General features: G+C 31.5%; 11 protein-coding genes, 1 long non-coding RNA gene, 2 other non-coding genes and 2 pseudogenes across 19 annotated transcripts; 5 read left to right on the top strand and 11 right to left on the bottom strand.

Annotated features, from left to right (window-relative positions):
* Nucleotides 1-553: 553 nt before the first annotated feature.
* On the bottom strand, nucleotides 554-9,430 carry LOC112799863 (MADS-box protein AGL42). The gene is made up of 8 exons (XM_025841858.3): nucleotides 9,359-9,430; nucleotides 8,373-8,566; nucleotides 5,201-5,276; nucleotides 4,450-4,510; nucleotides 4,229-4,328; nucleotides 4,103-4,144; nucleotides 3,935-3,976; nucleotides 554-1,181 (listed from the first exon to the last, which is right to left on the bottom strand). Exons 2-5 carry the CDS (start codon nucleotides 8,555-8,557, stop codon nucleotides 4,321-4,323), a joined length of 330 nt encoding a protein of 109 aa, XP_025697643.1. The 5' UTR covers nucleotides 8,558-8,566; nucleotides 9,359-9,430; the 3' UTR covers nucleotides 554-1,181; nucleotides 3,935-3,976; nucleotides 4,103-4,144; nucleotides 4,229-4,320.
* Nucleotides 9,431-18,298: 8,868 nt separating this feature from the next.
* Nucleotides 18,299-18,912, bottom strand: LOC112804002 (peroxidase 66-like; annotated as a pseudogene).
* A 2,712-nt stretch (nucleotides 18,913-21,624) lies between these two features.
* On the bottom strand, nucleotides 21,625-24,165 carry LOC112802771 (peroxidase 66). The gene is made up of 3 exons (XM_025846110.3): nucleotides 23,947-24,165; nucleotides 23,302-23,490; nucleotides 21,625-22,536 (listed from the first exon to the last, which is right to left on the bottom strand). The coding sequence occupies exons 1-3, from the start codon at nucleotides 24,145-24,147 to the stop codon at nucleotides 21,967-21,969; spliced, it is 960 nt and encodes a 319-aa protein (XP_025701895.1). The 5' UTR covers nucleotides 24,148-24,165; the 3' UTR covers nucleotides 21,625-21,966.
* A 907-nt stretch (nucleotides 24,166-25,072) lies between these two features.
* On the bottom strand, nucleotides 25,073-29,515 carry LOC112802772 (hydroxymethylglutaryl-CoA synthase). Its single transcript, XM_025846111.3, has 12 exons — nucleotides 29,138-29,515; nucleotides 28,929-29,035; nucleotides 28,353-28,485; nucleotides 27,904-28,047; nucleotides 27,217-27,375; nucleotides 26,963-27,036; nucleotides 26,805-26,880; nucleotides 26,657-26,712; nucleotides 26,470-26,557; nucleotides 26,235-26,375; nucleotides 25,959-26,108; nucleotides 25,073-25,494 (listed from the first exon to the last, which is right to left on the bottom strand). Exons 1-12 carry the CDS (start codon nucleotides 29,210-29,212, stop codon nucleotides 25,321-25,323), a joined length of 1,377 nt encoding a protein of 458 aa, XP_025701896.1. The 5' UTR covers nucleotides 29,213-29,515; the 3' UTR covers nucleotides 25,073-25,320.
* Nucleotides 29,516-30,324: 809 nt separating this feature from the next.
* Nucleotides 30,325-32,786, bottom strand: LOC112802773 (uncharacterized). Its single transcript, XM_025846112.3, has one exon. It carries the CDS (start codon nucleotides 32,488-32,490, stop codon nucleotides 30,553-30,555), a length of 1,938 nt encoding a protein of 645 aa, XP_025701897.1. The 5' UTR covers nucleotides 32,491-32,786; the 3' UTR covers nucleotides 30,325-30,552.
* Nucleotides 32,787-53,413: 20,627 nt separating this feature from the next.
* Nucleotides 53,414-53,609, bottom strand: LOC112804190 (U2 spliceosomal RNA). Its single transcript, XR_003202810.1, has one exon. It is a non-coding gene; the product is annotated as a U2 spliceosomal RNA (small nuclear RNA).
* Nucleotides 53,610-61,996: 8,387 nt separating this feature from the next.
* LOC112804003 (uncharacterized) lies at nucleotides 61,997-62,344 on the bottom strand. Its single transcript, XM_025847444.1, has one exon. It carries the CDS (start codon nucleotides 62,342-62,344, stop codon nucleotides 61,997-61,999), a length of 348 nt encoding a protein of 115 aa, XP_025703229.1.
* A 9,396-nt stretch (nucleotides 62,345-71,740) lies between these two features.
* Nucleotides 71,741-74,227, bottom strand: LOC112802775 (L-idonate 5-dehydrogenase). Of its 2 annotated transcripts, none has more exons than XM_025846116.3 (8): nucleotides 74,091-74,227; nucleotides 73,562-73,724; nucleotides 73,374-73,441; nucleotides 73,118-73,280; nucleotides 72,932-73,011; nucleotides 72,473-72,763; nucleotides 72,198-72,385; nucleotides 71,741-72,022 (listed from the first exon to the last, which is right to left on the bottom strand). In XM_025846116.3, the coding sequence occupies exons 2-8, from the start codon at nucleotides 73,674-73,676 to the stop codon at nucleotides 71,830-71,832; spliced, it is 1,098 nt and encodes a 365-aa protein (XP_025701901.1). In that variant the 5' UTR covers nucleotides 73,677-73,724; nucleotides 74,091-74,227; the 3' UTR covers nucleotides 71,741-71,829. The 2 variants fall into 2 exon arrangements, with proteins under 2 accessions (XP_025701901.1, XP_072093963.1); XM_072237862.1 differs by having other exon boundaries at nucleotides 74,052-74,185.
* LOC112802776 (sorbitol dehydrogenase) lies at nucleotides 73,751-77,411 on the top strand. 4 transcript variants are annotated; one of them, XM_025846118.3, is made up of 7 exons: nucleotides 73,751-73,871; nucleotides 74,745-74,939; nucleotides 75,036-75,103; nucleotides 75,460-75,696; nucleotides 75,913-76,203; nucleotides 76,464-76,651; nucleotides 76,916-77,411. In XM_025846118.3, the coding sequence occupies exons 2-7, from the start codon at nucleotides 74,825-74,827 to the stop codon at nucleotides 77,106-77,108; spliced, it is 1,092 nt and encodes a 363-aa protein (XP_025701903.1). In that variant the 5' UTR covers nucleotides 73,751-73,871; nucleotides 74,745-74,824; the 3' UTR covers nucleotides 77,109-77,411. The 4 variants fall into 4 exon arrangements, with proteins under 4 accessions (XP_025701903.1, XP_072093962.1, XP_072093961.1 ...); XM_072237861.1 differs by lacking the exon at nucleotides 73,751-73,871 and adding an exon at nucleotides 74,150-74,196; XM_072237860.1 differs by lacking the exon at nucleotides 73,751-73,871 and adding an exon at nucleotides 74,349-74,372.
* Nucleotides 77,412-77,464: 53 nt separating this feature from the next.
* Nucleotides 77,465-82,073, bottom strand: LOC112802774 (zinc finger CCCH domain-containing protein 48). Its single transcript, XM_025846114.3, has 9 exons — nucleotides 81,073-82,073; nucleotides 80,573-80,668; nucleotides 80,382-80,471; nucleotides 80,148-80,249; nucleotides 79,173-79,319; nucleotides 78,938-79,057; nucleotides 78,756-78,815; nucleotides 78,258-78,355; nucleotides 77,465-77,998 (listed from the first exon to the last, which is right to left on the bottom strand). The coding sequence occupies exons 1-9, from the start codon at nucleotides 81,520-81,522 to the stop codon at nucleotides 77,854-77,856; spliced, it is 1,308 nt and encodes a 435-aa protein (XP_025701899.1). The 5' UTR covers nucleotides 81,523-82,073; the 3' UTR covers nucleotides 77,465-77,853.
* A 3,230-nt stretch (nucleotides 82,074-85,303) lies between these two features.
* On the top strand, nucleotides 85,304-89,051 carry LOC112802777 (calcium-dependent protein kinase 26). Its single transcript, XM_025846120.3, has 5 exons — nucleotides 85,304-85,582; nucleotides 85,978-86,860; nucleotides 86,958-87,254; nucleotides 87,991-88,398; nucleotides 88,480-89,051. Exons 2-5 carry the CDS (start codon nucleotides 86,269-86,271, stop codon nucleotides 88,746-88,748), a joined length of 1,566 nt encoding a protein of 521 aa, XP_025701905.1. The 5' UTR covers nucleotides 85,304-85,582; nucleotides 85,978-86,268; the 3' UTR covers nucleotides 88,749-89,051.
* Nucleotides 89,052-89,857: 806 nt separating this feature from the next.
* Nucleotides 89,858-92,114, bottom strand: LOC112802778 (uncharacterized). Of its 2 annotated transcripts, none has more exons than XM_025846121.3 (8): nucleotides 91,919-92,114; nucleotides 91,666-91,819; nucleotides 91,488-91,535; nucleotides 91,361-91,407; nucleotides 90,577-90,640; nucleotides 90,447-90,490; nucleotides 90,191-90,248; nucleotides 89,858-90,094 (listed from the first exon to the last, which is right to left on the bottom strand). In XM_025846121.3, exons 2-8 carry the CDS (start codon nucleotides 91,810-91,812, stop codon nucleotides 90,044-90,046), a joined length of 459 nt encoding a protein of 152 aa, XP_025701906.1. In that variant the 5' UTR covers nucleotides 91,813-91,819; nucleotides 91,919-92,114; the 3' UTR covers nucleotides 89,858-90,043. The 2 variants fall into 2 exon arrangements, with proteins under 2 accessions (XP_025701906.1, XP_025701907.1); XM_025846122.3 differs by having other exon boundaries at nucleotides 91,666-91,839; nucleotides 91,919-92,103.
* Nucleotides 92,115-94,545: 2,431 nt separating this feature from the next.
* LOC112804540 (U2 spliceosomal RNA) lies at nucleotides 94,546-94,741 on the top strand. Its single transcript, XR_003203152.1, has one exon. It is a non-coding gene; the product is annotated as a U2 spliceosomal RNA (small nuclear RNA).
* A 311-nt stretch (nucleotides 94,742-95,052) lies between these two features.
* LOC112802780 (uncharacterized) lies at nucleotides 95,053-96,324 on the top strand (annotated as a pseudogene).
* Nucleotides 96,325-96,539: 215 nt separating this feature from the next.
* LOC112802781 (uncharacterized) lies at nucleotides 96,540-100,395 on the bottom strand. Its single transcript, XM_025846123.2, has 3 exons — nucleotides 100,069-100,395; nucleotides 98,808-98,891; nucleotides 96,540-97,801 (listed from the first exon to the last, which is right to left on the bottom strand). Exon 3 carries the CDS (start codon nucleotides 97,797-97,799, stop codon nucleotides 96,804-96,806), a length of 996 nt encoding a protein of 331 aa, XP_025701908.1. The 5' UTR covers nucleotides 97,800-97,801; nucleotides 98,808-98,891; nucleotides 100,069-100,395; the 3' UTR covers nucleotides 96,540-96,803.
* Nucleotides 100,396-103,856: 3,461 nt separating this feature from the next.
* LOC112802782 (uncharacterized) lies at nucleotides 103,857-104,892 on the top strand. The gene is made up of 2 exons (XR_003202530.3): nucleotides 103,857-104,314; nucleotides 104,429-104,892. It is a non-coding gene; the product is annotated as an uncharacterized lncRNA (long non-coding RNA).
* The last annotated feature ends 12,324 nt before the right edge of the window (nucleotides 104,893-117,216 follow it).

A 117,216-nucleotide genomic window follows, 5' to 3' on the forward strand; every position in this document is an offset into this window, starting at 1 on the left:
ATACTATTTGTAACACTCTCACTACCAGAATGTCATGCTTCCGATTGTGCCACTCTAATAACAACAACCTCTATATATAATAATAATAATAATAATAATAATAATAATAATAATAAATAGGAGCTTTCACTGAACCATTTTAACTTTTCCATGAAAAACTGAAAATATTTTTTCTTTTATTTGTGCATACATAAATACAAATGGCTAGTAGCATACGTTTACCGTCCGAGTGACCGTACATTTCAATTATTATATGTCTTTTTTGAGGTGGAAAAACATAGGAAGATTTCAGGAATAAAGTTTGTCAAGAAATCATTCTCCTTGTAACCAGATTGATGATGTAGATAACAAGCTTCTTGCTATCATTATTGTCCCCGTGAAAGGAATATTTTCAAACACCCCATATCATCATCATGATTGACACAAATTAAATCTCAATCTTAGTATATCTATCTAGTGAACAAACATTAATAATTCTGTCTTGCTTCAAGGGTTGCCAAAGTATACACACACACACAGAGAGAGAGAGAGAGAGAGAGAGAGAGAGAGAGAGAGAGAGAGAGAGAATATATATAATGGACGTGACAAATAATATAATCATCATGTAAGCATACATATATAGGTACATACAATAATACGATACAACACACCTTGTTTTTATTATGTCTGTCCTTGGTTACTTAAAACTTACAACAAGAATAGGGAGGGAATCAAAACAGACCTAGGTAACAACAATGAAAAATTTTAGCAAATAATAAACGCGGCATATATATATATATATATACTACATTTTTTCTTCATCACTAGGAAATGAAAGCATGATATATGACACATTATTGAGGATGATCTTCTTTTCTTCCAAAATGATAGTACAATACTAGTGAATTAATATAATATGTTGCACTAGCACTACATGAAAACCGGCAGATTGCAGCGGTTCTGAGAGAATTTCGTAGCGGTTTGAACCGCCACAAAACGGCTTGGCGGCAGTTAGTCACCCACGACTAGATTGGGCGCCGCTAAACAGTTTAGGGTAATGTAGTTAGCGCCTAGCGCCATTCAGGAAGTCCAATGAACAATTCAGTCTCCACAAGAACAGAACTTTGGTTACTTGGACTAGGGGATAATGTTGCGCCTCTCTGTTTGCCCCATTGCTCTTCTGATTTTTTTCTTTGCACACACTATGCCATCAACAAAAATAGTTTGTTGCACTTATCATAAATTTGGATCTAATAATAGCCAATCATGATCTTAGTCCTACAACTCCTAGCTAACAATACACACACAAAAAAAATCATTATTTTGCTAAAAAATAATTGACTATTCCAGTGACTTATTTTGTTAAAAATGCGTGAAACATATAAATACACAAATACATATAGAATGATATTTAATATTTACAGAACATTTTTGAATAACAAATACGAAGTTTTTTCTTTTGTGCATGTATGATAAAGTTTATGCTTTTGGGGTTTTTCTCTTTCTTTTGAATATTTGTTTTTGGTCTTTATTTTGAATAATTTTAGATTTTTTTTGTCAGGGAATAATCTTATGACCTTCGGATAAATGGGCTTTTCATGTGGAAATATAATAATTTGAAAAAAATGTAAACACTATCACTACGTTATTGGGTTTAGGTCTTGGGCCTACAATGTAATAGAGCATTTCTTTAGTTAACGGTTTTATTTTTCACGCAGCTTATCAAAATTCTCTTTTGAAAAAAATAACTTCTTAAAACTGTAATACATATCATCAAAAAAAAAAAAAAACTGTAATATATATATTCGATGAATCAAACGATAAATAACTTTCACTAAATACATTTGATGAAATAAATTTCATAGCTTAAATTGATTATAATAGACATAGAAAGAGAATTTTGAACCCAAATGAAACTTGATCACAATAAATTAAAGAGAATTTTGAACCCAAATGAAACTTGATCACAATAAATTAATGGATAAAGTATATATTTTGTCTAAAAATTTGAAAAAAAATTAAAAAAATACACTAGACGTTTAATTTATTTTAATTTTATTTCTAATATTTTAAATATTTTTTAATTACATTTTTAGATATTAACACTATTAACAGAGATACTGCCTTGACAATTGTGTGAAAACAACCCTCTCAATGTAGGAATGTAAAATTGTCCAGGATATAATTAAACAAATCATCATGAGTAATATTGAAACCAAAGATCAATAATAAAATTAAAATAAAATTTAAACATTTAAGACAAATTAAAATAGAATATACTATTCAATAAAGTTTTTGATAATATCCTTTATTGAGACTCATTTTAATATAATAATATCTTTTATTGAAAATATTTTTTTTATAAATACTATAAAATTTTAGAAAATTATATAAAAATATTTTAAAAAATATAACTTTTATTATATAAAAATCACTTGAATACTTTTAAAAATAATTTTTTTTATAATTTACTAATAAGACAATATAATACTTAATTAGTTGTCATAATCACATGTTTGTTAGCAAATTATTAAAAGTATTACTAAAGAAATTTTTAAAGGCATCAAAGCTATTTTTATGTATTAAACATGATACATTTTTTAAGAAGAATATGTGGTACTTATCATAATTTTTTTAGTAAAAATATTATTGTATTAAAATAAATCTCAATAAACCTGATATATTTTAAGAATATTATCAATATATTTTTTATTTAAAAAATAATAGAGTAATAAATTCTATTTTTATCCTCAATATTCACATTTTATCTTTAACATTTAGTTTCAATTTTTCCTTTTATATTTCAATATATTTCAATTATATTCCTTAGTTGGGTAACAAATAACATGACAATACTACCCTGACATGTTAATAGCTGAGAGTTACCCCGTTTTAGTGACACGTCAGCATATAATTGTCACAATAGCATCTCTATTAATAGTGTTAACCCTCAAATAGAGGTAAACCCGTCAGCTTAGCCCACATAACCCATTAAAAAAGACGAATTTGACTGAAAATTTGAAATTGTCAAACTTAAAAAAGTATGTCTAACTCGTACCGCTTAATCCGTAAATTTTGACAGGACAGGTCCCACCGAACCAGACGTCTTTTTGGTCAAGGCCATTTTTTTATAAATTTTTACAGTGTTATTGATCTACAAGAGGTTGTGAATAATTAAAAATGTTCTAAATTATATTTTATATTTGATTGATTATAAACTTAAAGATGTTTAATTATATATTTTGAACAATATTTATATTTTGTTTCAAAAAACTTTATTTATAATTATGTTTATTACATATTTATAATTATAAAGACTTTATTGTTTGTAAATTTAGAAATTAAAACTTTTTTTGTCTTTAGAAATTATAAATTTATTCAAATGGTTGAAAAATTATATATATTATTTAATATTTAATAATTCATAAAAAAAAGAGATTTAGCAGGCCTGCCATCTTGTAGGTTCTCTCGATTGCCACCCCTACCCTCAAACGTATAATTGAAACATATTTAAAATGTTAGAAACAAAATTGAAACAAATTAAACCTTGCAGATATTTTGAAAATTTTAGAGACAAAAATTATACTTTTTAATATGAGAATAAATTTAAATATTTATTAATATATAAATATATATTATATATTTTAATTTTAATAAACACAAACCAACTTTAAAAAATATTTTCTTAAGTGCTTTCAAAATCAACCATACTAAATATATACAAAAATAAGCTACTAAAATCATTAAAAATAGATTAAACTACATATTTATTTATATATAAATACATAAAACCTGATTTAATAACGAATTTTTAGTGTAAACATAATATTTTTGTTTCAAAATACTTCTAACTTGTATTATTTTTTTATTTACCAAACACAATAAAATTATAAATACCTTTCTAAATAAATTTGTCAAACCAGCTATAAATCATGAAAAGAAAATGGTAACTCACCATTTCAGTTAATTTGGCATTCTCCAGGAGCAAATCCTTCTCCTGGATTCAATACATAAAAATGTGTCAGATGTCCACCATGAAACCTAATTAAAATAATTTATACATCATTTTTTCAATTCTTTAAAGATGTATCATTTAATTTGCATCCAAACTAAGCTCAGGTACCTTATTTTGTAGTTGTTCAATATGCTCTCTATAAAGCTGAGCCTGAAAATACATTAAATTATATCAAGAACGTCTTGTTCTTATATTTATATATAATATAATATAATGTTGTAAATTATTAATGACCTTTTTGAGCCTAATGTTTTGCAAGCTTGACACAAGCTGATTCTCAATTCCAACGAGTTCATCAAATGAACAAGAGCTCAGGCCCTGTCCCATTAGCTTCCTAACAAATTCAAACAATGAATTAAAATTTCATGGCACACCAAATATTAATGAATATAATGCTCAGTATTAGAATATGAACAACAGCAATAAACGGATTAGTCTTTAAACACAGGATTGACCTTTGAGAAAGCTCAAGAAGTTCAATCTTCTTAGCCAAGCTTGGGGATCAAATTCCAATTGCTGCATGTCAAAGCATAAAACAATTTTATTACAATCCATTATAATTTAATTTTTACTATATATAAAATATTCTTAATATTACTTTCTCTTTCCATTCATAATTCTATTCTTCTAACTTTTTTTATTTATAATGAAAAAAAATTAATTAATAACTCCTTAAAACTAAAAATGTAACAAAATAAAAAAATAAAAAAGAATCAGATAATTAAAGAAGGAGAAAGTATAATAATACAAAACAGCCACATTAATAAATTTATTTACTCTAGATGCCAATAAACTCTTATACCGTCTAATGAAACTACTTTTTCTAAAAACTTAAATTGACGAAAAAATACATAAATAGTTATATCTTTAATAATCACAAAAAATTAATGGCATGGCATGACATGAATATCATATATTGGTCGGGTCGTGTGTTATTAATAATCTTCACTTTCATATCAAATTAAATGTGCTATGAATATCAATATCGCATGCTTATTACTTATTAGGAGTAGCTAGCTGCTAGCTCCAAATAGTTGTCTTGATGAAATATATAGGTTTTCATGCTACAAATAAATAAAACTATATATTATAAAATAGTCCTGAAATTTTAAAAGAACTAAAAGGTATTATAGTCAATATATATTATATATATTGGTAAATGGTAACTTAATTATTATACCATTATAGATATTCTCTTTACTATACCTGGAATTCTCCAATATTATTGATACGACCATCATCTGCTACATATTGACGGTAGCGTTCCAAAAGTTGATCCATGCTGAAACATTTCAAAGAAATTAAAAATATATACTGTGAGTTGTTAATATTAGTGCAAAATTAAAGGTAGCTATTGAAAACAAAGCAATCAGAACGTTATATTATTAATTAATGTCAGCAAAAAACTTTGCAGGCATTCCTATGATGAAGATATACAGTTAATTAATACGATTAAAAAAAAATTCTCCAAGTTCAGGTTAATCCATTTTTTCTCCATGAATGTTATGAGATACAAAAGTTGGAGCATAAAATATGAAAATAAGGAGTATATTATTACAGCATGAGTTGAAAAAACAGGGATCTATTGACCCACCATGCACTGAATGACCTAAACGGCTAAACCTATTGGATTAACCTGTTATAATAATTAGGGCTAAATCTAAATGTGCAGATTCTAACCTTTTAAAAAAAAACTAGCCTTTTACATTCAAGATTTGTGATTTATCACATCTTATGGGTTCATTTTTTATTTTCAAAAATTAATATTAAATGCTTAAATATAACATTTAAATTACAAAAAAAGAAAATCAATTCACTGAGGAAAAATAACTACTCAAAAATACACATTGAAAATGTATGAAACATGTTTAAATATATCCAATTACATGATAACTGATTTGGTGATTCATTTTTATTATAATATTATGTTTTAAAAATTATATATGTTCCACCTATCATACAGAAAATAGTCTGACTATATGAGTTGAATTTCAGACAAAAACAAGAAGAAATTCATCAGATTTAATTTTATATTCCTCTAAAGTAAATATGAATACTTTAGCCTTGCATTTAAGTACATATATATTATCTAACAAAATTTCCTCCATTCAATTAACGAAAGAAAACATAATACAATAAAAGAGAAGCAAATAAATGAAATATGCATGTGCTTCAAGGCTACAAAGCCTACATTGCAACACTTAGATTATATAGCCTCTTAATTGAAGATCTATTGAGATAGGAAATGTATATGTCAAAACCCTAGATTTGGAAATCTTGCTGCTACATACCCATTGTAGGCCTATCTACCCCCACTATTTTATTTCTATTGTATGATCTTTTTTGAAGATATTATAGCTTCATAGAACTTCTTCATTGCTACTAAGTAGCAGAGCCAAAATCAAAACACACAATGTAGTACGGAACTGAATTAATAGTGAACACTATTAAGAGTTATAAAATAAAAAGATAGCTACAATATCTTCCCAGTTCCTAGGTTGGGAAAAGACATATATACATAGATGTGTTATTGCCATAAAATAAATTATAGGAAAACTTTAAAGTGTACAAGTATACTCGTGTTTCAATAATGTTTAACCGTTGATCTTAATTACAAAAAATATATATAAGATATAATTAAGATCAACTGTTAAAAATTACTAAAACACTAGTATATTGGTATACTTGAAAGTTTTTCTAAATTATATTAAAAAAAACAAGTGTTTAAAGAAAGAAATTTAGAATGAGCAAAGTTGGACATGGGAAAAATAAACCGCATGAACACATGGCAGCACCTGAACATGTTCCCCCCTTTCTTGTTCTGCCAAAACTCCCACCATGTATGTCTCAATTAGTATTCGAAAGACGTGATGAGAATGCAATTTCCTGAACTATTATCATAAAAAATGCGGATAATTGTACTATAGTTCTATGAATTACTACTTTAATTAGTGTTTTTTTTATATTCAAGTAATAAGAGATCAGAACAAAGGACAAAAGAGATTAGTTTACAAGTTCATTGCAGTTCTATTTTCATATTTTTTAAAGAATTTTGTAAAAAATAAAATAAAATATATAATTTTACAGTTTTTTGTTTAATATTTTTTCACACAGTATTAAAAATAAAAAATTACAAATACAAATCAATCAGACTTTTAGTCCATGTTAGTTTTTGAAGTAGTTTGGTGTTATATATCCTATGGAATGGTAGAATTTTTTACTTTTTTTCCCTTTTTAATCTACATTTTCCTTCTCTTGTAAGCATTGTTATATATTATTTATGTTTTTTATTTAAAAGTTTAAATTTTTTGGACAAAAAAATCATAATATGTTAAAATTTCTATAATTAAAAAATAACGTTTAATCATTGTTACTCTCAGTTTAATTTTAAATAAAAATAAAATTGTTACTCTCATTTTTTTAAACAAAAAATAGAATTTTAATATAAAACAAAAAAGACCTATCCATAATTCACTTTTCAACTTAAAAACTCAAGAGACTCTTGCATGTGTCTCTTTGAAATAAATAATTTCATAATAAGGATCAATGATAATCTAGCAAATTATAGAAAAAAAAAAAACAAGAAAAGTTGTGTATATATTGTATAAGGTTTCTTACCCCTTACTTTTAAGAGTAGGTCAGATTATTGGCTTGTGGTGATTTCAACAATGTATATATTGGAATGCAGCACTTGTTATATTTAGGATAAAGATATAATTAGTACAGAGCAGATTGCAGAACTTAACTCAACATCAATAAAAATAGGTCATCTTAGGTTTTTTTTTTCTCAAGTATTGTTGCAAAAGGTGATGATCTTTTGTAATACAATATATCTTTGCTCTTCACATATTTTTTTCTTAATCTCACTTAAAACATGTATAATGAAAAATACACTATATAATATCTTAGAAAAAAAAATTTTAAAAACCATTTTTTTGACCTTATTTGATTAGGAGAGCATTGAAATAATTACATAGCAGAGTATTCCAAGTTCCAATTTATTCAGCAACCAAATGCTAAGTACTACAATTTAGCAAGTGTTGAGTATTTCTAAATTAGTGTATATACTTTTGTAATTACCAGTAGTAGTTAGCTTACCATAAACGGAAAGCCACACACTTTTTTTTAATGAGATCCATGTTCTTTGATCATCAAATCTAGGTAGTTTAATTTGAGGAAGACTTAGCACAAGTCACAACAAAACACATGTATCATAGTTTGAGCAAATTAAAGTAAGCCTTTAGTTTCTCCAAGATTAAACCATATAATATATAAGTAGTAGTATTGTACTAATTAATTAGGAGAAGAATAAAAAGAATGAAACACTAACATGAATCTTGATGAAGCAAGAAAATAAAGTGATTAAGTAAGGGCTTACTCTGAAGTACTTGAGTATTCAAAGAGCCTCCCACTTTGTGAAAAGATTATAAGAGCAATTTGTGCATCACAAAGAACAGAAAGCTCATGTGCTTTCTTTAGAAGCCCACTCCTCCTCTTTGAAAACGTTACTTGACGGCTTGTTGCATTCTCTATCCGTTTCATCTCAATCTTTCCTCTCACCATCTTCTTCTTCTACAAACCCCCACAAAACAAAAAAAATTAATTAATTAATTAAATTATTCAAAAAGTAACTAAGAAGCTAGCTAGGTTGTAGGTTGTTCATTTATTCAAAAAAGAAAAAGAAAAAGAAAAAGAAAAATCCCTTTCAAGCACAAACTATGGAGGTTGTAGAAGGAGGTTGGAAAAAGAGAACACACATGCAATTGTTGGAAATTATTAAAGCTTCTCAGAAAGGTTCCCTTCTGCTCTCTCTCTCTTTCTTTCACACAGGATCGGAGAAAGAAAGCTAGGGTTTTTATTTATATTCCTAGCAGCTATAGCTAGCTAGATATGAAGCTGGAAACATATATGCTTGAATTTGCAATGGAATGGACAGTGAGAACCCACAATCCAGATAAAAACAGAAGTAAAGATTCTATTTTTATCAAAAACAGTGGTACCCACAAGCTCCAAAATGAGATTATGGAGACATTAACCCAGGGAAAAATATCAAACACTGTACAAAAATATGATGAACAGCCCAGAAAAAAAAGATACTTGGAAAGCTTCACACTTTAAAATGGAGTATCTGTTCATATGTACAAAGAACAGAGGAATTATTGAGAGGGAATATGTTATTACTATAAATAGCTCAATTAGGAAATGAAAATAGCACTAATCAGGAACCCTAGAGAGAGAGATAGATTCAAAGTTGGAGCAGACATGGATTTATAATAAATAAAGCCATAAATAATCAGCAGGTAGCTACTTATTATTTGGCCCTCACACACTTTTATTTCCTCATTCACACTTTTGGTATCATACCAGAAGTTGGTGGATGCCCCCATTTGGTAAAAACAAGAAAAGGTAGGGCACAAAATATACAACCTTCTGTAATTCAAACCTCCATTGTTATTATTAGAGGGATGAAATTTGATAGACCCATAGATTTTTTTTTTAATCAGTGTAAGTATTTAAGAAAATTAATATAATATGATATCAGAATTTGTATGATTTAAAAGTTTATACTTTATTTTTATTATATAAAAAATAATATAAAATAAATAAAATATTTTTATAAAAAATTTTCAAGTAAATCTCCAAAAAAATTCTTGTCCGAGAGAATGTGATCAACTGTTAATTATTAATATGTTTTTCCCTATCTACTTAAATTTTTTAAAAGTAATATAATGTAAAATGAATTATAATAAAAAAAAATCTGAAACATGAAAATAAACATAATCTCGCTCTCTCTCTCTAGCTTTTTTTTTCTTTTTTGGATCGGACAACTCTTGTAATTATAGCCTTAATTAGACCTGAAGATAAAATAATGGTTTCGTTGACGCGTTATTTTGAAGGGTAATTAACAGCCATATTTATCAAAGGATGGATTCATAAGTTTACGGTATTAATTAAAAGTAAATTATGTTATTATTTTGTTAATATTAATATTACATAATCTTTTGATAACAATTATTAAGATTATCCGTTTGGGAAGTTTTAAAATGTTTTTACAATACATCTTTTAAAAACTTAAAAGACTTTTAACTTTTTAATTGTCGTAAAATTATTTAGTGTAAAAATTTAAGATTTTATGCCATTAGATAGATACATATGAATGATAATATCTTTAGCATATCGTTTACCCAAAAAAAATTTTTGATCTTGAAGGTAAACTTGTTTTCGAGTCTTTTCATCTATTTTTGTTTGTTTTTTGCTACAAATTTTTGTAGTATTACAAAAATTAAATTCTAAAAATAATATTTAGTGATAAAAACTCTATTACACGTACCTATTAAAAAAGCTGTTTTTATAATTAACGTATGTTTTGTTAATCCATCCATAATAACCATGTTTTAACTTTTTTTTTGGAGAATATCTAGCCATAGTTTCCATTGAATGAATAATTGATCCAGATCCTAAGAATAACAATGTTTTTGAATAAGCATGAGTAATTAAATGAAATAGAGTAGCTCGAAAAGATTCCATACCTAGAACTAATATCATATAATCCAATTAAAGCACAATAGCTATTAAACGATTACTCTAGTTTACTAGAGACATTGATATCCTTTTTTTAGCTCGATGGAAATTTGATTTTTTTTTTCTAAAGATTCTTTCAAATAGAAATAGAAATAGAAGAAGAATTTTAGAAACCATGAAAATCGAAAAAAACGAAAAAGAAGAAGAAGAAGAAGAAGAAGAAGAGGAAGAGGAAGAGGAAGAGGAAGAGGAAGAGGAAGAGGAAGAGGAAGAGGACGAAGACGAAGAAGAAGAAGAAGAGAAGAAGAAGAGGAAGAGGAAGAGGAAGAGGAAGAGGAAGAGGAAGAAGAAGACGAAGAAGAACCGTTTGAGTGGGACGCGTGTAGTTACGCTCCATTCAAAATGAGTTAGTGCGCGTGTTAATAAAGTTTTGGCTGATAACTTGTAAAACTTGTACGGTTTTTTTACTTGTATGTGTAGCAGGTCCCTCTCTGTATATAGGCATCTTAATAAAATTAAAATTCAACAACTTATTGACATGTTTTGATAATGTCCATTAGCTTTTTTTTTTAAACTTTTATACATTTGTTTTGTTTATACAATAAATTAAATGAATAGAAACTTGCAATTTTTAATTTTCGAACACAAACTTTCTACATTTAAAAATCTTAATTAGCTAAATCCTAACTTTACTTAAATTAAAAGCAAGTTAACAGTGCATGTCCTCATTTATTTTCCTCTCTATTAACTATAAAAATAGATATCAATAAGAAGAATTTTTCATTTTGTATTTTAGTTCAAATTCAATTTTTTTTTTGACAAATTATGAATCCAAAATAAAAAAGTTAATGATTTTTTAAAATTGATATTTTGATATTTTAAAATGCACCGAACATACATCTCTCTAAGATAGCATAGGATCGGAACTCAAAATTAAGAATTTTCAAAGTTAATGACCTCATTTATTTTACTCTTTATTTCAGAATATAAAATGTAAATGAACTGTTAAAAAATAAATAATGGCATACTGCAATACAGCTAATTAATAATTCTATTATATGAATAATATTATATGACTAATAAAATTTATTATTAGTTAAAATTTAACTAATTTTATATACTAAAAATTAAATTTTAACTCAAAATTTTAGCTAATATTAATAAAAAATAATGACTGCTAATATTTCTCATGCCGTATTTATATATCTTGCCAAAATTTCTAACATGTATTTTTCTGTCAATACAAAAAAAATGCACAAATAATAAATCTTTGAAAGATTATACAAATTAGAAAGATAATTAAATTTTATTTAGATAAAAAAATCCTATAAATATATAATTGCTCTTGCTTCTCTGAAGTGATAATAATTAATTTCATGGTATACCAATAAACACAAAATATAATAAAATAATTATTAATTAAAGTGATTGCAGTGCATTCAAAGTCATTGGGTCTACCACACATCACTTCGTCAAATAATGTTATACATTTATGCTCTTAGTGTGTTTTTCATTTTTCATTTTTCATTGGGTAATTTGTATCAAAATGACTCGTCCTTAAATGTTTTATATCAAGTAAAAATGTATGGTATTTGTTGTTATTTAAATAAATTTTTATTTTTATTTATTATATTTTATATTAATGACTAAAATTTAAAATTAAAGTATATTATTTTTATTTATATTTTTTTATCATTACTAATAAATTAACTTAAAAATATTATATTTTTTATTTTCTTCATAGCACATTAACATTTGTCGTAGACTAAAGTTACAATTAGGTTTACGAAGATTTTGACTTCGAAAAAAAAAAAACAGAATATCAATTAAATATTTAAAAATAATAAACAATAGATATATTATGTCTTTCTATCAATTGATTATATAAAATTTAATGATGATATTTATATACACAATTAACTATAGTGATGTATCTTTTTATAAAAAATCACCACGTAAATAATAATAACGTTTGAAGCAAAACTTTACTTACTTCATTACAGTTCGTGATAAATAGAGAGTAGTTGATAAGAATTATATGAAAATTCAGTAGATAATGAATGTTTCACTATCTTTCACATCATTATTTTTAGAGAAAATATGAGGAGTCAATGTAATTAGTGTACAATATGTACAATAGAGGTATTTTTGAAATTAACATTAAATCATAATTAAATTAATTAATTACAAAATTATTTCTAATTTTAAATACAAAACAAATAAGGATTCCAAACAGTCACGAACACCTCCAATTAGTCTCCTTCTCCCTCTCTCTCTCTCCCTCTCCATCCTCTCTCATCTTCCGCGCCGCCACATACACCAGCCGTCGAAGCCTTCATTAGCTCCTATCAGAATTGCAACGTCCAAACTCCTTCGTGCGCGTCTTCTCCCCGCTGGCAGCAGTTGCTTCGGTCAGCCCCGGTCCTGCACCGCTCACCCATTGTGTGCGCTCGTCTTTCGGCGCTGGCCTGTTTTCGCGCCAGTAACCTACACGGTGTGCGCTCCCTGCGTCCACTTGGCTCCTATCTCCTTCGTCAGCCAGTTGAAGGCGTGGCCGTTGGACGGGTCACGGTCGCATTGGTGTTATGGCGGCCCCCTCACACCTACCATCGTTGTCTTCTCCTCATTTGTTCAAGTTTTTTTATTTTATAGTTACATCAAATCATAAGATTCATGTGTCAAATTATACATTTTTTTAATAAAAATTAAATTGTTGGATGATCATAGTTGCTTCTGTTGTTTATTCATCTCCTTCTTCTATTTTAATGGTCAATTTAAGATGGTCATTTTAGTAGGTATACAAATGGTTATTTTAAATTTTATGTAGATAATTATTTGATTGGATTGGATTTAGTTATACATAATTAAAATATGTTGGATGTTCCATTCATTAGGTAAGCAGATGATTATTTTTATTCTTAAGTGGATGGTTATTTTTACTAAGGATGAGTGGCGTGTGGCAAGCCAAACAGTAAAGGTGAAGTGGAATGATTATTGATGAAGGTGGGGTGGCTGCCAGTTGAAAAAGAATAGGGTATTAGAGTGAAATATTTTGGTAAATTAGAATTTTGGATGGTTATTTTTTTGAAATAATTAATTAAATTTTTTTTAAATTTAAAATTGAAAAATTTGAAATTTGAAATTTGATGTGAAATAAGTAAATAACTGAATGAGAATTTTTAAATTTAGGATAATCTGTGGAAGGATTTTTATTATTTATCTCTATTGGACTAAATAAATAACTCATTGTACACATTGTCAAGATTTCTCATTATCTCTCTAGCGAAATTCTTATTTTTATGCACTATTCATTGACGAACAAATATAACATATTTATTATTTATTATCATAAAGAATTTAATTTATATGTTTTTCCTAAAAAATTAATTAGTTCCATGTCAAAATGTTCAAAAACCTACTTGTTATTTTAATCTTTCCCTTATTTTGGGTAACTTATCTATAACCCTAACCCAACCCTAATAGAGTGGATATAAACATGTCCATAGCTGTTTTTTCCTGACATCATGATGTGCTCTCACACCCATCATCCTTCTTCTGGGATAACAATGCACCATGTCTTGCCGACACATACAAATCCATTTTGATCTTTCATTCCATTGCTGATTATTTAGCTTTCAAATGGCAACTTCAAAGGTACAACTTGGCGGTGGTGCCATGTGGATGCGGTGTTTCTTTGCTGCCCCACTCTCCAACAATAACACTTCTCTAACTACATCTTCGATGATCATCCACCTCTTTAAGGAGACTTCATATTTTTTTTTAAAAAGGAAGAAAGTAAAGAAAAAACTAATACACTTATAAGTTCATCTCACATTATTGAGATAAAAAATACTATACAGATATAAAAAATAATTACTAAATTAATTATTATACATTTATAAATAAATATTATTTAATTAACTTTTATTATATATTTTATATATATTTTAAAAGTAATTAATTTGATGATTTTATTCTTTGTGTATATATTAATACAATTATATTCAAAATATAATTTCTCAATAAAACAATATTATTTCATAATAAAATGCTATGATTTATTAAATAAAAATGATTTTTAGTTAATATGTAAATCAATTTTAACTAATTTGAAAACAAAACTATATATTTATATTTTTTATTAATTTATGATCTTATTTCATTATAAAGTATAAAAACATTATTTATATGAATATATAACAAGCTATTGAAAATGGCAAGGGTTTAATGGCATAGAAGACCCAAATTGAAGGTGAATCCCGACAAAGAAGATATCTTTAATTTATTTTCTCATCATATCTGAGCGTCAACTCGCACGATATGACATATATAAATTGATGGAAAAGAAAAATAAAAAATCATAATATAAAAGAATAGTGAGAGACCAATATATTATTTTTATTTATATTATTATTTTAATTTGTGTTATAATTGATACATCTTCAATAAGTTAAGAATAGTATACTGCCCCACTTTTTTTCATTTTGAGAGAGTCAAATTCCATATATATCTCATATACCAGCATAATAATACCAACAATGGAAATGACATCTCTACATTAATTACTTTATGACAAAAGGACATATCACATATGAGATTTTGTCATCAACTTTTAATTTAAAGATGCAGATTGGGAATAAAAATCTGTAAATGATTATGATGGCTATTAACTGGGAAATAAATGATGCATATGCAATGCAGTTTTTATTTTTTTCATTGTTTTCCTTCTAAATATAAGTAATGATTAATAATTAATTTGAGTTGGTCGAATAATTAATTCATATATCTAATTAAATAAGTGTTAAAATCTAAGTTTTATTTTATATATATAATAATTTATTAATTAATAACAAATTTTTAAATAAAATTTAGATTAATAACAAAAAAAAATAGAAGGAGTCAATGGTAAAATGATCAGAGTACTGTGGCCTTTGGTGAGAAAAGCTTGTGCAGCTTTTAAGACTGTTAGATGGACGGAAAAGCAATCAAGCATGCTTGCTATATATTGCCGCAGATCTTTTAATTGACAGTGACATGACCATATCACATCACACATTTTAAAAAAAAATATAAAATTACTTTACTAAATTTTATAAAATATTTTATTATATTTTTAATATATCGTATATGTTAAAAATTATTATTATATTATTAAAAAATATGTATTTAGAATATAAAAGATCTAAATCCACAATATATATACACTTATTTTTTTCCAGACTTTTTTAATAATTTCAATAATTTTTTTATTTTATTTCAAATATTTAAAAAATTAATTTTATTTTTATAGCCTAAATTAATTTTTTTCTCCTCTCTTTTTCTCCTTATTTCTCCCTTCTCTAACTTTTATATAACCACGGTCAACAAAACCAAACCACTATCACTCTTTTTTTCTCCCATCATCACAAACACTACCACATCAACATTTCCTATTTCAACCACCCTTCAGTATCTACTCTTGCTTTGGTACCATTTCTCTAACTGGGTATGTTCTTTTTATATATTATAGTACGCATATATGTTGATGGCTTCCTGAAGTTTATTTTTTATTTTTATGAATATGAAATAATTATTACTTGCCTAATTAGGTCATTTATTAGTTATTACTATTGTATGTATGCGCAATCTAAGTGAGTGGCAGTGATAAGGCCGTTTGTGGCGTCGGAAGAAGAATGTGGTGGTGGTAATGGAGAAATTAGGTCGGAGGAGATGAAAGAAAAAAAAGTTAATATTGGAGAAGATGACGGCAAAATTAGAATATAAGAGTAAAATTGAAACTTCTTTCAAATTGTAATAATAAAATTAATAGTTGACGGTAAAAAATTAACAGGAAAGATAGGAACAAAACTTATTTTAAACGCTTATAATAAAGTTGTATCAAATTAAATGTTGGAAGTGAGTTTAATTTTTTTTTAAATATTAAGGGAAAAAAAAGACACATTTTATCTTATTTACACTGTTTACTTTTTTTTTGTCACATTATTATTTGGTCTTTTCACTGTTTTTTTCTCCTGGGCATATAATTTTTGGGCTTGGGCTTGGAAAGCAAAGCACAACATAAAAGGAGAAAGCCCAAACATACAAGCAAGATCACCACAGACTCAAACAATAATTGCCATTGATAAGATAAAAGGTAAGAGAGAGAATGAAAAAAAAGTTCTTTTACATAAAAAATTATTAAAGAAAATGCAAATTTTCCTATTCCAAATAAAAATGTTTCCTACTCTTATAGTCTTATACATAATAAAATATAGAGAGGATATAGAAAAGGTGAGAGAAAATGATAAATTATGTGGGTCTTACCAGTTTTTGTTTGAATAAAATATAATTCTAGCATAAAATATGCTTACTTTCTGTATTATATGATTGTGTATGTGAGTATTGACCAATAAAAATATGATGGATCACTTATTAATAGTATAAATTAATATTTTTATCTGCAATAATATTATAAAAATATAAATTTTTTAAAATTATGGTCATTTTGTTCTTACGGTATAAATTAAATTATGTATAATATAAAAAATTTATAAAATCAAATTATTTTTACAAAAAAAATTGTAAGTTGACAAAAGTCTCTAGCTAAAATGACCAAAATCTCTATAGACAAAAAATCAAACAACAAAATTTTTAGTTATTATTTTTATATTAAAAAGTCTAATTTTTTATTTGAATTGTATTATTTTATTAATTTTTTTTATAAAACAAAAAGTAGAAAAAATAGAAAATGAGATAAAAGAAAGAGAAAGATAAAGATGAAGAATGAGAGTGAGAGTGAGAATTTGTTAATTTTGGAAGGAAATTTTTTTATTTTAATTGTAATAAAAAAAGATCAGATGATATATTTTGATTTGTCAAATTATTAATATAAAATATAAATTATATATAGAGTGAAAATGGTAGAGAGAAATAGAAAAATAGAGAGAGGTAGATGAGAGAATTTAGGAAGAGAATTTATTAATTTTGGAGAAAAATATTTTCTCTCAATTTTAATAAGAAAGTATCATGTCACACATTTGATTATTAAATTAGATAGTAATATATGATACATAATATATGTATATTTCAATTTCAATTTTAATATTTTAATTTTAATTTTAATGCAATTAAAGAATATCATGTTGTACATTTTTATTATCAAATTAGTAATTAATCATTGATGTTGATAATGATATATAAAATAGATAGAGTGGTTGAGAGAGATAGAAAAAGGAAGAAGAAGGAGGGGATAACTCTTTAATTTTGGAGGGAAAAATTTTATTTCAATTGTAATAAGAGAGTGACATGTGGCACATTTTTATTGTAAAATTAGTATGGAGGAAGGGAATAACTCTCCTTAATTTTGTAGAAAAAGATTTAATTTCAATTACAATGAGAGAGTGATATGTGATACATTTTAAATATAAAATTAGTAAGAAGCAGAGAAAAATCCCTTAATTTTAAAAAGAAATATTTAATTTCAATTATAATAAAAAAATTAAATTTCAAAATATATAAACTCTTATTTTCCATCTAAATTAAATGACGATGCCATATTGGATTGTGAATTTTTATTGAAACTTGATCAAGTATTAACAAAACACACACATCATTGTCACAACAATTTTGCAAGAAATTAACAACATACCAGATTTATCTTTTTACTCATCATGATAAATTATTATCCTTTATTTTATGCTAAAATTCAAATGCAGTTAATTTCATATTAAATTGATAGTTAAAAATCGTTAAATGATAATTTAGTCAAAATTATTAAATTATTTAACGACTCTCAATTTTACATTAAATACACTTAAATTTATTATTAATTTCTTGTGAATTCACAACCTTGCAATTAAGTCTTACTTCTCTATTCTCCAACATTCCTACATTTTCAAGCTTCAACATGAAATCCACAAACTCCTTAAAGAACACGCTCGAATCTTTTCCAAACATTCTTCGACGATCCATCTAATTCTGAAGTCGCCAGCTAGCAATTGATTCCAAAAAATAAGCCTTTTTCTTTTAAAATCTGTATGTAATACTCATTGTCAAACACCAAAACAGTTGAATCAAGGAACTCTCCAACATTAGAGTTTGTAGTATTAGGATTAGGGCACTTGTTTTTTAGCCCTAGAACAAAGTTGGTTCAATATCATGCAAGAAACTAAAGTTGTGTAACGAGATTGGAAAGAAGAACAGTGTGAGAATCGAAGAGTGTGGCCACCGGACAGGGTTACCAAATATTTGATTGATAAGCCTCTCTTTGCGAAGCTTTAAAAGAGTTGGGTAATATTCAAAGTTAGAGCTGGTAGATTTATTGTGTCTGATACTTTTAAAATTCTTCCATCTTTTCTTCCTTTTAGAACTTTTCAAGATGGACCTCCAGATTGGTCACCAAAGTTTAATTTCATCATCATTAGCAACCCATGAATAACATAATAATGTTTAACTTAGTTGAAGGAAGTATGTAGAAGTGTGTAAAAATTATTCTAATCTTTTAGTTAGTTATACTCTAATCTGATTTAGAATGTTGAGCTGTTAGCCTGTTATACTTACAACTGTGTATATATATCCTTATATACTCTATTATGTACTCTATCATGTACTCCGTTATCGTTCATTCTAAAAAATACAATAATACAACTCAGATACAAATCTCAACTCTGAGCTTTGCTCTCTATCCTCTGATACCTTTGATTAGTTTTAGATAGGTGGAAGTTTAGATACAATTCATATGAAATTAATAGTTGAGAGTCGTTAAATATTTTAATAAGTTTGACTAAATTATTATTTAATAGTTCTCAACTATCAATTTCATATGAAATTAATTGCATCTTAGTTCTAACTTTTTTTTAATTAATTTAAGTATTTTGTGGATTTACCAATATATGCAAATAAATATTTATATAAAATATTTTGACATTTTTAATATGTTGGAAATGAATATCATAAAAAGAAGTGAAAATATTTGTCATTCTATTCTAAAAGTTTCATGATTTTAAAAGAATAAATTACTATTTCAAACGCAAATTTTAAAAAATCGATAATTTTAAACATGCAAAATAATTGATATCTATTAAAGATTAGATTATATACAGAGATAGATCTAGAATTTGATAAAGGAGAGGCCAAAAATTAAAATATTATATAATTAAATATAATATTATATATTCATTAATATATATAAACATAATTAATATTTTTTGATTAAAAAATTATTAATAAGTGTTTGTTATATAAAAAATTTATCTTAGTTCTTATAATTCTTTTATTTTAGATTCGATAAAATATAATTTTTTTTATTAATTTATTTTGTTGAATATTATTATGACAGTAAATTATATTTTTATGCTTCATATTATAAAAAAATATATTATAAAATAATATAAATAATTTATTTTAATAATTTTGTTATATACATTTAAAATATATTTATGAATAAAATATATAAAATATAATTATTTTAATAAATTTATTTAATATGTTATTAATATAATATCATGAGAAAAATAAATAAATTTTAAAATAATTTATTTTTATGTATGTACCACAATATATAAAGATTTTTTTAGTTATTATAAATATTAAAATATTTTTATATGATAATAGGTGTGAACAAAATCAAACCACTATCACTTTTTTTTCTCCCATCACTACAAACACTGCTATGTGCTACCACATCAACATTTCCTATTTTAACCGCCATTCAATATTTACTCTTGCTTTGGCACTATTTCTCTAACTGGATATGTTCTTTTTATATATTATAGTATATATGTTGATGGCTTCCTCCTTCCTGAAGTTTTTTTGTGTGAATATGAAATAATTATTACTTGTCTAATTAGGTCCTTTATTAGTTATTACTATTGTATGTATGCGCAATCTAAGTGAGTGGCAGTGGTAAGGCCATTTGTGGCAGCAGAAGAAGAATGTGGTGGTGGTAATGGAGAAATTAGATCGGAGAAGATGAGAAAGAAAAAAAAGTTAATATGGGAGAAAATAACGCAAAATTAGAATATAATTTTGGATTTAGATAGAAGTCATAGGAGTAAAATTAAAACTTTTTTCAAATAAGTAATAATAAAATTAATAGTTAACGATAAAAAATTAAATGTTGGAAATGAGTTTAAAAATATTAAAAAAAACATATTTTATCTTATTTACATTATTTACTTTTTTTTGTCACACATTATTATTTGGTCTTTTCACTGTTTTTTTTTTTTCTTGGGCATGTATTTTTTGGGCTTTGGCTTTGAAACCAAAGCACAACTTAAAACCAAAGCACAACTTAAGAGGGGTAAGTCCAAACATACGCAGGACAGGACAGAGCAATGCAGATTCAATCTAGAACAGAAGCCAATAAGCCTTAACTTAAGTGGCACAAGTTTCTTTTTCTATTAAGAGATCTCAAGTTCGAGTCTCATCATGTGTAAACTTGACCAAAAAAATGGATATTATGTGTATGAGTGTGTAATCTAGGATTGGGAGTTGTCCAATCCATCGACCAAAAAAGATACGTGGAATGTTTAATTTAATAGTTATACAAATGATTATGTTAATTATTTTTAATTGAATGATTTTTTTTTTCATTCAATTTTTTTATACAAAATCAACAATAACTGGATGTTCCATTTACTAAGTGTACAAATGATTATGACTTAGAAGATAATTTGAAAGTGAAATTTTTTTGACTTTTAATTATAGAATTCATTATTACAAAATTATTGTCTATCTAACAAAATTTATAAAAAACAAGCAAGATCACCACTGACTCGAACAATAATTGGACAATAATGGCCGTTGATAAGATAAAAGGTAGGTGAGAGAATAAAAAAAAAGTTTTTTTACATGAAAAATATTAAAGAAAATGTAAATATTCCTATTCTAAATAAAAATGTTTCCTACTCTTATACATAGTAAAATATATAGAGAGTACAGAAAAAACGAGAGAAAATGATAAATTATGTGGGTCTTGTATATAATTAATATGCTTACTTTCTGTCTTCCATGCATGTGTATGCGAATATTGACCAATAAAAATAAGATGGATCATCCAATAGTACAAATTATTTAAATAAATCAATTCATAACCAACTTATAAAAAATAATTAAATATTGAAATTAAATTTTAAAATATATAAACTCTTGTTTCCCCATCTAAATTAAATGATGAGGTCATATTGGATTGTGAATTTTTATTGAAACTTGATCAAGTTGTAACAAAACACACACATCATTATGACAACAATTTTGCAAGAAATTAACAACACACCAATTTATCTTCTCACTCATCATGATACATTATTATCCTTTATTTTAGGATAAAAACTCAAATACAGTTAACTTCATATGAAATTGATAGTTGAAAGTCATTAAATAATAATTTAGTCAAATCTTTAAATCATTTAACGACTTTCAACTATCAACTCTATATTAAATTAACTACACATAAACTTATTATTAATTTCTCATGAATTCACAATCTTGCAATTAAGTCTTACCTCTCCATTCTCCAACACCCCTACATTTCCAAGCTTTAACATGGAATCCGCAAATTCCTTAAAGAATACACTCGGATCTTTCGCAAACGCTTCGACGATCCATCTAGTCCTGGAGTCGCTAGCGAGCGACTGATCCGAAGAAAACAAACCTTTTCCTCCCAAAATCTGTGTGTAATAGTCATTATCAAACACCGAAGCAGTTGAATCAAGGAACTCTCCAGCATTAGGGTTTGTAGTATTAGGGTTAGGGCACTTGTTTTTGAGCTCTAGGGCAAACTTGATGTTCAAAGTTGGATCAATATCATGCAAAAAACTGAAGTTATGTATGCGAGATTGGAAAGAAGAACAGTGTGAGAATCCAAGAGTGTGGCCACCAGAAAGGGTTACCAAATCTTTTATTGATAAACCTCTCTTTGCGAAGCTCTGAATGAGTTGCGTAACATTCAAGGTTGGAGCTGGTAGATTTATCGTGTCTGATGCCTTTGAAATTCTTCCATCTTTTCTTCCTTTTAGAACTTCCCAAGATGAACCTCCAGACTGGTCACAAAGGTTTAATTTATCATAATTAGCAACCATGAATAACATAATAATGTTTAACTTAGATGAAGGAAGTATGTAGAAATTACTCTAATCTTTTAATTAGTTATACTTTAATCTCATTTAGAATGTTGAGCTGTTATACTTGCAATTGTACCTATATATTTGATGTACTCTATCATATATTCTATTATGTACTCCGTTATCATTCATTCTAAAAAATATTATAATACAACTCAAATGTAAATCTCAACTCTGAACTCTGCTCTCTATCTTCTGGTACTTTTCATTAATTTTAGATAGGTAAAAATTTAGGTACATTCAATTTCATATAAAATTAATAATTGAGAATAATTAAATATTTTAATAAATTTGACTAAATTATCGTTCAATGACTCTTTATTATTAACTTTATATAAAATTAATTATATTTAAATTTCAACTTTTTTTAACGATTAATTTAAGTATTTTATCGATTTATCAATATATATAAATAGATATTTATATAAAATATTTTTATATTTTTAATATGTTAAAAATGAATATCATAAAAAGAAGTGAAACTATCTATCATTCTATTCTAAAAGTTTCATGATTTTAAAAGAATAATTTATTATTTCAAATACAAAAATTTAAAAAAGCCCAATAATTTTAAATATGCAAAATAATTCGACATCTATTAAAGATTAGATTACATAGTTTGATAAAACCACTCAACAACATTTAATTGATTTCAGAATGTTTAGTAGAAAGGGATTAAAGTACCAAGGTTACAACATCTCTAGCTGCAATAGCGATTATATCGGCACAAGAAACAATGTGAGGGCAAGCTTTCTCAAGCTTGGCTTTTGCATCATCAATTACATAGAATGAGTGAACCGACAGATTTGGAGGCCCATCTTTCTCAGCTTTGTTTGTGTGAGTTGAATCCAACAATATTGATGCATCACATCCCTATAATCATAACCATATATATGAAAAAAAAGCTATTAAGATATAGTAATATGTGTTTGTTTAGGCATTATTATTTTAATAAAAAAAAATTTTAATAAACTTTTTTTTAATATATTTGACAAATTTTTAATGATAAAAGTGAAAATATTAGAAAAATAAAAATAAAAATATCTTTTTTGAGAAATTGTAATTTATATTTTTTTTAAAAGATTTTTTTTTAAAAAAAATGTTTTTCATGTAATAAATAAACAAAAAAGTAGTTTTACATTGTTATACCCAAACATAATTGATAAATAAAAAGATCTTTTTGCATAAGATACCAAAATATAAAATTACTTTTATTTTTTTATAAAATCTTTTAAAGAAAGATAACTTGAAAAAAGATCTTTTTTAAAAGCTTACCTAAACAAGCCCTATGTACATACATTATCCATCTTTATATATACAAATGCATACCCTTATGAAACAGTCATGGAAGAACATCCTCAAGATACGTGCTGGGACTTTAGGGTCTTGCTTAGAAGCACTTTGAACCGTCTCTGAAATTATGTCTTCTATTTGTGGACATGTTTTCTCATAATACTTAGCATCAAGTTCTGCTTTCAATAGTGCTGTTGATAGTGTCAACAAGAGAACAGCTATTATTGGAAATTTCATGCTTCTTGTTTCAAGTGATTTGATGAAAATTGAAACAACATTTGTAGTGTATATATAGCTAGAATGAAAATTTAGTCGGTACTAACAAACTCAATAAGATTAGATGATTATCTGAGAATTAATAATAATGTGCTTTGAAGCAACTCAAGATTGGAAAATTAGTTTATACGTGCAATTTATTTGACTCTACTTCTTATTCTGCGTTAGAACCAAGTATATTCAATTCACTACCTACTAAACACATAACACATATTTCTTGGCCAATATACAAAGCAATTTATTTGATAGCTACTACAATATTTAGGGATATATATACCATTAAAGTTGCATAATATATTCTTGTTGATCGATGATTAATAATTAATATTGTTCTATTGGTTTATGCCTATCAAGTTGTAAAGTTGGTGATGATGGATGAGAGCGTGGAGTCCAATATTATATTGCTATGTTTCTTAGAAAGGTTGCTTTTATCTTATCTAATGATGACTAGAAAGAAACAAAAACAAACTAAGAAAGGGATTGTTCAATTCAATCATCATAGTTCTCCACAAATAATTATTGAAGAATCATGTGTTGTGCATAGATAGAGATTTTTTTTTTTTACAAAAACGAAAAAAGAAAGAAGACTATCGTAGTTGGTGTCTGAGAGTAGGAAATAATATTTAAATCTGTACATCTAAATCTATAATATATAATTGGAATACAAGAAGTTTGATGCATAATTTATTTTTTTAAAATATTTTTATCATATATAATTTATAAAATAAATTATACATTTTACTATATTAGATATAAACTGAAGATCTTTTATTAAAAATATATATCGACTACTTTTATATTTGTAATTATTACACATTTATTTGGAAATAAAGCTACTAATGTAGTAATGTATGATCATAATTCATATGATATATGGTTATGGACCTTTTTGCATTAAGAAATATACTCTTCTATTTGCATTATTAGAGAGCTTAAAATTAATTTGACAAATCAACAAAGTGATTTTGTGTGCAAAGTACAAACTTACCCAAAAAGAAATGAAAACATTTTCTATAAACAAATTAGATAAATAAGCTCAAGGGATCAAATACAGAAGTTGAATCAAGAAAGAAAGAAAAAAAAATGAAGTATAAATATTTGAATATATAAGTGATGATTAACTAAAAAATCATGTCATGTGCTGGTAGTGTCCTTTCTGGCATAAAATCTCCGGTACATGGAATCAACTTTGGTAAGATAGAAGGTGCCTGCAGGTAAGTTGCTACAGTCACCGCTTGTCACATAGTCCTTTGCCCCATATCGGTGTTCCATCAGCTTCATTGTTTCTACAAATTTTTCAGGAGGAAACTGCAACAAATATATATATGCTAGTTTAGTATTTTAGTTACATGTTGTATAAAAGGATCATAGTTAAAACATGAAGTAATTTAGGTACATGGGTAGCTTGCCTAAATGCATATGTTTTCAATCTCAATAATGATATAACAAAAGAGAAGTCTTTTTGTACATTCGTCGTGCCTTGCACACCGAAATGGTACGTATTTATAACTTCCATTATATGTGAGCCTCTATCTTAATTTAAGAGTAACTAAACAATTACTTTCTCGCTTCAGAGGAGTTTTATCCGATTTCTTTATTTACAAACTTTTTCGTCATTTTTTGTTAACATGAAATGCTTAGAGCAACTTTATAATGATTCATATAATATTGTTATTGAAATGTAATGGTTAAGTGCAAAGCTCTATGAATGTTAGGTTTAATGTAAAATGATCATGAGAGATTGATTAATCAAATGGTTAAAGACAGCATACCTCAACTCTCTGCTTCAACTTGCCAGCCACATCCATCAATGTTACAATGTTGGACAAAGTAAAGGGGCCTTGACCTTCTTGAATCTTGAAGGAGAACATTGTAGCCGTTAAACCACTTCCATATGAGAACATAACTACACGTTTACCAACCTGCATTTCAAAAAATATAAAGAAAATAATCAGTCATTTGGGATCAGCCATTCACCTCATAAAAGATGCTCTAGGAAGCCCAAAGAAAGAATGGAACTATTAGGGGTGAAAATTGAAAAACCTTACCAGTGAGCTGTTCTCATTGTGAAGGAGTGATGCAAATGCTGCATAAAGAGATGCAGTGTACATGTTACCAACTTCTTTCGGTATTAACGTGCTGGGCTGCACCTTCGTGTCATATATCTTTTTCGAGGCTTGCTGGTTTGCCTGTAGAATCACAATGATCACAAACCAACAGGAGTTCAATTTATGATAATGTTTTCGTCAATTAACGACACTCATACTCGATGAGATTAGCTACCTTTTCAAGATCACGACTATTGTAGCTTTCGTCACCCGATAGTGATTTATAAGGTTCCAAGGATGTTCTGGCAGCTTCATCAACAAAACTGTATAGCATGAAGAAAATGAAAAGAACAAAATAGTTATAAATTGGAAGTTGAAAACATTTACTTATAACCATAGAGTCTTTTATGGTTCACTGAAACCTGGGATTTCTCAGGAAGTCATCGTAGTATAGCCGACCAAAGCTTTTTTGGACAAGCTGCAAGAACAAGTTACATAGAGAAACATTATAGGTAATCATTGTCTATTCATGTCATAAATATAAAAAAAAAAACATAAAGCCTGCATTACCTTGTTATATGGAGAATGAAACACAAAGTAATCAGCCTCTGCCATTGAAAAGGGCTTCCCCTCCAACTTTTCGAATCTAAACATGGAAGAAGATATTAGGAGAACCAAAACCAAAAGGAGAAAAGTTGAAAAAGCTTTCAAGTTCAGTCCATGCTTACTTCTCACAGAAAACCTTGTAGCAAGAATCAAGTGCCATGAGATAACAATTCTGCGAGAGTTTTCCATCAACAACCTATAGCAGGCCAAACCAAAAGGGTACCGAGGTCATAACTAGTCTATGCTTTATTCAATATATATACCGAACAAATCAAGAAGCACTCAAGAGTAACAAGTAATTGGCATAAATCAGAGGCTAAATCTAAACCTATCTAAATATCTGCACAAAAATTCAGAGGTAATGACAGAGCATTACTGGGTATTCACTTGCAAGATTTGGCTTGTAAAAGTCATAGGCATGAGCCATGTGACTGCCTCTGAACTTGCTTTCAAAAGCAATAGGAGCATCTGGCCCCACAAGTATGGCAATAGCAGCTGCTCCTCCGGTAGGACGTGCAGGTCCTTCAGCGTAGACCTGAACATAAAGTCATAGCTGTGATAATTGTTCGATGGTGTATATAGATGTGCAATCAAGCATTTGATTCATTGTTTGAGGAGAAAGTAACAGGATTAAAATAGTAGTAAGAATATTTTAACAAATGTTGAGACATGAAGACAATTTTTAAATAAGAAATCTGCTACATACTGCCTTTCTAAAACATTGTCCTGTGAAGTTAATTTTGTACCATCAATGAGCAAAGATGGTGAAATTCACTTATAAACATGCAGATTATAGAATTGAATTATAAGTTGAGGCTGTGCCACAGAAATTTCACAACCAACTCAAACCTAAAATGCTGATTCTAGGAAATTGCAAGATCAGAAATACCACATCTAACTTGCATTAGCTAGGAATTTCTGTAATTTTAAGTTCTTTCACAACCACGTTATTCTTCAAGTTAGTTATCATTTGATATATGTTAAAGTAATTGTTGATTTCTAAAAAACACTAGTCACAAGTGACAAGTGCTTGGATTTCCATGAAATAGATTCGAGTTCATACCGCGCTATCTGCACATATGACAAGTCCATAGCGACCATCCCATGAACTACTCTCCACCCAATTCACGCAATTGAACAGAGCTGCTGTTCCACCATAGCATGCATTTGTTGAATCAACACCTTCGATGTCAGTATTACCACTCTCCTGATTGTTACATGAATTAATATAAGATGCAGGAATCACATAAGCACATACAGATATATTTCCTTCCCTTTTACCCTTTTGAATTTCGACTCATATATATTTCAGAAAACAATAATTGGGACAAAAGTGGTAGGGGATAGGGCCATAGGGAATGCTGCTACAAGCTTCTATGTTTGTAAAATTCAACATAAGTTAATATTATAAGCAGAAAGATCTACAATCTTTTAAAGCGAGTCCCCATCGGTATGCTGTTTGTTTCCTAAGATCAACACTCAAAACCAAAACAGAGAATGAGATAGAGATACCTCGAAGAGTTGCATCAGGAAGGTCTTAATGGATTTGCTTTTGTCAATGACAGTTTCACTACCAACTTCCATGCGTCCAATTTGTTTCGGATCAATCTTATACTTTTTAAGAAGCGAGGATACAGCTGTCAAGCTGCAATTCAACAGCCCAAAACAAAAGCAAAAAGAATAACATTAGAAAATAAAATAAAATCACTGTAAGCCAAGCCATTGCAGCTCCATCATACAGGTTCACAAAGCAGCATTGATCAACTATCAAAGCTGAAATAAACGGCACCCCCTTATGATGGACAAATACTTAATTTTCACTCATCTATGTTTATGCATATCAAATATTATCATCCTAAACATGTTAAATTTGTGATTGATTTCTCTTAATAGAATTCTCCTAATTATGTATTATTCGACACAGACACCTCAATATATATAAAAGAAATTCCAAGTAAACAAAATTTCTTTTCTCTTTAGAATCTCAGGACAACATATTATGCTGTAACCAAACTATTAAAGAAATTCAAATCTAATGATAAATAGGATTGATATATGGGATATGGCAATGAAAAATTGGTAAGTGACCTCATAGAGATAACATCTTCAACCTCAGTGCAGAATGCCAAGCAATCTTGTCCAAGCCCAATAGTGTATTTCCCTTTGCTGGCCCCATCGTGAGCCTCCAAAGCTTCCTGCATCAAAATCACGCAACACCCCACAAATCAAAACCGTTAAAAATCTCAACTTTATCACGAAATAGCAACAAAACAATCACAATTCACAATCAGACATACCTGTTTTACGCATGTGGGAGGAAAGTAGATGTCCATGGCAAGGATTCCCACATTCTTTGGGTGCGAAGAAGCCATGGAAAAAGGGTAGATTTTTTCTCACTTGTTGAAGATCAGAAGAAGAAGACGGAGGAGGTGGAGGAGGAGGAGTAGGTGGTGCAAGTGGAAAGTTGTAACTTGTAAGTGTGATGGAAGAAAGAAAGAGAAAGAGTAAATGGTGGCTTATTGAATCAAAAAAGATGCTGACTTGGAAGTTGCCCTGTTCAGCTGATGCCATTTTTCCTTGGCGCTCTGTTTTGTGTGGTAGATTTTGTGCCTCTTCCCAACTAACCCCTCCTTATGTGGAAATTTTGATGGGTCTTTGAGTTGAATGAGGGGTTCATTGTTACCCATTAATTATGATTGTCATTCTTATCCGTGGGTGAAATTATGTTTCTTAATCACTACTATTTAATTGGTTCAAATGATTGATCATCATTAATTTATTAGTAAATAGAATTTAATTTTGATAAATTTACCTTGTAAAACACTAAAACGTTTTGTACATTTGTTTTTTAAATGATCATGTTGATCAATTTAAAATGTAATTATTTTTATTAATATGATATTATTTAATTAGTTGTATTTATAAAATTATTTTTTTTGATAATGCATTAAAATTAAATTTTTAGATACTAGACTTAATGACTACTTAATAAAAAATTTGACTACAAGATTATTCACCTAAAGAGCTTTTATTGCATTTATAACTAACAGAATTAACTAAAATGAGCTAATTAGAGTTTGTTTTATGTTCTTTTCAGAAATTTAGGTAGAGGATAAGAAAATTAAGAAACTATTAATGTTTAGTTTGAAAATTCCATGATGAAGACATGTTTATTGTCTTTGTCTTTGTCCTTTTGGCTTATCATGGTCCACAGCTAGCCACATAGGAATAGGATAGATTGGACCAACAATAATAGAGTGATGCAAACTCAAAGTTAACACAGATCTTAGGTTGGGAGTCTCCTCATTAGTAAGTAAAATATTGTTCCCTTGACATGCCTTGATTCTTGAATAAAATAACATCTTCCCATGTTAAATAAAATAGTAACACTGTCTTGTTCAAGCATTTGTTTACTTTTGTTTAATAATATTATTATCTGTATTATTTTTCTTTTTGTAATATGTGCACTATAGAGTAATGGAGCTTCCTGAAACAAATACTTTTTTTCTTTTGCATTTCACAGAGTGAATAATTATCTATATAGTTGCTGAAATCATCTCCGTTTTCCTTGGAGAATCAAATCAAATTTCCATATACAAGAAATAACCTTCATCCAAAGTCACACTCTAGATAGGCACTTACAAGATAAAGAAATCAAGAACAATGATGAACAACTAACAATAAATGAAATTTAATTGGTTGAAATGAATAATCAAACTTCAATTGTTTTCTGATTGAGAGCAGTGTATCTCCACCTCTCCTTTTCCACAAAATCTGCATCAAGAAACCTTGCAACAAAAGCCCAAAGCCTATATACATCTTCAAAACTAGCCAAGAATCCTAATGCAGCAGTAACCACACTTATTCCAACTTCACTATCTCTATCTTTCTTCTTCTTATTATTATTGCCTTTCACTTCTTTTTTGCTCTGAAGAACTCTTCCTTTATCTTCTGCATACTTATCTGCAAACCAAATATGATGCAGGAATCCATAACCGATTGAAATGTTGCTCCTATCAGCAAGCTTCTGAACAAGAACAGGCTCAACTTTTTCACCTTTCCAATCAAACACATTGAATGCCAAAGCTGCTCCTCTATCAAACTTCACTCTTGGACCATATATCTTCACCAGTGGAAACTCTTGTGTGTGTGGATGCTTAAGCTTCACCATTGAGTTCACCAACCAGTTTATCAAGTACCTCGCCCGAGTGCTAATCAGTATTGATCCCAGAGAATCCACCTGATCCAAACCCCTGCATTCAATCTCAAACCCTCCATTTTCACTTCCTTGAGCAACACTCTTCTTCTTGAGATTAGCCTCCTCAATTTCAGAACCTCGATGAGATTGCGCCTCTTCTTCATCTTTTCCAGATTCTGTGGCTTGTCTAGGACCCGAGAATGATCTCATTGAGGATAATTCTTCTTCTTCTTCTTCTCCTTCTTGTTCTTCTTGTATGCTACATATAGTTTTTTGTTCAAGTTCTAAGTCAGTGCCAGAAGAATCCTCGGATAGATGTATCTGATTTTGTGGCACAAGGTTCACAATTCCTGCAGAAGAAGTAGCTTCCATGCTCGAAATAGCAGATTTCTTGACGAAAAGGCAACCAAAACCAGAAGGATTCTCACCATAGACCTTATAGAAAGAGCAGATTAAGAAATCAGGGAGAAAGAGAGAGAGGCCAAAAGAGTCCATGTCCTTTGGCCCCAATGCGCATGCATCAACCAACACATGCCAACCATTTTCTTGTGCTACACTCATCCAAAGATAAGGGTACCTTGTTCCTGTTACCCTTGAGTGAAGTGGAAAGACAAAAAGACCCTTCTTTTTCTTCTTATTCTTCCTCTTGCCCACAATGATTTTCCTCAATTTTGTTGTCTGAATCCTGAACCTTGGCCATGCGAATTCAGCTGAAATAGCCCTTGCACCTCTCTTCTCTGAGGCACTAATCATGTTTCCAACAGCTTCACTTTCATAGTCATAAACTGTGAGAAGCTTCCTGGAAGATTGGAACTGGTATGAATCTGCAACAAGCTTGAAAGCTGAGGTTCTGTTTGCTGTGAAAACCATGTAATAATCAGTTTCAGATATGTTGAGGAAATTCATGATTCTTTTCCTCATTGCAGACTCAAATTCTGACTCTTGTCCACCATGGATCAATAGTGTTTTCAGATTCCCAGTCTTGGAGGATAGGCTGAAGAATGGAATTCCAGGATATTGATTTGAAGTTGAAGTTGAAGTTGAAGCAAGTTGTGATTTTGATGCATCCCCATGATAACGTTGTTGTTGTTGGAGTTGAGAATGGGAGAATAGGCCAACACCAATGTAATCAAGGCAAGTGTGATTGCTGAGATGGTGATACTCTTGTGCTCTAACATGGTCAACAAGTTCAGTCTCAGAATACTGAGGGTAAACTTTGTTGAATTCATTGAATGATTCATGAAGAGAAGGAAGTGACTCATGGTTTGTGAAGTTTGTGTTTGGAAAGATGGAAGATGAAGTTGTTGCTACAAAGTTGTGGCGACATTCAGAAGAACTGTTTCTGATTTTGGTTCTGTTGTTGATGTTTGGTGATGCTGCTGATGAGTTGAAAAATGGGGTTGGACAGCAACACTGAGAGGCCTCATTTTGGTTTTGGCCAAGCCTCTCCATTATTTTCTTTTCTTTTTAGTTTTTCTTTCTCCTTTCTGTGCAATCATAAACAATTCTACTTTACTTTATATATATAGTAATTTGATATTTTCTTGTGCCATGAGATTCTTAGGTGTTGTATGGCAACCGGCACAAATGGAAAAGCACAAACAGAAAAGAACAGAAAAGTGTGTGTACTGGTTTATGTATTTGGATTCAGATTTGAGGTGGCTGAATACGGCAATGAGTGTGGTCCTATTGAAAAGGTCATGCTGTTCAATTTGGACCTTGTCTTCCATAATAGTATACCTTCCAAAATGTTGACCTCTTAATTAATTATTGATACTATTTCCAATTGAAATTGCCACAGGCCAAGCAATCTCATCCGGTCATCCCTACAACTTCTTGTTTTTTTATCGTGGTTGTTCAGTTGTCTTACGGTCCAGCTCTCAAATTAAGTCTAAAATTGTGGTTGGTCCAAGAATTTTTTTACTGTGCATGTCGGCTCATTAAGAACGTAATATGGATCATATTTAGATAGAATCTTTCATATATCTCACACATTCTTTTCAAATTCCTACAACTTTTTGTTTTAATTCTGGTTGTTCAATTATATTACAGTCTAGCTCTTAAATTTGGTCGAAAATTGTGGTCGGCCCAAGAACATTTTTATTGGACATGTCAATCCATAAAGAACGTAAAATAAATCATATTCAGCTGCAACGGAATAGTCCTTGGCCTGTCGAGTCGGAGGATACCGTGGACAACTAAAAAAAAAGATAAATCATGAATCATGTGTATGTCTCACGCGGATATGTTTAAATTCTCACAAAATTCTCTTTTCAAACATTATAATGTCTAAAATATATAGGTGAAAATTCAGGTGAAGTTGACTTCACGTAAAGTTGATATTTGAGAGCCATTAGATAAAAATTTAGTCAAATCATCTAACGACTCTCAAGTATCAACTTCACGTGAAGTCGACTGCACCTAGGGCTGGCAATGGATAGGGTAGGGTAGGCTTTGGACCCTACGCTAACCCTACCCGCAGGTTTAAAATTTTATTAAAATTCTACCCTACCCTATCTGCGAGTTGAAAATCTCTCGATCCTAACTCTACCTGTACCCTAAAGTTCTAAACTTTACCCTATCCTACCCTACCCACAGAAATATCAAATTTTTTCAAAGTAAATATAAAATTCAATCATTTCAAATTTTATACATATTAATAACATAAAAAATAACAAACTAATGGAAAATAATTATACTTGTTGTATCACTAATTGAAAATGTTTGCTAAATTAGGTGGAACTTCTTTTCCTTTCCCTACCCATTCTCAATTGTTATTTTGGCTTTTTAAATTATTGCAAATGATAGCACATGATTACATAAAACCATGAGTGAGTTTGACATAGACAACTATAAAAAGCATTTGCTGAATTGGTGAGGGCCATATATGTTTGTATGTATATAATAATATAATATCAGAAATTAAAAACAAGAAAAAGTCAGGTTCTGGAAAAAAGGACTAATATAACATAATAACTGCAATATTCTACTTACTTATAACTAAGAACTAATCACAATTTACACACAAACAACCATTGGAGTGGTTGAAGAATGATAACTTAGCCTTAAGTGTGTAACATTAGGAATGTTGAAAAGCATTATTGAGTGGACACCACTAATGTGTACAAAAAGAAAATGCTCTTTTAGAATTCATCTATGTGCTAATTGACAATAAATGAATTGATTAAGGTTTGAATGTTGCAAAGTTATCATTTTCTCTTTCTGAAAGAGTTAGAATATCTTTGTGCAACAAACTAAAATTTGTCTCGGATGTGCCAAACATTGTCCAACTAATTAGGTGCTACCACCTATAAATTCCTACGCATATGCTTTAACATTGAGCAAAGCTTGTTTTATACATAATTTGTTGGATTCTTTTCTTATTTTTAAGGTGCATTTAGTTGACGGTAAAAAATATGATAGATTTATTTTGATTGAAAAAATTTATGCGAATATTTACATATCAAATTAAATTATGAAAGTTTGTACTTCATTTTATTTTTTAACAAGACATACCATAATAGGTCTTTTTTTTGAGAAAAAAGACAAATAGGTCCGACTTTTTAATTCGAAGACATATAAGTTTTTTATTAATTGAAAATACAAAAACGTCTCTCACCTTCTAAAATGTGAGACATTTAAGTTCCTTTATCCAATATATAAGGATAAATTAGTTTTCTAAAAGGACTTAGATGTCTTATATTTTAGAAAGTGAATGATATTTTTGTATTTTTAATTAATCAAAAATTTATTTATTTTTAAAATAAAAAGTCAGAGACCTATTTATCATTTACTCGTCTTTTTATATAGAAATAAACATTCATATAGTCTCCGTTTAAATTTGTATTTTTTAAGAATCAATACATTAGTAACTAAAGAAAATTAAAGAGTTATGACAGAAGGAAAGTGGGACATGGTTATGATGAGAAAAGTCCCTTATTCAAAAAGAAGAAAGTTAATTTGACAGTGTGGATGTAAATGCAATCAATTTAAGTGTGTGTTGCATGTTACATATATATTACAAACAAAAAAACGCTACTTAGATGTGGAGAACAGATCAGAGGAAAAAGACCATGCACTGCCACATTGCTCAATCACGGGTCCGCAAACAAATTTCTTTTAATGTGGTAGCTAAGTTCATTATTAAGCTTGCAATATGGTTAAAAATAATGTGGTTAATTAATCACATAATTGGGCACAAATAATTCTATTGTATATTATTTCACTACTTTAATTTTGATACTTTAATAATATAAAATATTTTACACAGTAATACGATCATAATTATTTTTTTAAATGATCATTCATACTATCAATATCAAAAAATATTATTTTTGCTAACGTAATATTATGTGATTGGATATACCTGTAAAACTATTTTACACTGACATCGAAATTAAATTTATTATTTCACTTCCTTCACGAATTCTTCTTTATTTTTAACAAATAAACAAAAATGAATTCTACACTGATCATGTTATCACGAATTCACAATTGAAGCAAGTTATTGAAGTCGACTATCTGATCTAATGGACAATAAGAATGAAGCTCGTGTTGTTGTGAGTTTGATTATAAAATTGTGACAAGCTAACTAAGTTTAAATAATGATAAAAAAAATAATAAATCATACAGCTATGATTTTTCTCATCTCTCTGACTCGGACTTCATACAAAATAAACCCAGAGGAACATATGGCACTAATTATGCCGTATATATATATATATATATATATAATCTTTTCTAGAAACCAAGTTTCATTCTTGGACAAGCTAACTATATATCATTCAAAAATAAAATCCATTATAATGCGGCTAATTATATAAATATAAATATAACTCTATATGTATAGTAGGACATACAATTTTATTTAGTTTTTTGCTGTAGAATTAAAAGAGATGTTAAGAATGAAACTCCAGTGTAATTAGCAGTTAGTTCAATTTCTGTTCTTCGAAAATAAAGGCTTTAAAATTTTAACTCAAAATGTTTTAAACTGTGACCCTCGTGATAGCTATTGGTCCAAAAGAGTTGAACCTTGAACTCTCAACTCTACTTTATTTGAAGGTTATTAGTTACAGAAAAGCTCTGCATACAAGTCATTAGGGCTTGTATGCTTTACAAGTTTATTAATCAATAAACCCTCAAAACGCGCTGCAATCCTACGTCCAATACACGCGCTATATAACTACCAAATTTAAAAGATTTGTTTCCTTTCTTTGTTCTTCTTCTTGTTCTTCTTCTTCTGGTTCTTCTTCTTCTCGTTCTTCTCTCCTTATTTCTAGATTTGTTTCGTTTTTTGTTCTTCTCCTCGTTCTTCTTCTTCTCGTTCTTCTCTCTTTTAACTCCAGCTTCGTTTTCTATCAATTTTTGTTTACTGAAATCAAAGTTTGGATTCATTTTGAAGATAATGGTTGATTCAACGTCAGATTCTCAGTTGAATCAGGGTGAAGTGGATTATGAATTTGAATCTAACGAAGTTCGTGAGGTTTGATTTACTCTGAATTTTGTTGTAGTAATTTGTATAGCATTATATAGCTGAATAATTCGTGAACATTGACTGTCAAAATAATACATGAAGATAAATCTGTGGATTGAATGTAATGTATTAGTTTTGATTAATTATCTGGAATTTATAGCAGATACTCGGGTGTAGATCAGATCTTTTTTGGGTGTATTTTTGCTAGAAGTGTGGGTGTATTTACAGTTTACTGCTTTTTCTGTTATTTTAACTGAGTTGTTGTTGTTCGGGTGTATTATATCAGACATGATTGGATGTGTTTTTAGTTTTTGACATGGTGTATTCTGCAGCCTGTGTATTTACAGTTTATGACTTTTATTGTCATTTTAGTTGAGTTGTTGCGGTTCGGGTGTATCATATCAGACATGATTAGGTGTATTTATAGTTTTTGACATGGTGTATTCTGCGGCCTCTCTCTGTTGTTGAAGACCAGTTTGTTCCCAAGGTTGGAATGACCTTTACCACCCTTGAAGATGCTGGAAAAGTTAACAGGAACTACGCCAAGGCTGCAGGGTTTTCTATAAGAGTTTGGAGCACAAATAGGAAGGGAAACGAGATTAAGAACCAATTGATTACATGTAGCAGAGAGGAAAAATGGAAATCTAAAATATCTCAAACAGCACAGGGAACTAAGCATGTCCATTCGTCGTACAATAGAGAATAACGAGGAGGCTGGTATTAGACTAAGCAAAACTTACCAATCATTTGTTGCGGCTGTCGGGAGTTATCGCGAGTTAAATTTTATTGAAAAGGATGTGAGGAATTACATTACGAGAGAAGTGCAAGAAGCGTGGGTGTGCTTAAAGACTCATTTGATAGGAATTGAAATGATTTTCTGCTGAATTTTGGTCTTGTGGACAACAAGTGGCTTTCAGGTAATGTTTGTTTAAAATTTGCAGCAGAGGTGTAAATTTAATTTTTTTCGGGTGTATTTATAGTCTGTGTTTGGGTGTATTCTGCAGATCTCTATGAAGACCGTCATATATGGGTTCCAATCTATATGGATCACCACTTCTGGACAGGGATGAGAAGCACACAAAGGAGCGAGAGCATGCATTCTTTTGGGTGTAAAAGCAGTGTTCTTTTGGGTGTATTTCTGAATTTTCTTGTATTTCGCATTTTACATATATATACTTCAGAATCTTGTTTTTATGTTATAAAATACTATTTTTTTTACAACGGTTTAAGGGTTTTAGGTATTAGGGTTTAGGGTTTTAGGGTTTAGGATTTACGGGTTAGGAGTTAGAGTTTAGGTTTTAAGTGTTTAGGGTTTAGGATTTTAGGAATAAAGCATCAGGGGGATAGATTTTTGGGTGTATATTCAACTTTCTTTGGGTGTAAAAAATGGCAGGTTATGGGTGTATATTTGGTTTGATATTTTTCTTCATATTATAGTACCTGTAATTCATACATTTTGAATACAGCAGAGAGAGTTTAATTATTGAAAGAAATTTTACAATAAACTGGATTATAATTGGAAAATTTTTACAGCATGTGTTCAATTTGTTACAGGACTATATAACATTTACATTAATCAGTGTCAATATCCTTAGAATCTATTTAACAATTTGGTGATGCACCCTTAGCGGCGGGATGTGCATCAGGCCACTAAATCCTTAACAATTGTTTTCTTCTCCTCGCTCTGTTTCTGAATTTCTCACTTAACAAATGTGTTGCACACTTAAGGTCTTTGGTTTGCTGTAAACAAAGCAAAATTATAGTCAGATATATTTCTATTATATAAAACTGATTTCATCTAAGACATATATTTGTTCTTACATATTTTTCAGCTTGGTTTCTGCCTGCCATTTTTTCTGAAATGAAAAATACACCCATAGATATCAGTAAGATACACCCATAGATATGATTCAGATACACCCATAGATACGAGTCAGATACACCCATAGATATCAGTCAGATATCACTCAAACATGCATTAATATACAAGGTCAAGCAATATTACAAGGTTAAGCAATATACACCCATGGACAAGCAAATATTAGAACAGTTGCAACTGTTGACTATATTACAGCATATCAGTTTAGAAATATACACCCAACAAATTATGCTATATACATCCAACAAAATACTCAATATACACCCACCAAATCACGCAATATACTCCCAAAAATCAGTTACCAGAAGAACTAGAACACCAAGAACAGTAACACCTAGAACAACTAAGAAGAACAGAATAACCTAGAAGCAAGAATAACAGTAAAACTTAGAACAAGTAGAACATTAAAAATTGTAAAATGAGACCTAGAACAAGAAGAACAGTAAAACCTAGAAGAATGTAGAAGAACAGTAAAACCTAGTTCGAAATCTGGAAAATATACAGGAATGGTAATGTAACGTACCTTGAGTATTATAGCTTTGTTTTCTCTGGAGATTCTTGATCGAGAGTTTTATGGAAGGGTTGCGCTTTCTCTGAATGGCTTTGAGAAGTGGAAGAAGTGGAAGAGTCTGCCATTAAGGGGCGGTTTATGCGAAGAGAAGCGTAAGCGTTTGAGTGGGAGCGCGTGAATGTTACGCTCCATTCAATATAATTAGTGCGCGTGTGGAATGTTTGTGGGTTGGGGGCTTGTAACACTTGTAAGGCCTTATTGCTTGTATGTGTAGCAGGCCCGTATTAATTAATTAACCTTGTTTAATAAAAAGTATCAGAATGATAAAGTGTGTGTTTGAATTGTGGTTGGTCAAACTGGAGTTTGAAAAAAAGTGATTTTATAAAATTGATTTTGGGTAGAAGTAAGTTTGTGTTAACATGATTTATGTTTGGCAAATTCTATACTAAAATTGATTTTGATAAAATAAATATTGTTTGGATAATATTAGTTAAAATCACTTTTAGATGGATAACTACTACAAAGGACATGACATTAAATTATAATATTTTTTTTATATATATTTAATTTTTATATTTTTTTTATATGTTTTTATATAGTATATTTTTAGTATTTTTAGTACTCTTTTTTAGTATGCTATAATTTTTTACTATTGTTATTATTTATGGTTAATTTTTTTGTTTAATTTATTTTACCTAATGGGATCAATAAATTATATTATAAAAATATAATAATAAATATAATGCACAAAAATTATCATTATAAAAATATATAATATCAAATAAAAAATTAGTAAAAAATATAAATAATAAATAATAGAAAAAAAACTCATGTAAAGAAAAATAATAAAAATTTTATAAATAATACAATATTATGTATAAAGGATAAAGTTGGTAAAAGAAAAATAAAGGTTAAATGTCAATGGTTAAAAGCCAGTTAGTGCAACGCAAAAGCTAGAAATTCTTACTTTTTGTAAACATGGTTTTGTAACCAAAATCACTTCTGCGTTGATAGATAATTAGCCAAATCAAAAATTGAAGCGTTCAAGAAATTATAATGTACTTTTCCTCTTTTAACGTAGTTGCCAAACACACTAAAAAAATTAAAAAATGCTCCTTTATGATTAAAAAAAAAAAATCATAGTTGCGCAACCCAAAAGTAGTTGAGTTTAATTAATTAATCAACTGCCTTTACCTGTCATACAAGTAACTAACTTAGTGCCATGCTGGCATGTTAGTTCTAAGTAACTAACTAACTCTAATCTAACTACAGTTAGCTTGGTTCACATGTAAAGCTCAGGATTGAGCTCCTCTTTCATCCAATATTATCAATTAAGGCTTATATAGGCTATAGATTGAATAGCCTATTGTTAGCTTCAAAGGTTATATCGAGACACAATGATATTAATTAATGACCCTTCAACCATAGGCTTATTGGAAGGTTTTACAATCTTCTATTAAACTAATGGAGATATTAAAAGAAATGCCACCACTCATATAAAGATGATAAAAATTATTTTTAATTTTTATTAAAGCTGTTTATTTAGCCACAATTTAAATACGTATTTTAAAAAATATGGGTTAATAATAAAAATATAAATTATAAATAAAATTGAATCAATAAATATATTAGAAGATATAAGAAAAAAAATAATTAAATTATTTAAATTAATAAACTAAAAATTAATGATTCTAACTAATATTAATTCAAATGACATTAAATTTCTTAAATCAATATAAAATTATTATTTCCAAAATCTCAATTTCACAATAAATTTTATTGAAGGTATTAAAAATAAAATAAAAATTGTTAGACGAAAAACAAAATAATTAATAATAAGATTCGGTAGATTAAATATAAATTTTTAAAAATCAAAGAAAAATTATTAAAAGAATTATAAAAATTATAAATAAAACTTCTACTCTTAAAAAATTATTAATTTACAAAATACAAAAATATAAAAAAATGATAATGAAATAAATACAGAAAAATAATATTAATGGATGATATTCATAGTTGAAAAATAAAAAATAATATAAAATATATATTAAAAATAAGAGTTAAAGAACCCATATATTTATACATAAATATATGTAACTAATTTAATAGAGTGTACATAATATTTTTGAATATCTACGTATTTTATTTTAATAGATTTTAATCTTCAGATTTCCATTGGTTGGAGTCACCTATTAATTTTTTTTTATTTTGTCAGATTTATCTTTTTGTTTATCTGGCCTATTAAGATTTAGGTCGAGCCCACATTACTAATACGAAACGAGTAACCCACAAAATAGATGGTCTTCTGGACGGCCCAACAGTGGCAAATCCAATCCGTGTGGTCTCATCCACACTGCTCGGACCGACTTGGGAAACAAATTAATATTAGATTTGCCTTAACTTCATTTAATTTGTTTATAAATATTAAAAGAGCATTTAATTTATTTCCCTATTAATATTAGATTTGCCTTAACTTCATTTAAATTAATATTAACTAAATCAATCCAAAGATATTAGATTGGTTACAAAGTTTAAAATTTAAAGATAAAATAATACAAAGGAAACAAAAACTAATAAATAAAGATAAGATAACATCGGTAAGTATCCAACAACAAGATATAACTACAGTATGAGAAATTATTGGTAAATAATATAAATGTCGAATAAAGTAAATAACAGCTTAAAGAAAAGGTTAAATTAATTATTAAAATTAGATTTTTAATTTATTAGAATAATTAATTTTTAAATTTAAATTATTAGGATTGGCAACATAACCTCCTATTAATAATTTAATATACCATCACATCGCATTCTCATTCCATCTTAATCTTTCTCTCTCATCTCCATTCACACTGTTGTTCATCCCGACGATCCTCCTTCTACGTCCAAAATTCGTCGTTGTTGATCTTCGATCTATGTCCAAAACTCGCTGTCGATGCCAGAGATAGCCGTTCCGACGCATCATAACGTCGCCGTTCTCCCTAACGCCGTTCAGACACAGTCAAAACACTGCGGCCCGTGCACGCCGCCGCAGTCTGACTATGCGCCGCTGTCCCTCCGCAGCCCGTGTGTAAGGGTGGCAGTGGGACGGGTAGGGGTGGGTTTTTGCCCTACCCGACTCTGCCCCACCGTCCTTGCATTCCACTACTACCCACCCCACCCCTACCTGTGGGTAGTAGGCTGCTCTACCCTAACCCGCCCCCATGGGTACCCGCCCCTATAAAAATTAAATAACATTTTAATTTTTACACATTCATACATAAATTAAGATAAAAACTTAAAATTCATAACTAAATTAAAATACAAATATAAGATTCATACAATGTCAAATAACTTGAAATTAAAAAAATTAATGTTTAATTACTACAAATTTAACAACATAATAAAGAAATTACATCAATAGAGTCTTCAATCATTATTCTTGTTCTTCCACCATTTAACAAACCTACATTGAAAACACAACATATAAACTAGTTAAGTTAAACATTATGATTAGTAAACAATAAACACAAAATTTTACCAAATAACTTGGCACCATTTTAAAAAAAAAGGTGAAATAATTTTTCAGAAATAAAAGCAATACCATTGAGAAGAAAGCAACACCAAATTAAAATTCCAAAGCAAAGGTAACAAAAATAGAAGCAGCCAACACTTAGTTTAGAATTGAACAATTTGCATAGGTATAGTTTTCATGGTAAACCAATAAAATAACTCTATTGATGATGCAATTAAAAATTACTATATAACAATGTAAAAATATTTACTCTAACTCTAATTCTGTAAAATAATAAATAAAAAAATTTGTAATGCCTCGTGCTAAAAATATATAAAAAATGAGTCATATTAACCAATCTTATCACTCTTTATCTATTAACCACAATCAATCAAGTGTTACCTCAGCAAAAATTTCTCAATTATATCGAAAGACCAAGTGCAAACTCTACAAGACTGGTTTCAAGTTCTAAGTTTCTAGTCAATCTTTTTAAAAGTAAAGGCAAAAACAAATTAGGATGGTTCTTCATTCTTGTTTAACTAATTTGCTAGTTAATTGTTAAGGGAACGTGGTCTAAACTAAATTAAAAATTGAAATTAGAGTTGGTCCACGGCAGCCAGTAACTTCAACCATTCATCAAAGGAGGGATTTATCTTGGTCAATATAAATATTTGGGGGCTGACATGTGAATTTGAGCGAAACCACTGTAAGACAACTTGAAAGCGAGTCCTTCATCACATCATCAATTCATTATCTTTCATTCATGGTGCTACTATATCTACTTGTATGCACAGCAAAATTATTTTTGCAAAACTGCAAGTTGCATTCAAATAAAAAGAAAAATATTGCAGACGAAATGAATGTTTTGCTTGTTTGAATAAACATTATTTTGAGTCCAGTTTGATAAAATCAAAGCATCAACAATACAAAATAAAAAATCAGAATGCGCACAATCAAAACATAAACAATACAAAATCAAAAATCAAAATGTACACAATCAAAACATCAACAACACAAAATCAAAAATAAAAGCATCAACAATTAACATCACAAAATCAACCATCAACAACAAAAAATGAGATTATCAGCCATAAGCAATAATCATAAGTAATATTATGAATTTAATTTAACTATTTTAACATAAAAAATAAATCATACAAAATTAACTTAAAATAAAAACTGAAGAAGCGAGCCGGAGAGGAGTGCTTACCAGTTAGCAGAGAGACGATGATGGAGAGGCGAGCAGAGACTAGGGACCGCAGACGGAAGAGGTGAGCCAGCAAGGACAATGACAGCAAAGACAGTGACGGCGAGGAGAGAAGTGGGAGCGACGCTGACGTGAGCTTAGTGAGGGACAGCGGCGAGGTGACCGAAGCAGTTGAGCAGAGGTTGTGGTCCTTGGAGAAGAGTTGAAGAGGTGAGATTGGTGGCTGTGACAACACCGACCGGCTGCAGGGACGGGCTACGGATGAGCTGTGAGAGGTGGTCTAGTGCAACTGAGCAGAGGCAGTCATCCTTGGAGGCTTGGAGAAGAGTTAAAGAGGGGAGTTGAGGGTCTGGGATTTGGGAACTAGAGTGACGGTGGCCTCTAAAGTCTGAACCCTAATGACCTACTCTCCCAAAAATTATATATATATATATATATATATATATATATATATATATATATATATATATATATATATATATAGTGGCGGGTTTATCCTGAACCTGACCCCGTCCTGCCCCGCTCAACACCTCGCTCCAGTCAGACCCCGCCCCGATCGGATTGGAGCGGGTCGGGTACCCGCGGATACGGGTACTACTGTCACCCCTACCCGTGCAGACACAGGCGTGAATAGCAACCTGTGCTTTCCCTCACGTGGTCGTGAATGTCTAGATGGAGTCTTCTGTGAGAAATTTAATGCGCATGTTAGATGTTGTGGTCAACCCATAATATGCTGGAATGCTAGATGGTCATTTTAGTAGGTATGCGAATGATTATTTTAATTCCTATGTGGATGGTTATTTAATTGGAATGAGTTTAGTTAGATATAATTAAAACATGCTGAATATTCAATTTACTAGGTATGCGGATGATTATTTTTATCTTTAAGTGAATGATTATCCTTAAGTGTCGATGAGGGTCCTTTTTGACGAACCAGCGGTGGTGGGGAGGATTCCGGCGGCGACGATGGGAGCTGGTTGGCGACCAAGCAATGGCGTGAAGAACCTAAGAGGCAACGACGATGTCCAGTGAGAGAGAGAATGACGTCGGCAGAAGGGGCTGGTTGGTGAGGTGGCGACGGTAGAGAGTTTGAGGGAGAAGTTCATGCTTTGGTAAATTAGGTAGCGTTTGTTTTCGGGGGCAGGACACGGAGACATGGACAACACTTGTTTAAAAAGTGTTTGGAAGCAGAGACATGGACAGTGGACATATTGTCTCCGAGCCAGTTCTTTATATTTTTATGTCCACTCTTTCACGAAGGACAATGATGGACACAGAATTTGGAAGAGTGGACACGGGCAATTTTATAAATTTTGTTTTCTTTTTTTTTCACTATTACCCCTTCTTATTTTTCCTATTGCGTTGTTCAGAAATATTTTTTTTATTCCTGTTCTTTCTCTATCTCTTTTTTTTTCAAGTACTCTCTCCTTTTTGTAGAATTTTTTATTGGAGGTAGATAATTCTTTTCTTTTTATCGTTTTACTTCAATACCATTTTAACCTTATATTATATTATTTGATTTGTAATAAAAATAATAACAAAAATAATTAATCTTAAAACTTTTGAAAGATAAATATTATCAAAAGTAAAATTGAGGGTAAAAAATCCAAATGAGCCAAGCACAGCTCAATATAACCCAAATCAGCCAAATGAAACTTCCATACCTGAATCCACCAGGACCAATTTTAATATAATTCGAATCAATAAGATTCGAATTAATATAACATGTAATTCGAATTGAAATCAATTCGAACTACTCTCAGAAACAAGTATAAGGTAATTCGAATCAATTGAAATCGAATTAACATGCAATCCACCCTAGTAATTCGAAACAAATAATTTCGAATTATAAAAGTGTAATTCGAGTGATATTAATTCGAATTAGATGGAGAAGAACACAAGTGAGAGGTTCGAATCTAGTTGATTCGAATTAGGTGAAATTCGTTTTGCAAAGTAATTCGAATCAAGTTGATTCGAATTACAAGGGATTCGGCTATATAAGGAGTTCGAACCAAGTTCATTCGAATCACTTTGTCATTCTCCAACTCCACCAAATCCCAGAGAAAACAACCAACATTCGGGCCGAGTAAGACCAGAGCGGCATTTTTAGTCGATGGGGGACGATCCAGGGAGGCTTTATCGTTTGGATGGAGTTGCTCATATCGCCGGTGTGATCAACGACGAGGTTAGTGATTTATGATGTTGCACTGTTGATTGTGTTTTTTGTTAGTGGTTGATGAAAGCGGTTTATGATAATGGTATTTGTTAATGGTTTTTGATAATGGTTTATGTTACTGTTAGTGGTTTAGGATAGTGGTGTAGGCTAGTGGTTTTTGTTAATGGTTTTTTATAGCGGTTTATTTTAGTGTTAGCGGTTTAAGCAAGTGGTTTAGGCCAGTGGTTTTTGTTAGGGGATTTTGAAATGGTTTTTTGTAAGCGGTTTTTGTGAATGGTTTTGGATAGTGGTTTTAGTGATGGTTAGCGGTTAAGGGTAGTGGTTTAGGATGGTGGTTTAGGCTAGTGGACCATGTTAATGGTTTTTTATAACGGTTTATTTTAGTGTTAGCGGTTTTAGCAAGTGGTTTTAGTGAATGGTTTTGGATAGTGGTTTTAGTGAATGGTTTTGGATAGTGGTTTTAGTGAAATTGCTTTTTGTAAGCGGTTTTTGAGAATGGTTTTGGATAGCGGGTTTAGTCATGGGTTTAGGTTTAGGGTAGTTGATTATGATAGAGGTTTTTAGTGATTGTTGTTTTTGATAATGGTTTTTGGACGTGGTTTGAGTTAGCGGTTTGTGTATAAAATGTTGGTCGCTTGTTTCATATATGTTATGTTGAACGATTTATTTACTGCATCCTTATGAAATATATCGTAAATGTTACTGTTTTGTGCATCTGTTCTAATTATGCGGTTTATTTACTGGCCAGCCTCGTCGTTGCATATCCAGCGTTAGGCGGCAGCAGGGGATGCGTCTTGATGAGAGGTACGTTCCGTACTTGCAGATGGCCGGATTGTACCATCTTGCGAGACTGAACGACAGATGGTTCCGACTAGACGAGCCCCTGGCAGCGCATTCGTCGAGAGGTGGCGGCCTGAGACGCACACCTTCCACATGCCGTTCGGAGAGTGCACCATCACGCTTCAGGACGTCGCATACCAGCTGGAGTTGCCAGTGGACGGAGATTACGTCAGTGGTTGCCTGACAGACTTCCACCTTTACATTGAGGGTGGGAGGCCAGCTTGGCAGTGGTTCCGTGAGTTGCTCGGTGTTGTACCTCCCGAGAACCAGGTGCAGAAATTCGCAGTCAACTGCACCTGGTTTCAGGAGACCTTTGGAGAGTGTCCAGACGGGGCTGATGAGGAGACAGTTAGGCGCTTTGCCTGTGCCTATATCATGATGTTATTGGGCACGCAGCTGTTTGCCGACAAGTCCGGCAATCGTATACACATCAGATGGCTACCATATGTTGCTCGGCTTGAGGAGATGGGTCACTACAGTTGGGGGTCGGCGGCACTAGCATGGTTGTACCGGTGCATGTGCCGAGTGGCCAACAGACATGTCGTGAAGTTAGCTGGCCCTTCCACTGTCGGAGACTCAACCGAATCAGCCATGTGCACCCATTCCCAAATTCAGAACACTTTCCCACATACCTGCGGTAGTCTGACTCAACGACCTTGTACTGGACCCCTCGGCGGATGCTGTACGTCTTCACACTCAACAGCGCCTCATCTTTATCCTGAAATTGTTGGCCAACCTGGAACTCGGTCATACCGGCAGACCCCTCGGTATCTCTAGCCCCAAATCCAGAGGCCTGCACAGCATTTTCGTCCTGCCGCATGGCATCCATGTCCAACGCGAAAAAATGGGGTGGATACTGCTGTGTGCCAGAACTAGATCCACCTGTAGCCCTTCTCGGACCAGTAGTTCTAAGATCATCGCCGCTTTCATCAGCGATCATATCCGGCTCGACGTCATCGTCATCTGGATCATCAAACAAACCATCACCAACACCAGCCGGTGTAGGACAATGCACTTCGGTGGGAAGATGTTCCCCATATCGAACCTCGTCTCCAACATTGGCGCTCAGATCCACGGCAAATGAAGGGGAGGCAACAGGCTGCATCGGTGGCTCATACACAGGAACAGAGGATGAAGCAACCGCAGGTCTCGAGCTCGAACCGGCAACCGTGGCTATAGTATTGGCATTCCGGTTCGAACCACCCGAGCTAGATACCACATCAACCAACTTTGCCAACAACTCTGGTGTCCTTACCTCAGAAAACTGCCTACGACAAAGAAACATAACCTGCAAGTCCTCATCACTCCCGATCGTGGAACAATCAAACTTCACGGTATCATGGAGCACCGCTGTTGGAATGCGATAGAAAAACTTCTTAACCCTTTTAACTCCTTCGAGACCAAGCTTCTCCAGCACAGAGCTAACAAGAGCATCGTAGGTGGTTGTTGGCCTCGTGATAATACATAGGGGATCCTTATCAGTGAACTTCACGCCGGACCGAGTTTTTTTCTTAATCGACCCTCTGTGATGTACCAGCACTAGGAAACTCTCATCACTAGCCATCTCCCCTCTTTATTGAGAGCAACATGAGTTCACAGCATATATATACAGCTCCGGTTCATTGTAATTCGAATCAACTAAATTCGCACTATATATATAATTCGAATCAATTGGATTCGAATTACAATTACTACATAATTCGAATCAATATGTTTCGAATTATGTAGTATTACAAGCTAACCTAGTAATTCGAATTAACTAAATACGATTTAGGTTACTATAATTCGAAACAACTTGTTTCGAATTACTTGAACTTGTTGCATGCATGTAATTCGAATTAATTGAGTTCGAATTACTTGAGAGTATAATTTGAATCGATTTGATTCGAATTATATAAAAATTTGGTTCTGGTTGATTGGTGTCTAGGATTTCATTTTGGCTGATTTGCGTAAACGTTTCACTCCCATAGCTGAAATACGTTTTTTGCCCTAAAATTGATCTTTTAAAATGTTAAAAAATAATTTATAAATTGTAATTGATTTTATATAATTTAAAGAAAAATCAGTTTTTTATAAAGAAAAATCAGTTTTTAGATAAAAAAATAGTTTTTTTAAATAAAAATAGATTTTTATATGCAAAAATTAATTGTTTTTTCATGTAAAAATGATTTTTTTAAAATTAATTTTGTATTTAAAATTAATTTGGCTTATTAATTTAAACAAAATTTTTTATTAATCAAATTCAAATTTATTTTTTTTGTTAATCTTAACCATATGTATTCCTACATATCAATAATAAATTTTAAAATAAAATAATTATATTTATAAATTTTATTTTAATATAAATACTAATATATTTTTTTATTAAAATTTTTTTGCCTCTTCAAATATTTTTTTCAAGTTCCGTCTGTACTCCTACGTATTCTCATTTTTTATTAAATTAATTTGTATTGATGTAGAAAAGTTCGAATTACAGGACTATTTTAGTCATTTCATATAATATTTTAGTCTTATCCATGTGTATCCAAATATAATACTAAACATTATATTAGTGTTTTATCCATCGTATCCAAACACAATACACAAAAGATAATTTAGGTGGAATACTTTTTTTTAATTTCATTGCCCAAATTTCCGGTCGTTTATCTAGTGGAGGCGTTGATTGATATTGGTTTATAAAAGTTATATATGCAAGTTATATGCAAAAATTTAAGAAATAAATATTATTATGTGATTTAAAAAATAAAAAGTATATATATATGTAATTTTCAAAAATTTAAAATTAATATTAAATTTTATTTTTATTTAAAATTATATTAATTTTAAAAAATTAAGATTAAGATGTATAGAAAAATTTTACATTATCTTTTTGTGCAAATTGACATGCATAATGAGGTGAATAAGAGAATAATTTTTTTTGTGCATATAGTAGTTGTAACATATGTATATCATGTGTTTGTAATGTTTATTGATGAACATTAACTATAAATATTTTTTTTGGAGTACAAATTGAATTCAAAAATTAACATGCATATTGACAAAAAAAATATTTTATTCTATATAAAATAATTTAAAAAATGACTTAAAAGATGTTAGGAGTACTATAAAAATTTGTAATGTCCTAATGACTTAGGACATTAAAGAAATACTCTACATAGTCAATAATAATATAGAAATTAAAAAAATATATTTTTATTATGTATTTACTTAAATAACTAGAATATTATAAATTTTTATAGTACTTATAACATCTTTGAAGCCATTTTTTAAAATTATTTTGTATAGAATAAAATATATTTTTTAATTATTTTGTATGAAATAAAATATTTTCTTTCATTTCTAAATTATTATTGACTATGTAGAGTATTTTATTTAAAATTTGAGTACATGCATGTTACCTAAGTCATTAGAACATTACAAAAGTTTTATAGTACTCCTAACATTTTTTAAGCTATTTTTTAAAATTATTTTGCATAGAATAAAATATTTTTTGTAATATAATTTAAAAAAATTTATTAAAAAAATTATTAAAAAATATTCATGAGCTATTAAAAATGGACAAAAGAGTATTGTATGGAATTCGAATTGATAGCTCATTAATATTTTAAAGAAGTCTTGTAATTAAAATATATATTTTTTAATTTTTAAATTATTAATTTTTTAATAAATTATTAATTTTATTAATAATTTTTTTTAATAACTTATTAATTTTTTAACAGTATAATTCGAATTATACCATGAATAATTCGAATCAGTCAAATTCGAATTACTTGAAAACGAATACGTGGGTGTAGTTCGAATCAGGGTGATTCGAATTAATGTGTGTGCGTGTGTGTATAATTCGAATCAAGATGATTCGAATTATATGTAAATGGAGTTCGAATTGAGTTGGTTCAAACTATATAAAAACATGCATTGGTTGATTTATGAACTAAATTTTGGTTTGACGGATTTGTGTAAAATTTTTCTCACCACGGCTTAATCAAGTGATTTGCCCTAAAAGTTAACGCAAAAATTTAAAAAATAAATATTATTGTGTGATTTAAAAAATAAAAAGTATATATATATATATATATATATATATATATATAATTCTCAAAAATTTAAAATTAATATATTTTTATCTAAAATTATATTAATTTTGGAAAATTAAGATTAAGATGTATAGATAAATTTTACATTATTTTTTTGTGCAAATTAAAATGCATGATGAGGTGAACAGGAGAATAAATTTTTGGGTGTATACAGTAGTTGTAACATATGTATAGCATGTGTTTGTAATGTTTATTGATGAGCATGAACTATAAATATTTTTTTTTCGAGCACAAATTGAATAACAATATAACTCCTTGTAATTTTTATAAATTTAAGAACCTTTTTTTATACATTCTAGGAGTTTATAGATTTGCACTAAAATAATTTAAATATTAAAATGTTAATATTAGAAAAAAATTAAAAATATTTTAAAAATAAAAGGTTTTAAATTAAAACGTAACTAATTAAAGTTCAATCAGTTTATCTAAAAAAGGTTATAACTTTTTAAACCAATATCAATTAATTAAATAAAATGGGATAAGAAAAACATAAGTATTATTTACACTTTAATTTAAAATATTATATTTTTAAAATTTAAATAAATTTTTTAAAATATAAATTTTAATATTTTAAACTATTTATCTAATTTATATATGTATTTAGTAGATTTAGATATAAAATTTAAATACTTTCCTAAATTATTACGGTCTATTGTGGTTTACATGTTGAATTATTTTTTTATAAATGACTATTTTCTTCAGTAGTTTATGATTTTAGTTGATATTACATATACAAATTTTAAAATTTTTACATCCTAATTTATATAAAATAAATACAGAACTAAGATGTAATTCTTTTTAAACATATAATTATCAAGTATTTTTGACTTTTAGTTATCCTAAGATAAACTTATTGGAGAGGAAACGCCCCACCAATTTTCTTTGATGGGCTACATTCAAAAAGAACTTTTATTAAATTAAATTTAAAAAATAACAAAAAAAATAAAAGAAAAAGAACAAAAAAAACAAACCTCACATTGGTGCTGCTCTTTAGAAGCCTTCATCTCAAAATAGTTAGAACATTGATCACAAATGATACTTGAATTTTCTCAATATTTGTATGGAGGCGGAAAAGCTAGATCGAAGCATCAGAGGTGATGACCGAAAATTGAAATTCTTCATAAAAAAATTAAAATATCAAAATATTGAAAATTACTGTAATTAATAAATATTGAATTTTTAATTGTTTATATTTTTTATTTTTTTAATTTTTATTTAGATTATTTACTATTTACTTTAAAAACTTGTTCTTCTAACCATTTTAGTCTTATGATTTTGATTTAAGACAATAAATACTTATAAAATATAATTATATACATTAATGTTTATGTAGCTCACACAAATTGGTAACATATATGACTTGTGACATTCTCAAATTCCACATCCAAATTTCAATAATGTAATAAGTGAATCCATAAGCATGAATAACAATAAAAAAATAAACATAGAAAAAAAATACAAATATAACTACAAAGTAAAAACCCATAAGTTACCACAGTACACTAGCAACTATACAGTTACAATTTTGTAATAAAAAATATACAAATAAATTGTGGTCTATTATATTGTAATGCACTATAATAGGCTTCAGCATTGTTAGCTTGTTGCTATACATGAAATGTGATACACAGCAGTAAGCTCTAGAATGAATAAATTAATCCAAATTTAACCTGTGTATTCACAGAAGTCGCCTTTACTCAATGTTTTTAACTTGGGTTACGAAATGAATTAAAATAGGTTTCAGCAATGTCTAAAATGTGATGATGATCTCTTCTTTAAGACGATGCAGAAATTGAGATCATATATTGAGGTCAGCAAGACACTCAGTTGAAAGGGCAAAGAAGGAATTCATGAGAAAATTATCAATTGGATCAACTTTTGTAGCACTAACCAGCCTGTAATTTCCCTCTTCATCCAATCTCTTTTCTCTTCTACTTTTTATGTCACCCTTTGATTCTTCAGATGTCAACACTGTTTTCACCATTAGTGGTGGAGCCTTGTAGATACTCCCAACAGAAAACAAGAACTTGGCCTTGAATTCAAAATCAATCTAGCTTGTTACAAAGATGATTGTAAGAATTTAAGCTCAATTCCCACTATTGATGTAAGAATCAATTTACCATATATATAAAATTGTAGAATTTAAAGATTGTAATATTCTAAAAATTAAAAATTCCCACTATTGGTGTAAGAATCACTTTACCATATATATAAAATTGTAGAGTTTAAAGATTGTAATATTCTAAAAATTAAATTGGTTACCTTCAGATTCTTGGTTAATGGTTCCTTGGAATGCTTATGGGACTATATCAATGTTCAAGAATGGGGGCAGTGGCAACCCCAGAAACTTGTTGTAAAACTAGTTAGTGGTGGAATATATTGTTTCAAGGTCAAATGAAACAAAAAGCTGCTGCTTCTTCCTCTTTTAAGGTTTGGTTCCTTAGTGTAAAATTTGCATGGAATTGGTGCAGTTAAGGAGTTCATTTTACAGCTCCTATAGTGTGTCTGCCAATAAAAGAACAATTAGTAATAGCATTGGAGTTAAGGGATTGCATCAATATAGTTTTGTTTTTGAGCATAAATATAAACAAAATGGCCTATCCCAAAAAGAAGGATCTTCCAAATAAGCAGTTTTAGTTTTTACCATAAAACCATTTTACCCATATCTTGAACAAGATAAGCAAATATTTAAACTAGACTTGGTGGGGTGCGCCAGGCCCTTGCAATAGTGCAACGCATGGGCGACACTTGAGAGGCCCAGTAGCAAGCTACTGTGGTGGCCACTCCCCTTCAAAAAATAAATTTAATATCGTGTGGGCCAATGGCCCACATATCAGATATTAAACTGATAAGAACAGATACTACACTTGATCTTAGCCAAAAGGCCGAGAAAGGTATGAGTTGTTCAGTATAGTCATGCTCATTTTATAGCAAAGGCTGTGGTTCTTGTTCGCTACTCCAGCCCGATGTGCGCTACCTCACTAGCAACGCAATTACACGCAACACACAACAGAGGCTATCTCACTTGTGTGTTGTGTGTGTGTCTCTCTGTTTCATTGTTACTTTCATGCTTAAATTATAAATGCCATTGAGTATGAAGATTGAAGAAGAAGAAGAAAAGGTTAGGAAGCCCATAGGAAGAGTGATAGTGATTCATAATTGTAATTAGACTATTCTTGGTATTAATGATAACACACACACGTATATATAAAATAAGAGTTAAAAGCTTAAAAAAGTCCTATGAGTCGAGAGGTTAATTAATTTTGAACATTATTTGAAATGAACTTCAGCTAATTGTAGAAAAATCTTGACATTATATTTTGTAGTATCCAGCCAACATGGGTCATATAAGATGCAATGGCATTTCAAGTTTTCGATATATCCACAAGTTAATTATTGAAAAGCAAAATATAATGTCATCCACACGTCTGCTCCAAGTTCTTTGGCATATAAATTTTTCATTATGTTTGAGAACATGGGAGGCGATAATGCCATAATATAGCATGGAATCATAATGAATAATCTTTTGTCCCTCTTCTAAACTATATTTTTTTTGGTTGGATAATATAACAAGCTATATGAAGTAATGTTAATAATAACTTTTTTAAACATTCATACCTATCACAGATTCTTAGACAGAGTCTAAGAGGACTCCTTAAACAACTTTAGCTAGGATTCAAGTGAACAAATTCACGATGAACCTATAGTATTAGTAGGCTAAATGATTTTTTTTCCTTCCACTACACACATTTACTCACACTATTAAGTGCTGAATGAATTTTTTTTTGGTCATGGTTTGGGTTGGACAAAGCCAACCCGCACAGGGAGAAAAACCAGGACAGACCAAGAAAGCCCAGAATGATGGCAACGAGTACAAACTTAACTCCACTTGCAGCTGAAGTCTAGCTCAATTGGTAAAACCATATTTAAATTTTACTATTGCAATATCTTCTTGGATCAAACAGCTATTATGCACGTAAAAATAAAAGTAAATACCTGTATGTTTTCAAATATCTTCAAAACATGTACATGAACTTTGACTAAAAATAAAGGACAAAGTAATTTCTAATTATTAACTTTGAGATATAACGGTTTTTCCCTCTAAGATAATATTTGAAAATATTGTTTTCAATTCTTAAACTCTAGAGACAACTTGTTGAATTGGTGATTTGTTATAGACCATTTTCATCTATCTATTCATCAGCTATAGTGATAAATAATGGTGATAGCTAATTGTTATAGGGTATATCATATGCATTTCGCAATTAAAATATTTTTAAAATGATTGGTTTGTATTATTTTAAAATATTATAAAAGAATTGTGATCCAGCAAAAAGAGAATGGGTCCAATAATAATAATGCTAATGATCATAATCATATCATTTGAGTAGAACAAGTCACCATTGCAAATTGAAGGCATTCCAGGTTCGTGATGAAGTGCACCGTAGACTGTACTATATGATCCTCTCAAACTTAGCTAAGGTCACTATATATATGCATATGCAGACAAATAATCCATATTATTATTATCATCTTCATTTATCACCTATTGTATAATAACAGATGCATACCATACCAATATTTTATAAAACGTCATAACAATATGATAGATGTAGATTAGATTATAATATATATATATATGAACCTTTCATCCATTGCATCACGCAACTCTACAATCATGCGGATAAACCAAAAAATATATACTGATCAAATTATCTCTGTATTGATAAAAATATCTTTAAATTTTGTTATTAATAAAAATAATTTTAAATAATTTAAAAAATGTAAAAAATATCCAATCATAAAAAAAACTCCGACTTTATTAATAGAAAAACGTGATATGATTTTTCATTATTAGAATCTCGTTTATTACATAAAAAATTTATTTATTACATCATTTTTTATATTAATGTAGAACGCTCAGACTCTTAGTATACGGATGTATGTATATTTTTATCACATTTTTAAATAATTTTAAAAATATTTTTATCAATAATAAAATTTAAATATATTTTTAATAGTTTACTCTAGTCATATTTTTATATTAGCTAATATTAAGTAAAACGTAAACACATCACCTCATCTTTATAGTGACTTGACGGACCTTTTAATATAATATTTCGATTGTAACAGAAAACAATTTAAGTATCTCTTAAAACACGCCGGCTGGATCAATGTCCATGTCATATTCTGAAATTTAATTAATTTATTGACATTATATAACTGCAATAATTGACTTACATCATCATATTTTTATATCATAGCTAGAGAGCTAACCTTAGGAGTTTTAATTAGAAATAAAACTTCCTTTTTAAGCTTTTGGTCAAGAAGCTTGATTGATCGATCGTGATATGCATGCAAATTAAATGACACAGAAAGAATCAATTGATGGTTAATTTTTAATGTGTTAGGTGAATGTGAAGAGAATAAGGAGATTGATTGAGAAAAATGCTCTAGAAAGAAATGCATGAGTGAAATCAGCTTAAGGCACAGAAAGATGTATAATTTGTTGGGAATAAGACACAATTCCCCCTTGAGAAAACACCTTTGACAGAGAAATAAAATAGACACAATCACAACACAAGAATTTAACGTGGAAACTCCAATTACCGGAGAAAAAACCACGGCCGTTGTCAAATGACAACCAGAGAATATCACTATGTGAAAATTGTTACAACACATAGACTTCTTTCTCTCACCGGCACCCCAGTACACCCACACTCTTTCAAAGCAAATATCTAACTACACCTCACAACACTCTCTAATCAAAGAGTACAGAGGAAAAGAAAAATCAGATACAAGCTTAAAGTGTTTCTGACTGGTGCAAAAACAAATGGAGAACTTAGCCTCATATTTATAGCCTAGGCCACCCACTCCATTTGCTATCCTAAGCAATGTGGGACTAATTCAACCAAATCCTAACAATCTCCACCTTGATTGAAATAGTCACACATCTTCAGCTTCCATTGTCAACACCGACAATTCTTTGCTGCCATTGTCTATACCGACAATCATAGTTCAGAGAACTATCATACTCCACCATGAAAGTATACTCACTTGGAATTAGACCACTCCAAGAATTTCGCCTTGGTACAGATCGAAACCTTGCTGAAAATTCATGGTGCAACTTCCAAATTGGCTTTTCCTGGAAGTTCTTCAGCCATCGACCTAACTCCGCCACACACCTTGCATCTCAACGCCAACCAATGCCCGTGTGCAATTGTGGACCCGATTGCCACAACTTATCCTTATCCATGGCAGTGCGGTAATACCATGAGGATACTTCTTGTCTTCTAGAGAACATCATCTTCTCTCATAGAGAGAGCAACCAGAGATCTTCTCCTTCAACGCCTTGTGCAAACCTGATTGTATCAACACATCCTTGACTTGTATTTGCCACAAGCCAAAATTGATTCTTCCATCAAATTTCTCTATTTCAAGCTTCACAGCACTTGAATATCCTGACATTGTTGCAACCGTATACTGGAATAGTATAACTCAACTGTAGACCGTGCACTAGGAAGGGTCCCCAGGAAAGAGAGGTGGGTCACAATGGACACACTTAAATACCAAGTCTTTCCTTAGCCAGAACCTTTTCCAAACTGCACTCTCACAGAGTCACACTGCCTTCCAGCAACAACAACAGCAACCAAAGATCAACCTCAAGCCACAGGACAAAATTCTTTTCTGATGTGGAAGGTCAGACTAGGCTGCAACCACAGAGCATACTAAGAATAAATCCCACCGAACCGAAGCTCTGATACCACTTGTTGGGAATAAGACACAATTCCCCCTTGAGAAAACACCTTTGACAGAGAAATAAAATAGACACAATCACAACACAAGAATTTAACGTGGAAACTCCAATTACCGGAGAAAAAACCACGGCCGTTGTCAAATGACAACCAGAGAATATCACTATGTGAAAATTGTTACAACACATAGACTTCTTTCTCTCACCGGCACCCCAGTACACCCACACTCTTTCAAAGCAAATATCTAACTACACCTCACAACACTCTCTAATCAAAGAGTACAGAGGAAAAGAAAAATCAGATACAAGCTTAAAGTGTTTCTGACTGGTGCAAAAACAAATGGAGAACTTAGCCTCATATTTATAGCCTAGGCCACCCACTCCATTTGCTATCCTAAGCAATGTGGGACTAATTCAACCAAATCCTAACATAATTAACATCTCAAATAAATAAATAAAGGAAAAGAAATGGACATATACCAAATTTTCAGATGAAATATAATGCGACCATTAATTTGATATATGAAACTGTCATTCTCTTCATCCTTCAATGACAATGCCACAAACGGAACAAGAAACATGCATGCACCTCATTGGCTTTTGTTTTTAAACCGAGATTATATTATGTAGGGGTGCACAGACTCTGTCCGGCCCGAAGGCTCGGTCCGGTCCCGAATATTTTAGGGGCTAATTTGGTGTAATTTTATTGGGTTTATGGCCGGGTAAGGGTATCAAAAATAGAACCGGTCATTATTTCGGGTCGGGTCTGGGTCATAGCTCGGGTCCGGGCCATAGCTCGAGTCATCCGAAGTTGGCCCGGTCATCATACACAATTAATATTTTGTGTTATTAGTGATGGATCATGACTATTTTTATGTGGAATTTAAATATTGTAAATCTTAATATTTTGTGTTATTAGTCATTATAAGACTATAAGTTAATGTTTTATGTTTAGAATGCATAAGACTTTAGACTAATACATAATATTGTATTATTTGTATTGATTTAAATATTTGGTATTATTAGACAATATTAGTATTGATTGTGGTTTTGCTTTAGTATTGATTGTGGTTATGCTTTAATTTTAAAGAAGAGTTGATTCTTGTTATATTTTTCTAAGTGAATTTTATCATGTTAAATAATGATTGGAGTATTAGAAATTTGGATATTTTTACATATTAGCTTATAAAAAGTATCAATGTAATGTAATATTAACGGCCCGGTTTCACTCGGTTTTCACCCGGTATAATTATGGCCCAAAAGTGTATTGGTTTCATCGGGTTTAGAATCGGATTCGGGTCTAATAAATAGATCCGGTATATATTTCGAGTCGGATCTGAGTCACATCAAACCCGACTTCACCCGACCCATGTGCACCCCTAATATTATGATAATTAACACCAACGGGTTGGTTTGAGTGTTAAATGGTTCGAATTTGTTTAAACTAAGTTTTGAATTCAAAGCCTAGCATATGCAGTTATTCTTATTGGGAGATTCACCGGATACAAATTAGTTGGGGCAAAATTTCACCGGATACCAGACAGACGACCAAAAAGAAAAATGTTATGATAATTAGCCTTTAATATATGCTTTTTTATTATTATTATTATATGTTAAAAAATATTTGTTCTTTAGTAATAATAATAATTATAATTATAATTGAGGATCTTGTTAACTTTATTTCAAACAAAAATAATAATGGTGCATCCAACCATCTCTAGATGCCTAGATAATTAGTGTATATTTGATTTAGCGTTCCTGAACGTAAATTCAAAAGTTTTAAATATTGGACTAAATTTATTTGAATAATCGTTTTTTAACATGATTTTTACTCTCAAACGTTTACTTGAAATAATATTTTGTAGCTTTTGTTTTTAATTCTTACGTTGAGAATTAATTACAAAACTTATTCTCTCAACTATCCATCTATCTTCACCTTTTTAAGTCATTTTTATTTTATTTTTCAATTATTCTTCTTTATCTTTCTTATCTTTTCTGCATACAAGGTCAACCATCTTCATTTTATTTTTCAACTATCCTTTTTCATCTTCTATCTTCATTTATTTTATGCATATTATTATTATTTTTGTTTTATAAATTTATTTACCTTTTATAATTATTAAACATTATCAATTTTATATATATATATATATTTAATATTATGTATAATTTATTATAATATGCATATAACATTTAAGATAATATTTTATATATATAATATTTTATCAATTATAATTATTTTGAATAAAAATATCCAAATATAAATTAAATTACGTTAAAACAAATTCAATTTTAATCGAAATCAATTTTAGTATAATCAAATTAAACTTGATTTCAGTTTATAAAAATTAAACCCAACACACATTTATTTTCCTTTCAATAATTTATCTAATGTAATTAGGTTGCTAATTATAAGTGGACCATATAATTGTCCTTACTCGTTTTAAACTGATTTTAATATTGTATTGCAGATCATCATATCGTATTTGGACATACACACAACACTGAATTAAAATAAAATTGGATGACATATTATTGGCCCCTTAAACTTTGGGTTATAGTTTGGGATTTACTGAACTAACCTTCAAATTGATTGACCTAAATAAGCTTATATAAAACAAAATTCAAACTCCCAACGTTTATTTAAATAGATAAATGAGTTGATTAGTTACCAACTATATGATTTAGTTTGATTTAATTTCTTTGAAAGGACCCCGAAATATAATTTCACAAGAAGTATTAGTATTCAATATCAGTTAAGGATTAGTTTTGATTGCGTAAGTCTGATTCACATCTTACTTAGACAAACAGGACAAAGTCCAAAATAATTCAGATAGTCAGAATTGTCACACTTTATTAACAATTCAACATGCTAATATGCTAAATTTCTGTAACTATTAGTCAATACTCCATACATATAACTGTTTTGGAATTTATTTTTCATATTACTGTGAAATTCAATAGTGGCATAGCCGCCACCAGATATTATTCATCATTATCATCTTGTCCTACTTTTAAATCCTTGATCCTTTTGAATTAGGGATTCAAACCTTTAAGTAACTTTCCGAAGTTATTTATTCAATATATAAGAACATATATACATAGATTTCATTATCTTCTTATTGGGTGAAGAAAAAAAATAAAAGTATAAGTAGACAATAAAAATATTAAATAATATGAATAATGAATATATCAGATATTTAGTTCATTAAGTATTTAGATGTTTAATTCATTAAGTGTACATATGATTATTCTGATATTAAAATTTAAGTGAGTAATTTAATTAAAAGGTAGTATATTTTACTCGAATTAAATCAATTTTAAGACCCATTATTTACATTATTTAAAAAAGTAATTAGTTATCTAACATAATCCATAATTAAAATATTAGTATGGATCGGATTAACTACATGAGAGGTAAACAACATAATAATATAATTGAATTTTTCCCTCTAATTAAGTATACTATTTAATAAATTAGAATGATCTTTATATAAATTAACAAAAAGTTTCAAAATATAAAATTTTTTAGTAAAAAAACTACTAAAATTTATTATGTTTAGCTTTATTTAATATGTTCTATAATAAATAAATATCAAATAAGATAAATTGAGATTAATCGAATTAATATTTTGTCTTTCTATTATTACCCTATATTATTAAAGCTAAGTAGCTATAACGGCCGCACCACCCATAAACCACCTAAGACCGAACTCTAATATTTTATTAGTTTTTATATAAAAAAGAAGAGACATATTGATATGCTTCTGCAAATTCATGGCCCAACTAAAAAATAAATAAATAATTACCCTCTTCATATAATAAATAATTTAATAATTATTCTTTATATGTCATATGGAAACAAAGCCAGCATTCATGGAGCACAAAAAGATGCCTTATCTAAAACCGAAAAGCTCATATATATTCCTCCATCAATCAGCCAACAAGTAAATAAATCCAAACAATAAAAAGCAAAACTATAAGGTAACAAATAAAAATAAAAGAAAAGAGAGAGAACAAGAAATATATAGAAGATTCAAGAACAACAAGAGAATGAGAAGAAGCTAAGAGATATGGTATTATATATGTTTTCCCTTTTATTTCTCTCAACCGAAAGTGATGTTTTGCAAGTGGATCGTTTCTCACTTTACACGTGAATAAAAAAAAATCAAATATCTTTTTTAAAAAAATATTTAACTTGTTTTTTATATTTATTAACATTTTCTATTTATAATACGAGACACATATTAAACAGAGTCTCTGTATATAATACCATCTAATCATTACCTCTTATAAACATGTAAAATTAAAAAGATAAATAAAAAAGAAAGGAAATTAAACCTAGCTATACTCTTCCTCCTAACAAATCATATATATGACGGGTATATACGTACAACATGAAAAAAATGAAAAAGAAAAATACAGAAGGAAATTAAAATAAAAAGCAGAACAAAATAACGTAACAAGTATATAATAATGTGTAGTACTAGCTACCTCAATCTTTGAATGTTGAAGAGAATAGAAAAGTAGGTTAATTAATAAAATTGGGTGTGATTTTGATGACAAGGCCAGGAAAGACATCATCAGGATCATGAATATGAGGGTTGCGTTCAACGATGAATGGATCACTGCACTTGTCACTTATGGTGTGAAGTGTCTCTCCTTCTCCCACCACGTATATCTCGTCGCACGGCCGTACACGGAGGTTGCTCCTCTGCCCCGTCACGGCCGCAGCCGTGGCGGCCGAGTTGTCGTCGTCATATTCATAGGCCTCCTTTATGGAGGCCAAGAGTATGAGAGACAACAGGACTATGGAACAGTACCATGATGCCGGATCCGCTGTGGATTTTCTTGATGATGAGGAAATAGAAGAAACCATCTTGGTTATGTGGTTATGAAATGAAATAATATGAGGATATACAAAGTGGAAGGGATATATATATATATGAATTATGATGAGAGTATTTATTGTTCTGTGGGCCCGCGGGAAGGGGATAATAGAAAGAGAGAGGCTTTAAGTTTTGAGAGAGAGAGAGAGAAGAAGTATGGCGGGTAACTTAACTGACATACCTGAAGTCATTCTTATTTTTATTTAAACATGAGAAAGTTGGATTAGTAGCTTCGAAACAAATATCAAGATTCAAATTTTAATTTGTATATGAGACATAATGAAAATAAATGGGCAGAAAGGTAAAGAGAACAAAATAAATTTTTTAATATGTAATTTTTTAGTGTATTTAAAATTATTGGTTATGTAAAAATCCTCAAATCTATAAAATAAATAAAATATTTTTTCTTCCTCTAACTGGATGGTGGTAACTCAGCATAACTAACTGATTCCAGAAGAAAAGAATTAAACATGTATAAAATAAAAAGAAAAAAATATAGGTAAATAATTTTTAATTAGTCAATTTTAAATAATTATAATTAATAATTATTAATAATTATTAATTTTGTATTTAAAAAAATTAAATTTTAAATAAATTACTAATTAATAACTGTTAATTAACATAGAGTACAATTTACAAATATTTATTAGTTTGTTGTTGATTAAATTCTTATTAATTATCTAACAAAATTGAATTAAAAAATAGAAAAAAAGTTTGCTAATTATCTTGATGCGCTGAATCAAGTTATATGGGATGTAGATTGATGGTGTGGGGAGTGGTTTAATATGCTTCCATTAATTGAAGGATGAAAAATATTAAAGATATTTGTTCGTCTGTTCGAATGTCTGGTGGGTCGAGTTGAGTTGGTACTGGAGCAGAATTTTGAAGGAGTTAGGGCCTAGGTGCGAGTTGGGATGATGGTTGAATTCCTAAAGAGGTCGCTTGCTTTGATCGGTTGAGTGACGAGGTGGTGGGGTCACCTGCAAATATTTTTATACTTAAGTCAGTATCCGTATAAAAGCGACGATTTATTAGGGTTTGAACAAGTGACGTATTTCTGGGGAGAGATAGGTCCCTCCCCTTTATAGTCGATACTCGGGTGAATTTATTGTGACCAGGTCCACCTGCCTAGAAGCTTTTGCCAGCTATCCAGCTTTTATGTGGATGAGGAGGTGATGTGCGGGTCACCTCCTGGTTCGGATCGAGTAACCCGTCGGGTCGGCTATTCGTGCTTGGACCCAGGTCGCTGGTGGGTTGGGGCGGAACAATATTCAATTTGGATATACGAAGATAAACGAATTAAAGAGATAATAATTTGGTAAAAATATCAATTAATTATCTTAAAAAAGAGATAGGGAGTAATTTTATCATTTTAACTTTTTTATGCACCACATAACAATTAATCTCTAAATACTTAGTGCACTCATAAAAAAATGAGATTCATTGCAATGTATGTAAAACGTTTTGATTATCACAATACAAAATAAGGTACAATCACATAAGAATCGCAAGAAATGCAACATATTTACCAATAATTAGAGCATACAGTTGTGTTACTAAAAATTCGATATTCAACTTCAGTAGATAATTGAGCAACGATGGTTTGTTTTCTCATTTTTCAAGAAACTAAAGACTTTCTCTAAAAAAACTATCTAGTTAACGGAATAGTGTGTGTCTAGACATCCAACCTAATCAGAATCACTAAAACCACATATTTACATAGAAGAATTTCTTGAAAAGAAAAGACCTTTTCCTAAACTATTCTTTAAGTATCTCATGACAGAGTGACAATAAAAAAATGAGCTTGGTAAGTGATGTCATAAATTGACTAAACTACTGTATAGCATACATAATGTCGGGACGGATAATAGTAAAATATATAAGGCGTCCAACAAAGCAGCAGCGATGGATGAAAGGTTCTTGAAGAAGAGTGTTATCGTCTTGGTGCAATTGAGTGGCACTTTCTATTAGAACAAAAGCATCGCAGACTTATTAACTCTCATGAAATCAGTGTCTTTTAAAAGATTAAGACAATATTTTCTTTAAGAATATGAAATATTCTTTGTAGAATAATGAGCAACTTCAATTCGCAAAAAATATTTTAGAATGCCTAAATTCCTTATTAAAAAATATTGATTTAAGATATATTTAATAGTCGTCATCTCAAAAATACTAATAAAAATTTTAGCACCAACGAATTTAACAAATAAAAAAATTATAATCAGATAGAATCTCTTAATATATAAAATAATATAATTTTTTTATTTTAATTTTAATTTCAATATATTCTAACACAATTTTATGCTGTTCAAAAAAACTACAAAATGGATGGTCAAATTGTCTTAAATGACTAAATTTCCATTATTATTATTATTGTTATTATTAGGGGTAAGTACGATTTTGGTCCCTAAAGTTTAGTGCCAGAATCGAAATCGTCCCTCTTGTATTTTTGGATTTAAAATCGTCCTTAACGTTTTTTTTTCGTATTAAAATCGTCCTTTTTAATAAAATTCTTTGTTTTATTCCTAAACTACCCCTACTTTAATAAAACCACCAAACCCTACCCATCACCACAGCGCCGCCAGCAACCCTAATCGCCAGCGAGCCACCACGACACCAACTTTTCCCCTCTCCCCTTTCTTCTTCCTCTTCTCTCATCTCTTCTTTGTCCCCTTGCCCCACTCTCCTCTCCTCTGCCACCGAACAGCCGCCGCGCCCCTCACAGTGACGGTGTTGCCACCCAACCTTCGCCACTGCGCCCTTACCAGCGTCCCAACCCGTCACCACCCCCTGTCCGAACCCTAACCCAGCCAACCACCCCCGCGACCCTCTACCCTCTTCTCCACCTCGCGTCTCCTCTCAACGTCGAACCACCATCGCGAACCAACCTCCCCATGGCCGAACCACTAACCCGTAACCTCCACCATCGACGAGCCATGGCGACCCAACCCAGCGCCGCCGCGGCGTCCAGGCCCCTCCCCTTCGTGCGAAGCCCTTTCTCCTTCCCAGAACTGAATTTTTTTCTCTTCTGTTGGTGTTGGTGTTGGTGTTGGGGGAGAAGGAGGAGGGAAAGTGGAAGAAGCCGGAGAAGAAGAAGAAGAAAATGAAGAGAGTGCTGTTGAATTTTTTTTCTCTTCTGTTTATTCTGATTCTGCTGTTGAATTTTGCTGTTTTTGCTGTTGAATTTGCTGCATTTGTTGAATTTTTGTGGTGGTTGTAGTTTAGGGTGGTGGTGGTGGTGGTGGTGGTGGTGGTGGTAGTGGTGGTGGTGGTGGTGAGAAAAAGGGGAGACGGGGAGGGGGAGGGGGAGGGGGAGGGGGAGGGAGGAAAGGGAGACCGGGAGGCGGGTGGGGGAACGGGAGGGGGGAAGGGGAGACCGAAGGGTGGGGGTGGGGGTGAGGGGAAGGGAGGGGGAGGGAGGAAAGGGAGACCGGGAAGGGATGGGGAAAAGGGAAGGGGGGAAGGGGAGACCGGAGGTGGGGGTGGGAGTGAGGGAGGGGCAGGAGGAAAGGGAGACCGGGAGGGGTGGGGGAAAGGGAAGGGGGAAGGGAAGATCGGAGGGTGGGGGTGGGGTGAGGGGAAGGGAGGAAAGGGAGACCGGGAGGGGTGGGGAGGAAAGGGAGGGGGGAAGGGGAGACCGGAGGGTGGGGGTGGGGGTGGGGGTGAGGGGAAGGGAGGGGGAGGGAGGAAAGGGAGACCGGGAAGGGTGGGGGGAAAGGGAGGGGGGAGGGGAGGGTATTTTTGTCCAAAAAAATAAAAAGGACGATTTTAATACGAAAAAAAACGTTAAGGACGATTTTAAATCAAAAAATACAAGAGAGACGATTTCGATTCTGGCACTAAACTTTAGGGACCAAAATCGTACTTACCCCTTATTATTATTACCTTGTTAACTTCTTGTTCTTTGACTATCTATTTTGCTTTTATTTTCTTAACTTTTTGTTTAACCGAGAATATAAATTTAATTTCTTTACATTATAAATGCATAAAAGTTCTCTATACTATTTCAAGATTTTAGGATTTGGTTTATTACTCTTCCTGGGATACTCCAACCTACTACTCTTTAAAGTCCAATTTGCAATTTGGAGGAGTCTAATTTGACACTATATGATGCTTTAATTGAATTACCTTTTATTCCTTTTTCAGAGTTGGTAATTTATTGTTGACTTTGACTTTTCTGAATGGTTAATGCATGTAAGAAAACATTGAATTTGTAGGATATAAAAGATAATTTTAATATTGGTCAATAAAATTATAAAAGTTAATAATTACCTATTTTAAAAATTAACTATCTAATATAATTAAATTTTTGACCGGCGGTAATTTTTCTTTGATGATCGTTGTTGTCGTACGGAAATTTTCTTTGACTTATTAGAATATATAGTTTTGGGATACTATTACTCAATTTTTTTTACCAAACAAATAACATTATTAGTGGCTGAATTGGTGGCTAATTTTTGGTGGCGATTTAATATAGTTGTTATTGATTAATATATTATTAGTTATACAAGATTAAATGCAAGCTTAAGGAACTTATTAATTAATTAATGTTACATTTATCTGTATACTGATCTTGACAAACATTTTTTTAAGACACCATGTTATTTTATTATTTTTTTTGGAAGGGCACCACGTGACTAGAGATAAGATGGGAAATAGACTAATCATTTATGTTGTATTTTTTTAATTTTTTTTACCCGTTTAAATTTTTGAAAAAAAAAAATGGTATCATGATAATAATGTGTATATATGTTTATTAGATGTTCATATAAGATCTGATAAATTTTCCTTCAAATTTTTTGTCCTTTTATATATAATTCATAGAGTTTAGCTATTATGTACTTTAAAGATACATATTAAAATTATATAAAAATATATACAATTTAGTCTTTAATATAATTATTGTGAATTTATTAAAATAAAAAATTTTAGTTTTTTTTATTAACAATAATTTTAACTTTTGAACTTAAAACACATATTAACTAAATTTTAATTCATACGCTTACAATTTACAAAGGAATATATATTTAATTTGACCTCTGTGATTAGATCAAAACAACAAAAATTTTACAGATATATGTGCAAATATCAAGCCGAAGACGACTAAGATGAAAAAAAAAAGAAGAAATTATAGACCTTACTATATATAATTGAGCAAACTAATAAGTTTGAAATAAAAACTTAAAGAAGTAGCTAGTCTACCATGTTGTCATGAAATCTTAGAAGAGGAGCATATTTAAATATCGTTCTACTACAAAACTTATTTGGGGGAGGAAATTATTGAGACATACATAATTAAGGTCTTCCTGGTGATGAGTATATTGTTATCAATATAAAATTATTTATTTCATAATAATTGTTTAGTCGGGTCTGGTGTTCAAATATATAATAATTCTGCATATACTTCCCTACATACAACTTGTATCACCCCTAATAAAATTTTTGTTCTCAAGTTTTTTAAAGATAAATACACTAATATATTTTATACTGTATGTTTAAATAAGCTTCTAAGATTCGTGAGTCACGACAACATACAATAATATAGACTAGCTATGATTTAATTATTTTAGGTCACATATCTTGGCTTGCTCAATAATATCATCACATGATTGAAAGAATTCAGTAGAACTTATATGTTATTATTAGTTTATTATTATAGATAAAAATTAAAATATTTTATCAGTCTTTATAATTTTTTACTAAATTTATAATTAAATTTTATTATTTGAAAGTTTTTAATTAAATTTTAAACTATTTTAAATTTTATAATTAAATATTTATTATATTAAAAATATTAGAATTAATAGGATATTTTTTTCAAATTAAAAATATTTACACTTAAAAATTAAATTCTTAAACTTAAATATCTTTTTATTTTTTAAATATTTTATTAATTTTAGTAATTTTGGTATAATAATAAAAACTTAATTATAAAATTTAAAATAATATAAAAATATAATTAAAAACGTTTAAATTATAAAATTTAATTTTAAATTTAGTTAAACTATAAAAATTGAGAGAGTAATTTAATCATATGAAATAAGGGATTGGTTAAGTTATCACGCAACTACTAATGTACTATTTTCACGTAGTACCTTTTGCCTTTTGGTGGGGGTTAATTAATTATTAGTTAATCTTAACGACATCAATTTTGACTCTTATTACACCATTTTATTAGAGCTCTGTTATTCTAAAACTCATGGGGTCAATAACTTTCCAAGCCATCAGCTTGCTTTGCAAAAAGAACCTCTTTGGAATTTTTAATAGATTCCAGTTTCGAGGTTTAATTGTGTATATTATTTATGAATAATATACTGAAATTAATCACGGAGAATATAAAATAAAGAGGTGTTTGTAGTTCAAGAAGGTTTGGGTTGTGTGAAGGTAATTAAATAATATGGGGTGGTCTTTGTATTTTATAATTTATAATAATCATGTAAAGTGTCTGCTTGATCATCATACACTAATTGATTAACGTTAAGAAAGCATATACTAATTTTAATTTTATCATTCCAATAAAAGAAGATGACTTCAATTACTAATTTTGATATATACTTATTTGGATAAAGTACTATTTTAATTTTGATTCCAATATTTAGATCAAATTTTAATTTAATTTTTAATATTTTATTTTGTCTTAAAAAATTTTAAATAAGTTCAATAGTTCATTATGTTAAATTTGACATGAATAGTTAATAAAATAAATAACGTGAATATGAGAATGGATCCTCTCCAATGAAAAAAAAAACTGGATAGTATCCAGTGAAAGATCTCATCCTTCATTGCATTTTCTTTCTCATTTATTTCTGGTCCTACTTGTAGAATTAAAGGTGGGAGATTACACTTTATTCTCTCCAGTAACAAAAAAAAAATTATTGGAGAGGATCAATTTTCCGTGAATATTAATAATATTATTAATTAAATTATATTTTTTATTTTTGTGTATTAGAAAAATAACTAAAATTTTTATTATTCTTTTTATATAAAGTTTCAAATTTTAATAATCAATCATCAATGTTCTATAAACTAAAGAATAATTTTTATATTGACAATTGTTGGTAGGTCGATTTTATTTACAAACTAAAATTGAATATTATTATTAATTTTTAATATACTAATTTTTTATGTTAAATTTAACAATAGAAGAATATTAAATTATTTAAAATTTTTTAAAATTAAAATAAGATATTTAATTTGACACATTATGAACCAAATTAAAATTTATCTTAATCACTAAAAATCCAAATAGTAATAGTTTGCCGTAAATTAAATATTTTATGTATTTGTATTCAGCGAAATTGTTCGTGAGGTTAAGACTTAAGACAATATATAATGAAAAAATGTTAATTAATATAATGTTAAGTAATTATTTCACGAGGATTTGTTAATAGGCATACGAAAACAACTTATTAGGCTTTTATTTGCGTAAAAAACTTAATATAATATTTGGTGCCTAACTTATTTATAGTGAATTCGTTCATGACATACGTGTGATGAAAGGCATATCTGTTTTGAAAATTGAAACAACTGGTGTTAAGTCATTTCATGTCTGAATTAATTAACTTAAGAATTCACTTCACACTTCTGACTTCGTTTTTGCCTCCTATATGATTAATATAAATAAAATAAAAAATATTATTTGTACACTAAAATTAGCTATCAATATATTTATATATAAATATATGTGTGGTTTAATTTATTTTTAATATATATTTATATTTTAATATATATTTTATACTGATAATTAATTTTGGTAATTGATTTTGATATATATATATATAATATTATTCAAATAAAATTATATAAGGTTGGTGGCTAATTAAATCTTGTCAGTGCAAGAATCAAGAAAACATAATACCCATGACGTGTTGATGAAACAATTGATGTTAACTCCTTTAGAAACCGTTGATCCAAGTCAAGACAAAAATGTAAGTCTCTTTGAATAGGCCACATTACATTCATATTATCATATACATAGGGGAAATCAATATATTGTAGTTAATATATGCCTTAAAATATATAAAGTTTCTTTTAACATATTATTTATTATATATTTGTTAAAAAAATTAATTTTTTAATAATAATAACTTTAATATCAATCATGTTAGAAATACATATCAATATCAGTTATTAATATAAAATATATATTAAAATATAAAATATTTAATAAATATAAATTAAACTACATACAATAATAACTAATTTGAGCGATTAATTTTAATATATATTTAAAATATTAAAACATATGTATGTTAGCTAATAATTCTTAATATATATTACAACCATCAAAGTAGAAATAGAAGATTCTCAATTTTATTTATTTATTTATTTATTTTAAAAGTAGTCCCCACTCCCCCACTCTCGGACTCTCCACTATATTTTTGGTTGTATGAACATCAGCAATAAAAACATGCATGGATAGAATATGAATCCATCCAGACAAAGTGGACGATATGCCAAAGAAAAAAAAAAAAAACTAATGGAATTAGCATAAGTAGTGAGGGTGAAAGCTAAAAGAGAAAAAGGAGATGCATGTATATATGAATGTATGTTTTTTCCTCCTATGTTGGCAAGTTTAATTTGGTGTGACAAATAGTTGAAGCAACATAAATAGAATTGTTGCTTTACCATTTTGACCCTGGTTCAGAAATCATACCTGGATATGATGGAAACAAGTGCATTAGTATGACCAATTCAAATTCAATTTGGGTATAAAGATAACATTGTCTTCGTTGAGAATTGAGAATTGAGATTGAAAGATAAGGCGGGACTAAGTGGAATTGTGGGGTCAATTTGACACATTAAAGTCATTCAAAGGTACAAATGATGAATTGGAAATTTGGCACCGAATTTCGATGCAAATTGTAGCTAAGCATATAGAATTAGCAAGTGAAATGAGAGTCATTTTCTGTTCACATCTAAAAAACTTTAGTGTATAGTGTGTTTGTTGATTTATTGGATCAATAAAAGGGTGGCTCAAAATTTTGTGTAGAATGAAAAAGGGTCTAGGACTCTATCGGTAGGTAAGATGTGACATAGGAACGTAATGACCACAAAATTGATTAATTGATGATGTTGAATGTTATTAGGGTAATGCTGATATTAAACTATAATATAAAACAAACAATAATTTATGAGTTGTTTATGTGGATTAATATGAATTGACATGGCTTCAGTTCTATCCTTTCTTTGTTTGGCCTTTAACATAGGGACGGTGAAGAAGTTTGACTTCTTAATAAGATTTTTTTTCAGTATTAATGCATGCTTAAATATTACTTCTTCTTAGTTTTTTTTTGAATGAAAAATTTATAGCAGTGATTGTAGCAGAGGTCATTAGTTAAGTTGTGCATGCTTAATGAACCTAAATAAATTAAATAAGAGAGTACTAATACTAAAATGATGCATTATGAGAGTAATACACTTTATACTTCAATTAGTAGTTAACTTAATCAATGCTAAAAGAAACACTCTGAATCTAGAGATTGAACATGATCTTAATAGCATTTCCTCCTTGAGCACTGGTTTCAAAGGCTTCTTCCAACTCTTTCTGTGAGAATCCAAACCTGTGACTTATCAATGGCTTGATGTCAATCTTCCCAGTTCTTAATAGCTCAATGCATAGGGGCCAAGTGTTTCTGTATCTGAATATTCCAATTACATCAACCTCCCTACAACACATGAAAACCAAATTTTGATCATCAAACACAGTTTTATTTGATAGTACTAATACTACCAAATTTGAATAATTTTATGGCATCCTAAATCTTCTAGTAGTATCCCTGAGCCAGCCAAATTTTAACTAATCTGACTCGAATCGAGCCGGTCTAATGTGATCTTTGTTACCTGGCTGCGGCCGGAGTAAGGGGAACTGTCATCTCAGTTTGAGCTAATCCAATGAGGCAAACTTTGCCACCAGAGGTGCTGACATTGAGTGATGTGGACATGGTTTTATTGTAGCCAACACAGTCAAAACTCACATGAATCTTAGACCTCATGGCATTCTGGATTTGCACCACTTCTTTCTCCATGTCCTAAATCAAAATGTAGCCATTACAAATATCTTACCAATTGAATGGTGTATTTTAAAGGAGTGAAATGTGTAGAGTATTGAGTGAAACCTGGATACTAGTTGAAACTAGAATAGTCTCATCTGCACCAAGATCTTTTGCAATTGATAAACGAGTGTTATCAACATCAACCATCACAATTCTTGGTGATCCAAATGCCCTAGCAGCAAGTGATACTACAAGGCCAATTGGTCCTGCTCCTATGATCAGTACATTTGTGTCTGGACTAATATTCGCGCGACGACAGGCATGCACTCCTACACTGAGTGGCTCAATCATGGCTCCTTCCTCCAAGCTCACATTATCAGGTAGCTTGAAACACAGATTGGCAGGATGCACCACCTGAAAACATAATGGAACATTCAATATATATATATATAGTCTTATAAGTATGTTAGTTTTGAATATTCATCATTAGTATTTATTTAACTTATTGAATATAACACATGAAATGAAATACATCTAAATTGAAACATAGGATATATCAGAGCAACACATAGAAAAGTTTACCATATTGGCAAGAGAACCGTGAGTGTGAGTTGATGCTGATCCAAAAAATTTCATGCGGCGACAGAGATTGTAGCGGCCACCTTATTAGAGATACAGTTAGATATTTCAAGAATTAGTTACTAATTGGTTACATTTATCATACCATATAAGGCTACAATTCTCTGATCAATATGATTCTTAACTCACCTTTGCAGAAATTGCATGTTTGGCAACTGATTCCAGGCTCTAAGGCTACCCTGTCCCCTACTGCAAGAGATTGAACTTGAGTGCCAAGTTCTTGAATGATTCCAGCACATTCATGCCCCAGTACCATAGGCTTGTTGGCAATAAAATTTGCACATCTCATAGTCTAGCAACAAAGTTTTATAGTGTTCAAAGAACAGAATTAAGCAAACGCTAGAGTACTAATAATTAGTGATAATAAGAACTTTCAGGTTCTTACCTTATAGTAATGAACATCACTTCCACAAATACCAACAGCTTTAATTCTAATTTTAACATCATGGGGACCTGAAATTGAAGATTGTTGATCATCACAGTACTCATGAGCTTCAATCACTTCATTAGATATCATGAGTGTATAAGTTAAATGACTTGAAATTTTAAGTATGGATAAGAAGATCAATTTACCTAAAGAAGGAAGTGGATATGGTTGAATTGATAGATTTTTAACACCAAGAATCCAAGCTGCCATGTTGATCTCTTCATCTTCACTTTGTGACATTTCTGTGTTAATTATCATCATCTGTTGCTAATCAGCAAATGCCTTTCCTTGTGTCCTCTCTAATTTCATCTGCATAAAGTGTCACTACCACTGTCACTGTCACTTTCCCTTGCACTCTTCATTAATCAGTTCATGATTCACAAATCACAATTATCCACATCATCTTTTGAACTATGCTAATGCCACTTTGTGTCTTTGTAAGAGAATGATGTGAAGGTATGACTTTGTACTTTTGTATTTCATTGCTTCAATTTTTTTCCTAAACTTATTCTGATTTAGCACCACTAAAACATATTTCACCATTGTTCATTGAGAAATTAATGACTCTTATGGAAATAAAAAAATTTAAAATATTCTGATAAATCACTATTCAATGACTATGTCAAAATTGCATACTTGATAGGATTCTAATTATTCTTGGGGTTAGAGCCATACTTATTAGTGGATCAGTCCCTAATTCATAAATGAAATTGATTGATATGTTATGGTGCTGAGCTGAGTCATGCTTTGGTGACAAAACAAATAGGGAGTTCTATGGTTGGTATGACACACAATCATGACATGAATAAATCCAATAGAATTAGATTATAGAAGCATGCATGCTCTTCAGAAAAACCCATTAGGCATCAGCAAAGGCTGAAAGCGATTTATAGCATATAAACAGCCACATGTGACACGACCATATCACAATATGGATGAGGACAAACCACCCATATGGTCTCTATGACGTTTATATGAAAAACCACTCAGATTAATTGCAAAGATTCATCGTTATCTCATAATATAATTTAATGTTTATTATTACATTTTTTTAAATCTAATTTGTTAGGATTTGAAATTAATTTTCATCTTATCATTTATTTTGGTTTAGTAATTTTTATCTCTTCTGTTATGTAATATGTTATTCTTGTAACTAATTTTTCTATACAATAAATTTAAATTAAAAATGCTGAGAAGTTCATTAATTAACAAAAGATAGGAAGATAAAAGATATTCCTTATTATTATTATTATAATTATATTATTATTACTTATGGTTGATAGTGAAGAAAATGGAAATGGACTTGATTTATTTCATTCCCTGTGGCAGAAGAGGTCTCTCACTTCTGAAATATCTTCAAGATTCGGAGAGAGAGAAAGAGAGAGGGAGTTTGAAGTGAATCAGCAAAAATGGGGAAAGGAGGGATGTCAGTAGATGATGATCATGGAGAAGAGCAGAACTTGGCTGCTTGGCTTGTTGCCATTAACACACTCAAGATTCAGCCATTCAACCTTCCTCCTCTTGGTATCTCACTTCATTCATTCATTTTGTTTCAATCATACTCAGATTCATTCTTGGTATCTCACTTTTACTCTGCAATCTGCATGTTCTAAATTAAAGGACCCCATGATGTTAGAGTTAGAATGAAAGCTGTTGGTATATGTGGAAGTGATGTTCACTACCTCAAGGTAACACATACATACATACATACATACATACATACATACATACATACATACATACATACATACATACATACATAATTATTCTCTATTGCATCTAATTTCATTCAAAGCAATTGCATATACTTTGATAATCTATGCCTAAAAGTGATGCTGAATGACTTGACCAATGTATGAATATCTGATTGGGAAATTTGGTATCTATCTTGCATAGGTTGGAAATTTTGATTGATGGGATTATTGATGTTCCCTGAATTCAGTTTATGTTGCTGCTGGCTTGAATAGACTATTTACTATTTTGCATAGAGGTTGGAAAAAATTTGATTGAAGGTTTTGGTTTTGATTGTTTTATGTGCTTGCAGACACTGAGATGTGCACACTTTGTAGTTGAAGAGCCAATGGTGATTGGTCATGAGTGTGCTGGGATCATTGAAGAAGTTGGCAGTGAGGTCAAGGCCTTGGTGCCAGGTGACCGTGTGGCGATTGAGCCAGGAATCAGTTGCTGGCGTTGCGACCACTGCAAGCAGGGTCGCTATAACTTGTGCCCTGATATGAAGTTCTTTGCCACTCCACCAGTTCATGGTTCCCTTGCTAATCAGGTTTGAACGAATCCAGAGCTTCTCAAACTAGAATCCTTTCAATATTGTATGATTCTGAATACAATTAAATGAACAATGACCACATCAGTTAGCATGAATTTCGGTTTAAACACGATACAATACCGATACTATTGTATATTTGTTTTGGTTGTCACCATTTTCTGTGTTTGAGTCCTTTAAAACCAATTTTTGAGTTTCATTTTTCTCTTTATACAGATAGTGCACCCTGCAGACCTATGTTTTAAACTACCAGACAATGTAAGCTTAGAGGAGGGGGCAATGTGTGAGCCCTTAAGCGTCGGTGTTCATGCTTGTAGGCGTGCTGAGATTGGCCCAGAAACAAAGGTGTTGATCATGGGAGCTGGACCTATAGGACTTGTTACGATGCTTGCGGCTCGAGCTTTTGGTGCACCTAGGATTGTCATAGTGGATGTCGATGACCATCGTTTATCTGTTGCAAAATCTCTTGGTGCTGATGATATTGTCAAAGTCTCAACAAACTCCCAGGCATGTATATTTGATTCCCTTGTGTTAGAGTTTGAAAGAGATAATAATAAAAGAATGAAGGAAATTTACACTTTAACATGCTGCTATCTAAGGAAATTTACACTTTACAGGGAAATTTTACATAGTACAAGATACCATGTGTCAGAAAACCTTAATCTAAGGAGAGATTATAAATGGAGGATTGCCATGTGTGGTGTCATCTTAGCTCAGGATACTAACTGTAATTTATATAATTTTGAATGTAATGCTTTGCATTTCAGGATGTTCCTGGAGAAGTTGAACAGATACATAAGGCTATGGGAGCTGATGTAGATGTTACCTTTGACTGTGCCGGTTTCAACAAAACCATGACTACAGCACTGAGTGCTACTAAGCCAGGTGGCAAAGTTTGCTTAGTGGGAATGGGTCATTCTGAAATGACAGTCCCACTCACCCCAGCCGCTGCAAGGTATGACTATGTAATTAGATAGAGTTGGTTATATAGATCGAACGACGTCATAACATCTAAATCTAAGTCCTTGCCTCTAACTCTCGGGCTACTCTTCATCCGATTTATTTTCTTAGTAAAGCATATGAATCACATATTCATTGTACTTCTTGTCATAAAGTAATTTAAGATACAGTAATGTTGTAACATATATGAGTTGTTAGATTTTAGTTTTCTGTTGTGATGTAAAATTTTAAGTGTATTATTTTATGATGCCAAATACAGGGAAGTTGATGTGATTGGTATATTCCGGTATAAGAACACATGGCCTCTATGTCTTGAGTTTCTAAGGAGTGGCAAAATCGATGTGAAGCCCCTTATAACACACAGGTATGGATTCTCTCAGAAGGAAGTGGAAGAAGCGTTTGAAACAAGTGCTGCTGGTGGTAATGCTATTAAGGTCATGTTCAATCTTTAGAAGATACACATCAATCAAGCTCTTGGTTGTCTTCATAATTTGGGTTATGAATAACTCTAAAAAAATTTGCCCCTGCCTTGTGTTATGGATCCTTCAATGTTCTCATTGATAAGTGAAAAATTCTGAATTTTTTTTTGCTGTGCAAATAAGTTTAAGTGCTATATGTACGAGGGCACTACCATACGAAAATCTTGAATGCTATGATGTATCACTTAGTCTTGGTTATTTATCATTTTATTATAGTTAGTATTTTGTTTTTTTCAATTGATTTTACCGAGTAATAAAAAAACTATATTTACATAATTATGTTTGTCAAGGTTTAGAATCACCAAGAAGAATATCAAAACAGATCGAAATATGAAACAAACTTGTTACTTTTTCACTAAGTAACCAAAATTTATTTGTGATACATACATAGGACCAGAGGAGAAAAGGTAACAAATGTTTAATCTGTATTGTGATTTCACAAAATATTAAGAACTTAATAGGGACTCCTACTTGAGCACAGCCTTTGTGCCAAGGTTACAAACTCAACACCAAAACCACAGCTCAAAACTCTAGAAGACAGACTATTACTTTCCGCAAACTTAAATTACAAATACACCCCTCTGCCCTCTTTTCCTCTCTCTCTCACAAATCCTCCGCGTACCAACCTTAATCTTTAATTCCCTTCTTGCATTTGAAAAAAATTACAAAAAGGTACACCACAAAAAACTACTATAACAAATTAAGGAAAGTATCCATTTTATTGAATGGTAGGTATTGGCTCCGGTGTCCAATTCCACACTTTGACTTGACCAGTTCCATCACCAGTGAAGAATAAGCCATTAGGCCCTGCCTGAATTGCCCGTACCTCTTGCTTTGTAAATATCTTGCCTCTCTCTGCAAATCTGAACACCACAAATGGGGCCAGAAAAATTAGGATTAGCTGCATTTTATAGGCAGCGAGTGCACTTGATAATATGAGCAACGAATCATACTTCTTGTAAAGCATACAATCAGATTTGTCGGATTTTTGGCATAAATCAAGCACTCGTGGGCGAGATACACAAACACAATTCATTGAATGAATTTCTAAATACTCTATAGACTACCGAAGTCAGCATAGGAACAAATGAGCTCATAAAATTTGGAAGATAAATTACTTACGATGGCAGGTCATAGAAGCGCACAGTATTATCATTGCAAGAGCACAACAAAATGGGCTTGCCATGTGCATCGTGCATTCCACAGAGAGTAACTATTCCCTACAAGCAGAATATATTGTTAAAAGGGGAGGAAATATCATGAAGCAAACTTACCCACTATTTTTTTTATAAACGAAAAAGGAAAAGAAACTTGTCACAACTCATGAGTGATTAGGTTAAACTGTTAAACAATACCAATTCTAACTACAAGATATATATGAACCTGTGGTAATATCCAAGTCCAGATGCATGCAAAATGAGTCATTTTCATTACCAGAAACTTAAATAAAGTTCTTATATTTTATAACAGTGGTTTTTGGATCATTGATGTAAGAGTAAAAAGTGAACTGATTCTCCAATTAATACTTCAAGGGATAGACAGTCAAAATTACAAACTGGAGATCAAAAGTCATACGACCAACTATCAGGGGGGTGGGGGGTGGGAGGAATTCATACGTACATGCTCTTCGTTGTGAGTATATGTCACTTCCAAGTTTCCACTTTCAGTAGCATACCACACCTAAAGAGAGAACAAAGAGATTTACTTGAAGACTTTTTTAGAAGAATAATGACTTTTAAGGGCAAAAAAAATACTTATGCCTATTCTACGTATATATAACCAAACAAATAGTATGAACCAACCTTTACTGTTTTGTCTAACGAACAAGACAAAAGGAACTGCTCCCAACAGAGAACAGACATCACGACAGACGTGTGGTCTGTTAATGTCTGTAAACACTCTAAATTTTCAAGATTCCAGACCTGAAAGATAGCATAAATATACAAGAAATTAACAAAACACATTGCTTAGATAGCAGCTAATGCACACCCCATTAAATGGATTAGATGCTTATAGAATATTTCTTATGTAGCTTACTCTTATTGTATTGTCCATTGAACCGGAGTAGAGTCTATTAGCTCCAACAACTAATGAAACAACACCACGCGTGTGACCCTTAAGTGATGCAGCTGGCTCAAAGCAGTTAGCAACTACATTGAACTTCCATACCAATATAGATCCATCCTGCAGGATAGGTAGTTTAAGTGAGCTTTAAATACTGAAGTGGATACTCCAAACCAAGGTACACAAGTTAGAAGGACATTAAGATTACAGCATGAGTGAAAGCATGTTTGGTTGAATTGGAAGTTGTAACAAAGTGTGTAAAATCATTAAATGGTTCTTATCCAAAAAGAAAAATAAACAAATAAATAAAGTTATTAAAGCATTGAAGGAATAACCCCAAAAGTTGACATAGTAATTAGTTCTTGACTTCTTGTGTTCATATAACACCAATAATTCTTCATCTATCAAATGTGAAACATTATTAGGTATCTCCCAGAGCTTATATACTTTACATACCCAATATTCAAATATTCCAATATGCACTTTATGGTGTCTCATAACTCAAATCATTCTTGACCACCGTAACATTACCCTTGGGTTCTAATGGTTACATTTTCTTGATACAACTTGCACCAGCAACTTTGTTGCTTGTAGATTCAAAAATGTTCTTAAATGGTTCTTCCCTTTTTTTTAACCTAATATACCTACATCTCTAACATAATAATATGCATGTACTGCTTATTCCTAGAATTCCTTATAATCCCAAAAATTTATGTCCATATTCTCATTCCAAACTAGTATATGTACATTTAGTCGCCTTAAAAGATGCCACTGAATAAATAGTGTGTATAAAAGAAGACATGCACTTCCCATTTGATCAGTCAGGCCTTAAAGTACCAACAAGTTAATCTCCAACCAAGACATGGAATACTGCCTCACGAAATAAAGCATGCCTTGGAATATAACATATACATCACGCAGGAGAGAGAGAGAGAGAGAGAGTTTTACCTGTGTACCAGCAAAGAGCATATCATTATTCACAACAAGTGCATAAACTTGTCCAACAGGACCATTTAGACTTAGTTCCATTGAATTTTGTGTGTTCCAGACCTACAAAATATCATCATTAAACAAGACATTAACTGTGCTGCGATGAGAGTTTATAGATATACTTGAACTAAAAGTCTGTAAATTACAAAGAGAGAAGAAAGAAAAAATGCCTCCAGAATCCCCTCTTTTTACCTTCACAAAATTAGGTATGCCTACAAAAACCCAAGGACCTTCACTGATCATGCAACCTACTTCACCACCAAGATTGATCACAGCTACACACTGCATAGGAAAATTCATAAGCAAAATCAATATAGTTTCATCAGTGTTACCTTTTTGCAAGGATACAATAAAAGAAGTGACATGTTGAAGGTACTAACAACCTTTCCAGACTGGCAGTCCCAAACCCTTACAGACTCATCAGTACTTCCAGTATAAAGCTTATCCGAGCCAGAAGGAAAGGCAATTCCACTAACAACCTGTTCATTCAATTTAAACCAAAATTCATCCCAACAATTCTTATTGCACAAAAAGCATATTCAGACAACTTAGCAAGCATCAACTGATCTTATAGTACAAAGAATAGTGACAAAATTGACTCAAGTTCACACTACACAAATTTTACAGTACAGAGGAATGTATCTACCACTAAAAACAGAATCTAAAATTATAAAAAAGAATTGATTCTATAATACTATATGTGTAAAGTATTTTACATTGTCAACTAATCTTCTAGAAGTCAAACACTTGCAATGACATGACAATACATAATTGGAAGACAATATTAAAAAACATTACACTTCCAACCTGGCAGAAAGAACAAAAATCCAATAGTAAATAACCTAATTTTTTTTTACCTAAAAAACATTTTTTTTTTTTTTACCTTCTGATGGCCTTCAAGCTGTGTCAACATAGAAAACCCATCCCCTGTATTCCAAGAGTGAAGGAACTTACACCTCTCACCAAAATTACAATTCCCCTGAATCCAATAATTACAAACTTTATCAGCCTTCCTAACTACACTCATGTCACCACCAACAACTCCACCACCGGCACCGCGACCGCCACCACGACCACCACCGCGACCCCATGTGTTGTTGAAGTGAGGGTTCCGGCGATGTCCCGAAAATCCAGAATTGTCAGCAGAACCATGAGGCCTCTTCGAAGAGGTACCATTAACATTGGGAGTTGGCAACTCGCTATGAAGAAAAGGGCATGGGTGACGATTGCACTTGCCAGCTTGCCAGTGATAGCACACTTTCTGATGCTTCGAGTCCCCTGAGGGTCCACCTAATCGTTGGTACACGCGCTTGTTGCCCCCATCAAGGTCCATGGATCCAAAGCACAGACACTGGATGCTTTCTGATGTTTTGCGAATTTGCGGTGTCGAAATTGGGAGGGTATCGCAAGATAGAGGCTGAAAAACTGTAGCTTTAGCTGCAATTAGCAGAAAAAAATGTCAGAACTTGTTGAATCGGGATCCCAAATCGACCACGCACAAAAGTTTGAAATTGGGCGAGCTTGAAGGTGCAAGGTTGGAAGACGAGCAGAGAGGTCTCGCGTGATCATCAAGGGTGACGGTAGGACTTAAACTTCGTCGTGGAAAAACCCTAATTATTGAGATTAGGGTTCAAGACTTTGGATTAGAAAAACCCTAATTTAGCGATTCAAGAGAGGGAAGAGGAGAGAGTTGGGCATGGAGATCAGTTCAGGCGAAATATGCTACGAAACGACGTTGTAGAAGACAAGAAGCGTTAGGTTTACGAGAATGTGGAGTTACGAAGCTACCCTCAGTTCATGAATGGAGTTCACTGTGGAATGTGAATATTACGAATTTAAATGAATTGGATTTATTCTAAAAAAAATTTATTAGACTTGTTTGGGTGAATATTTAAGAAAAGATATTTTTTTGAGTTATCTTTTTTAAGGATCTTATAGAAAAATAAAAGTAATTTTATATTTAAATATCTCATACAAAAAGATCTTTTTATCTATCAATTATGTTTGGATATAATAATATAAAAGTATTTTTTTATTTATTTATTATATAAAAATATTTTTTTAAAAAAATGATCTTTTAAAAAAATATGTAAATTACAGTTTCTCAAAAATATATATTTTTTATTTTTCTAGTACTTTTACTTTTACTATTAGAAATTTGCCAAACACACTAAAAATTAAAAAAATATCTTTTTATAATAAAAAAAAATTTTATCAAGATAATGACACGCAAACAAACATTAAATCTAATAATTTTAAGATTTAAATTTTATTATTATTTTAGATTTTATATTTTCTATATTTAATTTATTTTTTAAATTTAATATTAAATTTTATTTTTTTTATTGATAAAAATTTTAAAAGAATATAATAACTTTATTTATTTACTTAAAGATATTAAATAAATTCAATTTCAATTCATCAAATAATTAATTTAGTCATCTCCTTAAATGAATATCAAAGTATTCAAATATTATTTTGTATATATTACTATTGGTTGATAATAATAAATTCTTGAGTAAAACAATTTTAGTAAGTCTCAAAATTGTCCCAGACATTTAAATTGTCTTATTTAAGATTTTAAGTTTTTAACGTTTTAAAATTGGCTCAATGTTGTATTGATCTGTTAACAGAATTAATGGTACGACAAATTTGAGACAATTTTAAAACGTTTGAAACTTAAATAGAATAAAAAGATTGGGAGCAAAAACGATATATAAAAATAAATTTTAATTTTATCTTTGAATAACATCAATTTTTTTACGATACATAATTATTTAATTATTTTATAATCACTTCTAAGTAAATTAAACTTAATTCCATTACTTTCATTTTAAATAAATTTATTTTTTTATAATTTTACTCTTAAATATTTAGTTTTATAATTTTTTTATAATTTACTTTCATAATGATGCAAACAATCATGGGGAATAGATTATTTAACCGTCAATATTTAGTATATAGTAAATTGTTTTGAGAAGCTAGTTTTAATGATGAAGACCAATTAACATATAGATCTTCACAACTGAATGACTTGGAGATTATTCCATTCATTGGAATGTTGAAAATGAAGAATTTTTCTTCTAAGTGACCAACTAGGTGATCTCAATCATGTACACTTGAATATTAATAGTTCGTAGTAATTAATTCTAACATTAAATTAGGGTAATTTACGTATTTAAATAAAATGTATGAATCTTTTATCCAAATGTGTAAAACAGATAGTTGTTAGTACTTGTACAAATTTTGTTATTATGTAAATTGTGAGAGTCAATCACGGTTTTTCATTTGTACGTGGTTGGTAGAGACGGTTTACGTGTTGGATGAAAATGAGCATAAACCGTGGGAACCTACCACGATTTATGATTGCATGTAAATCTTCATAAAACCTTGCTACCAGCAACGGTTTATGAAGGAGTAGGAATTAACATAAACCCTTGTAGCTTACAATGGTTTATGAGGAGTAAACATCTATATATATGTAGGTGAGATTTAAGCTGCATGAGAGAGATCATTATCATAATGGCAAGTAAGGAAGAGAATGTTCTTATCCTATTGCTAAATTTTAATTTTCTACTTTAAATAAAAAAATTAAATTTTATAATTTAAGAAAGTAAAAATAAAAAAAATAAAAATTAATCTTTTAAAATTTTTAATTTTTCTAAAAATATTTTTTATTTTTTATTCACCGGATAATAATACACCCGGACTGTTGACTTTTTTTTGTTGTTGGACTTGTTCACAAATTAAGAATAAATTAATTTTAAAATTTTAAAATTTTTTATTTTTTTGTTTATTATATATTATTGGAATTTTTTATTTTTTAACTGTTAGAATTAAAATTTTTCTAAAAATATTTTTTATTTTTTATTCACCGGATAATAATACACCTGTTGACTTTTTTTGTTGCTGGACTTGTTCACAAATTAAGAATAAATTAATTTTAAAATTTTAAAAGATTAATTTTTATTTTTTAATTTTTACTTTCTTAAATTATAAAATTTAATTTTTTTATTTAAAGTAGAAAATTAAAATTTAGCAATAGGACAAGAACACTCTCCTCCTCACTTGCCATTATGATAATGATCTCTCTCATGCAGCTTGAATCTCACCCACATATATATAGATGTTTACTCCTCATAAACCGTTGTAAGCTACAAGGGTTTATGTCAATTCCCACTCCTTCATAAACCGTTGCTGGTAGCAAGGTTTTATGAAGATTTACATGCAATCATAAATCGTGGTAGGTTTCCATGGTTTATGTTCATTTTCATCCAACACGTAAACCGTTCCTACCCGGTTTATGTACAAATGAAAAACCGTGATTGGCTCCCAGTTTACATAATAACAAAATTTGCACAAGTACGTAACAACTATCTGTTTTGCACATTTGGGTAAAGAATTCATACATTTTATTTAAATACGTAAATTGCCCATTAAATTATTTTATTGAAATAGATAAACAATAATAATTAAATCAATTTATAAATCTATAGATTTATATTATATATAATAACTAAACTCAAATTCCTTATTTTTTATAAAATTTTGTTGAAATTTAAATAAAGGGTTATATACATAAGTATTAGCTCATCATAGGTGTCCTACTTTTTTTTTTTTATTTAACCATACTAAAGTTATCCCGAAATTGTAGAAATGCATGGAGGAGTTTTATTATACACAAGAGCGGAGAGAAGAATAGGTGGTGGTGGACCTTGGATTTAAGGAGAATAGACGGGTATGGAGAGACAAAGAGAATGACAATGATGACTGTAGATGAGTTTAGAAAGAAATAAATAATAAAAGTCAAATATTTTTGGAATTTTGAAAAATATGGTATAATTAAATTTATAGGGATCAATGGAATATAGATGAAAAACTGGATTGTGATTAAAAGCGATTTATATTAGCAAATTTGATTTAACGAAAATTTGGAACCTAATTTGACTTGTTAATAAAAATTAAGAGATTATTTTAATTATTTATTATTTTCAAATAGTATAATTTATTAATTATTTGTTTAAAATAATATATATTAATATAATGATTAATATTTTATTTTATGTGTAAGTATATTGGGTATATAAAATACTTAAATGGCTGGATAATGATTTTATAAATAAATAAAATAAGAGAAGCTTTAGAGTTTAGAGGAAATGAATGAAGCAAAAAGATTTATTTAGTTGTTAATAGAATAATAATAATTAGTGGTAGGTGTTGGCATCGTTGAGAAAAAGGCTTTTGGTGAATTTGAAAACACACATGAAAACAAAGCAGTCTCAGCAAAGTAAGCGCTGTTTGTAGCTGTTGTTGTTGTTGTTGTTGGGAAGGGGTTTCTGTCCCAATCCTCACACAACACGTAACACGCACGGGGACACCGCTCTCTCAAACTGGTGAGTGGTTTTGGTTTCTGCTGTGGATCTGGGGTTGTTTACCGAGCTCTGAATTCTGATTTCACTTCTTGTCTTTTGTTGTTTTTCGCTTCTGGGTTTTGCTGCTTTTCTCCTTTGGGTCTTGTTTTTCACAGGATCATGTGTGTCTCTTATGGAAATTCAGCTTCAATTTTTTTTTTTTGGGGAGGGGGGGGGATTAGATTTTTACCTTGAGGTGTGGTAGAATCTGTTTCAAAGTTTTTATTTTGCTGAAATTGTGAGCTAGGGGGAGCTAGAATATTGAAATTATTGCAGCTTTTGATCTCAGTGGTTTGAATTTTTCAATGAACCTTGCCCTATTTCAGCATTGTTTTGTGAAGTGGTTGATTATCATTGCCGTGGGTTTTCTTTTGCAGATCAACTGCTCTGTTTGAATTAGAAAAGAGAGAGAGGTGGTCCTCGCTGGTTCAGGTTCATGGTATCGTGTGCCTTACGCGGAGTCTCTTTGTCAAAACATTTTGGCTTTTAAAGCTTGAAAAAAGGGGTTTTGGTGTATGACTATCTCAGCAAGAAAATCAAAGGCTTCCCCTTTGTGCTTGGTAATACTGTTTTGTTAAAGGGGTAGTTTCAATATCCTGAACTAGAAATTTCAACTATCACTTCTGGGTTTTGACCTTTTGTTGAGGAGCGACGATTTGTGTTTTGGTATGGCTATTGCCAAGAGTAACAACAATAGCAGCAATGAGCCTTCTACTTCATACAAGTGTTACAAAGTAGCAGGCTTGACCGAAACCATATTAGACACAAATCATACTGCTAATTTGAAAGATCGATATGTTCTTGGGGAACAGTTAGGCTGGGGACAATTTGGTGTCATCAGAGCTTGCTCTGATAAGCTGACAGGAGAGCTTTTGGCTTGCAAATCAATTGCTAAGGATAGGTTGGTTACGTCAGAGGATCTGCGAAGCGTGAAGCTTGAGATCGAGATCATGGCTAGGTTGTCTGGGCACCCGAATGTCGTCGATCTCAAAGCTGTTTATGAAGAAGAAGATTTTGTTCATTTGGTGATGGAGCTTTGTGCTGGAGGGGAGCTGTTCCACAGGTTAGAGAAGCACGGGCAGTTTTCTGAATCTGAAGCCAGGGTTATCTTTAGGCACCTTATGAAGGTGGTTTTGTATTGTCATGAAAATGGTGTTGTTCATAGAGATTTGAAGCCCGAGAATATTCTCCTTGCTACTAGAGCATCATCATCTCCAATCAAATTGGCCGATTTTGGGCTAGCAACCTACATCAAAGCTGGTACTTCCATCCTTGCAGATTATTAGTCTTCTTTTGCTCAAGCGGAAAAAAACAATATGTGATATTTATCTTAAGATGTTGCGCTTTGTTTAAGCAGGACAAAGTTTGCATGGGCTAGTTGGGAGTCCGTTCTATATCGCTCCTGAGGTATTGGCAGGTTCGTATAACCAGGCTGCTGATGTGTGGAGTGCAGGGGTTATTCTTTACATTCTATTAAGCGGGATGCCTCCGTTTTGGGGGAAGACCAAATCCCGGATATTTGATGCTGTTAAGGCGGCTGCCCTAAGGTTCCCTTCCGACCCTTGGGACCACATTTCTCAGTCAGCCAAGGATTTGATCAGGGGAATGCTCTGTACAGAACCTTCTCGTAGGCTTACCGCCGAGGAGGTTTTAGGTAACTTTTTCTTTCCTTGGGCTGTTAATGTGAATCTAGTGAAGCTGTTTTGTTTAGATTTGTTATTGAAGTAGTAAGAGAGCAATTTAGAATTTAGACAAGTAGGATGATCACAAATCTACCAAGATGATACTATTACTCAAAATTGAATGTGAAGGCATACATTTACTATATATGTATCACATAACTCCCGCAAACCTTCACCGTCTTTTTTCTTTTACCTAATATTTGAAGGATATAAATATCACCTTGTGCATTTATAAATACTCAGCATGTTTTCTTAGGCATTCCCCCAGATTTCTCTTTTTCAATGTTGTAATATTTTACCACCATGAAGTGCAAGAGTTTTGTTTTTGATATCTCTAACTCATCAATTGGTTACATGAAGAGCAAATGATGTCATATGTTATTTGTTGGCTTTTTTTTTTCAAAGGTCGTGTGCTTCTTGTTTTGATGATATTCAGGGAAAATATTTTTAGTGGATTAGGTAACTTTGCACTAAAGAAAACATTTTAAAGTATTGCTGTGTTGTAATTACAATTACATCTTACACTCTTTCTATTATTCTTTATCGAACACAAGTTAATTAGATGGATTGTAGTTCATATTTAATATGTTTTAACCCTCGCGAACCACTCCCAAGCGATAAAAAGCACAGGAAGAAGAATAAGACACAAAATGAGAAAGAAATCAAATAATATATTTTCTGATGCTCTTATGAACTTCCCCTTCATAGATCATTGCTGGATGGAAAGCAATCAAACAGATCCTGAACAACTAAGTGAGCATAAAACCGGAAGTTGTGAAGAATGGGATGTTGGTGGTGGCTCATTCTCTGCCTCTTTTATGTCCAGGAGTCAGGATATCAGCTTTGGTGCTGGTTCGCCTACTTGCGATGCTCAATCACCTACATTCACATGCAGATCATCATTTTCGTCGTTTCTCGTGGAACCAGTTACTCCTTGTTTGGTTTCTGGTGGGTTTTCATTTCAGAGCACCAAAGATTCCGAAGGCTTGGAATTTTCTTCTCCTGTTCAATCAATGCTCAGCTTTTCATTTATTAGTCCCGGTGCCGTTGTTGAGCAAAAGAGCTGTAAATTGGAGCGCTCAACTAACACAGCTACAATAGATACGCTTGCTGGAGGTATGTGTAAATGTTTTTGGTTTAACTTTATTTACTTTTTCTTGGATACTCCAGTCTGATTATGTTCGCGGTTTATTCCAGAAGCAAGCTTGGGAAATTTGCTTCTTGTATCGGAGTCTCCCCCTTGCATCGTCGGCCTTGATGTTAAAGAATCGAACCGGAAGCCTGCAGAGGCTAAAAGGGCAGGTGGAATGAATGGACAACGGGTAATGGGAATCCACAACAAGAGAAACCGGACAATTGGACTTGGCGATTGCGAGCAACTAGATCTTGTTGTGACTGAGTCAATCATCCGCTGGTCGTCGTGCACACAACTCCCTACTTCTTTGAGATCATCACTTGTCTGCTAAAACCAGATAGACTTCTTGAGAGATTAATCAAACAGCTCCATGTTGTGCCTAAGTGGGCGCATACCTGCACAAATTTTGCCTAACGCATTGTATATGTTTTCTCTTTTGCGTTGTTGATACTGTCTTCTTGCTGGTGTGATGCTGTGATTTGTAGTATAGATTCTGATTGAGTTCTAATTGCTCAGTTTCTTGTTTTTCCTTCATTCCCCTTTTAATGTTAAGTAGCTTGTTAAGTGTATGTTATAATCGGGTTTCTATACTTAATGATAAAGCTGCATGGCATGCTTTTGAGTTTTGAGCGTATTTCCTGATTTAATTTCTTTTATTCATTAAATCAGATCTATTAGCAAATCAATTATCACTAATTGATTTGATTAATTTATTATATGTATAATAGAGCTACAAATAAAACAGGGAACATAGATGTTGTGGGATGAATTGAAACTGCAAAGAGATTTGGCCTATGGAAGAGGTGTGTGCTTGATAACCCTCTTCTATATATATTTTTTTAATGCCTATTGCAGAAATCTAAATATGATGCTAAGTAATTTTTATTTTTTAAAGATGAAAACTATAACTGAGTCCATCTGTATTTTATTTTTTACTTATAGATTTTTTCCCTTAAATTTGTTATCTTATGTGTGCTTAAACCTCAACTATAGATGCCACATTAGCATCATTGTTTGTTATCATAGCTTCTTCTATTAACGGAGACAAATTTACATCATGTTTTGGCACTTTTATCAAGTTTTATAATTTTCTTATAGCATTTTTTTCATTTTCTACTTTTAAATTATTTCTATAAACGTTTAAATCTTTGAGAAGCAATTTTTGGTAATTTACTCAATTTTAATAAATTTCATTAGTTGAATTAAAAATGGAAAAGAATCTATTTTATTCATAACTGTTAAAATCTCGATTTACCTCTTAAAATTTTTTGATATTATGATTTTAAATAAATTAATTAATTTTATTATTTGATTTTATTATTTAAACTTGTTATAATTCCATGTTTTAGTACTTAATTTGCTTTTTCGGTTGAGATTATCAACGAAAAGTTTATGATGGGACCATCGGTATAAAGTCCCATCGATATAAAATCCAGTAACTGCTTTCACTCATTTCATGTATAATTAGTCCAAATTTGCAAAACATATCAAATGATCAAATACTTGAATCCAGCATACCCATATTAAGCACATTCGTAGCTAAATTACAAAAAGAAAAACAACAGCAAAAAAAACAAAAACAAAAACAAAAACAGATTCATAATTTGGCATTTCATGAGCAATTTGTCACCAAAGGCCATTGTCCATCACAGCCGAAATGATGCCTTTAAGTGTTTCCTGCATGACATTGAAAGTAGCATTGCTCAGTATTTCTTTCTTTTCCTTTTCAATTTTGGACCTTCAGTAGAGAAAAGCATATACCAGTATATGTACCTTAGAATGGTCTTTAAGACCAAGCGAGAGCACCAGTGGCTTAGAGGAGCCAGAGAGACTACAAATTAGGAATAGGGTATATATCAATATAATTTAGCTAAGTTGCACAAGCACAAGTATGTCTTAAAAGCATCTCTTGTAATGGATCTTTGTATTCTGAACGTCGAACGTTTTTTGGCTGAAATTACAATACCGGAAACACTACAGAAGATGTGCAATTTCAACCAAGTTTCTCCTAACAAGGAAGAGTAGTTACCTTATCTTCTCAATCAGTTGACGGGCACACGCAGCCAACATTGGCTGCAGCAAATGAAGTTAGCAAAATATAAGGACAACCATCATTTAGAATATCAACATGAACAAATAATTGCGACAGGAAAGCCTACCTCATCCCGTTTGCCAAATATAACAGAAACATTGAACGTTGGATTAATCGACACACCTTCCTTCCTGGCATTGGAAAAACATGTGATAATGCAAAGCATCACTTTTTTAGAAAGTGCAAGACAATCCTAATTCAAGTTGGCAAAATAGAAAATGGAATTTTCTAAAGTCGTAGTTCTCACAACAATTTTTTCGTGTAGCTGTTTAATTTGAAAGTTCCAATTTCCCCGAAAAAGTAAAATTGCATACACATCTTTAACTTTTAATGAAGTATATTGAAACTTAAAAACAATTTAATGTAATTAAGCCATTCATTATGCCGAGAGTATTATCTAGGTCATCCCAACCAAATTAACCTTAAAGACACCGTCTTCGGCAAACTCTGTTAGTATAAAAAATCTCAGTCTCTAATTACAGACAAACTTCATTGAAAGAATGACCTATCATATCCTACACAATCATTACTTTCCGCCAAAAGATAGATCACCTTCCTTGTATCTAATTATAGAATACTAGTATCTGTAGTAGAATTCCATAACAACACATTATGCACAAACAACCAAACCTTAACTTCAAGGGTGGTGTAGTGAATTTCCATGAACCCACATAAGGAGACAGTAGTGAAAGAAATAGGGGAAAAAGTAATGAGAACTTCACAGTTTACAACCAAACATGTACCATGAATTTATCCCAGGAACACAATGGCATGGCTTAATTACTTACAAATATACTCAAATATACTTCATTTCTCAAGCAAAATGTAAACAAAACCAATGGTATAGGTACCTGGCATGCAGTATTGTCCCCATGGTTCCTATTTGAGTGGCTATAACCTGATAAGTGGGTCAAAAGGTTAAGACTGAAGCCATGAAAACATATATGTAGAAGAGGCAAATGAACAAAGTCCACCTACCTGAAAATGATCTTCATAACTCATAACAATAATATGTGTTTTGTTTCCCTGACAAGCACAAACAAACAGGCTCAGTTATATAGAAAGCAAGTAGAGATAACTGCATCCACCCCTTTTTAATACAAAATTATTTTTTTTGTAGCAAACAAATATCAAGCTTTTCCACGGGCATGCATACCTTGATTACAACAGAGAAATGATTGTGGCGTACAGGAAACTGTGGGAAAGGCAAAGTGCTGGTGTTTGAATTCATTGGCAGGAGTGAAGGTTCTGATTTTGATATGGCACTACTTGATTCATCAACTTGCACAATGGATTGAGTCATTCAGTCACTGCTTTAACACAGTCAACCCTAGCATCACCATTATCACACACAAACACTAAAGTACTAAACCCTAAGCAGACAAACACAGGTAATGGAAAGGGCCTACCTGCACGGTGCAGATGGACGGAGTTGGCAACATGCAGAGGCGCAGAGAGGCGGCGCCAACGGAGGGGGAGGAGCCGATTGGCGCCGAGGCAGAGAGAATGAGAGCGGGACTGGGCCAGAGGGTGGGAGGACTAGAAACTCAAAAAGACAAGAAAAAAATAGTTATTAAAAATTAAAAATTCACATAGGATTTGTCTATGTTAAAGTTATTAGATGTATACGATTTAATATGTTTGATTAAATTATTATTTAATAATTTTAAATTATTAATTTTGTATGAAAATATTTATATGTAAATTGTTAGAGAAAATTTATTATTTTTTAGAGACGTTAAAATAAATTTTTTATTTATAAAATATATATTTTTTGGTAATTTAAAATTTTTTTAATTTATTTTAAATTTTTGTGTTAACTAATATTATTTTTATTTAAATTTTTTTAATTTTTTCTTAAAAAAAGTAAAGTTAACATTAGTAATATAAATATTTTTAAATGAATTAAAGATAATATTTTTTAAAAGTTATAAAAAAAAAAGAATATATATTTTACAATAAAGAGAAAGAGAGTGTCATTTTAATATCTCTAAAAAAAAGTGGAATTTTCTCAAATTTTTATTATTAAAAAATTATTGAAATGCACAATAGAATAATATAGGACAAATTGTAATCTTAAGAGGGTGAATACATTGTCGAGTCTAAATTCAAAAATATTTTTCTATAGACAATATTTAAAGTGCGATGAGTAGAGTGTATTCTTTATTAGAACTTTTATCCATGAAAAATAATATAGAATCAATATAATTTATTATTTTTTATTAATTAATTATTAATATTAAAAAATATAGACTAAAAATATATTATTAAATTAAAAAAAATTAGATTAATAATTAAAAAATAATAAATTTTACAAACTCCTAAATATTTCTCTCTACTCAATTGCTATGTACACTCTAAGATATCATATAGAAAGAGAGTTTATGGAGAGATGGAGATCCACGCGAAATTATAGTGAAAACCACCAAGTACTACCAAATGGCATGTTTGGTTTAAAGTTATGTGTAGACTATAGTACGTCCCTCAACAATATTTGTTTAAGATTGGTGCTTCATCTCAAATGATCAACTTTGTGTGAGAGATAAAACTTTCTACGAAGATCCTTGCTTAATGTTACAAATTGAATCCCAATCCATGTTAGGAGGAACTTTGAACTGGATGCAATACCACTTAACACCATGTTGAGGAAATTTGACCTCCTTATGTAAATGTTGATAATAATAATAATAATAATATATTCTATAAAATAATTTTTTACCAGTCCTCTATAGCCATAGATAAAAAGTAAAATCCACTAATATCACTTGTAATATCATTTAATCAATAGCATTTTTTGTTTTGCCACGATTGAAAGGTTAATCAAGTTCTGTTAATAATTCCTTTTTGTATATAAATTATAAAATGAAAGGTTGTCTTCTTTGGCAGTTGTGTACTTTAAATCATGCTATCATATACCAATTCCTTTTAATTTACAAAATTATAACAAAAGGAATACCAATATTTAGTTAGTTCAAGAGATTCGATACGTATTATCTTTTAGTAGTGAACCAATGGATTTTCATACTCTAAAAAATAATAATTATAACAATAAAAAAAAGAGAATGAAAGAGCAAAAACCAAAAGAGCCGCCCCACGATTATAAAGTACAGTTTGAAAGCTTGGGATTTATGTATGTGTTGACGATGAGAACGGGCAATAACACATCCACTACTAATGATGTTGTTGCTACACTCTTCAGAGAGAGACAGGGAAACACCTCAAAGCTTAAATGTCTCCTTTGCCAAAAGCAATTGGAACTTTAATTTCCCACATTTTTGGGTAATGAGACATTAAAAATATGGCACATTATTGTCCAATCCTTTTAGTGACCCTATAGTATGAGGAGAACAACTAAGTTACTATGCAATGGTTTATCCCTGCCACGTTGCACAATGATGTTGATTAATAAAAAAGAGGGACAAAAGATTATTCATTATGATTCCATGCTATATCATGGCATTATCGCCTCTCATGTTCTCAAACATAATGAAACATTTATATGCCAAAGAACTTGGAGCAGACGTGTGGATAACATTATATTTTGCTTTTCAAAGGAAACAATCATGACAAGGGTTGAAAACTTGAAACGCTATTGCATCTTGTATGACCCATGTGAATACTACAAAATATAATGTCAAGATTTTTCTACAATTAGCTGAAGTTCATTACAAATAATGTTTAAAATTAATTAACCTCTCTACTCATACGACTTCTTTAAGCATATAACTCTTATTTTATATATACGCGTGTGTGTAATCATTTATACCAAGAATAGTCTAATTAAAATTATGAATCACTACCACTCTTCCTATGGGCATTTCTAACCTTTTCTTCTTCTTCAATCTTCAATGGGATTTTGTAATTGAAGCATGAAAGTAACAACGAAACAGAGACACACACAACACACTAGTGAGATAGCCTCTGTTGTGTACTGCGTGTAATTGCGTTGCTAGTGAGGTAGCCCACATCGGGGTGGAGTAGCGAACAAGAACCACAGCCTTTGATATAAAAAGAGCATGGCTGTACTGAGCAACTCATACCTTTCTCGGCCTTTTGGCTAAGATCAAGTGTAGTATCTGTTCTTATCAGTTTAATATCTGATATGTGGGCCATTGGTCCACACGATATTAAATTTATTTCTTGAGGGGGAGTGGGCCGCACAGTAGCTTGCTACTGGGCCTCTCGAGCGTCGCCCATGCGTTGCACTATTGCAAGGGCCTGGCGCACCCCATCAAGCCCAGTTTAAATACTTGGTTATCTTGTAATGGCTGATTATTAATTTACCGAAAGAAAAAGAGACTGTTTAGTCGGAAGATCCTTCATTTTTCAGGAAATAGAGGTGGCATAGGCCATGTAGTGTAGTTTATATTTATACTCAAAAATAAAAAATATATTGATGCAATGTTGGCTACTGATTGCACAAAGGACAGACCCAAGTGAAGAAGATAAGAGATTGGCAGCCACAGACCAACCCAGCCTCTTGTTCTTCTATTGGCCTCGGGATGAGGCAAATAAGATTTTGGATTTTTTTTTCCAAAAATAATTACTGTTAGAGACACACCATAGGAGCTGTAAAATGAACTCCTTAAGTGCACCAATTCCATGCAAATTTTACACTAAGGAACCAAATCTTAGAAGAGGAAGAAGCAGCAGCAGCATTATATTTTCTTCTACATCCTCCACTACAAGCACAACCACCATTAAACCCTCAAAAGATGAGTCTTACACTGTTAGTTTCAAGACACAAAGGGCTTGCAAGCTTGGCATTTCAAGGTACCCTGATTTCGAATATGATGCACAAGGTGGAATTGGAACTGGTTCTGTTGCAAAGGTGGCCACAGATAACATTAATGAGCTTCTTGTTTCATTTGACCTTGAAACACTCTATATTCCACCACTAACTAATTCTACAACCAAGTTTCTGGGGTTGCCACTGCCCCCATTCTTGAAGATTGATATAGTCCCAGAAGCATTCCAAGGAACCATTAACAAGACTCTGGCAAGGTAATCAATTTAATCTCATAGGAGATTAGTCTTTGAACTCTACAATTTTACATATATGGCAAAGTAATTCTTACATCAATAGTGGGAATTGAACTTAAATTCTTGTTAGATACGATATTTATTAACTGTGCCAATCATCTTTGTAACAAGCTAGGTTGATTTTGAATTCAAGGCCAAGTTCTTGTTTTCTGCTGGGAGTATCTACAAGGCTCCACCACTAATGGTGAAGACAGTGTTGACATCTGAAGAATCAAAGGGTGATATGAAAAATGGAAGAGGGAAGAGATTGGATGAAGAGGGGAATTGCAGGCTGGTTGGTGTGGCAAAAGTTGATCCAATAGATGATTTTCTCATGAATTCCTTTCTTACCCTTCCAACTGAGTGTCTTGCTGAACTCAATGCTGTGATCTCAATTTTTATCTCATCTTAAAGAAGAGATCATCATCACACTTTGGATATTTTGAAACCTATTTTAATTCATTTCATAATCCAAGTTGGAAATATTGAGTTCACACTTTGGATATTTTGAAACCTATTTTAATTCATTTCATAATCCAAGTTGGAAATATTGAGTAAAGGCTTCGGTGAATACATAAGTTAAATTTGGATTAAGTTATTCATTCTAGAGCTTACTGTTCTGTGTATAGCAATAATGCTGAAGCCTATAGTGCATTACAATATAATAGACCCCATTTTATTTGTATTTTGTATGACAAATTGGTAACTGTATAGTTGTTAGTGTATTATTATCGGTTTTTACTTTGTATTTATATTTGTATTTCTCTGCTATATTGATCTTTTTTATTGTTCATGCTTAAGGATTCACTTATTATGTTCTTGAAATTTGGATGTGAAATTTGAGAATGTCACAAGTTATAATATCCATGGCCAATTTACGTGAGCTACATAAACATTAATGTATATAACTATATTTTATAAGTATTTATTACCTTAAATAAAAATCATGATACTAAGATGGTTCAAAGAACGTATTTAAAGTAAATAGTAAATAATCTAAACAAAGACTTGGAAAAAGAATATATTAAAATCCAGGGACAAAAGCTGAGAGCTTTGAATCAGGGAGGACAAAAAAACTTCACATCTAACAATAATCTATAAAAACGTCTGTTTTCCAAACTAAAGACGCCAAGATCTTGAGCAAGAGCATAGTCACATGATTTTATCTCTATCATGTTATCTGAGAAGAATATCTGATTTCCTGTCTTTGGATAAGATGCGGGTATTTGAACAGAAGAAGTAAATCCGATCATTAGTATGTAATCACCCAAATTATAAACTCTTGACCATTTTTTTTCCATTTTTTTTCAGTTCATAGATGTCGAATTTGTAAGTTTCAACACATTCGCTGTCTCTTCTATCCAAAGGAATGCGAAAATGTCTTACCAACATTAACAAACTTCCATTGGCACATCCAATCAGATATTTAAGCGTTAAAGTGCTTCTGTCAACTCGGGATGGAGGTCTGACTTCATGGATTCCTCCCTCAAGCCGCCCTGATTTTGTCTTTGTATCAAATTCATATAACTGGCCAGCATGGTTTACTGCATATATCTTCACTCCAAAAAATATAACATCTTCAAACTCGGTATCTCTAGTTGGAAATTCTACCCATCTCATATCATTAGGCTTATAAAAAGCTAATCGGTTACGAGGTCCATATATGGCAGCCGCCATCAAATTATGATTGTTGCAGTCAGGAGGTGAATTTATAACAACCTTCCAAAGTTGAATTTTATGAGTCGAATCTCGATCTAAGGTGTAACTTTCGTCGTCTGGAAAATCCAACAGAGTGTATTCATCTCCATGATTATCAGGCTCGTACTTAATTACATTAGGAAAAGTTGAGATGTGAGGAAGACCAAACTCAACATTTGTAAATGGATTTAACAGTAGCACGGTACCTTCAGATAAGGATACCATAATTAACCATCCATGAGAAGAACCACGGATGTCATAGTTCTGCATCTGCATGTTTGGCAGCATGACATGGTAGATTCTCCGCTCTTTAAGGCCGTGAGTAACAAGAATTGCTTGACCTGCAACAGGTAATTGCACGATCTCCTCGTCTTCATAAGAATTCTTCTCTGTTTCTTCAGGTATTAGCAGCCACGGAACATTGTTGGCATTGGGAATCTTTGGAAGTTTCAACCTCCATTCTTTGCAAACCAATCCAAGTTGGATATAATCATCGTATGAAAAAAACCGTGTTGATATTTCTAGCAACAAATCTTCATCAATGTGTGCCCATCCATCAGTATCACCCATGTCTGAGGTACAAGCAATGATAAGAAAATAGAAATCAAGGATAAAAGATAAGAAAAAGACCACACAAAAATATAACAGAAACATAAAAAGATAGGTAAAGAATTTTTTTAAACTTTTAAAAAAATTGTTCTTAGTAACTTAAGTTACTTACAAGTTTTTTGACATTCAAAGAATCTATTCTTAACAATCTAGATTAGAGGGATAAAAAGTCACAAAAAAAAATTAGAGGAATGGAAATTAAAAGGATACTAATATATAATTACCTTAGTGTTAGATCTTTCAATCTTTTTCATAAACAAATCACTCACCTCACTTAATCACACAATAAAAATGCGTATAAAGCAACTGACGAATTTTATTCACTAAATGATCTCGAAATATTTAAATAGACCTCTAACAGACTAGCCTAAAAGATAAAATAAGATAATTTAACTTAAATCTTTTAAAGATAAGATAACTTAATTTAAATAAGATTTGATCATATTAGATTAGATCAAATTTGATTTAAATTTAAAATTATAAATATATAATAACTAATTTAAATCGGATTTGATCTTATTAGATTATATCAGATTTAATTTAAATTTAAAATTCTTAAAAATACTACTAAATAAACAAGAACTAAATCAAATCTTCTAACAAATCCTAACAACAAAACAAACTATAATATAAGCCTAATAATTTCGAAAATTAATATTAAATTTGTGTCTTTTACTCAAGGTTCGGAAAACCAGACCGGTCATCAAACCGCTCTAGCGACTGATTCACTGGTTCAACCAGTCTAACCGGTGGTTCAACCGGAAAAACCGTTTTAAAATAAAATAATAAATAATTATAAATAAACATCCTAAAAATATAATTATAGTATAATATAAATATTAAAATAGTTTTCAAATCTAAAAAACTATATTAAATGTCATCAATCAAATTCATATAATCTTATTAATCAAATTATTTAAACATATTATGTAATTATGATTGTGATTTCAACTACTGTGCTAAAGAAACCTTCAAGTAACAAGGATATGTTGATGGTGGTGGTGTCTTCTGAGGCATCAATGTCTCCTCATCCAGCCCCTCCAATTTCTTCAGCTAAAGCCATAACAAAAGGATTGGTACCAGAAAATGACGTAGTTAATGGATCATCAAATGAGAAGCTTTTTGTTATTACAAGTGAAGATGAACAGGCCAATGCACAAGTTTGAATTTAGCAACTTAACAGAGCCAGAAAGAAAAAAGAAGCAGCAACAAAAGTTAAATACCAACAACAAATAATCACTCTAAACCCTGAAATCAATAACTATTTCAACAAAAATTCAGAAACATCATACTTAAAAATTAAAAAACGACAACAGCAGCATAACAAATCCATTTTAATCAACAATTTCAACAACACAAAATCAATAATTTAATTAATTTAGATTCAAAAATCACAAATCAGAGTATCAGACATTCAAAACACTAAACCTTCACACAGTAATTACAAACAAAGCCAGTAAAACCAGCACAACTAGCAACTACAAATCAAAGCAAAACCAGCAACTACAAATCAAAGCCATTAGCAAATTTGAACAAAATAATTAGGAGCCATCAGCAAAACCAACAATTAGAAAACAAAGCCAGCAATTACAAAAACTAAACCTTCACCCAGCAATTACAAACAAAGCCAGCAAAACCAGCAACTACAGATCAAAGCCATTAGCAAATTTGAATAAAGAAATTAAGAGCCATCAACAAAACCAGCAACTAGAAAACAAAGCCAGCAATTACAAAACACTAAACCTTCACCCAGCAATTACAAACAAAGCCAGCAAAAGCAGCACAACCAGCAAAGCCATTCAATCAAGCACTTATTGAGCATTCTGTTCTGATTCTGTGACTGGAAAGCAACAAATTCAACAACAAATTTAACAAATCCTAGTAAAGTCCCGATTTACAGCAAAAAGGCAAATTTATTGATTACCAATTCAGTAATCAGAGTAAGTATTACTGACTAACAGAGCAATCAGAGTATAGTGAATACAAGACAGAGCAATCAGAAGTTCAGAACCATACATATAAATTTGCAAATTTCAAAATTTGTAACATTTCCACCAGCAAATACAAGGGAATACCAAACTGGAAACCAAGACGGAAGACCGAAGAAGAAGAATTGAAGAACCAAGCTTCAGAACCAAACTTCAAAGTTCAAACCAAGACCGAAGAAGAATTGAAGAAAAATGGAACAAAAATTGAAGAAGAAGACCGAAGATGAAGACGAGCCACTAACCTGGTTCCGTGCTGAGAAGCCAGCAAAGATGAAGAGTACCTGCCGAGTTACTGGGTTAGGGTTCGACGACCTGGGAACGGCGGTGCTGACGACCTGGGGGCGGCGTCGGCGCTGACGACCTGCGAACGGCGGCTTCCGATGGAGGGCTAGGGTTCCTTCGCTTTCAGAGTTCTCCAATCTCCAGTAAAGGGACTATACAGTATAGTGACAAATGATGAAATGAATGAATGATTGGGGAAATGGTTTGGTTCCCGCGTGGTTCCTTTTCTTTTTTTTTTTTTACGAATTTAAAAACGACGTCATTTTATCCGAACCAGCCGGTTATCGGTCCGATCCAACCGACCGGTTCGGCAGTTTCTTAGCAATTTTTCCAAGAACGGTTATGAGTGAAGGACCGGATCGCTTGCATCGCCAGTTCCAGTTAAATCGGTTCGACCAATCGGTCCAGTCCAGTTTTCAGAATCTTGCTTTTACTAAACTTAAAAAATATTGTTAAGTTTTTTGCTGTTTTAACTTAGTCCAATGATTAAATACTCGAAAATTCTGGACACCAAAAACGGGCGTTTGGCGCCTAGGACTAGGGGTGGCAAGCGGGGAAGTCCGCCCCGCCCCACCAAAGCTTCTCTTTTTTTTTTTTTTTACTATTAACTATTAAGTAATATATATAATTTCACAATCATATTAATAAATTTATAATTTCTAATGACATAAAAAAAAGTATATTTTTTATATTCACAAACATTAAAATCTTTGTAATTATAAATATCTAATAAATATAATTATAAACCAAATTTTCATTCAAAATATAAGTATAAATATTCTCTCCAAAGCAAAATAAACATAATCCAAAACATAATTATAAATATTGTCTCCAAAATAACAAAAACATAATTCAAAACACTCAATTTTTATCTTCATACTCTTGTAAGTTAGGTTGGGGGAAGTTAGGTTTTGGCAAAAAAATTGTAAAAATATCCCCTCACTAAAAAAAATTTTAGCCCGGCGGGGAAGCCCACCCCGCCCCGCCAAAGTCCGCGGTTTAAACGGTGGGTTAGGCGGACTTTTGCTATTTGGCGGTCCCGATTTTCCAGCCCAGTCCGTCTTTTTTGGCGGATTACACGGACCGACCCGGCAAATTTAGGCCCGTTTGCCACCTCTACCTAGGACACATTAAACTTTTTTTTTCACTTTGTGAATAATAAAATAAAAAATGGGGCATAAAAAATAATTAAGAAAAGAGTATAATTTAATAAAATCACATAGATAAAATAGAGTTAATTAAAATATTGAGGAACTAAGATAACTAACTAAATGTTGGTAAGTTACAATATAATTAGTTAAAACTTATTGATTAAATTAAAATATTGAAATTAAACGTAATATTTAAGTGTAATATTTAAAAAAAATATATAAGAAGAATTTAAATAAAGATTGAGATAAGTAACGTACCCTTTAAGAGTATGAAGGTAATAATTATAATAAAAGACGTAAAAAAACCATTTAATAGCCTAATTTATTTATAAAATACTTAGAAAAAGGTTCGAGAAGATGTTTATAAATGTTTGTAGTGCTAACAAAGACTAGGAATATTAAGTGAAAATATTAATACAAGAGAAAAGATAAATAATATTTATAAAGGCGGAATTATTAATCCTAAAGGGTTAAGAAAATGGAATTTGTAAGTTGAAAATCGCTTACAAAAAACAATAATTGTTGTTTAGACTTTCAGGCTGAGATAATAATCACGAGAGTAATTTGACTTATTTTAGAGAGCCACTGAAGACAAATAAAATGTTGTAATGTGAACAATTCTAAAAAGTCATATCCAAAATTTGTGTCGCGTAATATTAAAAACGAGTAGATAAGTAGATAACTGACATATAAACTCATGATCTGTAATAGGACAAAACCTACAATAGATATTTTTTTTTTTTGTATCTTGTATTGTTTTTTTCAAAAAATAATAGATTTAATTTGAAATGAGATACTATAACAACGTCTGAATTAATTAAGATTGGAAATTTTGGTTTGATATTTTTTTTCCAAATTCAATTTATTTGATGGTTAAGTTTTTAAGGCTTCATCTAATATATAAATATCAATTTAATCATGTATCTGTTAAGATCAACCTTTGTTGAGTTTTTTTTAGATTTAATTATAACAAATGTTAAAGTTATTGGTCAAAAATTTTATTATAGAAAATTGTACAACTTTTAATCTCTAGTGCCATTGTATACGTTTATTAGAATATAAAACTTATAAAAGAGTGAAACTTTAATAATAATTTTAATTTATGTTCTAAAAACATTAAACTCATTTTTTATATAAATTTAAATAATTAATTACAATAAACACTTCATAGATTTTTTTTTTTTGGTGACTAACACTTCATAGATTTAATGTTCTATATATTCTCTCTCTAATATTTAAAATACAAATTCAAACATTTTAAAAATTAGTTAATTTAAATTAAATTCAAAAAATAAAATTATCTCTTTCCAACATTTAAAACACAAATTAAAAATATTCTAAAAACAGTTAATTTAAGTTAACTTAAAAAATAAAAATTATAATTTAATCAAATCTAAAATCACAAAACAAATTAGAATAAATCTAAAAAAATTTGAAAATTAACACATGACAACTATAATTATATTGAACCCTAACTGCTAGATAATAATAATTTTGTGATAAATTGGGATGAATTTCATGTGTTCAAAAATATTTTGTGTTATTATATTATTTCGAATGTGTCGTCATGTAGTTTGGTGTACTATTTTTAAATATTTTTCACAATTATCATTTATATGAATAAAAGCAAAAACTTTTTTATAGATCTAAGTAATATACAATGTGCCAAATTTCTAACATTATGTTAAGAAAAATATAACTAAGGAATTGAATAAATTTTAGAGGAATTTTTTTTGAATAGCATAAAAAAATTATTTCCTAAAATAAAAGAAAATAACATTATTTATCATTAATTTTTTGGCAATGTCTAATTTTTCTAATGAGTAGCCGTGGCAAACGAGTTGCAGTCCACAGAGCCTATCTACTTAATTCATCAAAGCCGACAGAGCCTATCTACTTAATTCATCAAAATAAATATATCAGACTATAATTTTTGAGTAATTACCCAATTCGATCCCCAAGGATTTTAAAAGCGGACATTTTAGTCCCCAAGAAAAATTAATACACACATTAATCCCCATCGTTTACTTCTGTTAGACATATCAGTCCCCAGCCTATTTTCCGGTGTGACTCATCAACGGAAATTGCTGACTTGGCACGTTAACTCGCACACGTGGCCGTTAAGTGTCCACGTGTGCAAAGAGGACAAAACAGTCCCTGGGCTTGTTAATTAAAAACGCAGTCGTATAAAAAATGCTCTTCCTTTCTCGTTCTTCATCTTTGAAGGTCTCATGAAACCCTAGTTCTTCATCTGCAGGAATCGACACATCTAGGTTCAGTTTCAATGATGCCAAGTAGAGGAAGTTCGTCTTTTTTGAATTGCCATGGAGGGAGACACGGTTTTTCCAGTGGTAGTGGTCTCGTACACAGTTTCTCTAGTCATCCAAATTCTCCTCTGACGCTGAACCAGTTGACACCTCTGTGTTTCACCTCCTATGCATATGGGTTTCTGAAGTAGGGACTTCAACTCTTCGATTTCATGGCATTGATGTCATTCTGATGAGCGTTGGTAATAGTGATAGCCTAGAAGAATCCTGCCATGAAGTTAGCACAAGAATGATGCCGTTAGATTATTCAAAGGTGACATTTTGATGAGTTTCCCATAATGCAAAATGCTAATAATACTTTTATTATTTTAAACATATGCATTATTTATTTTTTAACTAATCTTCCTAAATAGTTTTTGTTTAGAAAACTTTCAATTTTGTTGAATAGAAAGTGCTGGCTATAAAATGATGAATATATATTCATCTCATATGAGAAAGAGGTCATACTTCAGCATTATAGGCACTGTCATCTATAATGCAATTACTCTGCTGGTGTTTTGAGCTTCCACCTCCAGCTTCCACCTCCACTGTCTAATGTACCACCTATTTGTGAGATTGAAGATGCTGATTTGAGACAGAAACTAATAGAGTTGCAGAGTAGAATTGATATGTTAGAGGTTTATCAAAATGTAATCTCAAAGATTCACTCGAAGAGTAGAGGTTTCAATGTAGTGTTTGTTTTCATGCCAATTGCTAGGACTTGCTGCTGAGCATGGTTACTTTTTAAGGTCGATCATTTTAATCTTACAGATATTGGGAACCTTTTGAACCCTATTTCAGAAAAATTGAAATGCAAAATAAATAAAGCTAAACCACCAATATGTTCTTCTTAATGGATGCAGGTGGAGTAGAGATTCTGAATGGGAATGCAGTCACTTGTCTGCAGACCTTGACTGGAAAAACATAGCAGAACCTGTCATGCAGTTGTATACAGAGGCAACTGATGGTTCCAGCATTGAAATTAAGGAAAGTGCTTTGGTGTGGCATCATCAAGATGCAGACCCGGATTTTGGTTCCTGCCAAGCCAAGGAATTGTTGGATCACTTGGAAAGTGTACTTGCAAATGAACCAGCAGTTGGAAAGTATTTTCTTGATGACACTTTGGATGTAGTGAAGTTACTTCAAAATGTAATCTCAAAGATTCACTCGAAGAGTAGAGGTTTCAATGTAGTGTTTGTTTTCATGGTTGTAGCATTGTTAGCTCTGGCCATGGCAATGGTTATTGTTGCTTTGTAAGAGATTTAGATTGGACATATATTATGTAAGTTTGCTTTTAATTCAATATTTAAATGCTATTTTGGTGAAATTGCAAGAACATTTGTAATGATTTTTTGGATTGAATGGTAGTAAGTTGCAAGTTTTTCCAATATGTATGTTTGTTAAGAAATTCTTCATTGCATTATTAAGCAAAGCGTAAGCACCTACTGACTAATTATAAAGATAGTTACTAATAAATGGAACAACATCATAGACCATTACTTCCAATACTAAGTAAATCATTGTAGAGTATATATTTTAGAAAATAGCATTCAAAACTTCAAAAAAACTATTCATGTCATAATAGCAAACTAACAATATACTAGAAAGTGTTAAAATACGGACTCTTCATGCATACAATAGCATGAAAACATAATAACAACAAAAAATCGAGAGTTTTTTCTACACAAGAATCTCTCATCCAAAACTAACATCATGATAGCAAAATAGAGTATTAAGAATATTTCAAGTCTTCATCTTTGATCATCAAAACACAGTTCAAACTAAGACACTAAAAGCCTAATATTATTTATTCAGCATGCATCACTGATCACTTTTTTCTTGGATGCTTGAAATCTGGATTTGGAATAAATTGGAACATCCTTGATTGTTTCAGCTGAGATCCCTCCAGTTGTTGTTGGTGGTGGAATCGGTGGTGGAGTGCTTGACTGAATGGGGGGTGGTTTATATGGCCTGATGATAGGTTGCTTGGCTCTAGCACTAGGTGGAATTGGCACTTGAAAATTTGCCTGACCTTGCAACGATGGTGATGTAATGGTTACCTGCATATAACGAGTAACAACTTGTTAGATTGTTAGATTATAAACCTCTGTATTAGAAGCAGCACATATTCCCTATTTTTTAACTTACCACATTAGGCATTAAACCCGAATTTGGTGTTTCTGACAGAACCTGATGCGCATTAACATTTACACTCTATAAGAGACCAAATAGCAAATCAAATTGCAGTCGAATAAAAAAGAAAAAAATACCACCACATTGATCTCAAAATAACTTAGTTGGGTTTGGTTTTACTTGTGCTTGTGGGGCTGATTGAGAGACGTTGACCTCTTCGGCATTTTGGTTTAAGGTTCTAGAACTAGAACCAGCTCTCGATGTTGTTCTCCTATTTGGATTGGTTGGTCTTCTAGTTGTTGTTGCTGGTGGGCCTTTGCAGGTCTTGTAGTTGTGGCCAGTTTCTCCACACTTGCTACAAGTGACCCTAAATGTTTTCTTCACTTTGGTGCCATTAGTTCTGCTAGCTTCAATCTCAAATGGTTCTTTTCTCCTTCTCTTCACTGGTCTGCCTACTGGCCTCTTCAACTTTGGTGGAATCGGATTCATATATATTGTCTTCTCCCAATATTCCTCTGAATTAACTGGTTGAATGCAGTGTTGATATGTAGCTAGTACTGCCCCAATCTTCAGCAGTGGGTGCACATATGTTTCAGGTCTATCCCCTCTTCTAGCAATGGCAGCAAGTGCATGAACACACGGGAGACCTATAAAGCAGAAGTCATTCAATAGCGGCAAATAACAATTCCATGAATGAAATTTAATAGTTCTCAAGGCAGGTAACTATACCAGTTAGTTGCCAGGCGTTGCAAGTACACTTGTTCTGAGACAGATTCACAGAAACCTTTGTAGATCCTTGTTGCACCTCAAAGATTCGCCTCTCATCATCACCAACCCAAACTGGGTGCCAATATCTCACACCTTTCATTATGTCATCAAGCCTCTTTTGTTGAGTAGGAGCCACTTGAGTGCCTATGTGTGTCTCTAACACTTGCTTGTATTTGGTCATTCTCCTCATGATATAGCACCGGAGTTCCTCACACATCGTTAGAATCGGTTTAGAACGATAATTCAGTATTTTTGCGTTCCAAACCTCGCACATGTTGTTGGTGAGGTTGTCACATTTTGGCCCGTGACTGAAATGAGCCTTGGTCCAGCATGTCGGCTCGAATTTCGCAAGGTAGCTCCATGCTTCTTCATTAACCCTTTTCAACTTCTGCATGCTTGCTTGAAATTCTGCATCAGTAGTGCATTTAGCACATTCCCATACAATATTCTTTACATGTTTATCCTTGTATCGGTTCGTAAAATTTTTCCAGATATGCCTCACACAATTCCGGTGATGAGCATGAGGCATAACTTCTTTTAATGCAGGCAACAGACCCTAAGCCAAATAATATAATTAAACAATGAAATTATAAAATCAGCATAACATCTATTTTATTTTTATATCAGAACAATCTTGTTAATTAATAGAGTAATAAGATTTTGAAACTTAGACATAGCTATGTATTATCAGGATCTTAAAGAAACTTTTGTGAAAGTCTTTGAAGTTACAGCACATATAACAATAAGCACTTAGAAATTCATAAAAATTATTTCAATAAGCACTAAGCCATGGGGCAAACCTCAGGTTTAATTAGATGGAAATAATCATTTTGAAAGGCAAATAAAATAAAAGAAACAATATAATAGAAGATCTGACAGTAGATTATTCATTGAAAACAGAAAATACTTAGTGGAGAAAGGTCACATACTATCTAACCTAAATTTTTGACTCGTGTAATAAGGATGCTAGGTTCAAGGAAAAGGATCACACAAGTTATATAATATTAAAATATCAATTAGAATACAACATTGAAATAAAATTAAATTAAACGTACAGAAATTGTGAATCCCAACCAACAAATTGTTTCACACCATATATGTGTAAAAATCAGGTCACTTCAACATGCTTTCCTTTTGCAAATAAAACTTTAACATGAAAAAATTACCTCCATTTTTAATCTTGTACCAAATGTAGTTACATCATGATATATACTACTCATTAGTTGTAACTAATTTTACTCTGCTAAGTTGCTAACAATAAAATCTAAAAGTTATAAACCAATGGGAAATAAAAAAGAAAACAAACCTAGGAGGATCTATTCCTACTGAAAAGACTATTTTAGTTTTCCCCCAAATTCGAGGTCTATTGAAAAACAAAAAATTACAACTTAGAGAAACTATATCCTTCTGTCCCAAACTCCCAATAATTATAAACTAATAAGATTAAAAAATATTTAATTTCATTAATCATGTTAATTAATAGAGTAATAAAATTTTGAAACTTAGACATAGTTATATATTATCAGGATCTTAAAGAAACTTTTGTGAAAGCCTTTGAAGTTACAGCACATATCGATCAGTTATTGTTGTGCTTAAAATAATGCAAATAACAAATATAAGTCAGCCATGGAAAACTTAAAATAACTCAATAATTCTCAATCAGTCATAGATTGACTTAAGATTAAGATTTAATTTGGAACATAAGAAAAATTTTAACAACTTCGAGCAAATTTAAACAATATTACCTTTTGTTGGTCTGAGATAAAATTCCACCCATGGATATATTGATCTCCAAGATCCTCTTGCAGCAAAGTAAGGAACCACTTCCAACTTTCTTTAGTTTCACTATCCACAATAGCATACGCAATCACATAGAAGTGATTGTTTGCATCTTGACCCACAGCCGATAACAATTGACCTCCAAAGTAACCCTTCAAAAAACATCCATCAAGTCCGATTAGTTTTCTACACCCAGCTTTAAATCCCCTTTTACATGCCTCTAAACAAATGTATAACTTGCTAAACTAAATAGTGGAGGTGATTGGGGAATTGGTGTCACATCCAAAATCGTATGGCTCCCTGGATTACTCCTCAACAACTCAGCCAGGTATTCTCTCAACCTACTATATTGTGCCCTCTCATTGCCAATCAAACGCTCTCTAGCCTCTTTAAGAGCCCTATATACCATCTTCCCATTTATTATGACATTGTAGTCGATTTTGATGTGCTCATATGCCTCACTAAGGGTCATGTGAGGTTGAGTTCGGAGCCTTTTTTCGAGCTTCTTTGCCACCCATTTCTGACTTGCCATGTTGCTGCCGAATTCTCTAGCACAAGTGTGTTCAGGGGTATAGGTCTTTATCTGGTAACTCTTTAATTGAGTATTCCATGCACAATATATAAGCCATGGGCAAGGTGAACCATTGGCAGTTCCACTATTGAGCACTCCAGCATCACTTTCTTTATTAGTTTGGGCATCTTCATTAACATTTTCACAAGCATCACCTCCTTCAGCAGTCTTATTCTCCACATTCACATTCTCCTCAGTTTCATTTTGCTCATTTTTATCCTTTCCACTTGCATCCTCCACATTTTCTTCTTTTTGATTCTTTGATTTTCTGGGTTTCTTAATCCTCACAACACCATACTCACAGTCACACCTAACTCTCCTTTGGTCATTCTTTATGTATCTTATCTTTCTCCCTTCATATATCACATGGTCCTTTAAAGCATTCTTGAACGTTTCGATGGTTGAAAATTCCATCCCCAATTCAAAATAAACTTCACCAAATCCAGCCCTTTCATTGAACTGTGGAAATTCATATCTCTCCCGCTCATCCTCAGAACTCTCAGGAGTTAATAATGTCTCTGACTCGTAGTCAAATGCAGGTTCTTCTATCTCCTCCTCACACTCTTCATCCTCTTCACCCTCTTCATTAACATTAATGCCATGAACTCCAACACCAGGCTTAGCAGATCTTGTTGTAGTACTACTAGGCCTACCAGCCTCACTTGTCCCACCAGCAACACTAGGCCTTGCAGAACCACTTGGCCCAACACCAATTGGCCCAGAACCAATTGGCCTAGCAGTAGCACTAAGCCTAGCAGCACCACTTGGGCCAGCAACAATAGATCCATCTTTATTTCTCCCATATGTTGGGACACTAGCCTTCTTGTTACTCAATTGATTCTTCTTTGTAGTTAGGGTCCTACTTTTAATATCCTTGTTTGTCTTCTTCTTCCACATATCTCCTTTATGGTCTGTTTTTTCTTCACACCTAACAATCTTCTTCCTTATTACCACACACCCATTTTCACTACTATTAGATTCATCACACTCAAAATTAAGGTCTTCATTCTCAAGTGGAGCTAACATTATTGGATGATCAAAGTATAACTCAAATTCTAGACTCTCTTTATTCTTCTCTTTGTACATACGTAACTCATTAATTTGAGCATCTCCTTCAATTGGATGTAATCCAGACTCAAGTTCAGAGGCAGAAGAATCAAACCAATACATAGCTTTGTAATCATGATACCCCAACTCTTTGAATAGAGTTTTCAAATCAAAGAAACACAACAAGTCGATGTCCATTTCAGGAAATTTGTCCACTTTTCCATCAATATATAGCAACACACCCTTATTATCTCGCACAAAGTGACCTCCATGGTGAAAAATAGGAACCACAAAATATTCCATCTAACAACAGAATTAAAATAGACTAGCATTAACAAAATTAAAACTACAAACTCAAATATACCATTATTGAACATGATGTATTATTCTAACAAAAATAAACCCATACAAACTAAACATTATTACAATTGACAAGTTTTTACCATTACTAAACCCTAATCATCCAACAAAATTAATGGATTAATCAAGTAAAGTATCATTGTATCCTATAAATTATCCTAACGAAGATTATGTACTCACCTGCTGCAATGTGATGAGTATTCAGTGAAAACCTCGTTGCTATCGTGGCATCCACCGTAACGCTTTGTGAGATTCGAATACAATGGAAGTAATAGACGGTTGTGATGATGATGAATGGAGTTCTAATGTTGACGGTGATGAGTTGATGTGAGAGATGAAGTTACAGGAGTATAGAGTTTCTATGTAAATTGAAGAGTGAATTATGGGGTTTCATGTCTTTTTGAGAGGATAAAGACATATTGAGTAATGGAGGGAAAGAAGAGGTGAGAATTGGGCGTAACAAGCCCAGAGACTGTGTTTTGCGTTTTTAATTAACAAGCCCAGGGACTGTTTTGTCCTCTTTGCACACGTGGACACTTAACGGCCACGTGTGCGAGTTAACGTGCCAAGTCAGCAATTTCCGTTGATGAGTCACGCCGGAAAATAGGCTGGGACTGATATGTCTAACAGAAGTAAACGATGGGGATTAATGTGTGTATTAATTTTTCTTGGGGACTAAAATGTCCGCTTTTAAAATCCTTGGGGACCGAATTGGGTAATTACTCATAATTTTTTTATCACTGAAATCCTAAACCCTAATGGCTGAATTTACACAAAAATCAATCATTCCCACATAATCAATTGGATTATTATTTTCTACCACATCTAATTCATATTTGTAAGAACTCGACTTTTTGTAATATTCTGCGATTAAAATTCGCAAAAATTCAAAAATTACGGTTCAACTTCGTATTAATAAGCTAGAACCCGAATAAGTAAATATAACTTAAAATGGTATTTGATGAATGTGGTGTATTGTAAATAATTACAGCAAAAGATAATTACACTAGAACATTAGGCGAAAAGAATAAGTTGAAATAAGAACAATTATTAAATTATCAAAAGAATAATATAATAAAATGAGTATATAAAAAATACTCGTAAAAATTATAAATTGTACCTTAAAATGATCAACTTCGATGAAAAATAAAAAATACATTCTTATTCTATGAAATAGTCAAAAAAAAATAATAAATTAAAAAGAAAATAAGTTGACTCTGATCTAGACTCACGAACTACAAAAAAATACTATATATAGCATTTATTAGAACAAAAATAATTATATAAATTAATTGTTATTAAGTTAATTTTTTTATTATTTACGTTATATATATTCACCGTGTATTTGCTGTGATTGAATAAGTCATTATCATATCATATACATATTTATCATGATTAGAATCATAGATTTTTGTTTCAATTTCTTAATGTAGATATAATATCAACTTGTCGAAAATTACGATTAATTTAAAATTATATTACAATGATTGAAAATTAAAATTATTAACAATTAACATAATTATGCATTAAATGCTAATTTGATGTATAATTCTAAAAAAAATATTGACAATTAATATAATTATGTAGAAAATAAAACGTAGCAACTAAAATTAAATTTGTTAACTAATTGAAGTTAGGTAGACAATGTTTGACAATTATTATTATTATTATTATTATTATTATTATTATTATCAATATAAATTGGTCACTATTAATGTAACAACTTGCCACTAATAAAATTATTTCATAATGAATAAGAATTAGAATTATATCAATATAATTAAAATGATTAAAAATATTTTCGATTGATAATTAATTTAATAATGCATTAAATATTAATTTTATGTAATTATAATAAAGATATTTTTCTAAATTAGTATAATCATGTATTATTCATCAAATTCTAATTGTAATATAATTGTAATATTGTAATATAATTATAATATAAATTCATACGGAATTAACACATACTTCACTTTCATTAATTGATAATGCATTAAATATTGATCTTATATAATTATAATAAAGATATTTTTCTAAATTTATATAATCGTGCATTATTCATTAAATGCTAATTATAATATAATTGTAATATAATTATAATAAATATATTTTTTAAAAATAAATTTAAAATAGAGAATAGTGCTTTTATTTTGGACGGAAAAAGAATTGATGATGAATTGACACCTCACTATAATTAGTTACGGAAAAAAAAACTCAACTTTAGTATATTATGTAGATCAATGACTAATTACAAATTTGGCAATCAAAACGTGTAATATAATTGTTACGATGGGTAATCGGAGATTAATGGGTTGGATTAGTTCGGGTGGCCCAATCATCTGAACGTTGAAATATCTACGTGGATTTGTGATCCAAGGCCCCCGTCCGACTTGCGCTGGAGAGAATGGGGGGTGGTACCTGCAAAGACACTTCGATGTCAAAGTCAGCAAAGGGGTAAGACAGGTCTAGAGAGTATTGGGCTTCTGAAATACCTGAGAGGTGTCAGTGTATTTATAGTGGTGAACCCATAACCATCGTTGGAGTAGTTCCGCCATTTAAGGTGCATAACCGTCCCTCTATCTTAGGGAAGTTGAGATATGACTCCTGGAAGTGGGTAGAGAGATTTTAGGGGCGGTTACTCATTTGAATGAGTGTTTATCTGCTAGCTAATCTTCGTTCCCGACTTCTTTAGAATAAGTCGTGGTAAGGACCGACCTCGTAGGGAGGAGGTCGATATAGGGGGAAGAGGCTCAATCCTTTGGATTGGGTCTTTCGTTTGGACCTGGACCTTATTATTGGGCCAGGGTATGAACAGTGCCCCTACTCGAGCCCAACTTCTCTTAAGACTTGGGTTCGAGTATTCTACTCGAGGTTGTAGCCGACCTGTGAGGGAACCGACGTGATTATTTGGAACTGATGTGACTTTTCGTGATTGTCAGTTACGTCTAATCAAGCGTCGCGTCCGTTAGAGGTTTGCGTAGGGTTTAATTACTTTGGTAATGGTGCACCCTATTAATGACTGCTCCGTTTTTACCATTATGCCCCTAGCATGTTTATAAATACTTTCCCTCTCTCTCGTTGTTTTGTTTCTGTGATTTTTCAAATTTCCTTCTCATCTGTTCGTGGAGCATTCGTGGAGCATTTTTGAAGGCTTTCATCTTCCTCTACCTTCTTCCAGGCAAAGATTGGTTCTTTCTTCCTTTTCTTTTACTAAGCGTTTCTGTTTGTATGCCTTTTATTATTTAGAGGGAGAGAAGGTGACGTCGTAGGCTTCTGTTTGTTTCCATGCGCCCTTAGGAACTCTCATTTTTTATTCTTTTTCTTTTTTCTTTGTAGGTTTTCATCATACCTTAGGAAAGAATGTATTCTGTAGAAGTTCTTGCTCAATGGGTCGATGTTACGGTCTTAGGGGAGGAACCCTTGGCCGATATCGAGTTCATCACCGACCTTCGTACTCATCACCGAATTTGTACTTCTGAGGAGGATGAGCCGAAGTATGAATTGGTGGTCCCGGGTCCGGAAGACCGGGTTTGTTTTGGGAGGGACACTGAGGAGGTCCCTTATTTTTTCTATATGTATGAGAGCATGGTTACCCGTTTGGGTGTTTTTCTCCCATTTTCTGAATTTGAAATGGCCGTCTTACGTCACTGCCGAGTTGCTCCTACCCAACTTCACCCCAACTCTTGGGGTTTTCTGAAAATCTACCAGTTTATCAGCCACGCTTTAGACTTTCCGACTTCCTTGAGAATTTTCTTTTATCTCTTCCACATGACCAAGCCCTTCAGTGGGCAAAATAACAAGCAACAGTGGGTGTCTTTCCGAGTCATACAAGGTCGGAGAGTTTTCACCCTTTTTGATGAATCCTTCCATGACTTCAAAAATTATTTTTTCAAAGCTCAAGGCGTAGAGGGTCACCACCCCTTTTTCTTTGATGAGAATTCTTCTTCTCGCTTTCCTCTATACTGGTTGGAGGCCACCCCTTGTGAGAAGTATAGTTTGGATGATCTGGATGAGGTGGAGGCAGCCATTGTGGGGTTCCTCCGAGAAGTGTGGGGGAGGGCCCCATATCTGGATACCAAAAAATTTCTCCAGGGGTCGCCGACCTTTGTCCAGGCACAACTAGGTAGCTTTTATTTTTCTGCTTTGTTTCCGACTTGCGTGTTGATTTTACCGACTTGTCTGAATTTTTTGGCTACTAATTGTTTTTTACAGAGATGGAGAAGAAGAATTCTAATGAATCTTACCAGAGAGTCCAAGAGGCCAAAGCGAGGTCTCGTGCCAGGGCTGGCGGCGCCAGGGTAGCTAGCTCTCCTCTTCCTCTTCCTCCCCCTTCTTCCCGAAGTTTGGGGACTCCTTCTCAATCCATTATCGTTTCCTCCTCAATTTCTTCTCAGCCGCCCCCTCCCCCGATCTTCTCCTGAGCCAGAGAAGAAGAAGCGCAAGACTTTAGAGTCTGGCTCTTCTTTTGAAGGTGAGTCTAAGGTGGATGCTCCTGCATTTATCCGAAAATACATCTATCCTCATATCCGTGTAGGTATGAATGATGTTTCTGTCCAGAACAACCTCACTATTCTGGCTCAGGAGAGTATCAGGGCGGCGACGGTGTGCACCAAGTTTCTTGATGTTTTTGAGAGGACTCCTCTTAGCTCTCTAGGTTCAACCTCGAGGGTTGCAGAGTTGGAGGAGAGGCTTCTTATGTATCAGAAACATGAGAAGGAGTTGAAGAAGGAGGTTGCTGAGTTGAAGGAGGAGAGGAATAGCCTTCGGGAGAAGGAGAGCAAGTTACAAGCCCAATGCAATATGGAGGAGGGCTTGAGGAAGAAGGCGCAGGAGAGTTACTCGAGCTTGTTTGAGGACCTCATGGCGGTGAGGAAGGACTTGTTGAATTCTCGGAATGCTTACGCCAAGTTGGAGGACTCTATTGCTGAAGGATCTGAGGAGGCCTGGAGGATTTTTAAGGAGCAGGTCGGAGTCTTTGCTCCCGACCTTGATCTCTCACCCTTGGATCCAGATAAGGTCGTGATTGATGGGGCTATTGTGTCCCCTCCCCGACCTATTTTTGAATCTGAGCTGAAGACTCGGAGGCAGAGGATAATTGAGTCCTCTCCTCGTTCGAAGGATGCTCCGAGTTCCTCGGCGGTTCACATAACTTCCTCTCCGTCTCTTATGGATACCTCTCTCTCTGGACCTGATGGCGCTCCGACTACTCTTCCCGACTCTGGTGGTGATCCGACTATTCCTGGTGGTGATGTTTAAAAAATTTGTTGGCTATATGGGGGCCCGGCCTGTGGGTCCCCTCTTTTTTTTTAAACTGTTTTCATGTGGTGGTCTGTTGACATTCCTCTTGGCCTTTTAAGGCCGTAAACAAAACATTTATAAATACCCTTTTTTGGACAAGGGTTTAAGTTACCTTTGGTGTGCATGCTTTTTTGATATTTTGAAGAATTTTATTCGACCTTTTCTGAAAACCTTTTTCTCTGGCTTGTCTGTCCTCTTGAGCTTTTTCGCTTTAAGGACTTAGGACAGTCTTTGGACTTAATAGGTTTTTTCGATCTCTTTCTCACTATTCCTTATACTCAATTTTGTGGTTTATTGAGTTCCTATGACTTAGGTTATTTTTGCGATACGTTTTTTCTTCTACTCTGTTTTTCATTTCGACTTATGAGTCGGAATGTCTCCGGGTTTCTCACGATCAACTTTTATAACCTCTTTACACCGACTTGTACCTCGTTGTTTTATCCTGACGACAATCTAGGTCGGTTCATGGGATTTTCATGCTTTGTCGAGCTTAAGTCGGCGCGTTTCATAGAAAGAAAAAGCAAACGAGAAGGAATTTTATAAGAGATGTTGTAAAAGGTCTTTATTTTATTAGAAATTGGGAAGGTACTTTTACTGCTACTAAGGGTTTTCAGTAATCTATTCCCCCCTTATTCTTTACTATGATGCCTCATTAAAACCCCTTCTTCAGAAAAAACCCTTTGATTTTTGGGAAAAAATCGTGAAGTTGGGAAAAGAGTACATCAGGGAGTAGAGTTCGCTTTTAACTATAGTACCTTTTCATGTTACAAGCATGCCACGACCTTGGTAACTCGGTGCCATTTAGGTCGGTCACCTTATAATAACCTTTTCCTAAGACCTCGCTAATTTTGTAGGGTCCTTTCCAGTTGGCAGCGAGCTTTCCTTCCCCCGATTTGTTGACTCCAATGTTGTTTCTGATCCAGACCAAATCGTTTAGGATGAAACTCCTTCGAATGACTTTTTTGTTATATCGGGTCGTCATCCTTTGTTTCAATGCTGCTTCTCTTATCTGGGCTTGTTCTCGGACTTCAGGGAGCAATTCAAGCTCCTCTTTGTGCCCCTGTATGTTTCCGATTTCATCATGGAGGATCACTATTGGGCTTTGCTCACTGATTTCTACAGGTATCATAGCTTCTACGCCATACAAAAGTCGGAAGGGTGTTTCCCTAGTGGTAGATTGTGGCGTCGTCCGATAAGCCCATAACACTTGTGGGAGCTCTTCTGTCCATGCTCCTTTTGCTTCTTGTAGTCTTTTCTTCAGCCCTGCCAGTATGACTTTGTTGGCTGCCTCGGCTTGTCCATTGGCTTGTGGATGTTCCACCGAGGTGAACTGGTGTTTGATTTTCATACTGGCCACTAGGCTTCTGAAGGTAGAGTCGGTGAACTGGGTTCCGTTGTCTGTAGTAATGGAATAAGGTATTCCATAACTTGTGATGATATTTTTGTAGAGGAACCTCCGACTTCTTTGGGCTGTGATGGTAGCCAATGGCTCTGCTTCTATCCATTTTGTGAAGTAGTCTATTCCCACGATCAAGTATTTGACATGTCCCGGCGCCTGGGGAAAAGGACCTAACAAATCCATTCCCCATTTTGTGAAGGGCCATGGAGAAGTTATACTGATGAGCTCCTCGGGGGGAGCCACGTGGAAATTTGCATGCATCTGGCATGGTTGGCACTTTTTCACAAACTCTG

Source organism: Arachis hypogaea, chromosome 5 (genome assembly GCF_003086295.3).
Source record: "Arachis hypogaea cultivar Tifrunner chromosome 5, arahy.Tifrunner.gnm2.J5K5, whole genome shotgun sequence".
NCBI classification, from domain to species: Eukaryota; Viridiplantae; Streptophyta; class Magnoliopsida; order Fabales; family Fabaceae; genus Arachis; species Arachis hypogaea.

Coding starts and splice junctions, on each gene's coding strand:
- LOC112802775 (XM_025846116.3), bottom strand. CDS start 73,676: ATGATGATAATTAACACAGAAATGTCACAAAGTGAAGATGAAGAGATC. Junction 73,442..73,561: donor ATATCCACTTCCTTCTTTAG/GTAAATTGATCT, acceptor CTTCAATTTCAG/GTCCCCATGATGTTAAAATT. Junction 72,764..72,931: donor ACGGTTCTCTTGCCAATATG/GTAAACTTTTCT, acceptor TTATGTTTTCAG/GTGGTGCATCCTGCCAATCT.
- LOC112802772 (XM_025846111.3), bottom strand. CDS start 29,212: ATGGCTTCTTCGCACCCAAAGAATGTGGGAATCCTTGCCATGGACATC. Junction 26,558..26,656: donor GACTTCCTGAGAAATCCCAG/GTTTCAGTGAAC, acceptor CATGCTATACAG/TTTTGTTGATGAAGCTGCCA. Junction 26,376..26,469: donor ATAGTCGTGATCTTGAAAAG/GTAGCTAATCTC, acceptor GTGATTCTACAG/GCAAACCAGCAAGCCTCGAA.
- LOC112802777 (XM_025846120.3), top strand. CDS start 86,269: ATGGCTATTGCCAAGAGTAACAACAATAGCAGCAATGAGCCTTCTACT. Junction 86,861..86,957: donor AGCAACCTACATCAAAGCTG/GTACTTCCATCC, acceptor TTGTTTAAGCAG/GACAAAGTTTGCATGGGCTA. Junction 87,255..87,990: donor TACCGCCGAGGAGGTTTTAG/GTAACTTTTTCT, acceptor TCCCCTTCATAG/ATCATTGCTGGATGGAAAGC.
- LOC112802774 (XM_025846114.3), bottom strand. CDS start 81,522: ATGGACCTTGATGGGGGCAACAAGCGCGTGTACCAACGATTAGGTGGA. Junction 80,472..80,572: donor GGGACTGCCAGTCTGGAAAG/GTTGTTAGTACC, acceptor TTTCCTATGCAG/TGTGTAGCTGTGATCAATCT. Junction 80,250..80,381: donor GCATACCTAATTTTGTGAAG/GTAAAAAGAGGG, acceptor GATATTTTGTAG/GTCTGGAACACACAAAATTC.
- LOC112802771 (XM_025846110.3), bottom strand. CDS start 24,147: ATGAAATTTCCAATAATAGCTGTTCTCTTGTTGACACTATCAACAGCA. Junction 23,491..23,946: donor TCCATGACTGTTTCATAAGG/GTATGCATTTGT, acceptor TTATGATTATAG/GGATGTGATGCATCAATATT. Junction 22,537..23,301: donor CTAGAGATGTTGTAACCTTG/GTACTTTAATCC, acceptor CTTTGTGACCAG/TCTGGAGGTTCATCTTGGGA.
- LOC112802776 (XM_025846118.3), top strand. CDS start 74,825: ATGGGGAAAGGAGGGATGTCAGTAGATGATGATCATGGAGAAGAGCAG. Junction 74,940..75,035: donor ATTCAACCTTCCTCCTCTTG/GTATCTCACTTC, acceptor TCTAAATTAAAG/GACCCCATGATGTTAGAGTT. Junction 75,104..75,459: donor GTGATGTTCACTACCTCAAG/GTAACACATACA, acceptor ATGTGCTTGCAG/ACACTGAGATGTGCACACTT.
- LOC112799863 (XM_025841858.3), bottom strand. CDS start 8,557: ATGGTGAGAGGAAAGATTGAGATGAAACGGATAGAGAATGCAACAAGC. Junction 5,277..8,372: donor GAATACTCAAGTACTTCAGA/GTAAGCCCTTAC, acceptor GAAATGTTTCAG/CATGGATCAACTTTTGGAAC. Junction 4,511..5,200: donor ATAATATTGGAGAATTCCAG/GTATAGTAAAGA, acceptor TTTGACATGCAG/CAATTGGAATTTGATCCCCA.
- LOC112802781 (XM_025846123.2), bottom strand. CDS start 97,799: ATGGGTGATACTGATGGATGGGCACACATTGATGAAGATTTGTTGCTA.
- LOC112804003 (XM_025847444.1), bottom strand. CDS start 62,344: ATGGTTTCTTCTATTTCCTCATCATCAAGAAAATCCACAGCGGATCCG.
- LOC112802773 (XM_025846112.3), bottom strand. CDS start 32,490: ATGGAGAGGCTTGGCCAAAACCAAAATGAGGCCTCTCAGTGTTGCTGT.
- LOC112802778 (XM_025846121.3), bottom strand. CDS start 91,812: ATGACTCAATCCATTGTGCAAGTTGATGAATCAAGTAGTGCCATATCA. Junction 90,641..91,360: donor GGGACAATACTGCATGCCAG/GTACCTATACCA, acceptor TTCCAATGCCAG/GAAGGAAGGTGTGTCGATTA. Junction 90,491..90,576: donor TATTTGGCAAACGGGATGAG/GTAGGCTTTCCT, acceptor CATTTGCTGCAG/CCAATGTTGGCTGCGTGTGC.